The sequence below is a fragment of the Falco biarmicus genome, chromosome 3 (assembly GCF_023638135.1).
Source record: "Falco biarmicus isolate bFalBia1 chromosome 3, bFalBia1.pri, whole genome shotgun sequence".
Lineage (NCBI taxonomy): Eukaryota > Metazoa > Chordata > Aves > Falconiformes > Falconidae > Falco > Falco biarmicus.
In genome coordinates, this window is record NC_079290.1 from 19,357,927 (window position 1) to 19,502,105 (window position 144,179).

The window sequence follows — 144,179 nt, forward strand, 5'->3', positions numbered from 1 at the left end:
TGCCTGAAATGGAAATTCAACTCAAATTTGTTGGAAAAGCTGGCAGCACAGAGAGTGTTTGTAGCACATGGCAGCAGTAGGGCCAAGGCTGGACAGAAGTGAGCTTCCTGTTTCTGCAGCAGGGAGATCTTTGGGACACTTTGGAGGACACCTATGACATCAGAGAAAGCCAATCCAACTTTTGTGATTTAAAAAAATGTCTCCATTGAGCTCTGAGAAGCCAAAAGTAGCTGTAACAACCAGGATCACCAAAAGAAGATCCTTCTTATTCCTGTGTTGAGCAGTCATGGGCTTTGTCTCAGCATCACCCATCCCTTCATCCTGCCACACTTGAACTCATGTCAAAAAAGAAAATAGCCTATACCATTTGGTAAGAACTTACTGCATAGTAAACAGCTCAAAGAGATTTGGATTTCTGGATTTCTAACCCGATTTATGTTCAGCCACACAATGGAGTTGCCCCTCAATTGCAGCTCTGAGCCACGTGATGACAGATGCTGTGCAAATGGATCTAAAAGGACAATCCTTAACAGCACCCCCTTTACCCTCCCCACCACCAACTCCAAAGCAAGACTGAGTAAAGGGCATGAAGCAATGTATGGGTACAGGCAAGTTGCAAACCCAGCAACACCTTCGCTCCACTCTGCTCAGAGTGACATGGCCATGTTATCCCATCTGTGCAACTACAGCCAGGATTTAGGGAGCTTGCTGGTCTGGGTGCTGGAGGGCTGCCTGATTTTCGAGAGATGAGAATGAAAGCAAGCTGTCTGTTATTTCTAAATTCAAGCTAATAAAACATAGCATGGGTGTGTTTCAGAAGCAGAAGCAATATTAACAAGCAATTTCCGAAATCTTAGATTTCTACAGCTTTGCTAGCAATTCTTTTCACCTCATTTCGGAGATCAAGAGAATTGATGTCAACGTGACAGTACAAAATTGCAAGAGAGAGAAAATTATAACCTTAGAGGTGGACAGTGAAAAGCATTTATTTTCCCTTAAAAAACACAGTTTTTGGAGAGGAGTTAAAAGGCCCTGTGAGGCCCAGAGGAATGATATAATGATGTGCTAGAAAGCCTGGGCTCTCTTTTGTCTGGTCCTGGGTGGTACAAAAGTTATTTGTGAAGGTAAAAATTATTGGTTTAGCCCTAGAGTCAATTGTTAAATATGTGTGCCTTCTATAAGAAGAAAAGTGGAATCAAGACAGCAGATTTATTCTCTAGGAACAGCTGTTCCACATAATATGTTATGAATTGTGTCCTCTGGAAAAGGATGGCTACCTTAGGAAAAGGAAGGCAAGCGGCACTGGGAGACCTCTGGTATTGCAGTGGGAAGGAGCTGCTGGGGTATCACATGGGACAAAAGAGAGTAGAAACATGGTGAAGGGAGGGGAAATGAGGGAGTGGAGGGGGGGCAGGGGATCTGGGGACTGCATGTGGGGCAGGTAGGATGTGGAAGCCTGCAAGTTTTGCAATAGAAAGTGGAAAAGACACGAACCCTAATTTTGATAAACTGAATACAGGAACAACTTACTCCACTCACCGGAGGTGGGACCTTTGGTTTGTGCTCTTAGGAGAGCTTGGACATTTCTCACAGTGTTTCAAGACACAGTAGATATCAGATCACAAAATTGTATATAACAGAGCCGATTGAAACTTGAGGAAAGGAAGCAGACTTTTCAGAAAAATAAGAACAAAACCTAAATCAGTACAGCAGTTTGAAAGTACTTGGAAAAAATCTACTATTGGAGCAGAGGTGAGATAATAAAATGTGTATGATAAATGTAAGCAAAGTACACTATGCTGGCACTGCCGTATATCTGGCATATCTAATATCTGGCATGTCTATATCCACACTACACGGCTACGGCAGAGAAGCTACTCTGATGAGTGACTGAAAAGCTGAGAACTTCAGCATTGCGTATTGTTACAGTAACACAGCAAAGACAACTTCCTACTGAACTTTACACTTTCTTACACTGAAGAATCCTACATAAAACACCACAAAGTGTTGAAAGACTTCTTGGCAAGTTGGCTTCAAACTGAAGAAAACAGCTTGGTTTGACTGAAGCTTGTCAAATATTTCAGCAGTCCTTTTCAGAGAACATTGAGACCATGTTTTCTGTGCAGTTTGTTGCTCGGTGCATAACAACATACTGAGAAATAAGGCAAGATCAGTTTTGACATACTAATTCCTGCTGTTAAGATGATGTTATTGGCCCACCTCTGGCAGTGGTTTGGAGAGCAACAATGAAGACCAAGGGAAGCCTCTGTGACTGCAGCAGTGAAGCAATGACATACATTCTCTGACTGGAAGACAAATGACAAGACAACATTAAAGGAATATTTGGTTTCTGTCTATTTTTAAACCCCATTTGTCTCACTAATAGAAAGGAATTTGCCATGGTCATATCATAGCCACTAGTGGTTACATACCCGTACCACACAGCCACCAGGCAGTTCAACATTTTAGACTCTAGTTACCTGGGGATAGCTCTTTGCCTCTAGAGGTTGTGAGCAATTCCCAGTGAAGTCAGCAAGGTCCAGATTTCATCTCAACTAATCTGCCTGTCTAGGTTTCCTCTCCAGACAGTGGGGAAACCCATGGAGAGATGGGACAGACCAGTTTGAAAACATATCACTGTATGCTCATAGCAATACTTGTTTCTCTTAGGATAAGTGACTGTCCTGGAGCTATTTATTTACTGACTAGAGTAAACCTTGATGATTATCTTGGATTAGAAGTCTAACTTTTACGCGGATTGAGAAGGACAAGTGATTTCTAAGATCATGTGTGTGAAATGGCACAAAGACACCTTGTAACAAGTACAATCGAAAATTGCCTGGCTTTTGACTAGAGAAGACTTGGAACTGGTAAAATGAATCTATTGCACAGATCAACAGCAGCAAGACCTAATAGTATGGGGAAAGCCCACACTGTGTGGCATAAAATGCTCCCTCCACACAGCTGTGTTGTTAACACCTACGTGTACATATCTTGAATGATCCTGGTGCAGAGAGGATAGCTGCTCCCATGCAGCAAGAAGGATGTGCATGCAGCATACTGAGATAGCATGTCATTTTAGTCCCGTCTCCCAAACGAACAAGACTTACCTGATCATACCCTGAGTGTGTCTATCCCCACAGCTAAGTTTTGAATCCCTGGTCAATTTTAAGAAAAAAATGGCAGCAAAGTAATAGCTCAAATAAAACAGGCAGATTGGTAGAGGAATTCTAGTTGCAGAAAGGCTTCAGTCACTCTTCAACCCTTGTTATGAGCAGATCCAGACAGAAAGCACACATTTTGAAGGAGACATACAAATAACTCAAGTGTGAGAAAAATTCTGTAAAGTATTTCCACTTTACTGGAGAGCAGATAATCCAGCTGTGAAACCAGTTGCATGTATGTGGACTAACTGGAGAGGAATCAAATGTAGGGCTCAGTATGAAAATATTCACACCTTCAAGTTTAAAGGCATAGCTCTTTAATATATTAACAATTATGGTTGGAGTACGAAAAGACAAGGCCATCATCAGACTTATGGAGAGGAAGCTGTTATGGCTGATAGCTGCCAAATGTTGCTGATCATGCAAAACCTGTAGCGCACATCCTATGTAGTGTACACATGTGTGTGCATGCACATATTTACTTCTCATAATTCTACTGCAGAATCAGAGAGGTAATGTTATGAGCAGTGATTTGAGATAAAGCACTTCTACCATCAGGCCTGCAAATTCTGCTCGGGTTTGAAAATCAGAATGTATGGTCGCGTTACTTTCAGTTCCTGCTGATGTGCTACTTCCAGCAGTAAAAGACAAAAGATGATTGGAGGCAAATTCCAACTTCTGCAAGTCTTGCTTTGATTTCTTATCCTTTGATTGGATCCCAAGAAGCCTTCTGTCCTTGAAGAGGTACAAGTCAGAAAAGTATTAGGCCTTGCAGCTGCAACTCAGTTAATAATTCTTTGAACAACAAATGAGCCAAACCCACAATTTTCTTTCCTATAGTGTTATAACGAGACCTCTGAGGAGCTCACTCACAAGTGGTGGTTTCATAAGGAAAGCTGAGGAAATGTGCACATGTGCACACACAGAGGAATACGTATTTTGCATGGAAGTGTAACATTTCCAGCCACATTTTCCTCTGAAGCCACAGTTCACCGAGCTCATGTGATTGCTCGATTGACTGTGTTATCCTGAACGTTTCAGGGCCAGGAAGACAGGTACCTGTGGTGTTGACTGCACAGCCTTCTGCCTACATCTCGGCCCCTGGAAGGATGATGGACAGTGAGCCAAGAGCCACTACTGGGACTGAATGTTTTTTCTAATTGTGTGATGAAATTGTACATCAAAGCAAGATCCAAAAATATGTTTGTGGAAGGCCGTCTCACCACCTTCATTGTGTCTGCAAAGAACTTCAAGAATTTGCGTAAAACAAGGCAGAAAAGGAAAATGACACTTTCCCCTACTTTACAGAAGCAAAGGAAAAAGTCAGTATCAGCCCTTATTTCTTAGTTTATACCTAAGACTAAACTGTCCGTCTTGGTCAACACCTGGAAGATCACAAGTTATCCAAGAATGGATTGTCTGTTGTAAACTCATCAGCAGTATAGAGATCATCTATCATTTGTTCTTGTCTAACGCTTTTTAATAGAAGCAAGAAAAACAACAACAAATCTCAGGTTTTGATGTGGTCACATCAGAATGTGTCCTTGGAGACACCTTGGACATTTTAGGTCAATCGAGCAGGAGACAGTGGAGGAGTGAGAGAGCTAAGTCAAGTTCTACTGCTTCAGACAAACACAGTTTATCAGTAACTAGGTTGTTCAGAACATAGGGACAGATCCAGCCTTGGGAGTGTTCAAGTTAGGTCCCACATTTAAGATACTTCTCTTTTGTAAAAATCATTTATGTAAGGGAAGTTCCTCTTTTCCAACTGCACCTTCTCTTTTCTTTTAAACAGGGAGGTAGCTGACTGCTGCTCCGGGTTTTTTGTTTGTTTTCCAAGCAGATGCCATAAAGGGAATGGTGTTTCCATTTCTCTAGACCCACAGTCTACACCAGTTTGCATGTGTTAGCTGTGCCAGACATTTATCACTGCTGTCTGGGATTGTCTCAGGCTTTCAGTAATGTGTTTGAGAAATCTGGGCTGAGGACATGCATCTCACCTTTACTGTCCCTGCCAGCCTTGCTTTAACTTTTCCACTTTTTGGTGAGCAAGAAATGTCAAGATGGTCAGTCTTACAGGAAACGAATGCCAACTATGACATAGGGTAGAGATGCAGTGTTATGTGAAAGCTGGACTAATGATCTGGTTTTAACTTCTCCAAGTAAGGGAGTTTGATCTATCCAAAATGTCCTTCTATATTCTTTCCCTTTATGGTTTATCATGTTTACAGAAATCAAATGTTAGATACAGAAGTTGTCTATGAAAACATATACAGGGTTCAACATTAAATGTAACCCCTTTGGTGTCCATCTGATTTGCAGTCTTAAACAGAAAATTACATATCTTCATTCAAGCAGTCCCTCGATTCTGGTCTATGATTTCACCTTTTTAAAGCATCTGTTCTATTACATTTTCACAGAGGATCAAGACAATATTTTGCAGAAGTACTACAGCAATTTTTGGGCAGGTTTTCTGAGTTGCTACTTTTTTATTCTGAGGTCAGATAAATTGTCTCCAAATTAACCCCCTTATTATTATTCACAAATTTTAATTCTTGTGAGTCTGTCAACCACAAAGGTCATAAACAAAAGCAAACTCAGGAACCTCACATACATTTTCATGAATATAGTCAGAAAGATCTTTTTTCTTACACTGTGCTTCTACCTGTCTATTTAGCTCCTGTTAACTGTTCTCCCCACAGTCTTTTTTCTGCTGTGGGAGATTATTTTTAAATTAAATATGCTTATTTCACAATGGAGACATGATTTAAGACATAAACCACTTGTCAATACTGTAGACATTTTTATTCAAAATAATATTTTAGAAAGAAAATAGCAGCAAACTCTGAATGGTTTTCTTGACTGTTTTTGCTGTCTATTAGGAAGCGACATTTAGCAAGTGGCAAATGACCAGCAGCTTCTTTTCTTTGGTGCAATGTTATCTGGTATATATACAAATTTTCCTTTGGAGTTAAGTCTTGCAACATGTTCCCAACTCTTCTAAGTATTTAGTGAGTTCCATAACAATGGGTGTGTGTCCTTCCTAAAGCACTACCTTCCCAAAACAATAGATTAAATAGGAATTCTAGCTTTCATTTACAGAAAGAATAAAAAATATTTACATTTCTAGACACTATAGTCACAGGGGAAAGCTGAAAATCTTGACTCAAGAGGCAACAAGTCAGAAAAATGAGCACAAGTGCTTGCTAATTAATTCTTTTGTGTTGGTATTGCTTTGGAGGACAACTCCTAATTTTTATGTAGCTGGGGTTGGCAATACCAGCTATGGGATACAATATAAACACAGGGAAGCATAAGCACTGTCATGTTCTGGTTATGTTCACAGCAGCGCAGCCAAATGAAGGGAAAGTAGTTCAGTGTTGAGAGCTTCTGCATAGTAGACCGACACGTAGTTTGGGTGCGAGTAATTGCAGCAACAGGCATGAGCAGTCAGGGTTATTACCCAGAGCCCCACTGGGTTAAACTAGGGACATGCACAAGCCATCTGCTCTGCAGATGGGAGAAAGGATGGGCCCATGCTCTAGTCTTCCACAAATTAAGACTGTCTCTGGCCACTGAATAACAGCTGAAAGGATGTGCCTGTAAGTCTGAAACCCACCACTTCCCTAACCCACTCTAAGTCTAAGATATAAATCACAGGTAAGTAATGCTTTCCAAAGATGAGTATCTCCAAAAAGAGTAAAATCTTTGAAAAGGGAGGAAGAACAATCCATCACAGGGGCACATGCCCATTAGCCCAAAGATCTTGATTTCCAGCTTCAGTCTGCACCAGGTGAGAATCTGGTCACAGGTGCCTCTCCCAAGCCTGCTGTGCCCCCTGTAGAGGCATCAGTAGATTTCTCAAACTCTGCAGGCTTTCATTTCCCCATCTAAAATGAAGACTGTGATATTTGTTTATCTTTTTTAGAGCTGCTGCTTTGAAAGAAAGATGCTAAATACATCCATAAGCAAATACTAAGAACACAGAAGGCACTGATGGGAGATCATGGCTGAAAACAAGGCAGGAGAGTTACAAATGAGTATAACGCAGCAGGGAAGTCCACAGCTGGGAGAGGGAGGGTGTGTGTGTGAAGAGAAGATAGCTTTTATTTGAAACACATGTGTGCCGGTTAATCATGGCTGGAACCTGGGATCGGGTGAGACTCTGTAGTGGAGAGGAGGTGGCAGACACAGGGAAATTGTTTTTTATTTCAAACAGATGTATTAACAATGGCCTTATGCTGATGAAACTCAATAAAGAAGAGATTTAAAGAGGGGTATACTGTAATGGGAATTTGTAGCTGGGAGGCAGAAGGGAAAATGATCATTTGCAATAGACATATGTAATCACTGTGTGTGCTTGGTGCTGAGATGAGGGTGGGACTGCAGCTGCTAGAGCAAGTGAAAAGGAAAAGCCCAGCCGCTGCTGCAGCAGAAAACATGCTCCATCAGGAAGGGAGGAGGAAATATGTGGTATGGGATATATATATAAAATTTGTAATTTCTAGCAGAGCTAGAATTGTTCCTTTAATATGTTGTGCTAAAGAAATGTTCTGCTCAGTCCTGTAACTGTTTTCTCTCTCATTGCAGGATGTCTTGTACCCTTTTAGCATTTATAGCACAATGTCTGAACATGATGCTTGTGTTTTGTCAATAAATTAATGATCTTTGTCACTGAACGTGAAGTTAGAATTTCATTTCCTCTTTACAGGTTTGGGGTGTTGTTTTTTTTGGTTTTTTGTTTTTTTTTTTTTTAATTTGCTTCCTCCTTTTTTTAAATAATGTGTTAGAAACTTATGTTCCTAATTTGGTTAACATGAGAGTTGTTATCAGCTTTGCCTCCCTGGGGAGTCTCCAATCGCAAGCAGCAAGAGATTTTACTTAAAAACATAAACACATATTACCATAAATAAATGAAAAACAAATTCAGTACAGGCAAGACCTGAACAATTTACATATAAAAGCAGTAGAAAACTGGTGAAATCTATAATTATATGGATAACATGTTAAAAACAAAATAAATGTCTAGTCCTAATGTAAGTTTTACCTTGCAGAATATCAGCCGACGCTGTACTTTGTAAGATAGGAAGACATGCAACTCTAATGCTTATTTTTAGGCATCCAAGGACTCAGATATGCAGTTAAGGTCCAGTAACAAAGAGCACATGCTCGGCTATGATGGCTTGCCAGTATATGATGACTTCTTAACCCTAGGAAATTCATTGCCTCGCCAACTCTGTCATAAAACAAGCTGAATTTTCTAAAGCTTTCAGATAGGCCACAGCCTTGATGCTGCATATAAACAAAACTGTGATGCAATTAATGCTGCTTTATTCTCATACATGGGTGAAAAGTGTGTATTTCCTATGATTCACTATTAACTCAATAAACAGAAGGAACTGGAGGTGTGTGGTGCTGGGCTGCCCTGAAATGGGAAATAGCTCTTCTGACTCTCTGGGGTGCAGACTTACCCTTTGGGAGTCCTCTGTTTCACTCCATGCTCTAAAGAAAGCTCTCTGAAGACTTTTTTTACAGGATAAATTTTCTTTCCTTGCTGTTTGGATGTCAGGTAGAAAGAACATCTTACAAAAAAAATTAATAATTGGACAAAGAATTAGTATTAAAGGGAGATTTCCGAGTTCAATTTTTGTTCTGTCTTTATAAATAACATTGCTTTCTTGCAGCAAAACGTGAAGTAGAAATGCATGGGAAAGAAAACTGAACTTATATTTTGAGAAAAGCTGTTTGCTATCAGCTTCTGCTGGTTTCAATCCACTGCATGACTAGAACAAGGCCATTTTATGCTCTAGGTTTTCCTTTCAAAATCCAGACACAAGGGAAGTGCTTGTCAAAAATTATTAACATCTTAAACAGGGTTTACTATAGACAAAGACATTAAGATACATTTGAAAACGCCCATATAGATTATAAAAGTTGGACAAATGTGTGTTTTCCCAGTGCTCTTTTAGGACAGAAAAGAGAAGTGTGTATTGCCTGTTTCTTTTGGGACAGATTCACTAGCAGTGATTTGAGCAGAAAGAAGCCTCCTTCACTTCTGCAATGTATAATGAAGGAAAACTGAGCTTTAAGTTAATGATGAAGGTAAAAGACTGACCCCAGTGAAATTAATGGGAATTCTGCCATTGATTTCAAAGGGACCAGCATTTCATCCCAGATATAAACTTTATTTCATTCTGCCTTGTTCTGGGAGTTACTTAGGAGCAGTGCTATGTATGAAATAGATTTTTTTATTATTATTATTCTTTGTCCAAACTGAGCAAAAATACAAAAGAAAATAATCTTCAGTCAACTGAAACCCATTGTTTGTTTTGCTAAACCAACAAAAACTTGGAATACGTTTTTTGTTAGCAGAGGTATTTTTTCTGACACAAATTGTATTGTTTGTGGGTCTCATATTTCTCAGGCTTCTGTCTTCATTTATTATCGAAAACAGTTTTTCAAGCAAAACCAATTACATGTCTTTGTTAAAGATGTCAAAACAAATTGTTTAGAGTTTTCTAAATCTTCTGTCACCCAATGCTGTTGTCCAGAAGCACTCACCAAACTCAAAAGGGATTCATATGAGTTCTTCAGGAACTTCACGTTTCTGGAATAAAACTCTTCTCTGGGAAAAAAAAAACCAACAAAACCAAAACAAACAAACAAAAAAAGCCCCAAAACCAAAAACAAACAAAAAAAAACCACCCAAAAAAATGAAACAAAAAAAAACCCCAAAAAACCAACAAACAACAAAACCAAACACCACAAATCTCTTCAGGGTTTTGATGTGGTCAGGACTGCAAAGAGAAATTAGAATAATTTTGAAAGAAATAATGATCATATTAAAACCACTTTACCTAGTAGTGAGTTTCAAATAGTATTTTCAACATCAAAAGTTAGCATTTATTATTTTTGTAAGCAAGTCACAAGTAAGAGGGGAACGTAGATGAACATTTTGATGTAAGTGACAGAATCAAGTACAGTTGAGATCCTGATGTCTCTAGTTTTGAAAACAGACTCACCTCTAATTGCTTCAAAACTTTTCTAAAAAACCTCCCACTTTATTCAGTTATGACTTGAAGGAGTAATGTCCTCGCAGCACATGGACATGCACGGGGTCATAGACAGCATCACAGCATAACCCAACAGCAGAGGTGTGAACTGTTAGAGAGTTTGGAACTAATTGGGATTTTGGGCCTTTTCTTGTTTTGCATGCCAATGTAATGTAGGTTTGAGCAGTTCAGACTTTACACAGCTCTAGTAGAAATGGAAAGTCCTAACCACAGATTAAATCATCTGTATTGTATTATGAATAGTCAGCTCTGTTGAGAAAGGACATTTGACTTTGCAATGTGGTAGATATTAGCAAACACTTAAGAGAAACCACAAAACTTCATGTATTTGCCTGGAGTAAGCCTGCAACATCTGCTCGAACCCTTCTGGGTCTACACTGTTAAGAACATAAGTCAGCTTGTTGGTCATTGCTCTGAACTTGAAGCCAGATGAGCAAATCCAAGCCATTTCATGCTACAATCACTCTAATCATTTCAGCATGATTACTGGGGGTTTTGCAGAGGATATGAGCTTCAGAAAAATATTAGGCAGCATTTGCAACACTTCCCTCCCTTACAAAGATTAAGTTGTGTGTTGCAGAGCTCTGAGAAAAAGCCCTTCTTATCTGTCTGGCTGGTTTATTATTCATTTACTAGGTTACATTCCCATGCCTTGTAGTTCAGTTTCATTTATTTAGTACTACTGGCTTTTTTTGTTCATGACCTGAAATTGCCCATTTTGTATTTCCACTCAAAGGAATGGCTACTATATACATATGAATTCCAACTTAGAATGATACTTTTTCATTGTATAATATTTTCATAACTGCTATTGGTGTACAGATATCTCTACTGGCTGGAACTGATTTTATTCAGCTGGCAAGGTCAGCCCTGGCAGGTGAGTGAACAGGGATTATTTTCCTCGGCTGTTACTGTTTGTTAGATTCTGTGTTTCCAAAGTCATGGGGTATAAACAGATAGGCAGGGTGTACCATGGTAACAGCTGTGAAGGTACAAACAGCCACTGTCATAGAATCATACAATGGTTTGGGTTGGAAGAGACCTGAAAGATCATCTAGTTCCAACCCTACTGCCATGGGCAGGGACACCTTCCACTAGACCAAATTGATCAAAGCCCCATCCAGCCTGGCCTTGAACACTTCATGTTGCCATATTTATGCAGAACCACTGACATCCATGGCAGCCTGCAAAATTCTAAAGACAGGCCCTAGTCCTATGTACTTCACAACCCAAAAAAGACACAAGGTAGTAAGTGGTGACAGCAGACAATGGTGTACGACAGGAATGAAAGAGAAGCGTTACAGAAGATAAAAACCCCAGTTTTGTTTTACAAGGTTTCAGCTGTCGTCTTTGCTATTGTTCAAATCTCCCCTTTTATTCTGCTGATTTATTTTGGAACATTTAGGTTTGCCCATCACACAGATATAACTTAATGGCAATGAGAACAAAATTTGTTGTCCACTAAAGACAAAAAGAAGTGTTCTGAGTGTAGACTAATAAGTTTTTACAGTTCTGTGTCATTTTGGAAATAATATTTTCCATGTGTCTACATACAACTTTCTGTTTTGAAATGAGGTAGGCAAAGTGATGTTTCTTGAAACCTGAGTGTTGATGTGTAAAAGCTATATTCTTAGGGGGAATTTAAAAATCTGATCCAATCATTTCATATGGGAATTTCGTCAAGATTTCTTCAGGAGCTGAAGCCAAATTAGAATTTTATTTTTTAAGAAATAACTTTTTGTAATAAGTGGAAATTCCTGCCCCCTTCCCCTGACCCCAAGTTTTCTTCTGGAGTAGCAAAATTGAGAAAATTAAAAATACTTTTTTTTTCAAAAAAAAAAATATCCAAAAAAGAAAAACTTGAAAAGGAGAAAAGAAGAAAAAAAAAATCAAGAAATATCCAGGTTTTTTTAAACATTCTCTTATAACTAAAAGAAAAAAGTTAATTTGTACGTATATTCCACAAATGCTTTTCGTCACAATAACCACTTTTGGAGCTCCCCATGCAAGCTGGTATCTTATACAGGGTACAAACAATAGCAATGACTGGATATGAATGAAGGTGGATAGATTATTCTTACATTCATCAAAATCAAAAGGAGTCCTCACAAAAAATTAGATACTTTTTAGTAAAGTGAGAAACCTTATATTTTCCAATTATTTTTTGTTAAAAGTCGGCAGCCAGGACCATTTCTTTCAACAGTTTCCAGAAAAAACATACTTTTGGCCTAAGTCTAAGTAAAGGGTTTTGTACCAAAAAAGAATTGAGAGAAGCTGTAGATAACTGGCCATAACTTTGAGTTAAAACAAAAGAGATCTGGCTATCGATTATCTCATTATACCACTTTAATTACTGATGGAAGTTGAAAATCTCAACAAGTACAAAATAATGTTTTATATGATCAAAAATGAATGAACAGAAAGACAGAAGGCTCCAAATACATACATTGTCCACACGCGCTGTAAAGAAACAGCAGCAGAACCATGTGCTGAAACAGTGGTGTTGAGTCAATGAGTGGCACCCTGCCAAGCTCAAACCTTCAAGGGAATTTGCCCTTAGTAATGATAAAAATGGAGTACACTGGTGACTTCTGTGCTGCAGCTGCCACGGGGATCCCTTGCAGGAAACTCAGGAGAAAAGCCCTCAGAAGGCAAGGTGATGCAAGCTGTCCTTCACTGCTTGCATTGGCAGGGGAACTCCTACCAAGGCAGCATATGACTGCCAGAGGTGGCCAGGAAACCTGCCTGGGGTATTGATGGAATGTCAAGAACTGAGAGAATATTGATTTAGAGTAAACTTTTTTTTTTTTTTTTTTTTAGAAGAGTCTTACATGATTTTTCCAGAGGAACATCTGAAGAATTGAACAGAAATACACATGTATTCTGGTCGGTTTTGAGTTTGGTAAGATATCTCCTGCTTTCCCATCTCATGCTTATATTCCTGTCAACTGAGGGAACTTCTCTCAGATATCACAATTGCTCCCCAGCCCTTCACAACTAGAGGAGGAAAAGAGAAGGCTCTTCTATTTCCACTTCATTCCTTGCAGAGTGCAGAAGGGGAATTCACATGGAAAGTTATATTGCAGATCTTCTTGGTAGATCTTGCAAGAGACCTTCTGGGTTTTTTTCTGCACAGGAAAACAATACAAAAACACAAGGATAGTGAATTTGGTTTTTGTTACATTGGGTCAGTTTACTTGGCACCAGGCCTGCTGGCAACAGTCTACAAAGGGGAAAAAGGATTCTAGTTCAGGTGTTGTCAGGGCTCATTGAGTGAGCTTTAAACTAGATTTGAAGGGGGAAGGGAATAAAACCAGGCTTACTAGATACAAGCCTGGGGATGGCATGCCGGTGTTGGAGGTGAGATCAATAGCACAGCTGAAGTGCATCTATGCCAATGCCTGAAGCATGGGCAACAAATGTGAGGAGGTGGAAGCCATTGTGCAGCAGGAAAACTATGACGTAGTTGCCGTCATTGAAGCATGGTGGAATGACTCACACGATGGGAGTGCTGCAATGGATGGCTGTAAACTCTTCAGAAGGGACAGGCAAGAAAGGAGAGGCGGTGGGGTAGCTCTGTGTGTTAGGGAGGGTTTCGATTGCGTGGAGCAGTAGACAGTAACAACAAGGTTGAATGGTTATGGCTCAGGATCAGGGGGAAGGCCAGCAAGCCAGATATCCTGGTGGGAGTCTATTACAGAACACCCAACCAGGATGAAGAGGCAGATGAAATACTCTACAAGCAGCTGGGAGAAGTCTCACTACCTGTAGCCCTTGTTTTCGTGGGGGACTTTACTGGATGTGTGCTGGTAAAACAGCTCCGCAGAGAAGGAACAGTCTAGGAGGTTCCTGGAGTGTGTGGAAGGTAATTTCTTGACACAGCTGCTGAGGGAGCCAGTTAGGGAACGCACCCATTGGACCTGTTGTTTGTGAACAGGGGAGGGCTTGTGGGTGATGTGATGGTTGGAGGTGTCTTGTTCATAGTGATTATGAATTGCTAGAGTTTTCATTTCTTGGAGAAGTAAGGAGGGAGGTCAGCAGAACTGCTACCCTGGACTTCAGAGGGCAGACTTTGGCCTGTTTAGGAGACTGGTTGACAGAACCCCTTGGGCGGCAGTCCTGAAGGGACAAGGGGTCCAGGAAGACTGGACAGTATCAAGAAGGAAATCTTAAAGGGGCAGGAGCAGGCCATCCTCAAGTGCTGGAAGACAAGCACTTTTAGAAGGGTCAAAGCTCAACTAGAACTTAATCTGGCTACTGCTGTGAAAGACAATAAAAAATGTTTCTATAAATACATTGGCAACAAAAGGAGGACTAAGGAGAATCTCCATCCTTTATTGGATGGATGATTGGAAGGATTTAAAGGATGAGGAAAAGGCTGAGGTGCTTAATGCCTTCTTAGCCTCATTCCTTAACAGCAAGACCAGCTACCCTCAAGGTGCTCAGCCCACTGAGCTGGAAGACAGGGATGAGGAGCAGAAAGAAGTCCCCATAATCCAGGAGGAAACAGTTAGTGACCTTCTGCTCCACTTAAACACACACAAATATATAGGGCCAGATGGGATCCACCCAAGTGTACTGAGGGAGCTGGAAGAAGTGCTCACTGAGCTGCTCTCCATCACTTGTCAACAGCCCTGGCTAACCAGGGAGGTCCCAGAAGACTGGAGGTCAGCCAGTGTGATACCCATCTACAAGAAGGGCAGGAAGGAGGATCCAGGAAACTACAGGCCTGTCAGCCTGACCTCCGTGCTGGGGAACGGTGTGCGGCAGATCATATTGAGTACCATCAGGTGGCACGTGCAGGACAACCAGGTGATCAGGCTCAGCCAGCATGGGTTTATGGAAGGCAGGTCCTGCTTGACGACCCTGATCTCCTTCTATGACAACAAGATGACCCACCTAGTGGATAAGGGAAAGGCTGTGGATTTTGTTTACCTGGACCTTAGTGAAGCTTTTGACATTCTCTCGCACAACATTCTCCTGGAGAGATTGGCTGCTCATGGCTTGGGTGGATGTACTGTTCGCTGGGTAAGAAGCTGGCTGGATGGCTGAGCCCAGAGTGGTGGTGAATGGAGTTACATCCAGCTGGTGGCCAGTCACAAGTGGTGTTCCCCAGGGCTCAGTACCAGGGCCAGTCCTGTTTAATATCTTTATCAACAACCTGGACCAGGGGATTGACTACACGCTCAGTAGGTTTACAGATAACACCAAGTTGGATGGGGCTGTTGATCTGTTTGAGGGTAGGAAGGTTTTCACAAGGGGATCCAGACAGGCTGGATTGATGGGCCAAGGCCAATTGTATGATGTTCAACAAGGAGAAGTGCCAGGTCCTGCACTTGGGTCTCAAGAGCCCCATGCAACGCTACAGGCTTGGGGAAGAAGGGCTGGAAAGATGTGTGACAGAAAAGGACCTGGGGGTGCTGGTCGACAGCCAGCTGAATGTGAGCCAGCAGTGTGCCCAGGTGGCCCAGAAGGCCAACAGCATCCTGGCTTGTATCAGCAGTCGTGTGGCCAGCAGGACAAGGGCAGTGACCGTCCCCCTGCACTGGGCACTGGTGAGGCGGCACCTGGAACCCTGTGTTCAGTGTTGGGCCCCTCACTGCAGGGGGGACACGGAGGGGCTGGAGCGTGTCCAGAGACGGGCAACGGGGCTGGGGACGGGGCTGGGGCACAAGTCTGATGGGGAGCGGCTGAGGGAGCTGGGGGTGTTCAGCCTGGAGAAAAGGAGGCTGAGGGGGGACCTTGTCGCTCTCTGCAGCTCCCTGACAGGGGGCTGTAGGCGGGGGCGGTCGGTCTCTTCTGCCAGGGAACAAGTGATGGGATGAGAGGAAATGGCCTCAGGTTGCACCAGGGGAGGTTTAGGCTGGATATTAGGAATAATTTCTTCACTGAAAGGGTGGTCAAGCATTGGAACAGGCTGCCCAGGCAAGTGGTGGAATCACCATCCCTGGAGATGTTTAAAAGACATGTAGATGTGGCACTTAGGGACATGGTTTAGTGGTGGACTTGGGAGTGTTAGGTTTATAGTTGGACTTGATGATCTTAAGGGTCTTTTCAAATCAAAGTCGTTCTATTATTCTATTATTCTCTGAATTAAATTAACAGCTGTTTATTCTCCAGTTCTCTAGGCACCTCCTAGGTAATTGCTTATTGTTTGTGGAGCACTTTTTATCTGTTGTTACCAGCTCTTCATCGCCTCAAGGGAGTCATTGCTATCAGCTTCCACAACCTGTACTTTCCATATTCCTGTCACAGCTTCAACTAGATCCAGTTCCTGTTAGCTTACATAGAAACTTCTTCCTCTGGTGAGATGATCCTTACATAATTCTACTAGAGCTGGAGATCTAAAACAGAAAGTAAAGGAAACTCTCCTCAGGATGCAATCCAGAAACAATGCTTGATGAAAAAACCAGAGTGCATGAGCAGTCTCAAAATTAGTGATATCATCTGCTCATGGAGTGCAGATATCCACAATATGTCTTGAAATTATGCATGTGTGAGTAGCCCACAACACAGCGTGTTATTACAGGGGAATATTGTACACATCTGTTGCATGCTGCAGAGTAAGTTACAGGCCATCTAAGCATAATGCAATTGCTCCATGATTAATGGCCCTCCCGGTCTCCTAAAGGTACCCTCTACTTTGGTTGCAGCCACCACCTCACTCAAGAGCCATTCCTTTAGCTGCAGGGGAGTTTTTAAGGGTACAGTCCCCTTCCAGTTCAACGATTATCTCAGCAGGTCTGAGTTTAATTCAGAAGATCTGCTCCCTTTCAAAGATAATGAGAAATTTAACCACTGATCAACCACTTTTCACAAAGCAGACTATCTGCTTAGAAAAAGACTGGAAACAGAGTTTACATGTACAAGGATCAAAGACCTCCTTCAGCACAGGGCTCTTTCAAACACAGGACAGAATTTTGTCAGTACTCAGACTCAGTACCTTGCAGAAGGAGCCCTTTATGCACGTCCAGTTCTTTTTTCCCCTTCTTTTTCATTTTTTTTTTTTTTTAAACCCCACAACTATGTTTGCTCTTCTTCCCTTCCTTCAGAATGAAGTTACAACAGCTTGGTCTCTGATGATGTGAGGCTTCCTACCTATGAGGTCAGGAATGCAGACCTGCTTGTAAGGTTTATACCATTGACAAGTTAATTTGCGAACGCTCTTTTGCAGAGCTGGCATTACCTCTGACACAGGAAACGTGCCTTTGGACAGAACATGGTTTCTTCCATATGTATTTCTGTATATTTTGCTTCGCTTGCAGATCAAAAATAACTGGGAATCGTAAAGTTACTACCTGGGAGGTTTCAAGGGCTATGGCTGTAAATTAACCATAACACTGCCTTTCTCAGCTATCTGAAGGTTAGGTCTGAACAGTATGCCTATGTGCCCTTCATAACCAGCAGAGGAGGAAAGATGTGCCAGCCTCCAGAGGGAATCTGTATGCCCATCTTGGGCCTAAAATCGTGTACATTAAGGCCAGATCCCATCCTAGATTTCCAGTTTCATTTTAGCCCAGCCCAGAGGGTTCATGCATTTTAGGACATGGTTAAAATCATAACCTATCCATTTGTTGCTCCATGTCCTATGTATTTTGCCTTGCTGTAACTATTTAAGCAGCATTAAAAGTCACCAGATTCTAAAAAAAAATTATGAACTTAAGCTTTCAGAAATAGAAAAAAATCTTTTCTGAGAGATAGTGAGAACTTGTAAGCACTGAAGGTTTAAATAATTTCATCCTTAAAGTTACATGTCTTAAAGAAAAGAATCAGAATCTTCTTAACAGTTCGGTGCCATGAATAATTCATGATAAGAAACTTATCTGAGCCCAATGCACCTTAACTTTGGCTGGGTTTACAGTCCAACTGATCTCCACATCTGGTTTTGTTCTAATTCCAGTGGAATAAATCTAAGTTTTCTTTTTCTGAAAGGTCCCATGTTAAGTTCCGAGGTTTAGGGTGCCTTTTACTTCTAATGGCTGTGGCAGAGTGAAAAATACAGTAGTACTAATCAGATTTCTTTAGGGGCAGACATGATGTAACTGAATGTTTAAAGGAATTAATACCTGAGCCAGGAACATGGATTTTACTTACCCATCGTGTTTTCCTTCTAAATAGATAAGAATTTAGGAAAAGGTCTGAAGTGAGATTTGGGTGTCTAAAGCAGAAGCTAGGTAGACTTCACAGAATCACAGAATGGTTGGGGTTGGAAGGGACCTCTGGAGATCAACTATCCAACCCCCTGCTAAAGCAAGTTCACCTAAAGCAGGGTGCACAGTCATGTCCGGGGAAGGAGACCCCACAGCCTCTCTGGGCAGCCTGTTCCAGTGCTCTCTCGCCCTCAGGGTAAAGAAATTCTTCCTCATATTCAGAAGGAACTTCTTGTGTTTCAGTTTGTGCCCATTGCCCCTTGTCCTGTCACCAGGCACCACTGAAAAGAGCACGTCCCCAGCCTCTTGACACTCACCTTTAAGTTCTTTGTAGATATTGATAAGATCCCCTCTCAGTCTTCTCTTCTCCAGGCTAAACAGGCCCAGCTTTCTCAGACTTTCCTCATCAGGGAGATGCTCCAGCCCCCTCATCATCTTCACAGCCCCCTGCTGGACTCTCCCCAGTAGTTCCTTGTCCCTCTTGAACTGGGGAGCCCAGACCTGGGCACAGCACTCCAGGTGTGGCCCCACCATGGCAGAGCAGATGGAGAGGATCACCTCCCTCGACCTGCTGGCCACACTTCTCCTAATGAAACCCCAGGGTGCCATTGGCCTTCTTGGCCCCAAGGGCACACTGCTGGCCCATGGGCAACTTGCTGTCCACCAGGATTCCCAAGTATTTCTCCGCAGAGCTGCCTTCCAGCAGGCCAGCCCCAGCCTGTGCTGGTGTGTGGGGTTGTCCCTCCCCATGTGAGGACCCTACACTTGCCTTTGCTGAACTTCATGAGGTTCCTCCCTCCCAGCCCTCCAGCCTGTCCAGGTCTGGCTGAATGGCAGCGCAGCCTCTGGTGTGTCACCCACTCCTCCCAGTTTTGTATCGTCACCAAACTTGCTGAGGGTACGCTATGTCCCTTCTTCCAGGTTGTTGATGAATAAGTTGAACAGGACTGGACCCAGCACGGATCCCTGGGGAACACCACGAGCTACAGGCCTCCAGCCAGGCTCTGTGCTGCTTATCACAACCCTCAGAGCTCTGCCATTCAGCCAGTTCTCAGTCCACCTCACTGTCCGCTTCTCTAGTCCACACTTCCTGAGCTTACGTGTGAGGATGCTGTGGGAGACAGCGTCAAAAGCCTTGCTGAGGTCAAGGTCATAGATAACATCCACTGCTTTACCTTGTCTACCTCGTCTACCCAGCCAGTCATTCCCTCACAGAAGCTATCAGGTTGGTCAGGCATGATTTCCTCTTGGAGAATCCATGCTGACTGCTCCTGATGACCTTCTTTTCCCCCACATGCTTTAGGTGCTCAAACTGCAGTTAAATATCCCTTCTTAATTGGTGCTGTTAGCTGCTGCCTTGCTTCTTCGCAGACCAATCTGAAAGCATTCGATTTGTGCTGTTGTGCACCACACTGCTGCCCACAGCTCCTGAACGAGTAACCTGCAGGGACCTCGGCCAGTCTTGGGGAGCCAGAGGGACATGCATCTAAAAATCAGGTTACTCCAAACTACTCATCATACTGCTTTAGTCCACCTCCAGATAAAGAGTGCAGAGAGGCAGAAAAAGCAGTAAGTACCCATTTCTGAAATCAAGAAAGTCTTCTACATTTGGCCAGGAAAAGTGGGAATATTCTTATCTGCCATGTCACACACTTAGCAGGCAAAACACTTCCAATCCTTTATTAATGAATTCATCAAAATACTATTTGTGAAGTTCTGGAGCTCATCAGTGCTGACACTCTGCTTTTGAGATACTTTGCATCTTCCAAATGCAAATGTTTCCAACCATTATTAATAAGTCCTGTGCTGGGCAACTAAATTGGAGACACCTGCAGACACTGGGAGCTGCAGACAAAGGAGCAGGCAAGCCAGGCCTTTGTACCTAGAAAGATTTTCATTAGAAATTGAACTGTTCTTGGACACATTTACTTGCTTTGACTAAACACCCATATTGTGCAATTTTCCTTTCCAACTGCAGCTTCCGTGTGCAGAGAAGTGCTGACAGAATCCCTGTTATCACAGATTCAGAAGCGGATTAGGTGGTGCATATGCATAAAAAGGTAAGCAAACTATTAGCTGAAGTGGTTGGGCTGTCATGTAACATAATATTGAAAAAGTGGTTCCCTTTACCTAGTCACTTCTGAGGATCATAAGAGTCCTCTTAGTTGAGTTCAAGTATTTCAAATACCTCTTTTCAGAATAATTGGGTTATATGATTGAGATCTAGGAGCGTGGCAAGTACTAGGCATGTATTCATTTGTTAAATTCTTATACCTGCTTTAGAAGAACCAGGAGAATATCCACACATGAACTTCCTTGAGAAAGCTTTTTTTTTTTTTCCCCATAGGCTAGTGAAAATCTACAAATGTTCTGACACTTTTGTAGTATGAGATGTTATTTGCTGAGATCCAGGCAAAGATAAAATGCTTATACGTTGAGGCCAGTACCTGCAGTTTTGATAATGATAATAATTACTATAAGTCTTAACAAACCTTCTGCTTTAGGGCATAAATTAAGTGGCTCAGGAAAACTATCTTTGAATTAATTGAAAATATTTCCAGTGGCTTCAGGTAGAGTTGTTAAAGCTCCCAGCCTGTTAAAGACTTTCTCGTCTCCAACCTAAATTACTGCTGGGCTGGAGAGGAACTTTATGAAAGATAATGTTCCTTCATTTACAATGACCACTACTGATTACCTGCTATTTTTCAGTGTTAAAGACAAGCTTTTGAGCTAGATGAAACAATGGCTTTATTCAACAAAATATTTTTTCTAAGAATGAAAAGATTTTGTCTAAGATAAACTAGAAAAATGTATCATTAAGTAAAGCTATCTTCTACTTCATGTGTTAGCTTTGTTGGTAAAATATTTCTCATATATTAAGAAGTAATGATGAGCAATCAAGAGATTACAATAATTTTTGGGCTGTGATTAATCTCTAGGGTAATTTGGAAATGCTAACCTTGAGTTAAAAATCAGTTATGTTTTTTCACAGTATTTGGACAATATCATTGGAATAGCAAATAGTAGTACTTACTGGTCAAACAAGATCAAATCAGGTCATCAGTATTCTCTGTATTTTGTCAAAATAGACTCTGAGCTCTGTTAATGAGGAGGGATCGTATTGGTATGTCTCACATACCACACAACGATGCCAAGTGTGATGTTCATAGGAACCCAGGAGTTAATGCGGAGACAGTGTGAGGTTACAGAATAAATGAAAGCCCTTCAACATAGAGTCAGTATCTGGCAGTATTAGTGTCTGGCTTATCTCTGTTTCAAGATAATTTAATATTTCTGTGATTATATAATAATCCAAGCACTGCAAAGATGTTTCCTGCCAAAGTAGGAAAATGCTGCTTCTGTGCTTGGTATCAGAGGATCAGACCTTACCAGAACATGGGAAGCAGGACCCAGGCCACTAGCCCCAGGCAGTTTGTGTTATCAGTTTCCACATAGCCCTGTTACACCAAAAGGAAGCAGCTTAGGAAGACATTAACAAGGGATGCTTGCCTTTTTTTAACTCTATATTCATTACAACAAATTGCCACATTAGGATCTGAATTCTTGATCAGCTTAAACAGACGTTTAATTTCTTACAGGTCCACAGTATATTATTTTGAAAACCTCACCAAAACAGAAAATGAAAGTTGCATATAAAACTTTTCACATTTATTAACATTCCTGTTCAACTGCCTTGTAAAAATAAGTTAATCATCATGTTACAATATCCATAGAATGACAGAATACTGCTGGAGAGACAGAGGGCTGTCATCAGAGGTCATCCTTCTGCCGTAAGCACATCCACAATATCTAAAGCCCTCCTGACAGATAGTTTTTGCCAGTGATGTTGGACCAGTTATTTTATCTAGATTCTTTTAAGTAGAATGCAAAATGAAATGAGTAGCATAAATTATAAGAAGCACATAATGTTTTAAAGACATTTTAAAACCAGCACAAACTGTTTTAAAAACAGTTTTCTCCATCATTTAAGACAGAATAACAGAAGAAGATAAGTTTTTATCATGGCAGTATTTGCAGGCACATCAGAAACCAAAGTAATCCAGCTGGGTGAAACTGTGTGTTTATGCTTTTGATAAACCAGGATGTGTTCTGAAATTACAATCTACGCAATCCTGCAGCTTCTACCACAATGATATGAGCGCCTCCTGAAGTAGTTTTACATGCAGAAATGTGGAAAAGTGGAGGCTTTATTCTTTTGGTGGGAAAATGCAGAACAAAGAGCTGCTTTCTAAGAGTGTCACCGAGCTGATATACCCTTTTGAAATGTATACTAGTTTAGGGCAGTCACCTGAACACTTCCAAAAATACACTGTATATGTGGCCTGGCCCAGGAACCATACCAGTACAATACATATATTTTCATTCTTGACCCTTACCCTAGAAATTGTTTTTGTGGGGTCAGTATAAAACACGCTGTATTAACATTTAACTCTCTGTAACAATGAGTTGCTGATTAAACATGAAGTTTTCAAATTATATAAAATTACTTATCATATTTATGACCCTAGATGATGTTTTTTCTAGCCAAAACAAGTAGGGTTTCTATTAGTATTTATACCTTAATTAGTTCATGCCTCAACAGGATTAGCAGGGTCCATGCACATTCTCACGAAGTGCTGTTACAAACAACCTCCACCAACACAGACCCATCTGCCACCAAAACTGCTTCTTCTCTCTCCAGCCAATTGCATATTCATAACAAATTACGATATCCTAAGTACTAAGAATATAAATATTGTAACAATTTTGGACATTGTAAATATTAAGAATATTTTGTAGGAAATCATCTAATATCTAAATTGCAGTTCTGGTAAACGACTCCAGTGCACTGCGAACATTGACCTCTGCATTTAAGTCTCTAGACAGTTGGAGGAGAAACCTCTCCAAACAGTTATGCTTAGCATGAACACCTTTCAGTGCCTGACAGACAGTCATGATGCTGCTGCTCAGGGCAGAGCCAGACCCAGAGCAAAGTGCCCACTTCCAAAAAGTCCCAAGACTCCCTCAAGCATGCTTAAAACATTTCTACAGCACTTTACTAAAACAAAATCAAGAAAATAAGTGCCTCCACCCTATGACTAACTAAATGAAATAGAAATTCAAATAGAAGAATTACTTTCAGATCTAATGAGAATGCAAGCAGACAGCAATCCAGACTTTTTAGCCTGAAGGTAGGGTTTTATTTATCCTCTGCATTTTAATGATCATTTCAACAAAAAGAAAATTATTGTTTTTCAGCCCTTCTTTAGTAATTTGCAAAATTAGTATAGGTTTTTAAAATCCCTTAATAAAAAATAGTATGCCACATCCACAGTAATAGCCAATTTAACCGACTCACAGTTAGCCTGGTTACTGTCAGTTTGCCACTTGGAAAACCAGTCATCTAATATTAACTGCAAATCACTCTCAAATCTTTGCAGGGTGCCAATACAAACACATTTATAGTCTATGATCTCTAATATCTGGTTTTATGGTCAGAGAAGACAGAGCCAAAGAAGTTCCCTATGTCCCTGTTCTCAAAAAGGCAATAAACTGCAGCACAGCAGAGCAATTACCTAAACTGATTTTTTTCCTTATTGATCTTCATCTGTGAGGTCCACCTGGCTAGAGCCTGTGAAGATGTTTTTGTAAAAGAAAGGACTCACATGGCAATACTTTGGAGGAGAGAAATATCTTCTGTTGGCTCCGTTTCTGCGGCACTTTTTGTATTAAAAGTTGAATTTTGTTTCAATTTTGTACAGTGGTGTAAATGCCCACTAGTCACCTGTACCAATAGAAAAACTAGTGATTTAGGGTCTTCACAGAACTAATGGTGTACACAGAGGACAACCCATGCAAGAACGTTAAGTATCCCAAAGGACCCACATTAAGCTCAGACCTACCTCTCCCTGATCACATCTACATTGACATAAACCATATATGTTATGTATCTGCTTCCTTTCCGCCTTCTAAATTGGTTTCTCTGACCAGTGGTGCAAAGATACAGGAGGAAAATCTTCTGCTGCACCTAAATGTCCTTAGTGGTATTTAAACTCTTTCCCAGCTCATACTCTGCATGGGTATGAAGATAAGCCAAACGTGAATTGCAACATGTAGCTCTGGGAGGACAAATTTTGAGAAAGGGAAAACATTATTTTTACCTTGTTTGCTGAAAATGTTCTCGGCTCAGTTCATGAGGTTTAGGACATATTCATAATATTGCTGTTTGTAGTTGCAAACCTCAAATTAGAGGTAACAGTTTTATTTGGAACTAAAAATACTGAACGCTCAAAAAATCTTACTTACAATAAGGTAGCTGGATTGATACTGCTGTATTCATTTCATATTTTCTAGGCTTTGAAACTGTTATGCTTTGGCTCAAGGTCTATTTTGACAAGCTATCCAAACCCAGAATAAAATTATCCAAAGCATGGCAAAAGAAGAAAGGAAAAAAGTCCCTGTTTTTCCCCAGGTTTCTGTGAAATTGATGGTCAAAACACTTATTTACATGAATTAAATTGTTAGATGATTAAAAATGTCAGTAATGCACTGTAATCCTTTTTTGAGGTTAGATTAAGGATGTCAGCTGAAGCACTGAAGCTGTTGTTTTACTCGTCTTCTTAATGACCTGGTATTGAAGTTTGAAGGAGTGTTTTGATGATTACTTCTTAGAGTAAACATGGAGTTAAACACAGGAATGTGTGTGCATTATATAATCACTGGTTTGAGCAATTATTGAAGGATTTTCTAAAATGTCTGCAGGTAATACTTAAAATGGTTAGAGATTGTTGAAATTTAGGTGGAAATTGTTGCAGAAATCTTATAATTATGCAATCACTAACTAAGCCGAAACCACATTGAATATTTGCAGATACACAAAGACCCTCAGTGACTAGAAAGAAGGGTTTTTCCTGTAGTTTCTGAAACAATAATTTATTTGGAGATATTTCTGCTGTGGCAGTCTACAGCTCCTTTGTTGCTAATTCCTCTTTCCCTGTTATGAAATGTGAGGGATGAGATCAGATAATAAAGGCAGAAAAGCAGCATGGATGTGATGAAATATCTGTTCTGTTATTTGCCATTGTTGCAGGAAGAAGCAAAGCTCTTACCTTTGGCAAGGGAGGTACAAACCACAGCACATAACCTTTATTCCACTGTTTTTGTAGATACGGAGAATGTGGGGAGTGCTTTGATGTATTTATTATAGAAGTGATGAAGCTTGTTCCAGTCTGCATTTGCCAGTTGGTTTCCCCATGTAGACAATCCTTCAGTAGCTGCAAATGGTTCTCCAGCTCCTGACTATCACGGGTGGATCTATGGAGACCCTGGCTGCAACTTTGGTCAGGCTACAGAAATAGGATTTCAGGTAAACCATAACCCTGAAAATGTCTGTTCTAGAGTCCATTTCATGACTGCTACACAGCGAAGACTATAGATGTGCTGAAACTTCATGGATCTTTTTGACTAAGGTGGGGAAGCATTCCTGCAGCAAGCCATGCCAAAAAATGGCAATTATTGCATTTGCTAACACATTATCTGAAAAGCATTCAGAAAAAAAAAAACAGTCTAAAGAGACCGTAAAGTTAGTCCCAAAGCCTAGGCTTCATGGACTATGCAATAATGAATGCATTCAAAAGGGTATTGGAAGAACATAAAATAAGAAGATATAGGTACAGTTGTAGTGTGAATGACACCACGTGCAGAGGCCTCACAACCGTGGATAACTGAGCCTATAAATGTGAATACTCTCTGTGTTTTTTTTTCCTTGGCACATTTTTTTAGAATTTGCTTCTTTTTATATTTATTACTTAACACATTGCAGAAAATTCGTCAGCATCAGTTATTTTTCCCCTTAGGAGGCCCTACTAAATGAACATGTTTGAAGTCAATAAAAAGCAATCTCCCTAGAATAAAGAAAAAACACTTTCTTGCTCATAAGGAACAAAATTGTTTTACACATTCCAAATAGTCTGTTGTCCATTTTCAAATTGGCAGGCATGAAGCAGAAGTCATGTCTAGATGGGATATGTGAGAACTACAGGAGTTTGGAGGTATTTTATTAGAGAAAAGAAAAGAAAACAAAAAAATCTAGAGGTATCTCAAACATAGGCTGTCTATGTCTACAACAGTTAAATTAGGGACAAGTGTGAAATAAATATCTGATTAGTAAATAAGCCGAGGCTTCCCCTGCAATATACTACATAGTAGTTTTAGAAAAAGTAGTTATATAATGGGTTAAAAAAAACCACCATCAAAAAACTCAAGCTAGGGGATATGTTTCATTCAGGTTTTTCTTTAATCATGCCTTACAAGTAGGAACAAGCTCCGCTTACCTTTCTACTGAAAACAAACAAACAAAACCCCACAAAAAACCAAATAAAATAAAAGAAATATTTGCATTAAAACTAAAGCAAGGACTAGCCCTGCAAAAATAATTTTACAGCACTTCTTAAATAAAATTGTTTTGAAGTTTCACAATAGGAATGGTGAACTCATTCATATATCATAGAATCGTTTGGATTGGAAAAGACCCTTAAGGTCATCAAACACAATTGTTAACCTAGCACTACCAAGACCATAGCTAAAACACATCCCTAAGTGCCCCATAATCACATCTTTTAAATACCTCCAGGGATGGCGATTTCACCACTTGCCTGGGCAGCCTCTTCCAATTCTTGACCTCCCTTTCAGTGAAGAAATTTTTCCTAATATCCAGCCTAAACCTCCCCTGGTGCAACCTGAGGCCATTTCCTCTCATCCCATCACTTGTTCCCTGGCAGAAGAGACCGACCGCCCCCGCCTACAGCCCCCTGTCAGGGAGTTGCAGAGAGCGACAAGGTCCCCCCTCAGCCTCCTTTTCTCCAGGCTGAACATCCCCAGCTCCCTCAGCCGCTCCCCATCAGACTTGTGCCCCAGCCCCGTCCCCAGCCCCGTTGCCCGTCTCTGGACACGCTCCAGCCCCTCCGTGTCCCCCCTGCAGTGAGGGGCCCAACACTGAACACAGGGTTCCAGGTGCCGCCTCACCAGTGCCCAGTGCAGGGGGACGGTCACTGCCCTTGTCCTGCTGGCCACACGACTGCTGATACAAGCCAGGATGCTGTTGGCCTTCTGGGCCACCTGGGCACACTGCTGGCTCACATTCAGCTGGCTGTCGACCAGCACCCCCAGGTCCTTTTCTGTCACACATCTTTCCAGCCCTTCTTCCCCAAGCCTGTAGCGTTGCATGGGGCTCTTGAGACCCAAGTGCAGGACCTGGCACTTCTCCTTGTTGAACATCATACAATTGGCCTTGGCCCATCAATCCAGCCTGTCTGGATCCCCTTGTGAAAACCTTCCTACCCTCAAACAGATCAACAGCCCCATCCAACTTGGTGTTATCTGTAAACCTACTGAGCGTGTAGTCAATCCCCTGGTCCAGGTTGTTGATAAAGATATTAAACAGGACTGGCCCTGGTACTGAGCCCTGGGGAACACCACTTGTGACTGGCCACCAGCTGGATGTAACTCCATTCACCACCACTCTGGGCTCAGCCATCCAGCCAGCTTCTTACCCAGCGAACAGTACATCCACCCAAGCCATGAGCAGCCAATCTCTCCAGGAGAATGTTGTGGGAGAGAATGTCAAAAGCTTCACAAAGGTCCATGTAAACAAAATCCACAACCTTTCCCTTATCCACTAGGTGGGTCGTCTTGTTGTCATATAAGGAGATCAGGGTCGTCAAGCAGGACCTGCCTTCCATAAACCCATGCTGGCTGAGCCTGATCACCTGGTTGTCCTGCACGTGCCACCTGATGGTACTCAATATGATCTGCCGCACACCGTTCCCCAGCACGGAGGTCAGGCTGACAAGCCTGTAGTTTCCTGGATCCTCCTTCCTGCCCTTCTTGTAGATGGGTATCACACTGGCTGACCTCCAGTCTTCTGGGACCTCCCTGGTTAGCCAGGGCTGTTGACAAGTGATGGAGAGCAGCTCAGTGAGCACTTCTTCCAGCTCCCTCAGTACACTTGGGTGGATCCCATCCAGCCACGTAGACTTGTGTATGGCCCCATAGCATGCCATTCAGAGGATTCCTAGACTGGCTCTGTGGTTCATTTTTGAGTTGATATTGACATTATTTGTCTCAGATTATTCATGGCTCCTAGTCTGCTTTATTGAGGGTGCAGGCCCATTTGTCCATGACATTCAAGCAGGAGTCCAGGGAGGAAGTTCAGTGTCAAGGAAATGCATTACAGACTATCCCCAGATAAAAACATCTGCTCAAGGGAAGACCACACAGTAAATATTTCAGTTCCTCACTCTCTTTGCTGTGCAAAGGTGCTTGCTTGGTGGTCACAGATACACCTATCTTAAATCTAACAGGTTTTCCTATTGCAGTTTATTTCTAATCTAACCTAAATTTCCCACAAAAAGCCGGCTATACCCTCCATCTCAGGTCATGTTCCTAGATTAAGAACCAACCTGAGAGCAAAAGGGGTTTTGTCACTTTATTCATGTATTGAAGCTTTATTATGGGATGCACAGGAGTGGTAAAAATGGTCCTGATATGAGTGAAAATAATAGACTCAATGCAGCAAAGAAGCAAATCCAACATCTGTAAGCAAATTGCTGTGCTTACACTGTCACTACTACAGATTTGCCCTTCAGCAAAGCAGACAATGGGACACAGCAGGGCATCTGAATGGCATTAGCCTTGGGTATCTGGAGTGCATTCAGGCATATGTGCATATGTGTGTTGCTGTAGGGAGGGAAAAAGTGTCAGATAAACCACTACGAGGCAATATAAGCAGCTAAAACAACCTCTGCAGATCTTGGATTAGATAAATTGCATGCCCTTTATCTGAATGTATGTACACAGTAATTAATTTTCTTATTAGTCTTCCAACATGTTCATGTTCTCTATGACATTTACTATCTGTTGTATGTACAGGCACAACTCATAAAGTGTGCATTTATAGATGCTGATAGATGAGTGCATTTCCATGCTATGCAATTTTCCTTCCAATATTAGCAATTGCAGGGAATTAATGAGAGAAAAAAGGTAATAAAGATGTAAAAATGCCTGAGATCACCATCTGAGAACTTAACTCCTATGACAGTCCTTCAATATTTACACTGTACACATAAATTATTATAATAAAAAAGTGTGTTTATTCCATCAATTTCTTGTTGCTTTTATTAATTCTTCTCTTCTGGGTACTTCAAAGTAGGAAGGAAATCACAGGTTGTCATAAAATACTTTAATTTCATCTACGTGGATACAAATAAATAAAGATATTTGCTGTATTTATTTTTCCAACTATCCTTTCCTTCCCTTCCCACTGTTTGAAGTTTACCTCATTGCTGAGGATAACCTTGAAAAGTTATCACCACTAGTAATGGCAATCAATAGTTTCCTGAACTTTCAAAAGGTAGAAATGAGGCTGAGACTGCTATGTACCTAAAAATAATGTTGTCTAAATGAACAGCAAGACAGACATATTGAAAAGAGAGACAGAAGTCTGAAGGATTTTAGTAATGTTATCAAGCCAAAGTTTCTTTATATATTAGAAAGAAACACTTTGATAAGTAGGCCTGAGAGGTGGGCTCCAGTTAAAGTTTATTAATGGGGCAGCCAGTGATACAGTCCAATGATGCTTACTGTAAACTTCAATAGGAAAAGGACAGGTGCTAAACTTTAACACGGATTTGTCTGGTCAAAAATTGATAGTTATATCAGTGCTATGTGGAATTCATTGTAGTTAGTAGCAAGAATATCTCCTAAACAAGATAGAAGCAAGAAAATCTCCTAAACCCTAAACAAGGGATAACGGTTTTACACCCAAAAGAGGGTAGATTTAGACCAGATATAAATGTGGTGGCTTGACTTTGGCTGGACGCCAGATGGCCACCAAGCCACTCTATCACTCACCCCCTCAGCAGAACAGGGAGGGAGAAAACAAGATGGAAAAAGTCTTGTGGGCCAAGATAAAGGTAGTTTAATGAAGCAATAGCAAAATTCACACATGTGGAAGGGAAGGAAAACAAAAGATGTTATTCTCTACTTCCCATCAGCAGGTGATGTTTGGTCATTTCCTGGGAAGCAGGGCCTCAGTACGCATAGAAGTTACTCCTAAAGACAAACATCGTAAATAACAAATGCCCCCCCCCCCCCCCCCCCCTTCCTCCTTCTTTTCTTAGCTTTTATGTATGAACAGACATCATATGTATGGAATATTCCATTGGTCACTTTGGGTCAGCTGTCCTGGCTATGTTCCCTCCCAGGATCAGCCTAGTGGTGGGGACGGGGGACGGGGGACGGGGGACGGGGGGATGTTGGGGAGACAGCCTTGACTCTGTGTGAGCACTGCTCAGCAGTAGTCAAAACACTGATGTGTTATCGCCACCTTTCTAGCTACCAATACAAGCGCAGCACTACAACCACCCACCTAGTAGATAAGGGAAAGGCTGTGGATGGTGTCTACCTGGACATTAGTCAAGCTTTTGACACCTTCCCACAACATTCTCCTGGAGAGACTGGCTGCTCATGGCTTGGGTGGATGTACTATTCACTGGGTAAGAAGCTGGCTGGATGGCTGAGCCCAAAATGTGGTGGTGAATGGAGTTACATCCAGCTGGTGGCCGGTCACAAGTGGTGTTCCCCAGGGCTTGGTATTGGGGGGTAGCAGGAGGAAGTTCTGTTTAATATCTTTATCAATGATCTGGACCAGGGGATTGAGTGCACCCTCGTGAGCGTTGTGGTTAACTGAAAGCACCAGTCTGTCTGACCCTGGGCCCGTATAGATTACTAAAGATCTCTGCACAATCATCACCATCTAAGAAATGCTGTTTTAGCAAACATACAGAACTGGGGTCAAATAGTGTTGATTTGTATTTGTTAATCCCTTCAACTGAAAACTGGCTATTATCATCAAGTACAGCCAGTCTGAAGAGGAATTTCTTAAATTTCACTTACAAAGTTTCACTTTCTTGACAAACAGAAGAAAAATCTGTGGCTTTTTCTTAGTTGTATGTATCAACACTGTCATGCGAAGAAAAGAAAAACGAATACCTGTAGAAAAGTTCGGATTTAAACAAAATGAGCTAGAAAAACAGTAGACTATCATAATTTCACTGAAGCATTTTGGTGAGGGGAGAACATGTTCTTGTGACTGCTGCGCAGCTATGTCCTGTCCCACTGTACTTGCCAGATCATGTTTCTTCAAGTAAAACACTTCACACTTTGTATAAAGTGCTTTTCATCCAAGTATCTCGAGTTACTTTGCAAACACTAATTATGCCCTTCAGCCTTCCATGAAGAATAACCATAGTCTGAAGTAATGAATTTGTCAATAAGAGAGAAATGTTGTCTTGATTCCCAGCCTCACTCATTAGACACTAGTTAAGATCATCATTTTGCATATTCAGCATTTAGACCTTAAGAAAGCAATAAGAAAAGGATTCTTGAAGATGGCAAAGACTAATCAATGCTGTCACTGGAGAAGAGGAAAACAATTTTTAAATAGAACAAAAGCTGACTTTTTAAAACTCAAAACAATACCCTATTACTCCATCTCAAATAAAGAGATATGAAATAAAGAAAGGCATCTTATTCTTTTTATTACTGTAGCCATATGTTCTATAAATATGAGAAGCTGAAAGAAGTCAGATGATTTAGAAAAGTGGATTGCTGATTGGTGTTTCTGCCGATTGCCAAATCAACAAGTGGTGTTAGCAATATAGCTGGAACAATATGGATCTCAATTTATACCAAATATCTGCCCTGTTTGTTACACTAAAAGCTGTGCCTAAATTAATGGCTATAATTAATTATATATATGTAATGTCACTCTCTATATAGAATGTCTAAATTAATATAAAAATAAATACATATAAATATATATAAAATGTCTAAATTAAGAATAATTTTAAGCGTATCTATGCACTATTTTAAGATTTGTATTTTAAAAAGAATATTGAGTTCTAAAATAATTATTTATTTGGTGTGAATGACATGATTTCTTTTTTTCTAGGGGGAAAAAAAAAAGTTACTTATTGCCTTCAGTGTGTGTCATTTATTCCTTACAAAGAGTTAGAGGAATGTAGGCCAGCATTAGAAAACAAAAAGATTTCTCTTTAAACCCCAGCACACTTTTCATTCCTTGATTTTTGCTCCATAAATGGATCAAGTGTAACATGTATCTTGTCTCTAATCCCTTAATTTTAACATCCTACATTCACAAGGCAGCTGTTCCCCATGAATTTGCAACAAAACATCTTACCACTGTCAGGGCTACCGTTCATGAGAAGTGGGATGGAGTAATTCATAAAACTGAATGTAGCCCACCTTTCTATCAAAAATAACACTTCTTTACTGCATTGCAGTTGAAATGTGTTAACTGATTAGTTCCCCATTAAACCCAGTTTGGAAGGCAGAAAATATCCTCAGGGATGGGGACCACATCTATCGTCAGAGGAGGTTTATCTGCATCAGGGGAGTCAGCATTCACACCCAAACATAGTGACAGGAGGAGAGGAAAGGAGAGTTGTTCTCCAGCAATGTGTCTAATTCCATGTATATGAAAATATAGACTATTACTCTTTACATTGATGAACAGTGTTAACAGCACCTACAACCACTGCTGTCCCTTCGGTGTGGTGGCTGATGCTCTTACACACTGACAACTCTCTGCAGGCGTCGTTCAGGCTCCAGTTTCGCAGGCAGCCCATGGCCATCACTACCAACCTGGGGTCACTGCCTGGTCTCTGGCTCAAAACCCTTCAAGGAAACACCTTCATCTGCCCACATTACCTAGCACACAAAGCTGTGCTTCCTGGCCTTCTGCACCCCCTTCTCCAGATCCTTCACAAATCATCACAGCAGGTTGCCACGTGTTTTCTTTCTGTTTTACATCAAATGCTACCCAAAGAGCCCACTCTTTTGGGTGGGCAGCTCCTGCGCTGCCCAAACTCTGCCAGACTTTGCACTTACGATGCCAACAGGGCAGGTTCCTACAGTACGTACCTCATAGCCGGATGTGGCCTCTTGCATGCCCCTCTTCATAAGTATCTGAGAATATATCCTCCAAATGAATTTAAAACACAGTCATGGTGGAATGGTTAATAAAGCAGCATGTTTGTGTTTTCACAATGTGTTGCTAAGGGATGTCACAACTAGAGACTATTATCTAAGCAGTCACTCTGTTTACAAGCAGAAGAGCAAAATTATTGAGGTCCTTCTCACAAGTACCCTAATCAGATACGATAAGAAACAACAATGTAATTGTTTGCTTTCAGTACATTAATCTCCCCAGTGCTGTTGTTACGTAGACATTAAAAAGTTTATCTTTGCTGATATTTACCATTTCAGTTCCAAGTGTGGACACGGTGAAATTTCTGTCATGAAATTGCCATTTGCTCTCAGTTACAGAAACTTATTTAAAGCTAATTAAACTTTTGAACGCTTCTTTTTCAAATGGAGGTCACTTCAAAAAGATATATTGACTTGCAACCTGAAACACGTTTACCTGACGTCAGTATTCAGGCACTTTGCATTCCAAAGCACTCTTCTTTTGTGTTTAGGGACTTCATGGTGTTATGCCAAGCCATAGACCAAACAGCAGATTTAAGATTTAAAAAAATAATAACACATCAATTAATTTGGCAATTTTAACATATAAATCTACACACACAATCTGCAGATCATAATGCAACAATAATCTTCTGATCTTTTGGACTAATTCCTAAAGGCAAAGGTTTTAGCTACAGATGAGAACAATAGAGAACACAGTTCAGAGGGATTAATGAAGTTATTGTTTTGCACAGATGTAAAATCTATGTAGAAGATCTTTGTTACATGCCAAAATATCAATTAGTGACTTTCCTTTTCACTGGCTCCTCTTTTCCTTCCCTTCATTAAACATAATACTTTCTCATGTTCTCACCAGGTTTTTGTCCTAGCAGAGCAAGAGAGAGGGTGGAGCAGCCTCTGCAAGGGAACATTAAAGCTGTACATTGCGCATACAACTCACTAGCCAGCTGGTAGCATATAAACATCCGAGGTCATATTCAGTCCATGCACACATGACTTCAGCATTATCTGAAGCCTTTTCACTGACCCCAGGGGCACTGGTTCCTGAACTAAAGCAAGCATAAAATGTGTCTATAAACTTCTGCCACCCACACTTTGGCCAGCTTTGATTCACCAAGGCACATGCCCTTCTAAGTCTCACTCCAAAATCTGCAAGCCAAGTGAAGAAACACTATAATTAAACACACTTCATGAAAAGCTGATTAGGTAATTTTCACTTGGAACTCCACAAGAGAAAAATCAAGAATTGTGTTTGCTGACTAACTTGCATTGTGTATTTTATAAACAAAACCTCTAACAGACTGGTCATTTTACAGAAGAACAGATAATACTGGCCAACAAGGCTGCTCTCTGGAGAAAAGGAACACTGACTAAAGGAATCTTTTCTTACATTGTGGAGGCACAGGGTAGACAGGGAACACATGAGACCTTTAACCTTCCCTCCTGGACAATCACTGTAAAAAGGCATCAGGGATCTCAGTTTATAATAAACAACTCCTCCATATTACACTGCATCTAACAGTACAACACACACACTGCTGCTGCTGCTGCTGCACTGAAATGTCATTACTGGTTACAAGCCCAAATCCTTCCGTGGGACCTGACCATCTGGTACAGATAACAGGACACAGTTTGATGCACAGTGTTATCTACAGGCAGGAAAGCAAAAGCAGTAACAGCAGAATGAGGTGCTGCCTAAAACATGAAATGCGTATGAAGAAGGGATGTGCCAAGTTGAGCTTTTACTTCATTACCTTGTAACTGTGGAGGAGAGATTCTTGCCCAGATGCTCAAAAGGAGCCTGTGACATCTTTCAGCATTTGTACCTGAGTAATGTGAGTGTTTCCATATGTCCAAGTCAGTTCCCAGACTACTGTCCAAATCCTTTGGTTTGCAACTACTGGTGCTTTCAGAGGGCACATCCTCTTCCAGAGCTACTATAAACCACTAAGCCAAGTGAGGTAAACAATAAACTAAGTTTCAAGTAAAATTCATAATTGCTTCATTTAGATCTTTGGAGAGGGGGAAAAAATACAGCTGAGTTTTCTGAGTTGATTTCTATAGCTTAAATTGTGCATTTTAAAAATTACTTTGGAATAGCCATCTTTAAAAGATAGCTTTTTACAAATAACTAATACTAGATTATTGTTAGAATGATGGCCAATAAAATTGCTCTCTTGAAAGACAAAATGTTGACTTAAAGCAGCCAGTTCATGTAAGCAACAAGAAATCAGATTTCCTTGACCACAGTTTCAAGTATACCTCTGGTACAATGTTTCTATTTCAGCTAAAGCCAAAGTCGCAAAACCCGAAAAGTGTTATCCAGTGCAAAGCCAATAATGGGATATGAAAATGCATCCAAATTTTCTGATGATTATGAAACTGAAAATATCAAATATGAAAGTCTAACCATCATTAATATGCATCATGTAACACTAAGATAAAATACACAGCTGATCCATGTGGAATAAAGAAATATTCCCCTCCCTGGTTTTGTTTCATTGGGTTTGAATTAATTCTGCTTTGTTTTCAGTCCACAGTCAAGCCCAACAAGATTTTAGCTGATTAGAGTCTTTTGCTTCACCATTTTAATTGGACAGTAGCATGTTAGAATTCATTGCTGAGCTATATTGCTATACCTAAAACCTGTTTCAGGCTCTGTGACAGCGTATTTCTGAATGCTGTCATAGGCCTTCTCTAAACAGCATGCAAACTTTTTATCAGCCCTCTGCAAGCTTTCTACTAGAAAACAGCATTCATTGGCCTGCTTTAGGTATGATGCACGCAGACACTGAAGTGTCTTTCCACTTTCTGTTTCAAATTTCCCCTTTCTAGTCATGCCTTTTCCCATAGGAAAAAGGCAAGAAAAGCTCAGAGGAACTGGCTGGGGGAGCTGCCCAGGCTCCCGCAACCCCTGCAGGACTTCAGCTTCTCGTCAGTCACAGGGAAACCTCTCAAGGCATAAAACCACATCCTGTATCCCCCTAGCAGTGCCACAGGATTCATTCACAAAGTCTGGGGTTTTTTTGAGCTAATAGCAAAAGCAGTTAAGGATTACTCACACTGGGTACACACTTTATTTGTACAGGCTGTCACAGAGGGAAAACAGTCCTTTCTTGATCACTGTTGTGCTTACTTTACATTTTTTCTTCGTTCTGTTTTTTTCTTCACATTCATTCATTTAATCAAGTTATTAAAACAGGACTACAGGCCAAGGAATTTTATTTCAAATATAAAAGTTGCAGAAAAATAAGGCAACAGTGCCAGGTGAATACTTTCCACTCTGCATGGTATAATCAAATTAAATAGCAGACAGTAGAAGGGAAAAGCAAGTTTATTATCTCCGCATAACCCCACTGCACACCTCAGAGACTCCAAATTTAGAGTCATCTGAAGTCTGTCACCTGTGTGATATCCACCTTTGGTTCAATTATGTCACCTCTTTTCCAACTTGACTTTTTATTCATAGAACCACAATATCATAAAATCGTAGAATTATAGGACCATTTAGATCATAATATAGAACCATTTAAGATTGAGTCTAATCATTAACCTAGTTCTAAACCATGTCCCTAAGTGCCAGATCTACACATCTTTTAAATGCCTCCAGGGATGGTGACTCAAGTACCTCCCTGGGCCACCTGTTCCAGTGCTTGACAACCTTTGCAGTGAAGAAATTTTTCTTAGTATCTGAATTAAACCTCCTCTGGCACAACTCGAGGCTCTTTCCTCTTGTCCCATCACTTGTTACCTGGGAGAAGAAACTGATCCCCACCTTGCTACAACCCCCAAGCACAGAGAAGTGTTGCAGAGAGAAGTGTCTTGGCACGGTTTAAAACCAGCTCAAGATCAAAGCAGACTATTGATTGATTAATGGCAGAAATCAGCAATTGGTGAATGGTGCATTCAGAATCAACAGGAAAATCACTATACTACATACTTAACACCAGTTGTTAGCAAACACCTATACATTGTTAGTGGCTTATCTAACTAGCAGCAACTAATAACAACACAGATGCACACTCAGTTGCATGTACATCCATCCTCTGGCCATGTGCCAGCTGGAGGTGGGGGTGCTTTTGTTATGTGTGTGCCCACACTCATCCCAGAACCTGGTAAGAGCCACAGGAGGTCATGCATGTGCATCTCCATGAGCTGCCCCATCCCATCACCCCACCAGCTGGGTGAAGACTCCTTGTAGGGTCCCGCAGAAGTATGCTGGATCTGGCCAGGGTAGCACAGATACACTGGTAAGGCATCCCATGACAGTGTCAAACCAGGTGCCAAACCAAATGCTGCTGCAGTTTCCTCTCTGAGGGCTCTCTCCATGTCACAAATATTCATCCTTATTTCTTTTTGAGCTGAATTCTCCTTTGTTTGAAAAAAAAAACCCAACAAAAAACAACCAAAAAAACCAACACCCCCCCCCCCCAACAAAAAAAAACCCACACAAAACCAACACAAACACAACAAAACTCTTCTTTGAATTTTCCTGGTTAATGATTAATCCATCATATATGAGAAGTCATGGCTGTCCAGTGAAGTTCCCACTGACTGGAAAAGAGGAAACATAACCCCCATTTTTAAAAAGGGGCAAAGAAAGACCTGTGGAGCTACAGGCCAGTCAGTCTCACCTCTGAGCCTGGCAAGATCATGGAACAGATCCTCCTGGAAACTATGCTAGGGCACATGGAAAATAAGGAGGTGATTGGTGACAGCCAGAACGGCTTCACTAAGGGCAAATCATGCCTGACAAATTTGGTGTCCCTCTATGACAGGGTTACAGTTTTGGTGGATGAGGGAAGAGCAACTGATGTCATCTACCTGGACTTGTGCAGAGCATTTGACACTGCCCTGCACAATAACATTGTCTCTAAATTGGAGAGACATGGATCTGATGGATGGACCACTCAGCGGATAAGGAATTGGCTGGATGGTCACACTCAAAAAAGCTGCAGTCAACAGCTCCATGTCCCTTCCAACCCAACCCATTCTATGATTTGATGATAAACCACCTGACAATCAGCTTCCTCTTGAACTGTATTGGATTTGCATGGCAAGGTTTTGGTAGTGGAGGGCTACAGGTGTGGCTTCTGTAAGAAGCTGTTAGAAGCTTCCCCTATGTCCAATAAAGCCAGTGACAACCAGCCCCAAGATAGACCTACCTCTGGCCAAGACTGAGCCCATTAGCGATGGTGGCAGTGCCTCCGGGATAACATATTTAGGAATGGGGAAAAAAACCCTGTGCAATGGCAGCCAAAGAGAGGAGTGAGAGTATGTGAGAGAAACAGCTCTGCAGATACTAAGGTTAGTGAAGAAGAGGGAGGAGGTGCTCCAGGCACTGGAGCAGGGATTCCCTGGCAACCCCTGGTGAAGACCATGGTGTGAGGCAGGCTGTCCCCCTTCAGCTGATGGTGGTTAATGGTATGTCATGGTTTTACCTCAGCCAGCAACTAAGCACCACACAGCCACTTGCTCACTCCCCGAGTTGGGGAAAAGGTAAAACTTATGTATTGAGATAAGAGCAGTTTAACAATTGAAAAAATATAGTAACAACAATTCTAATGGAAAGGAGAGAGAAGGGGAGAGGAATAAAACCCAAAGGGATGGGAAAAAAACCCCCTCCAAAACAGGTGATGCACAATACAGATGCTCACCACATGCTGACTGATGCCCAATCAGTCCCTGAGCAGTGATCGGCAGCTATGGTCAACTCCCCTCAGTTTATATACTGAGCATGTTATTCTGTGATATGGAATATCCCTTTGGCTAGTTCAGATCAGCTGTCCTGGCTGTGCTCCTCCAGCCCTCTTACTGGCAGGGCCTGAGAAATGAAAAGTCCTTGACTTAGTATAAACATTACCCAGCAGCAACTAAAGCCATAAGTGTGTTATCAACATCGTTCTCACCTCAACAAAATCCAAAACACAGCATTGCACCACCTACTAAGAAAAAAATTAACTCTATCCCAGCTGAAACCAGGACACAGTGGAGCAGATCCCCACCTGCAGCCCATGCAGGGCCCCACGCCGGGGCAGGGGGTGCCCGGAGGAGGCTGTGACCCCATGGGCAGCCTGAGCTGGAGCAGCTCCTGGCAGGGCCTGTGACCCCCATGGCGAGGAGCCCCGGCTGGGGCAGGTTTCGCGAGATGCAGCCCCTCAGGCAGAGGCTGCTCCTCCCCATGGGGGGACCCACCTGGGGCAGGGCATGAAGAACTGCAGCCCCTGGGCAGGGCTCCCGTTGGAGAAGCCCATGGGGGACCGTGTCCCGTGGGAGGGACCCCAGGCGGGAGCGGGGCAGGGTGTGAGGAGCCTCCCCCTGAGGGGCAGGGGCGGCAGAGGCAGCGTCAGGGACTGGCCCAGCCCCGTTCCTGTCCCCTGTGTCACTGGCGGGAGCGGGGAGAGAAAATGGGGAGTAAAGTTGTGCCCAGGAAGAAGGGAGAGGTGAGGGAAAGGGGGTGTAAGATTTAGGGTTTATTTCTCATTACCCTACTCTGATCTCATTGGTAATAAATAAAATTAATTTCCCCAAGTCGAGTCTGGTTTGCCCATGGCAGCAGCTGGTGAGTGATCTCTCCCTGTCCTCACCCCAACCCACAAACCTTTCATTACATTCTCTGTCCCCTGTCCAGTTGAGAAGGGGAGTGACAGGGCAGCTTTGGTTGGCACCTGGTGTCCAGCCAGGGTCAACCAACCACATGAACATTATCAATTTTAGACATTTCTGGGTGTCCCATTCACCTGTCATGTACACAAGCCCTCCTGCCTTAACAGCCGTTGTCACCCAGGCCATTTTGCCAAGGGTAGACCATGGACATCCCTACAAGAAGCCCTAACTTCATGAGGTGTATTGTATCACACGTACCCTTCCCACCGCACTACTAATGCTAAGAACGTTGCTGTCATCCTCTAATACAATCAGAAAACATTTACTGTCACTTGCTTTACAAAATAAGTTCATCTAGCAGAAATCAATGTCAAGACAATTACCAGAAGATTTAGTGCAGCAGATATAGTTTAAGAAGTATATGTTAATTACAAAAAACCCTATTGAAACAACATTGGAACATACTGATTGTGCATCATCCATCTATCAAGATCAAGGCAAGCTGCTATTCTTAGAAGATACGCCATAGGTCAAACAAATTGTTGTGCAGAAAACTGATTTTTCTTGGCCTTTGCTACAGAAGTCAAATTAAAGGAAGTTAGTATGATTACCAAGTGTCTAATTTTTCCAAATGTGTGCTATTTGCACCTAGAATTTAAGTAAAATCTTATTTGGAATTAAAGGATTTGAGCCATGTTTCTAGAAGTCCCTACTGCACACATGTTGTAGAGGACTGCATGCATGCTGTGCTGATGACCTGTGCATGCTAAATGAACTCCAAAGGCCCTACTGAAGTCTGACTCTGCAGCCCCAGGTCAGCAGTACTTTTTTATACAGTGCTTTCCAGATGTGTCCTGTTCACTGTGTATGTGCACGCGTGCTGCAGAGTGCATATTTCTGCCTAGGAAACCCTAGCCAAAGTTATGGAAACCCTTATTGTAAGAGCTATTCCCACCTAAGGGTAATGGACATTTTTTAGTTAAGTCCTGCCCTTTAAGGAGAAACTTTACTGAGACTGCATAAAGTGCTGACAGCCATGGGTGAGGGAATAAAAGGAGGTACTCAATGAACTGAGCAGAAATTTGAAGGACAGTATGATGTTATTTATATAAGCATAAACCAGGGAAGTGAGATAACACTTAACAGGTAAAAAACCCTACAATATATCTCCTTCCTTTCTAGTTCCTTGCTCAGCAGTCCACATTTCTCTTCATCTGCTTATTGATGAATCTTAAACCTGGCTTTATTTCCTCCTGGTTGGCCCCAATCAGGAGAGTACACAGCTCTAAAGAGTAGCTGTTTCTCTGGAGTAAGTAGATATAGCTGTCTGACTGGGGCTTGGTTGCTTTTTGTGTTTGTTTTCATATTTCCAAGTTCTTCATTCCAGCTGTGCCTGAAAGTGGAGGGGACAGTTTAGTCCCATTTAAGCCAAGTTCATGTGTGGTATCCGCTCCTGCTTTCTCTTCTCAAAATGGGAAGGTGGCCAAGGGACATCCAATCCGTAGGAAAATGAACTTCAGGGATGCCTGAACAAGGATCCATCAAAGTAAAGAGCCAACACAGCTGGAAAAAATAGGAGAGAGCAAGACCTCACCAAAAGCCAGATGTTAAATGCACATTCTCCTTCCTATTTTTTTTTTAATTATGATTTTTTAACAACAGACAAGTATGCCACTTTTTTTCTTAAAATACAGGCAGGAAGGGAGACTGCTTATGAGTTTAAGTTGAAGTGTTTTATTGTTTTAATTACTTTGAAATAAGTTTAGATATAAAATGTTATTGATTGGAGAAGAAACATATGCTTCTTGGCCCAGCAATGATCAATGCAATCACTGTTAGATTTGTTTTCTCTTTGTGTACTTTCACAAGATGCCTGTTGGGTTTGGATTAGTTGCATTGTGGGGTTAAATGTATATGAAGGGATTTAGCAGACAAAACACACTATTCAGAAAAAAAGATGTTTTCATGCAGGTTTTGATAGAAGAGGAGATATAAAATGATGGGGAAGGGTGTAGCTGAAGAATAAGAAGTCTATAGGGAATGTTTCCCTGCACGATTTAAAAGCTTGGTAAATCCAGAACTGAACTAATGTACAAGGGATTGTGACTGAAGCAATGCCAAAAGGAAGAAGAAGGGAGGATTAAATGTCAAAAAAGTCGGAGTTGTATTGAAGAAGTCAGTCTGGGGGTAAAATGGTAAAAGAACTTGGAAGCAGAGCTGCCTTGCTTGGGCCAGATGTCTCAGCGTCTCGGTACAGGTGTGACTAACATTTCCCTTGATACACAACAAACTTGAGGAGAAAGAGCACTCAACAGGGATTAGAGAGTTCAACTCTTGGCTCCGTTATTGACCTTTTCTGCGTGTACATCAAGTCCTGATCCTCCCTCTTTGCGTCAGTCTCGGCTGTGAGCTCTCCTAGAAAGAGTGTCCTATTGTGTTTGCAGCTACTAGGCTATTGTAACAATGAGGCTTGTTTCCAGAAACATGGCAAAACCGAAAATTTTCCTAAACAGTTTTATTCAGAAAAAATTGATAAATTTTACAGCTTTTCAATCAAAAATCAGGCACACAATTGCAAATGGGAGCTGTTCTAAGAGGAGGTGGAGTGTTGCTGTATATGAGGGGTGACAAAATCATTACGAGAATAGACAAAAGAGAGGACAAAGAGAAAACAGTCAAAGCGCAGAACAAGATCTGTTTATGAGGAAAATGGCTAAGTACAAGTTCTGATGATCGTGCTATGGAGCCCAAGGCCAGATTCAGACATTTGTAGAGTCATGATTTATCATGGGGAACTATAAATGTCTCTGATGGCAACCTCACAACAAATACTCTTAGTAATGGGTTATTCTTGGATATTGGTATCCCTATACATTGGGAGATTAAAGAAAAAGAAAGAAAGAAAGAAAGAAAGATGTGCTAAGTATTTTTTGGTAATTGATTTTTGATACAAAACTGAACATATCTCATCTACATGGATATCAGTAAGCTGCCGATATGAGAAAATAATTGTGACAATAGTAACTGAGAATTACAGGGGAAAGTGATGAGGGAAAGTTAAGAAACAGGTTTGAATGCCAGGAATCATAGTCTGAAAGGAGCACAGGTTTAGTTCAACCACCTCAGGACAAGTTTCCTTAATCACAGGATTTTTGATGTTTTCATAAATGAAAAATAGGAATTTTTGATAAAATCTGGTGGTGACACCTCCCGGTTTTGTATCAACACAGACATGACAAACATCACACCAAAAGCTGGTTGAGAATAAGAATCACAGATAGGGACTGAAATCAAATCAATTAGCACAAAATGCATAATTTGGAAAGAGTTGAAGATGAGGAATTACGTACAGTTTTTTAACACTGTATCACAGCGAGCTGGTGGGACACTGCTGTGGAAAAGCAATGCGACCATAGCATCAAATGGAAGAACTATGTTAGGCAGACATAGGGGAGTATTAACAAAAGTGGTTAAGTTGCTGATGACATCTCATTTAGGAGACTGACTAGAGGTAACTATCATCCTTTTATTTTAAGAAAGATTTAGTGAAAAACAAAAGCAGAAGCAGGAACCTGAGTGATACAGGGAACATATAGCTTGCATGGCAAGCAGCAGCTAAAGCTAGTTTGCTTTTGTCCATTGAAGACCTAGTTGGCCTCGGACTAAAAGCTTTTCCCTTGTTTTGGATGAGAAGACCTACTTGTATTAAAAGCAGTTTCAGTTTAAGAACAAGGGCATACAGACTAGTAGAGAACTGGCAGAGAGAAAATTTTGGTTAGAAATCAGAAGAATTAGAAGTTAGAAGGCGGTTCCCAACAGTTAGAAAAGGGACTTTTTAACAAGCTAGTAAAGGTTTCATAGTAAAAATAAAAATGAGAAGTTATAATATACATGTTTTCTGCCTTTAAGATAGGATTTATTGCATTTATCAAATGGACTTGAGGATGTCAGGGACTAGAGAGGAGAACCCAGGGGCTCCCACCCCACATTATCTTCCAGCTTCCTGCCACAGCTCTTTTTGTGCTCCAGGAAATGTTCCACTATCATTTTATCTTCAAAGCTATCAGACTCTTAAGTTACAATTGGCTTACTTTCAAGATTTTTATGGCCCTTTTCTCAAGCTATACAATTACCCTTCCAAGTTGTCCACCTTGAGATCTTCACAGTCCTCCTACTTTGGCTGAATATTTCCATCTGCGACTTCTCCACCTTTTAACCCCCTCACCAGTGATAAGATTTTCAGCCCATCCGCCAAGGCCTGTAACCTGGCTAAGGTCTTTTTTTCCCATCAGCAACCCTCAGGCTAAGCTCAGATTTTCCTGAAGACTCATTTTCCTGAAGACTCACCCACTCAATCAACACCTTTAATCTGTCCCAGGTGAGCTAGCTTCTTCAAAAAGCTTCTTTGGGCCAGCAGTGGAGGTGGAAGCTGTTCAAGGCTTCTGGTCCTGAAGCCTTGAAGGTTTCTGGTCCTTCTAAGGAACATCTTTTCTTCTGGGAATAATTTCTTCTTTCCCAAGACTGCAGTTTTGTTTCCAAAGACTCTCCCACAATAAGCAGTGTTGGGTCTTTGTGTGCCCTTCCATAACACATGGAATGGGAATCATTGGTGTTGCAGACCTCCACTAATTTCAGAGAAACAGTGTCTTATTACCGCATGTTAAATGGTTCATTTTATATTAATGTTTGACTATAATGCTCACTGGAAAATAGACCTTTATTATTTCAGCCTCTGAAAACAGAAATTACAGGTGTGTGTGATGTAGATTAATTTGAATCACAAAAAATATTCTATCCCGCATCTCCTGGTTAGCACATTTGGCAAACTCTAAGCAGCAAACCTACCAGAGAGTGTGGTATGGTTATATTTAGAGTTTGGGGTTGTAATAATTTTAATTAAGATCAGTTATTTGTAGTAACTGGTGTTCTATTTTCTAGGGTAACACATAACTAAACCTGCAAGTTTGGAGAGCTTTTTTTTTAAAAAAAAAATATACATGCAATAAGTTGTGTATAGTATTACAAGAGTTTTGAGATTATTCTGACCCAGGTACTCCCCTTTACCACCCAAAAGTATCATACGTTGTGAGTATTGTGAGATCCCAGTCAACAGAACAGGAAAAAAGGAAGTTCTAGTTGAAAAAAAAAGGAAGAGCAATGGCTCCTCTCCTGCCTCAAGGAGTAAACAGACTGTCCAAGGACTGACTACAGCTTTAACAGGGATGGAGAGTGTGCATAGGTCTCATGTGCTCTGTACTGCATGCACAATCTTGTAGGCATCTGTCAGAAGCCTTCAGCATCGTCTTGCATGGTCCAGCCTTTTAGTAAGACATTTTATGAAACAAGGAGAATCATTGTATTTATAAAGACTGATTTTGGTCTCAGAAACAATATTTCTGGCAAATTACTCCAAACGTCGTTTCTGGAAAGCCTCTCAATCCCATTAGTGCTACTGCCTTTTCATTACATTACTGTCACCAGAGTTGTCCTTTCATGTAGCACTGTTATTTCTCTGTGCTGTTTTTAAATCTCGTGTTGTAATCACAAGCAGCTGTCTCACTCAGTGAAAAGTCAATTATCCCCTAGAGTGAGAAAAGGAATAGAGAAGAGAAGAAAGAACAAGACAATAGCATCGGATCCACACCAGTAGGTAAATGACACAGGGACCCTTTGCTTCGTTCCATGTAGGCTGGAACTGTGGAAAAGTCACCTCATTTCTCTGGAGTTCAGTGTTCCTAGGCTAGAAAACAAGCATAATGATAACCATAATGATACTACATTTCCATGGTCTGTTGGAGAAAAAGAAGTGTTGTATGAAAGCTTATTATATACAGCTGTAAAAACTGGAAAAATGTTAATAGTTTATTAGTACAACCGATGTCAAATCAACCCTCCTTACACTACTCTGCAAAAATACAGGACACATAAAGGATTTAATCTCTTGCTTACGTAGCAAGTATAAGGCCTAAACTTGACATTTAAAGAAGAAAATAAATCTTCCCCTCAAAAGGACTGGATGAAAAGTAGGTCAGGAAGAGAAGGAATCAGTGGAGCCTTTAGCAAATGTGACAGCTTTACTAGAGACAAGCAAATTAAAGATCTGCCTCACCCAGCATAACTGTTTCTACACTACCTGCCATTTCTCTTTGCTGGAAGATGTGCCATATGATAAATCTCTGCTGATAAATCACTGCTGTGTTTCCAGGAGTCTGGCTTCCAACCCCTACAGGCTTTGAAATTTCAGGATTGCCTAATTTAAGCACTTGCAGTGTTAATTTTCATGGAACATTGCGAAGAATTCACGAACTAGTCTCAAATATGTAGCTTATGCACATTACTGTCAAACATAAGATCAAGAAAATTCCGTTGAAAATACCCACATCTCACAGGCAGGCCTGGTGGCAAGCTGGATTTGATCCTATGAGGACTTCTACAATCCTAAGCTCTGGTAGTAAAAATTATCAATTTTAAACAGTGAACTTTTCAAAAGGATGCAGATGAGCAGAGATAGACAGCTTTTCAAGGTTGCTGAGCATATTTTCAAGAAAACATAGAAGATACTGTGGATCACATCATGATATACCTATTTAGGTATGCCTCTGATGTGGGTGTTTCAAATTAAAATGCCATTAATTTTATTAGCAAGACACAGATTGAAAATAATTCTATGCAATCAATGCACATACCTAGATTATCTGTGTAAAAGTAAAGCCACTTTTAAAATCCAGGGCAGTCCTAACACCTCCAACTACCTTGGTATAATTCTGAAATCTCAGTCTGGCTTTTCCAGAAAGCTGCTACACCTCAATCATTAGGGCATTACTTTTAAAACCTGTTATCCTTTTTTCCTCCTTTCTTCATTCAGAAAAGAAAACCCTAAAAAACACACACAAAACCCACATCAACAAATAGATTTTTGAAGTGTACTTACAAATCTCGATGCTTAATTGGGTAAGCTCAATAGGATTTCTGAGATAACCGGTGGTCTCCTACATTAACCGGTCTAGCACAGAACCATTTATTCAATGATCCCATGTATTCATACACATACACATATACATACATACACCTGATAATCAGATCAGCTGGTGCTACACACAAGTGATCACAGGATAGCTCCAAATAGATCTCAAATGATATCAAGATTTTTCACCGTGTAAAAATTTCAGTGGTATCATTAAAATGACAAAACATTTTAGCGTAGGCAAAAGAAATGTTTTTATCCTTCCAAGGTTACTTTTAGTGCAACGTAACGTATGTGGGTAATGCAGTATTTCCAGAGTTCCGAGTCACTGAATAGAGCACACCCCTATGGACTGGCTCATTTCCCCTGCTATAGGATTCTCCTTTCCAGCACTGAAAGCTGCCACTTACCCTACAGATTTGGCTCTCTTCAGTGGGCTTGCATGTCTGAATGTCATCTGAATCATCAGTCGAACGCCTGGAATCTCTGGCAAGAAAAGCTGCTGGTGATTCCCTTAGAAACCTCTCCTGGGATGGATAAGTGACCACAAATGATGAGAGAGAGGGTAGAGACAGATTTTTCTTTGAATACTGGTGCTTCCTGGTGCATGTTTGAGGACATGCTGGCGTATTGCAAACAGAGCTTCCACTGCTCTGCTGAAGTTGGTGCTTTAAGCAATGGGAAAAAACATCTGCTCGGGCAAACAGTAGGCTTAATACTTGAACATCTAGTTCCTTCCATATCTAAGCTCAGCAACCCAACCAATCTGTCCAAGGTGCTTTGCTGCCCATAGTGGGGCTGAGGCATAACTGAACTGTGAGGAGTATCCATGAAATTCCTGTCTGACAGCTAGGACATTAAACCTTCCCTGGGAAGCTTTCTGGTGTTAAAAGTTATACTGTGGCACATTCCCAGAGGTTCCCAGTCTTGGTGGAGAGCTTCGGTACAGGAGCATTTGTGTTACACAAACTCATCAGACTCCAAAATCACTGCATTTTTTAGACTCTGCATCCTGCCCACCAAGGAGCTCACCTTTGCACCCAAGAGGTGTCAGCAAGTCATATGCAATGTTTTACCATGCTGCCACATACTTTTTTTTTTCTTTTCTGTTCTTATGATACAGCAGGGGTTCTTTCAGCATAAGAGTGTAAAAAGCAACAGTCATTATTGGCTGCAAGTGCTCATGCTAGCCAGGGAACTGGTAATTAGCTTTAACGGCCAGCAGCAGCTCAGCTGGGGGGGGTCACCAAAATTTACATTAAGAGTTAGCCATTGTAGCTGTTTTTTGCCCTCTGCTACCCTGGAGGAACGAAGGTCTTCCAGCAATTATGCCTAACCTGAACTGTGTTTTAGTTTAAACACAAGGATGTGGGCGAAAACTGTATGAAGACACAGGAGCCAAAAGAGGGCAACACTTTCAAAAGCTGGAAAAACACCATTCCAGAGAATTTATGCCTTTGGTGTGGGATTGTAAATTCCAACACCAAAGCAACACTGATGTAGCAGTCTTAAGGTTATTATATCCAAATCCCTTTATGAATCTGGATTTACGTGCCTAAAATTTGTCAGAAACAATAAAACAGGAAATTCCTCAGTAAAAGGGAGAGAAGTCTGAGATTTCAACTTTATGCAAAGGACCCTCTAGTCCATGCAGAAAGGACAACTCTGTCAGGCAATCTGGTGTTAATGACCAAAATGTTTTGCCATCCAAAGAGGAAAACCATAAGTGGATCATAATTAGGTAAAAATAGTCGTTTATTACATCAGATCAATTCAGAGGTTGCCATTTATCATTTTAAACTACAATTATCAATTTATAATGGAAAGTCTATATGTCTAAGTTACCACATGGGATTATCTCTTTCACAGAGGACACATTTTTATAATTATTCTGCTATGTAATAATAAAACATGACTATAGTAAAAGATTCACAAAATAGCCAATATATACACATAACACTACAAAAGGTAATTTAAACTCCATCATTTTCCTTGTTCTTCTTAATGTTCATTGTATCATATGCAGGGTAAAATTTTGAATAAAATTACTAATGTGGGAAGAAAGCTGTGCTGAGATCTATTTTTGGCTAATATTTGAACAGAGACATCAGGATATCTTCGTCCTGATTTCCCAAGTAGGGTTTTAGTGGTTCGTAATAATGAGGTTTATTACTGCAGGATTCATTTGTGCACAGGGTGTCTCCGATTCCCCAACGACAGCTGAGATCCTAACTGGGCTACGTGCACAAATCGAGCTTCAGAAAACTCCAAGTATAAAAATGGGAAATTCCTTTCCCTTTATCTTTTTATATATTTTATATATTTATATTATATATTATATATTATATAATGATACTATAAATATATATTTATAAATTGATAGATCAATTTATAATTTTATTATATATATTTTTTTCTGCTTAGCCTTCCTGTCCTCCAGGGTATTCACTCCCCTCTTTTGGCTCAAACTTACTTCAACTCCTCACCCGCCTTTGCTTTCAAATTTAAAAGGTGCAGGTATTTTTAGCTGCTGCTGGCATTGAATATTGCCATGCTTTCCCCCATGCCTTGTCTATAAAGAATTCATATTTTCTCGGTCTGACCTCCACATTTCCTCTTGGGAAAGATTCTGTCCCAGTAGGAGTGCTGGTGCAGGAATAACCCATCACGGCTAACATCAGTGTTCTGCTGTATAGCTCAGTGATTGCTATTTCTATCAGCATGAAATTGCATTGGAGAAGCCCCCTAACGGTAATAAAGACTTCCTGTAGACTCAGTAGCTTACATTATAATTACTAAAATAAAAGGTATGAAATCTGTTACTCATACTTACAGTTAAACTAGAAACCAGAAAACATACTAAGCAAACACCTTTTTTCTCAGAACTGGGGGGTGGGGGTGTAAGATTTATTGAATATTCATTAAACTCATTGTTAGATATTTTTGCCCTATAAGGAGTCTAACTGCATGTGTTTTTTTAATTTCACTTTTTTTCTGGAATCCTGTGTGATTAGCCAGTCTTGACATAAAGTGAAGCAGTGAACTGCACTGTGCTATGAAACATGCCAGTGGTAATTGCACTCCAGTGCTCCCAAACCAAAGCACCCCTTTGAAATCCTTTCCTGAATAAAACTACGATAAAGTCTCCTTTGAAAAAGGGATGCAAACAGCAGTGGTCACTTGAGTTTCTTTCTTATCCCAAACAATTTCCACAGAGGCAATTTCACAAAAGAGTCAACAGACTTTATAAATCATGAATGTACAATCACAGAACCGCAACTCCCTGTATCACAGCTTTGAGAGCATTAATCTCTTTATCTGAGTCAGAACCAAACAGTCCTGGAGGAGCACCAAGAACAAAACCTTTAATCATGACCTAAGATCACTTTTCCCCTTTCCCTTTATTTTTATTCTTTCAGTGAAAAATGCTGCAAAAAACCTCCACATTTAAACAGAATTTGGGGAAAAGCTGCTATTAACTTTTTTTTTTTGTTCCTGGTGCTTATTCTTCCACTATTAAAGGTAAACCAAAGAAATAAACCAGTTAATAAATAAATCTTTTTTGAACCAATCTGACAAACTTGGACACCTTTTGTTACTCAAAACATAGAAATAGTTCTCTCTCTCAAGCAGAACATACTTATTAGCTATTAATCCATACCTAGGCTGAAGGAAAGATAAAAGGAAGAAATTTTTGTCCTATTATTTTGCAACACACACAAAAATCAATGTAGCATTTGCCAGTTTCCAAACAGCGATGTTTTCTTCTATTTGTAGAACATTCTAGTCTTCTGGTTTTCTAGGGTTTTATGCTTATCTTATGCTGTTATGAACAGGCAGCCGTATTAACTTACCATATTGTTTCTCCACATCAAGCAGAAGATCTTGAAAGACAGCAGAAGTGTATCATGCATAGGCAATAATGATCCACCCCAGTGTAAATTCAACCGTGAAGAAAATTATTATCAAAGGAAAACAGAGTCATGTAAAATGATGTGATGTAAGAGATCAGGAGGACTCAGAGAGCCAGAGTGTATAGATAAAGAAATCCATTAGACCAACCACTATAGCTACTGAAAATGTGTATTTTTGATGCACAAATTGTCAGGTCTGAATGGAAGAAGCAAATTTCCAGTTGGAAAACAATTTTCTGAGATTAATTAAGCCTGTATCAGTCAGTCTGAGCTCAGGAGAGATGGGTACTTGGTATCTGTGGAGCAGAAAGAAGTATTAGCAAACATAAAAATGGAAGGTGTTTTTCTCTTATGAGAGGGATAAAGAACCAGAGCTCTCTGTGCCACATAGAGTTACAATTTGATAGTCATAGTCAGGAAAAATAATATGCAATAGAGCAATATTGTACCTTGCTAAGTCCATATTTTTTAGTATTTTTAGTACAATTATGAAACTTATTTTGGAGATTTATCTTTCAGTCTGTTTTATAGGACTGTCTGTGAGAACAAGGATTCAGATATCAGAGACAAGATAGGTGTTTTTAAGAAATATTTCCCCACTCTTATATGGGCATTTCTAGCCTTTTTTGGTTATCTCAGTAACATCATTCTGGTGCACTGTGATTGCTCCATTCTAGCCACATGGTTTCCATGAGGCAATTGGATGGCTTGGACAAAATACAAAATGTTCAAAAAAATGCAAATAGAGTATGAGCAGATCCTGTTAGTTCTCTTGCCTTGGGTGTTCATTGTGATGGCTGCGGAGATGGCTTGGAAATGTATACGTTATTGTCTAGATCTATTCTGTGTAGATATTTAATCTATGGTTGTTTGCTTCTGATGCCCAGTCTACCTGATTCCACAGCCCTACTCATTGTAATTGCCTGTTACTGAACTCAATGCTGTGATGCATCTTTAGGTAGTATCCGTTAGTTAAAGTAAGGTACTTTTTTTTTTAAATTTTATTGCATGTGTTAAAAAAAAATAATCAAGTTTTGCCACATACCATGATAGGACATGTCTGTGTCATGGTAATAATAAATAACCATAACATACAATGAATAACAGATATATGTGCTTGCAAGCATACACTTTCCAGTGTAAGGACTCTCTTCCTCCTTGTTATCACTGTTCTTTCCAAAGGTTAAATACTTTACAACAGAGATCATTAGTAACACTGCAAATGGCTGATGGTAGAGCTGCTGCAGTGCACTTCCCTGCTTGATAATGTGTAGCTCCCCTGAGCACCTTTGGTGGGTTTGGAGCCATGTTACTAAGTTTAATTTGGCTCAGGTAATTTGGACCCTCATTATAGAACTGTTGCGTTAAAAAGCTATAGAGAAAGCATGTCATGTGTGTGATCAAAATGCAGAAGGAAATGTTAAAATTTGTGCACTTTCTGGATAAAATGCTTTTGTCAGCCAGCCAGCTCTCAAATAATGGAAGAATAAAGTCTAATAGAAATGAATGTGCATACACTAACTTAAAAGTGTTATTAGGCTTTTTCCTTCTGAAATGATTAGTCGAAGGTCAGTTCATTACATGTAATTTAGTACTGGTCATAATCATGGTTAGCCGTAGCAGCTAAAATATTTTCCTTTCAGTACTTGGACTAAACACATTATATTATCTGCTCCTACCTTATTAAGATAATTTTTGCTCAGAAAACTGAGCATGCAAGCAAATAACGAATACAAATTGTTGCAATGTGCTGAGATACCATGGGACAGCTAAGAAAAGTATCACAGCGAAAGGAAAATCTTCCTTCTGAAAAACATAAAGCATGATGTAAAGAGGATTTAGGCACCAACACCTAGAAGCATAATGCACAAAGGCCTCGCTTATATTCTAGGTAATTCAAAAGCAAGAGGAATCTAAAATTTTTCCTCCAAAATTGCATAGGCATTTACCATACTCAGCACAAAACCTCACATTCACAGACAGCCCCTTCTTCCATGAAGACAGATTTTGTTTGCCTTTAGTAGGTAGCAATCTCACTCATGCATCATGACATAAGTTCTTTTGGGGTTCAGAGTTCAACACTTCCCTCTCCCAGAAAAGTGTGCTAAGCCCCAGGCTGAAGGCAAGCCTGGGGAAAGGCAAGTCCCATCCCCTCTCTTGAAGCTGTGCCTGTGCAAAGGAGGGACTAGATTCTTTACCCAGGAATATGATTATTTTCTAATTAATTGCTTGACAAAATGCACTGCACTGAAGGATAGGAGATTTAGGTTTGAATAGGCTCTGCTTGATAAAGAAAGCCACAGACATGAAACATTATTCAACAGACTTTGGATTAATGATGGTGGGTTGGGATGGAGATTACAGCGAGTTCCCTGCGTCTTCTTTCTGCTCACAATGCTTGATGCAAATGTTTTGGAAAAGCTCCCAATGAGATACACTGATGCTTGCGGATCTTGTCAGAGGAGGGATTTTAGCCAGACAGCTCCATTACCTGTCACTTCATCTTTGATATATTTTCCCTTCTGCCTAAGGCCCTTCCAAATGTATGTGATCCTGTAGGCCACCTGTAAAGATACACCAGGCAGAGAGGAAAAGATGTGTCTCAGGGCCATAAGCGCTGAAGGGGGACAGATGTTTTGAGGGAGCTCTACCATCAAAAGTAGTAGTTGAAGAAACAGGACAGAGAGTAAGCCTATCACAGATAGGGCTAAAGGCCAATTATGCCAAAATTATCATTGATTCAAGCTGGTCTTCTTGACATGAAAGCTGGTCTGAAACAAGAGGCAGTAAAGTTCTGCCTGCTGTCATTGCAGTTACAGCATTTCACAGAGCCTGATTAGCAAAATCTGCCTTTATATGCCATCTACAGTTTGCTCTGTCTGAAAAAAATACTATCTTGGGATTTTAACATTTTCCCACCTAACAGAGAGGTTGACCTTGCAACAAATTGACATAATTTAGGCTGCAGCCAAGGAAGGAATCCTTAGCCAAAGGGACACAATATTTTCAATGCTGGATGTGGGAGACAGTGCTTCAGTGCTTCCTGATTGAATCAGGAATGAAGAAATAATGAGCATGGAACAAGGAGTGCAGAAGAAATTCTGTATCTGAAGAGACCCCCAAACAGGACACTGAAAAGAAAACATGGGGTCCAAGGTGATATCATCGTCCAAGAAAGCAAAGACAAAGGACTTGGTTGAGAAGTAGCTCCCCAGCTAGAAAGTAAAGGAATCTCTTAACAGCTTTTCAGCTGGATACCATGGGAAAAGACTCCCAAGCTAATCAAAGTGTTAGGGCGTTTTCTCCCAAGTTACTTTCACTCCTCCCAAGACTTTTGCCACACTGTCATCTCTATTTTAATTTGTAAATACATTCCCTATTTTACTTTACTACAAGTTGCTCTGGATTAAGGGTGATTTTATGGTAATAGGGAAACTGGGATGACGAAAATTCTTCACAGCTAGTCAAGAAAAATTCCTGTAGGCAGTGGGTAGGGGACAAAACATAATAAACAGAAAGGGGCAAAATACAAATGTTAAAACAGAAATTGTGAGGTGAGATGGACAAAATCTAAAGGTGGATTAGGATTTCTGGAATTAAGTAGGCAAATTCGATGAATCTAATTCTAGCAGAAATTAAGCAAGATGAAATAAGAATATTAACAATGTTAAATGCAACTAAGGAATTAATTATGATTTAATTACTATAATAATAAATAATTACAGAGATAGAATCAGTTAAGTGTTCGCCCACCTCTGCTCTTGTTCTTTTGCTTGTGAGTGACTCTTGGGGTTTTCTGGCCACCTTTCTCTCCCCACTTGTGTATTTCTGTCATCTGTGATTAAAAGGTCTTTGGGACAGCAGACATCTTCTCAATTCTGACTGAAAACACTGGGGTCTGTTAGGGGAATGTAAAATGAATAATCCTACAGAATTTAATAAAAAAGATTGTTCCCTCTGTAGAAACAACATTAAAAAGGGTATTTCCATTATAAAGGAGAAGGAATGATTTTATCCTGATTCCTTAAGTGTCAAGACAAAAATTACCTTTTCTTTCAGTAAAGCCAGAATTTCACTTCATTTAATTGAGAAGTAACTAGCTCTGGATTCACCCTAAGGATGGCCTTTTCATAACACAGTACAACTGGGAAGCCTAGAAATAAGATCATGAATTTCCTGTGTTTGTGTTTTCTGAGAGACAGAATGGCTGGAGAAGGTTGCAGTGGTCCCCCTACCATATCCTTCCAGAAACATGCAGGGCGTTGGAGCGAGGGGCCAGGTTTACTGACCCATTCAGTATTAGTCTTGCATCTGCCCTGTTTGCAGACTCCCAAATGAGAGTGAACTGGCCAGAAAGATTTGTAAGGAAGGGAATAGAAGTAGTATAATTTGGCCAACATAACCGTGATCTTTCTGTAATCATGTTCTAAACTACATTTTTACGTGCATGAAAAGACATAAAGGAATTACTGCTCCATTACATCAGCTGGGTAACTTTTATCCATTCAAGATTAAAAAAAAAAACCTGAAGAACAATAAAGACCAAAACATTTACAGTAACAAATCCAGACATTAGCTCCTCCACCAGCTCACCCTCTGATACACCAATGCATTAGAGGCTGGTTGCAGAACGGTGGCTCCCCAGCTTACTGAACAAGCCTCATTTGACGTGACAGGCAATTGTGAGCCATCAATTGCACATCAAAAAACATCAGATTACTTTCTTCTGATGAATAACTTAGTGACAAAGATTTTACTTTTGTTTCCAATGCTCAGCCAGTTTCCAGATCTATGAAATAAAAGGGCATCATCAGTAAGTTTCCAAGTTTACCTGAAATTTCATTGTGGATGGGATCCCAATAGGCCATCTAGTCCATGCCCCCGTCCCCCCATAATAATTCCATTAGTTATATCTTTCACTCTCCTGCCATGTCTATCTAAAATCCCTTCATGATGGAAACTCCATTATCTCTTTAGACAAGTTCTCTCAGTGTTTTATTATCTTTATGGCAGAAGTCTGAATTTTCCTTTCCTTGCATACTTGAAAATGTTTGGATGTGCTCCCCCACAAGTTTTTCTTCTTCAGGCTTAACAATATGGGTTTTTTTCCATTTCCCTCATAAATTATGTTCTTAAGACCTTCAATGAGTCTGGATTGCTCAAATCATTAAAGTGAGGATCGCCAAACTGAGCACAACAATCCAGCCGAGCCCTTACCAGTGCTGCGTACAGCCGAAGGATTACTTCAAGTGTCTACTGCCTGTTTATGCTGTTTATACAGCCCAATGTGGTGTTCAAAGGACTTTGCAATAGCATGAACATTTTTAATTATAGAAGGTATGTGAACTTCTATAACTTCAGATCCTTTTCTGAAGAGTCACCAGTTGATGAGTTGTTCCCATCATCTGTTTATGCAATTGATCATTTCAACTTAAATACACCGTGTGGAAATCGTCCCTCGTTTTTTATTTTATTTTTGTTTTTCTTGGATCATTGTAGCATCAAGTCCTCTGCAGATCTATTAAGTCTAATCTCTATTCTGTCCTCTGTGCCATTAATGAAAATATCAAACAGAAATACACCCAGGACAGACTCCTGCAGGTACTATTTAATAACAGCCTCACATCCTAATAATGAAAAATTTTTAATTTTTCCTGTGGTGCAATTTTATAACCAGTTTGGCATCCATCCTATAACTGTTTCACAAGGAACACAATTTTACCTAGCTTTTGAAAAAGTAAAACCTTTATTAAAATCAAGATCTGTGGGATTAGCATCTTCTTATCACCAGGCCTGTTGAAGAAAAAAAAAAGTGAGATACTGTGTTTGAAATGTTTAGTTTCCAACAAATCTGTATTGTCTTCAATCTTCCTTCTTTCAGATTTCTCAGTTTTTACAACTGGTTGGATCATTTTTTTCCCAGAATTTTTCTAGAAACTGAACTTAGATTGACTGGTGCACAATTCCATGGTCTTCTTTCTTTTCTGGTTTGAAGATGAGCTCTGCATTTGGCTACATGGTTTGGGTCTGGGGTTTTTCTGGCTTTTCTTAACCATTCTGATACCATTTCAGATCATCTCCAGGCCCAGCATTTTCTCTCCTCCTACTGCTTTGCTATAGGCTCCAACTTTTGTTATTTGTTGTTGTCCCAGCTGTCTGCTTGCAGCTGCCCTCTGAGCCATCTCTATACCTGCTTCTGGAGGACAGCAGAATTACCCTTTGCTTTGTCTTTCTCGGCCTCCCAATGCTCATATAGAATGATTCCTTATGTCCCTTGCTAGTTGCATTCTGTTTTGCGGCTTTCTGGTTTTGTCCCTCCCTCCTTTTTTTTTTTTTTTATTATTTTCTTTTTTTTTCCTGACCAAGTTTCTGGGGTTTGTATGCTTCTGTTTTCTAACTGAGGTCAACAGAGAGCTCATGATTTAGCTGAACTGGTCAGATAATATGCTTCCGATCCTCCCTCCACTTTGGGATGATTTGTGTTTATGTTCTTCACTTGGGGGATTACTGCCAGTAATGGGAAAAAATTAAGTCTTTTAGTTGCTTCTATTTAACTTTTTTGTCTAATCCCAGTTTCTCTTATAAATGCAGTCTCTCATTCTGAGCCCTCATTATGGTGGGCCCAGCTAGCTGTTATTATCTTTTCATGTATCCTTTGCTATATATATTCATGCCAGGGTTAATTAGGGAACTTTCAGCCTGTTGATTTTTCTTTTCCCATCTCTCCTTTCATTTCTAGAGAAAACATTTCAGTCACCTCTTTTTTATCAAGCAGTTAAGCATCTAGTGCCCCCTCCTTTGAAAAAATGTTTTAAAGATACAGACATGCGTGCTGCTGGAATCTGGCATTAGCCTGGAAGACCCTACAAACCATCAAAGGGAGACACAAACCTCAACAACATTTTTAGCTGTTTACAGGGTATAAATCTGGGACACTGCAACAGGCTTGCTAATAATTTGGTTTCTGATGACCCAGCAGCACTAGCTAAGTGCAATCACCCACAGCCTTCCAGGCTGCACACAGTCCAGAAACCTTTGGATGACACACACAGTGTGGAAGTGGAAGAACCAAACCAAGGCAATTAGTTTGCTGAAAAAAAAAACCAAAATCAGTATCGTCACCCTTTTCCTCAGGGAGTTTCTGAACTGCTCAGGAATAGAGTGTTATCCTGCTGCATTAAAGGGTAGAGATGGAGCCTCCCTCCTGTGGCAAGCTGATTCTAGAAACGGGTGCAAGATTAAGATCTAGAAAGTATGGAGAAAAACATTAAATATATGAGGATATAAAATTGTATTAGCAAATTGTCTGAGTCACTGACACACTATTCATAAAGACGAAAACCTACAGAGCTTATTATGAATTTGTAGTTGTATTTCTAGCTGTAGATTATAAATAGGTTTTATTAAAACTGTAAGTATAGAAATAAATCTGTCAATTTGAAAGTTTTCATATTTATGATAAAAACTGGAACTGACAGCACATTTCAGTTGGATTCAAGAAAAAAAGAGGACCTTTGTATCTCTAGAAAGGGCACCAAATACATAAAATATCCAACCCCCTCTTTTCTATGCTCCCATAGCTTTTAAACAGCGGATCAACTCCCACAGTCTTCAACTGCCTGTTTTGGGACTGGCAAATATAAAATATCCACCAAAAATATTCATTGAGCTCACCGACAGCGTTTATTCATTGGTCTATCCATTGAACTGATGTATTTTAGGGGAACCTTTCAGCATTTCAATAATATCTTGTTTCAGACAACTTCCTTAAGACAAATTATTACAGGGATATGCTTTTACAGCTGTTGAGGGAGCCCAACTAAATCCTATCTAAGCATCTAGCCCTATAAATCCCTACCTATGTGTAACTAAAATTGTTTGAATCTCCACAAAGAACTACTGTTGTACAACCCCCAACACACACAGGTTTTACAGAGCTTTCAGGCAGATAACACACACCTTTGTATCACTAAAAATACTGCAGATACGGTATCTCTGCTTTTAAAATTACACACATTTTTAGACTCCATGTACTTGTTGTTTAATCTTCATTGCAGTGCATTATTACCAGCAATGCTGTGGAACTGCCTTTCCTGGATAATGAAGTCTTTTCTGGTCAAGCAAGTGCCTCTTACTTTATTCAAATGTTACTTATAGGGCAAGCTGTGAAACATAAAATTTGTGAGTTAGGTTTTCATTGCCCTCTTCTGCATTCCTAAGTGTCTTCACCAAGGCACAGTCTGCTCATACTTGCCCGTTAATACTCTGTATGCTGAACATTTAAAAAACTGTTAGAGTATAACTTGCTTATAATCAGCACAGAAAGCAGTTACATATGACAATTGCCATGCTTCTTCCTATTTCCATGAGTTAAGCTATTCTGCTGTAATATTTCCCCATATGGCTTTTAGTAACAGTAGTTAAAATGGTGACTTTTCTTTTTCCTATTTCCCCAGCAGTTAACCAAAACCCACTTCCCAGCTAGAGAGAGTGCAGCATTTGCACAGTTAAACTGCAGCTGTTTCTCATATGGGTGAGGTCCAGCAATGTTATGAGGGCTTCAAACCCCGGGAGGAGTCAGGCACAGAAGGAGAAAGCTCTGTCTCAAGTTATTTCCTGCCTTCCTAGTTATTAGAAAATCCTATAAAAATTATAAGAAACTTTTCATTACAGTTTCTTTATGTTGGTTTTTATCTGCTCTCTCGTGGTTTGTTTTTTTAATTCAAGAATTTTAAATGTGAGCTATTTTTTGTAATTTTAAAAAGAGAACAGAAAATGACACGCAAGTATGTTAACACATAATTTTGTTCACCATATAAATGACATGTACTTTATAAAATAAGAGACTTTTCATACAGTATGCAGTCATTGCCAGCTGTCTGCAACAGAACAAGTACTAAGAAAAAACAAATTAGATGACTTCTCCTTATTTCCATTGGCTATACTTTACCGAATGCACTTTCCTTAGAGAGAAAGACTGATACTATCACACTCCCTATCTGTCTCACCTCAATTTTGAACCCATTGCCAATTTCAATTGAATTTAATAGAAAGGGAGAAGCTTTAAAGGTAGCTAAGTTTCCCTGGGTTGAACTGAAGACTACAGTGAAAGAAACCATGAAATATATATCAAATTTGTGATGAGCTTTACCACTACTAGACTCCGCTTTTCCTTTAGTTGAACACAGGGAGAAAAGACACAAATCTGCATCCAGAGGAACAAAAAAACAGCCAGAAGCAGAAGCATGAAGCACAGCCCTTGTTCCCTGGGTTACGAAGAGGAAGGAAAAGGCATCCAGGCAAAGAGATGGGGTGAGAGTCATCACTCTTGGCTTATTTATACCTCTTTTGCCAGCATGGGAAAGACATATTGCCAGGTGACATGTCTGGCTTTCATCCTACAGCTATGAAACACTGGTTGAACTCTAACTTAAAGCAATTGAGAATAGGACAGAGATCACCCTTTTGAGAGACCATCACTTGTAAAGGTTGGCTTTGTGAGGTTTTCCTGTAAAATAAGTGTCATTGTAGAAACTAATGATGGAAAAAGCCTTTTTCCACCTCCTTCCTCTCCTGTCCCAGCTAGCAGTTCTTTAATGAGCATTTAGCATTGCTTTGCTTGTGGGCTTGTAAGTGGACCAAAGAACTGAGCTCTCAGCATTACCATTAAGTATGCTAATGGCCAGTAACACCACCCATCCTTGCCATCACAAATTTTACACTCTGTTTTCAGCATTCTTTCCTTATTTGTCTTCCAAAGAATGCCAAATGCCTCATTCCCCATAACTTCAATATAGTCAAAGAAATTAATTTGGGGGGAAGTGTTAATGATGTTGGAATCAGGTCTTTTTCCTTTTTTTGTTTTAAAATTTATTTTAATGTACAGCATAGATTACACATGGGAAGGCTCATGGGTAGCTATCTGCCTGTAGAGGCAACTGATATTCAAGACATCCCAGCATAGCCCTGGTAAGGTCTATGTTGTCTCAGTGCTTGCTAATGTATCAGAGATGCCTAAGGCTATGCTGCTTGATATCTGCAACCTCCTTGCCGTTTATCTTGCATGTAAGCCCCAATAACATCAGTGGAAGCAGAAGAATTATTACACCAGCCTCAGAGTTGGAACCACATTAGATCCGTGCCTTCAAGCTGCCTCTAATTCTCCTCACTCAGCACTTAGTGCCCTCATCCACAATATGTGAGTCAAGAATGCAAAAACCCCTTCCCTGGAAAAAAAAAACAACCAACAACCACAAACACCCATTCCACTCCACCCCCAAAAAGCAAAACCAAAAAAACCCCCAAACCAAACAAACAGAAAATTGACTATCATGATATGAATGTCTGTAGGAGCTTGATATAGGACTTTCTTCTGCCCAGGCTATTCCACTTGAATGTTCATCTGTTGAGGATTAAGTATGCTGGGAATAAGTATGATCATGTAGTGTTGCATCTGGCCCATTTACCAGGTGCTGTGGAAAATCTAGTCTAGTCCCTTCTCCAGTGACTTGCTTGGTATAATACTGAAAGGTCAGTGCATAAACTGGGCTTCTGTCCCCTTTCTGGTGACTGTTCAGGAAAAAATTAAGCTGATTTTCTGTGGACAAATACAAAATCGCAACATCTCACTTTCTGGTTCCCAAAATAGCTAAGCATCTCATACAAAGTTGGAACAACTTTACTAGAATTATTTTAATATATACGAGTATATATGAATATATGAGAATATAACATCATATTTATGGACTATTTCAGGAAGATAGGAGAAAGTGTCTTGAAATGAGGAGGCTGGATGCAAAAAAGGGGAAGGGGACATTTCTACATCTAATGATTACTTAAAAAACCTGACCCTCTTCCCAGTTCTCTACATGCTTGCGGAAATGGAAATGACCTCAATGAGTCAAGTAGTCCACTTCCAGCTATGAAGGAACATCAAAGTTTTGATCCTTGGAAGAAAGGATTTGGGTACCTAATTTGAGATGACGGTTTATGGCAGGACTTAGCTGCTCATATCATATTCCCTGAGACAGGGCCCAGCACTGGACTGAGAAGAACTGGAGAGCAAGCAAGATTGAACTTTTGCAATCACCTAAACATGTTCCATGTTATCCATTCCATCAATATCCTTTCAAAATCAATCAGGCTCCTGTACTCTCATTTTTGGTCTCAGAAATTTCCTCATGCATATGTAGAAATCACTGAGACTGCCTTTACTGTGTATTACCTATCTTAAATGTAATGGGGTACTGAAAATTAAATGTTAATGAATTGTGATGCCTCAATCTTGAGGGTCTCATCCTATCTTTCTAAAGCTTCTGCTACTAAATAATAAATTTAGCACAAAAATGCACCTCTTATAAGGCACACTGGTACTAACGACTTTTTTGCCTTATGCCAGCATTAAAAGCCCACAAGGAGACTTTTTTTTGTCAGCTATTTCAGAGGTCTGAATAAAAAGCAGCACATAATAATGAAAAAAGGGGGGGACGGACGGGGGGAGATAAACCAAGCCAAAATAGCTGTGTAATTTAGATACTACTTAAGAAAAGTGAAAAAGTGGAAGAAAATTGACATTCTGAAGGAAAGGAATAATGCATGATGGGAGAAAAGGGCCAGGGGAGGGCCTCTTTGGAAGGACAAAAGGTTTCAGGATGCAAAGTTGAAGGTCACTGGCATGCTGGGCAATCGCTGTCATTCCTGCCAACAGCTGAAAGCATCTTTGGAAGAGAAAAATAAAATGGGAGCAGTAAGAGAGAGCAGGATTGGAGATGTTCCAGGATCAGTGAATTTGTAACTATTTTCATGAAGTTTGTTGCTGCCACACTCTTCCAGAGAGAGTTTGCACCTCAGGGACTCCTCTGTGCTTATGCCAGTGCATGTGGGACAGACCCTTCAACACAGTAGAATTGTGTCCCAGCCAGCAGCACAGCTGTTTGCTGGTTAACAGCTATCTGTGCAACAATATGGTTATTATTAATTAATTATTAATTAATTAGGTAACTTCCACGCAGAGCACAATAGTCTCTGAAAATGCTGAATATTCCCAGATCCATGACAAACAAAAATTTGGAGCCTCACTGAATGCACATTGACAGAAAACAGTTGCAAATAATTTTCTGAGTACAGATTTTTATCTAAAGACACAGTCTGCTTTTGCCTAGACCAGGCTTCTCCACCTCACTTGGCAGTATACAATACACGAGCCCTTTATTAAAAAAGCAAGATGTTTAATATTGACTGTTTTGGGGTTGATTTGTGTTTTGTGTTTTTTTTGTTTTTTGTTTTTCGTTTCTTTTTTTCTTTATTCATTTGGGACAGTTTGACAAATCCATACTGAAAGTAATTATCACTTCCCTTCTTTCAGATAAGCACCATGTTTACTCACTTCAGCCAGCTTAGATCAGACATGCACATAGTGCTCAGAAAGATTTGCACTACTGACCAGTGCTGAAAACACTCTGGTTTGCATTGTGGTGGGGCTGTTTTGTGATGAGTGCCTTACACCCACCTTCATCTTGGCAATGGTTCAAAATAGTCTGATGCAAGGGAGGCAAAGGGATCCCCTTTGCATTTGAGATAAATTTTTGACCAAGCCAATCAATAAAAGCGATGACAGGTCTCCCAGTAAAATAGAACCCAGAGAGCTACAGTGCAGAAGTGGAGGAAGATTTGAATTGGGTAAAACTCAAGTTCTAACAAAAAAAAAAAAGGCACCCTTCCCACCTCCCCCCACTCCATAATTTTCTAAATCTTCCTTCTCTGAAGAAGCTGCTCTGTGTCACAATAGAAGAGGAAAGGGTCTCACTAGGCTGCTGCCATTGAGGGGGCTCTGCCAGGGACATGTTAGGTATCTCCACTCTCAGGTTATGGCTACACAGAGCTCTTGGGATTATTGAGGCCTTCCAACAGACAAAAACCCAGATAAGCAGCTGGACACCTCAGTCATTTTATGCTCCTTGTCTATCCTATGCAGGCATCTCTAATGAAAAAGTACATACACGTCTTACAGGGATTTGAAATTCCCAATGAAAAATTAAACCAGTATGACTAGCACAGAGCCAGGTGGAGAAAGAAATATAAAATCATCCAGTTGGCTTATTTCTAAAGTGCTTTGGGGCCATTCAGTCACTTTTCAATTTTCAAAGTGTTTAAGTGCAACTGGACACTTCCCTCAAGTATCTGCTCCCTGTGTCCCCTTATAACATTCTCCACATGTGAATACACCTGTTGGTCAAAAATAAATGTGAGTTTTTTAGAGGACACTTCAAAGTTTAAAGGTCAATCATCCATTTCTTCCATTAGGTGATACTGCCCTTGGAATTCCAGCCTTTGAAAGCTGTTTTTTTGGCTAGTAGGCGCAAAACCCCTATGTGATTGGTCCTGTGCAATGTAGGCCATAACAGTCTGTACATTACGTTAGGAATTTTGCTACTGGGGCAAGCAGAGGCTGTAGAAGATGGGACGTTTATCTGCTTTAGCCTCCGGGCAGAGAAGAATAATCAAGGAGGTTTTGTCATTTTGCAGTTCCTTGCAGCTGCATTGTGGAGCAGTGTGAGCTGCTGCTGCTCCTCTGGGGAAAAAAAGGTGTTATAACTGGGAAACACAGTCCAGATCAGGGAAGGTAGAGACACCACAACTTCTGCTCTGACTCAGTTCATGATGGGTTACTACTTGGGGTTACAAACCCATGTTTTTGGCAGGAGCTTTGTAAGGGAACAGGTGGGAGGATGTCTGGGGTCAAATGTGAACATTAGAAACCTCTGTCCTAAAAGAAGAAAAAAAAAAAAGAGAGAAAAAAGGAAGGAAAAAAAAACCAGGAAATAGAAAAATTCCTCTTCTTGAGGTAGTTTAATTTACCTCTTCTAAAAAAAAGAGGGAAAATTAAAGAAAAAGAAAGAGCCTAGAGCAAATAAGCTACCATAGACTTGAGCTGACAGCAAATAACTTCCATAAGGGTATAATATCCCATAATGGCTGGGGCAACAATTAATGGTTCTTTATGCAATACTTCAAAACATTTTTTTAATTAAAAGCATTTCTTTGTGGAAGTTATTCTGCTTTTCCCTTTCAAATCACTTGGCTTCTCTGTGACCTTTAGTGAGAGCCATAAATCCAATTTGTTTTCATCTGATGACAAAGAGGAGCTGCAAAAAAGGAAACCTTCCTTCTGTGAGGAAACGGGAAGGTTGCTCCTGGATAAGTGTTAACAGAGAAGTGATCCAAATGCTTAAAAAACCAAAATACAGCAAAGATTAGCATTGATTCCAATGTGGTTCAGCCCAGGATCCTAATGCTGCTGAGTTCTGCTCGCCTGGGCTCGGTGCTCCTACCCAAACCCCAGCAAAGGTTTCATTTACATATGCTGCAGGCACGAGCTCTCCAAAGTTTTCTTCCACCGCTGTCTCCTGTCTGTAACATGTTCCTGCCTTCTTGGAGCATGCAAGCCTGCCTTCAGGAGCCGTAGTAGTCTGACTTGTAATCAGATATTCACCAGAACCAGGTGTGAAGCCTTCTAAGACCTAAACTCCCACTGATGTGGGGGGAGCTGTATGCTGGGAAACGTGGTTAGAGGGTCCAGCAGGATGTGTGCTGTCCCATGCCATCTAGGTTATGCTCTGCCCTGCCCCGCCTACAAATGGCATTATATTCACAGTGGGAATGGGCATGGAGTGAAACTGCTCTCAGCTGGTCAGGACAGTGTCCTAAAAGGAGTTAGGGGGTTTAAGCATCAGAGGACACAGTGCACACATCATGGTCACCACTGTGCAGTCCTTCCATTTGGGTAGGGAGGAATCCACAGTTTAGGACTCAAAAAATGTCAGTTGCAGAAGGACCCAGGGGATCAGAACAGGTCGCAGAGGGAGCTGCAGAAAGCTGGTTACCTAGGTATCTGTGGCTTCAAGTCTGAAGGGCCAAAGTCTTCCTACTGTGGACAATCTCCTGCCCCTCTCCAAGACATAGGGAAAGACAAGCGTTATACACCCCATTGCAAAAGTACTTCAATAAATACAAAATTATCTTAGCTCATTCTTATGTTGTTTTTCCTTGATCAGCTATGGAGTCATTTCACTGGTAAAGGGAGTGAGGAGGGTGAGCTGCCCGAGCACCGCAGGCACCAGCAAACCACCTGTGCCTGTGTCAGGGACCATAAGAGCATATATATACCAGACCATATGAGAACATCTGGAACAGCCTGGCAGATGCTCTGAATTGTGCTTGGGCACAAATACCGCTACAAAAGCAAGTAGTATTCTCCTTTGCTGACCCTACAGAGGTGCTGAAGATGGGAGAGGATATAGCTTTTAATTTTCAGCATAGCTTAACAGTATGTAAGATATGAACAAGTACAAAGTCAAGGTGATACTGGATTGAAATACAATGCTAAGGCATGTCAACTGTTTTCCTTGTGTGGGGTTTACAGGCCAGGACAGCTTTCATTTAAATTATATTTCAGTCCCTTTGGATTTGAAGGCATTGTGTACCAAAGATGTATTTTTCTCTAAGATGAAAAAATATTCCTTTTTCCAGAACTTGTCAGAGGATTTCTGGTACTATCCCATGGAGAACCTAGTGTCTTTGTAAGGATTGAAAAGACAAAGATATAATATTTTAAAAAGAGTGGAAAGATGCCACATTGCATGTTCACAAGGTTAGGGTAATTAAAGAAAGAATTTTTAATCATACCACGTATTAGGTCAGACCTGTGTGTTCAGGGTTTGGGGAGAAAGCAGTAGGGAGTTAAGCACAATATATATAAATGCAAACCCTTATGTGGCTATACTCCAGGTTTAGACATTTTTGGAAGAAGAAAGAATAGAATTGTGATTAAAGAGTATCTGCAGAAGAGTCACACTGAGACTCAGCAGCTTCCTTACAGATTTTGGATCCCAAATACAAACTTGTGTCAAGTGAAATGCTTGGCTGAGGTGTTGGTTGAACAGGATCTGAAGAATCACACACTGTGATGTATGAACAAAGAAACAAGCTACAGACTCACAACTCTAATTGCCAAGGCCTCCGGTTACCATTCTCCGTGTTTTGATGTATACTGTAGATTTATAATGGCCAAGGGCCTGATTCTCATTTACATCACCCAACAATATAAAGTGAAATGACATCAGAATAAAGCGACGTGAATGCAAGTAAGAATCTGGCCAAATACCTATATCTTTTGAAGTTTTGGCTGGCACCCAGAAATAGTCTGGAGACTGAATCTTCCTGGTTATTATTCAGTTTCTGTAATCCAGATGTGCTCAAATGAGGGCACAAGCCTCCAGCTGGGGGAAAGACAGTCCCCAAAGGGGTGCTGAGCCTGGCAGGAATTAATTGATTAAGCTGGTGTTCAGCTGGTGAGCTGGAGAGGTTGGACTCAGGACCAGTCTATAAGGTAGAGTGAAGCTCTACCTACTTTTGTGAAATGCTTCCAAACCGTATTGCTGCATGCTATCCTATGCAATAGCCTTTACAATAACTGCTTGTTTAAAAGTTTTTTTTTTTCCCCATCTGTCCTAATAGATACAAAAATTGAATCTCCCAGTCTGAAATATTAGCTGCACATACATAGCACTGCCTACTTCTCTCAGAGAAGCAGAGTAATTTCTTCAAGGCAAAATTTTTATGAACTAAAACCGGCTCCTAGCTCATAGCTCTAATTGATAAGGCTGACATTACCCTTCTGCATCACCAGACAAATACAGAAGATTTTTATGCTCTATCTTGCTTATATTTTAGATCTGAAGAAGGGCCTGCATACACAAAAACTTACCTATTTTTCCAACTGCACTCAGTGCTGTGATGAAAGATACAAGCTCTTTGTACAAATCTTCATTTGAATCCTTAGGTCACCACAGCAAAGCAAGATGCTTATTAGTGTTCTTGAGTAATCTCTGTTTTTCCAGGAAGGAGTGCTCTAAGTCTTTCAAAGGAATCTGTGTGACTTCTGCCAGGCTGTCTTAAGCACTTCAACTCAGCTTTTTACTGTTATGCAATGACTGAGGATCACTTTCTGCTGCCTTCATCACATTATGAAAGGCTACAAGATGGCACAGTTCTTTTTCCATGGGTAACATCACAGGACAGAGAAGGAAGGTGACTGTTCAAGAGGTGAGTCATGCCTGGATGGCCTGGCTTGTCTGGGTCAGAGTCCCTTCCCCAGCTGGTATGCTGTACACAAGACCAATAGCACCCAATATCAGCCTATGTACATATTTCAAAACTCACTGCAAATTAATTTCTCAGTTAGCAACAAGTAAGAAAAGCAGGGGTCATAAATATTTTCCAGGGAAAACAGTCTAGCTGATAAATAATTTGTTTGCTCTCCTTATGTCCATTCCTGTGAGTGTTTACTTCTGTCATCATTTGCTACGGTGACACACGCTACAATGTGAAGCACTTCACCTTAAGGACTGTGTTTCCAATTTGTCTGTTCACTTATTTCCTAATTTTCTACCCAGACAGTCTTACTAATGACAAATTAATCTCAGCAGTCCTTGTAAGAGACCATGTATGGTCTATGGACTAAAACAACCTTACTTCAACAACAAAAAAAACACATCAGGACCTTGGTGCATTATTGATCATAAAATCCTTTAATACCATCGTGAAGAAGAGCATACGGTGACCACAATGTTTAACTTTTCTTTGAATTAAAGGAAAAAGATAATAAATGTTCATGGGTGACTGTAAGAGACTGATGGGAATTCCCAGTACTGTAGTGACACCCAATATTCAGAAAACTAAGTCACAGCTTTCGAGCAGCAAAGCGCAGCCCTTATCCCTTAAAACAGTGGATTTCTGTATTATTTTTCTTGGACCACACTGTGTAACTACTGTTTTGAAGGAAACAGTGACTTAGTTTTAGGAAGCTAGCCTGACACTCACTCAGTAGACCTAACATAATGGAAGACCTGGGAAAAACTCTTCTTACTGTCCAGCAAGAGTAGGCGAGTGTCTTGGGTGAGACTTTGTCACTGCTATTAGAGTATGACATTAGGAATGTCAAATGCTTTCCCATCCCTTACAACAATATGGCTACAGTTTCTTCAGGTGTGGCGAAGCACAGGCAGTGCACAGCATGGTGTACCAAAGACCATGTAACACCAGCTCCAAAAGAGAAAAGCCACACTATGTTCTTGTAGCGTTTGTTCTAGCAAAAATCTATAAAGAGAAAGCAGATGGCAATTGGTCTGACAGTTCAGTTTCTTCCACAATGCTATCTAAGCAAACACGAATAAGATAAATGTGCATAGATTATATTTCCAAAACCTACTTCTTAATTTACATAAGAAATTTATCCTACAAAGGGAAATATTAAATATATGAAACATGGAATATAAGAAACAGGACTTATTTTTTGAAAATCTTGAGGGTCTGAATGAAAGCCCTTTCTAGTCAGTGCCAATCTCCTCACTGACTACTGTGCTTACTCTGACAGATTTTATTTTGGGCGTTGTCCTGGTATGGACTTCTGATTTGACCATCTGTACCTTTTTGTAGATTATGAATCGATTGTGAATATCATTGGGATGGTAGACAACTGAGTGTATACTCATAGTTTACTTATGATGAGTCAAGGGAGTATTTCTAAAATTCAAGCATTCATAAATAACAGAAAAATCCAAATCTTGGATTTTGGCCATGACCCAGCTCTTGTTTACAGGAGACCCTGCTACATGTTCAGAGGGGTAAAAAAGCAGGACTTCTCTGTTTTGCTTTAGGACAAGTTCTATATTGCCCACCACTTAAATGGCTACATATGGCAAGATTAACAACCATTTAAGAAGATCCAGAAGAAAAGAACTTCCCTGATCCTAGCAACAATTTATGTTATCTTTCAAGACACCAAAATAAGCTTACAAGGTGGCAGAACCTATATTTTGATTTTCAGTCCTCCCACTTCCATGTAGTTTCACAGTTGTCTCACACCAACTACTTCCAACCGCCCTTTGCCTGTGTAATGTGGTTGCATATTAACTCTGCATGCAGGTAGTTTGACAAGAGTTCTATCTTGATCTTAACTCAAATCCAGATTGTCACAAAGTCCTATCCTTTCTAGCTACTGGAATGCCTTTCCCAGCCTTTGCATTATCTGGAAAGCTGGACATACTTTTGCATGCTGGAAGGAAACAAAGAAAAAAATGAAAAGCGTCTCTTCTTAGCTTGATAACCTTGATTCTGTTTATCCTTCCTCATGAGTTATGCTGTCTCATCCTTTGATCACTGTTAATGTTTTCTTCCAGCTGGCCTGCATCATTATAGAAATAGGGTTCCATGACTGAGAACAAAAATATCTCATCATTGCCAAGTGAAATGGAAAGATCAGTTCATCATTTTACTTCTAACTCCATATTTCAGGCACTTTTTTTGATAGCAGCATGAAATGCTCAGCCTGTGATGCACACACAGAATGCAGATCCTTCCCCATAGCATTACTCCATCATTGTTTCCTGTCCCTTACCTGTACAGGTGAATGGTCCTGCCAAAACGCAATACCTTGGTTTTGTTCCTTTGAATTTTGCCCTATCATTTTCCTGATTATTTCTGCAACTTGTCAAGATCATTTTGAATTTCAACACTGTCCTTCAGTGTACCTGTAGACTTCATATCATCTGCAAATAAGCACACTCGCTATTCAAGCACAGCAGTAAGAATAAAAAATATTTAACAAAATTAGACCTAGGGGAAAAAAACACTAAGTATTCAATATCAGCTGGGGTTTTTTAACAGTGATCCATTGATAACAGCTCTGTGAGGGCACTTTTCTAACAGTTCTGCATCTCATAGAAGTGCTATAAAAATTTTACTCTCTTAGTTACTAACGAGAGTGGTGTTTGGAACAGTTTCCAATCCTTCTTACTGCTTTTATGACATTTCACTGCTTTTACCTTGTTCACAAAGTCTGTTTCATATCACATAAAAATGTGACTGTTGTCACACTAAACTTCATTGACAAAGATATACTAATCATCATCTCTTTGAACTTTTGTACATTCACCTCTGATATTTATCAGTTTTAAAAGTTTTTCAAGGGTTCTCAGCTTGTTTGACTCTTTCTGAAATTCTTTCTCCAAGAAATGAAGTTAGACTGATAGGTTCCCTCTTGCTTTTTCTTTTTGTTTCTAAGCTTCTTTTTCAAAAAGTAGATGCCTTTCCCCAGGCTTCTGGTTCCTTCCCCAGCTATCACAGATTCTTAAAGGTCAACTACAATGGTCCAGAGACTGCTTCCAATTATTTTTTAGTGCACTGTAACAAAAGTAAATTCAGTCTGGAAACCTGTGCTAAGACTGGATGTGAATCCCCATACTCAATATAAAATGAGCAAGAGCCCTCTGAACACTATATCTGTGCAATTTGTGCTGTTCTTTCACTCCTCTCTATTCTGAACATTCTTCTCTCCACCTCTCCATCCTGGGTGAGAAACAGCCCAGGTACTTACACCCCACGTCTATGAGTTTCTTTGAAAACATTGCAGCTGGTGAGCTCTGCGGTCACAGCATAGCTCAGAAGGTGGAGCGTTCCTTCTCCAAGTCATTCTCTCCTTTGGCTAAAAGGAGGTGAGCCAGTGTCCCCCAGTCTGCCACAGAGCCCCAGCCACCGGACTTAAACTCTTCTGGGACAGGTCTGGTACGTGTGGGTCTTCCTTGGGAATTTCTCAGCTGTATAGAAAAAGAAATTATTTGCCCAGCCAGAAAGTAAAGAAAGAATAATTTAGTCTATGCTAGTGATTTAGGACATTGCTTTACTAAAAATGGGGAAATCCCCACTTTAAGGCCTGCTCTGCATTTATATTCACAGGTTGGTTCTTTAAAGGATATATATAAATATCCTTGAGGTGTGGAAAGACTCTAGGAATAGTTATCATACCCAGGAAAGTGTGCATAGAAGCACAGGAGACTGGGAGGATAATGCACTCTCTCCCCAGCTCAGCCTTGCCAGGAGGTGGGGAATTGCAGTCAGAGGGTCCTCACTGAGGAAAGGTCTCCCGTATCATAACTGGGTACCCTAACCAATGAATGTTAGCACACTATCACCTCACATTTTGTCATCCTTTGTTAAGTGAAGCCTCCCCATCTCTCCATATGAAACTTTGAATGAAAAGCCATGGGTTGGGGAGTACAGCTAGAGAGAGGCACGAGCTATTCAGGCTGTTCCAAATCCAGCAAAAAAGAGGAACTGAATACTTGTTCTCAGTTTTCATAGAACCAGCAGATCTTTCTACTGGCTGCACAATGTTTTGTGGGTCATGCTCTGAGGCCACCCATGCACACCCCCATACCTTCCAGACACAGTTCCAGATTTTCCCATTGCAATTACATGGCTAAAAACTGGTGTAATCAGACTCAGAGCAGAAGCATGTTCACAACACATCAAAGAAAATGCTTTCAGCCTGGAGGTCAGCCCTTCACATTCTCCTTTTCTTTTTGACTTCTCTCGTTCCCTTTTCTTTGTGTCTTTTTATCTGGCTCCCCGTTCTGCTGCAGCTTCCATTTCATTTTTCTCCACCACAGAAAGTGAAAGTCATGTTTAGAGTGTTTTCTCAGTGTTTATTAACAGACCTCCCAGCCCTATCTTTGACTCACACCCCTGATACAGAAATTTTTCCTAGCACACTTGCCCCACACACACACACTGTGCTCCTATTATTTCCAATGGGTTTGCTCTTTTCTTGCTCTTTTCTTGCTCCTTAGGAATGTCACATCCTCCCTGTGTTCATTTCCTTCATCTGGGGACAGAGGCCAAGCCTGGCTCAGGTGCAGCTCTCTTGCAGGGCTTGCCCATCCTCCTCCTTCCGTCTGATTCATTCAGATGTCACAATCCAATGTTTATGAAAACCTCGTTTTGCAATTGCCATAGCAGTGAGTCAAACATCACTGACGCTGCATCACCCAGTGAATCAGGCAGGAGAAGGATATAAAAAGGGAGAGCTACTATTTATACACGGACATTACGGTAATCAGCAAAGATGAGAACACATGTGGAAGATGCTCACTGGGCATCATACCCATCGCCTTGGGGTATTCTCCAGCAGGTACCAGAAGCAGCAGCAGTGCTCCCCTCCCACTGACCAGACTCCCCATGCAGCTTTTGCTTAGGGAGTTCACGTGTTCCCTCACATGCTGGGAGAACAGCAAAAAAAGCAGCTGACTCGAATAATCGTGGAAGCTGTAGAGACGTGGCTGAGTGGCGGCAGGGAATGCCTCGGCAGGAGGCAGGTTGTGGGATCGTGAGGGAGATGTCTTGCTGAACTTGTGGCTGTCTTATTTCATGATATCGGGCTCTGAGTCGTTTGTTTCGATTTGGAGTGCTAACTGATTGTGATGGAGGGAGTTTTCTCTCTTGTGTCATCATGCTTAATGGTTAAAACATGTAGGTCTGTGGAGGAAGAAGGAAGAAACTTCAGAATTTGCTCTTCTCACTCAAATGGGTGTCATACTGGAGCAACTCCACCTGACTCCATTAAATTATTATTGATTTATACCAGGGCAAGTCAGAACCAAGCCAGCTGCTGGTCAAAAGTGCTGTTTCAAACTTTTCCTGAAGTTTCCCATTCCTCCTGTAGATTCCGCTCCTCACCTGTGATACACGACACATTTCTCTCACAGTATTTGCATTACACAGTGCCACAGTGACCTGAATGTGACAGCCCAGAGGTCCACCCCAGTTCCAGGTCAACAGATGTATCATCAAAAGAAAGGAGAAAACTAAAGAGACAAAACCCCCAAACTTGTTCCATCGTATGTAGCCAGTCTTATGGGCTTCTCTTGGAAGCATCTTTAGGTTCAGAACAGTCTCCCCTCCAAAGAAACTGCATTTTGACAGGGCTGATAAGTCAGGCTTGTCAAACAACAGCTGCTATTAGTTAAAAATAACACTTAAAATAGATAGAAGTTAATATTTCTCTTTTTTTAATTCAAACAGGAGGAGATTGACTGTCTTTTTAATAATTCTTCCTGATGAAGACACTAAAAGAACCTGATGGAAATTGAGATTTGGCTTGGTAATGGCCGAGATCAGAAAAGATTATGCGATATCATTACTCTCTGATTTAAAAAAAAAACACATGTGAACAAACACACACAAACCAGAGGAGTTTCCAGCTTGAAAAGAAATAAAATTTTAACACTGATATGTGCCAGTGAGCATAGGAGTGGCCCATTCCGAATTCAGATCTTGTATTTATTAAAACAAAATCTTCTTGGATAAATAATACAATGTTCATGTGTTTAGGCAAACAACTTCTGTCCTGAATTCCAGGCAGAAGAGCTCATTTAGATGCAACACAAGCTGGGATTGACTTGAATGGAGTTTTCATTGTTTACAATAGGACTATAACCCCTGTCCCCCCAAATTAAATTATTTTAGGAAAAAATAAGTCAGTTGGGATAAAAATTCCTTCCTCCTCAAAGATAATAGGATCAAAGCTGCTATCTTTAACATCATAAGTTTCCCCCTCATTATCTCCCAGTCCCAACTATAACAAACATACCTTTTATGTTGTCCATCCTAGAGTGATACAGCAGGATGGATGCCAAATGGAAGGAAATCTGCCAGCAAGCAATTAAGTGTTTATGTTCTGGGTGAGATGTTAATGTGCCATAGTCACAAATACCCAGCTATACCTCCTCCTTGCGAACAGAACAGAAACAAAATCATGCTACATAACTTTGCAGGTGCAGCACTGAAAAAGCTGGTCATGGTCATGGGCCAGACCTGCCCTGGCACCTCTGCAGAGAGCTGCCAGTGTGGGGCATTCCCTGCCTGCACTCCCAGGCACCCCCGGCTACGTCAGTGATGCTCCACTGCAAGGCTGGAGGCTGCAACGGATCCTAAGGAACAACACAGGTACCTGCTCCTGTTCGGTGCCTGCAATTTTCACCTTCACAGCTATGTGGTGGAGCGGCAAAGGTACCTGCCAACATGTGCTCTGCCAGTGGGCAAAAATTTCATGAAAGCGGACTTAATGCTACCTTTGACCCTATTATCTGTCTTGTGTAAAGTAGCATGATGTTTCTCTGATCAGGTTTAGGGTATATCTACGTGGTAGTTTACTCTGCCTTTGTACCCAGATGGATAAGCGTGAGCTCCAGAGTGGAAGCCATGGGGCACAGCAGTGAGCCAGGTCAGTCAGCCCTACTGGCACAGTAGATAGGGATCACTGTTAAAGGGGAAATTCACACAGACATGGGTACCCCTAGGCTAGCTTTAATCACAACTCAGAGTTGGGCCACCAACTCGGTGAATGGCAGAGAACAAAGGGATGCAGCACAACTTATATACACTTATCAAATCAGTCAATGTCCAAAGTTTTTAGAAGTTTCCTTTAGTCTTGTCAGTTCTGCGAATTCATCACCTGACCTTGTCCCAGTTGATTCATCTCTTCGGTTCCAGTCTCTGCCTTGGTTCCAAGGTCCTTCTCAGATCAAGATCTTTTCTGCCTGCTTTAACTTGCACAATCCATCAAGCATACTCAGTCTTTGAACAAGCAGTTCCTATTCACATCTACTAATTTTTCTAAAAACACCTGCATTTCTGAGAGCACCTGTGTATACAAATTGATCATCTATTGTTTCTCTATTCACCTACTGATTAACTTGACTAGGTTTTAAACCAGCCTTGGATTAGGGCTATACAAGGGACGAGGCCTGGTTCTGCCATTTAGCAGCTTCAGCACTTCGTATTTCTTAATTCAAAATACATTTTCTTTAACAATCACTTCTGCTCTAGTGCTCTTCATAAAGCTGCCACAGCACGGTAGAGCACGTAAACTGTTAGCTGCACTGTCAGACTTTTGTGGGACTGCTCTGTTTCTCAGTTCTTCAGCCTTTTCCTCCTATCACAGGACAGGCTTGCAAGAACAAGTGGGCAGGCAGCCAGGTAGAGTGCTACCTGAGACCACCCAGATATGATTGAACACCTTGCTACAACAAGAGCTTTCACCATCAATGTGCATCATTTGGGTCTCTGACCCAAAAGTGCGTAAGTCAGGTTTCTGACCCAAAAAGGGACAGTAGCGGAATTTATGTCCCCCTCCAAATACCTGTGAGGATGTTTCCATATATACATGAAAGCTTTCCTGTTCACAGCACAGCATGAGGTAGAGGCATCCTTCCTAGGAACACTTCAGTGAAGGACATCCTACTTGACCAATGAGATGACAAGGGCTGGAAGCACTGGCAGAGGGAAGATCTTGATAGAGGAACTTGAAAGGCCACTTCCAGAAAAGGAAGCAAAGGAACCCTCCAGCGCTCAGGAGATGAGGAAATTCAGAGACTCCAAAAAAGTGAAGAGTGCACTTCAAAAAACATAAGTAGATACGGGTATTCAGTTGTGCACACTGCTTATTGAATGCCTATCTTTTCTTAACAAGGAAATTACTACTGATATCAAACAACTTGGGAAAACAAATTTTATCAGTGAAATTAAAATCTGTATTTAAAACATTTGCATTGGTCTTCCAACTTTGTACAATAAAACATCAAATGTTTCAGTAGGAAGTGAGTCCCCCTCAGAAGCTGACAACAAAATATAAAAGTTTCTATCAACTTCTGTTACTTGGTCATATCTGCAGAGTATCTTTTGCAGCATCTCTATCTTTCTACAAATCAGTTTGCTCCTCAAATAGAAACACAACCAGTCTTTTAGACCTCTGAAGAAGATAACAAAGAGGATTTTACTTGGATTTGTAAGGCTTTTTTACCTGGGTGTTATCATCAGTGTTGATCTTTTCAACTTTTCAGGCTTTTTTCTCCAGCAAATTTTGTTCTTTTTATATGTCACTATTCAGTTACATCAGCTGACTCATCACCACTTGCTCTGATGCTGGTCTCACACTTTTCAGCAACCTGAGGGTGTCCTCTGGTAACTAATGTGTTTAACTTTGTGTTTGCACTCCAGGAGATCTATCAATTTCAAGACTCACTTGATCTTCTCAAGCTCCTAGAAGGTCTTCCACTCCTCTTTTACACCCAATCTTCTAATTTTTTGCTTACATACTTTATATATAATTTTTAGTGGCATCTTCCTTTTACTTACATGGAATAATTTTTCTCAGATAGTGAGAAGAGCTGTAACTCCAAACTGTTTTAACTAATCGCACATATTTTTTTCTCATGTAATTAAATACTGTGATGCTCTCAATAAGAAACCAATTAAGTCTTCAACACCATGTTAGTGGATAACTTAATTGCACTACAAAAGCAGTAAATACCTTGCCTCACTCGATTTCTCCCTAGAATTCAGGATTTTTAGAGACTTCTATGAAAACAGCCCCTATTATCTCTCTTCTAAGCTGAAGATTTCAGCTTAGCTGCCTATTTGCATTTTCCCAGGTTGAAAAACAGTCTATATGCCCGCCCATCTGTGCTACCTTTCCCAGTACCTCTTCAACCTCTATGTCTTTCCTGGGGACAGAATAATTAGAACCATAAGCTGAATCCAAAATTCTGATTTATTATAGACTTGCAGAATGGCACAACATTTTCAGTTCTTTTGCCATCCACTCTTACAAGGTTTTTGAAATATATTTGCTTTCACAATTGCTTATGCTTTCAAGAAAATGATCAACAATGCCTTTTCAACTTCTTTGCCAAGTAGTATGTGATGACCCCATCTCTGAATGTCAGCGATATTTTTCTAAATGTGGGTTACTTTGCTTCGACATTACCTCTGCTTGCAGACACAATTGTAAGGTCACTCTGCAGCTTTTTACACGTAGCTTTAGGTTTGAGTCTCCTAACCCAATTCCTAAAAATTTTGTGTAATTATGTAGCTGAAAATTAATGGAAAGAGCTGCCATGCTGCTTGAGACAAGCGAGACTTGGATTCAGAGAGAATGAGCACCACTGAGATGTAGAAGTAGCCTAAAAACCAGACCTTCAACTCAAATTGCTGCATAATAGCTACTATTTAATTCTATTATGCTGTACTTAGTGTTTCATCATTTACTTATTTTATATAATTGGTTTTCCTTTCCCTTTCAGTTCATTATTTTGACTGCTTTTTTAATACTAATTGATGAACAGGTGACATGTTATTACAAACTTAATTTTCTATTATTTCATTGTAACTGTTCTTCAGGAGTAATAGTGTAAACAAAAAGCAATAAGAAATTTTACCTTCAAGAAGGTAAAAAGAAGGTGATACATTCTCCTCATATGTAACAGATCAAAACTTTACCCATATAGCCTAACGTTCTACTCAGATGATGTTTATGCACATGGAGCATTATATTATCCTGAGAGAATTTTCATATAAATACATTTCAGTGGATATCCAATGCCAAATTACACACAGGTAAGTACAGCGTGTAAAATATTGTCCCATTAATTTGGTGGTCAGTTAGGGCCAGAATTTCTCCTGCTGTGAAGCTCCAAAAAGACTCTCTGAGAACTGCAGGTTGAGAATCAATTGGAGAAGCTGGTACAATCGGTTACGCTTAGCTTCTAAGTTTAGAAAGATTTCCTAGTCCACCTGCCTTTTCTATACTGGTTCACCAACGCACTGCTCCCTCCAGAGGGACATTGCTGAAGGATTTAGGACAGGCTGAACTTTTTGTCCATGCAGATCTGCACACAAATGGTATCCATACAGGATTGGGGAGGAATATCCAGCATACAGAGTTTGCTTCACAATGAGCATGGACTGGCATGCACTTTCCTTGAACCCCACTTGGAGAAAGGAAGAATTTCAGTTAGCAACTCAGAGGAGGTGATGTAATTTGTTTTGGTGATATTTCTCAGTTACCACCTATTTAAGGCTGGCAGTTTCAAATGATTTGTGGTGAACAAATGGGCTTTAATCAAACTTCCTTTTTAAAAAATAACAGAATCAGGTACAGCCAGCTGACAAGGAAAATATATGTTTAATTGGGGAAAAAACTCTGTGTATAATGCTGGCTGGAATACTTCTGCACTTCATAGCACAAGACTATCATTTATGCACAATTGTTCAGCACAAAGAAAAGCTGCCAGAAAAAGCATTTTTTTGTCAATTGTTTTTGTCTTCATTTTTTTTTTTTTTTCAAACTGATTTTTGGAAACATTCATTTAGGGAAAAAAAAAAGAAGATATAAACACATGTGCCCAAATTATTCTGCATTTACAAAATGGGCTTTTAAAAAGGTTCAGAACATACAAAGAACACAAACTGGTGGAGTCAGAGCCTCAGCAGTGCCTTCTTCATATCTGGGACAACCATGAGGATGACCAGCTTGTGAGGGAAGTGTTCAGTGACCTGAAAAACTAACTGCTGAAGTCAACTCAGTTGCCAAACCAGTTGCTAAAAAGCAGAGCGGTGGTCTGCAGCTCTCTACCGTGTCTCCAAGGAGCTGTATCGCTGGGTTCAGCCAAGAGGAAAGCTCCTCTTACTCTTCCTCTCCTGCCCCCATCTTGCTCCCAGTTGACCCTTGTCCTCCTTCTTCCCCATGGTCTATTGTGGAGCCCCACCGCTGCCTTGTGCCCCTGCTGTCTCTAGCCATGCCTCTGGCTCCCTGACCCCTCCTTGGGACAGATTTATCGTCTTTCAGCAGGACACATCCGACGACAGGAGAGGAACTTTTCTTAACTGAAGAACCAATGAGCTCCTCAGGACTTTTCACATCTCTGAATGAGCAAATTCACAAGAAAACCCCTGTGTCATATTAAGACACAGTTGTGCAAAATGTAGATCCTCAGCCTTTCACTCTCCTTCCTCAGCAGCTCCCCAATTCTGGAATTGCCTAAAACTTCAGATGCTTCTCCCAGTAAAATTCCCCAGATACCAAACTGTCTGTTGCCGGTCACACCCAGAATTGCTTAATTCTTGATAGTGCTGAGAAGCCAGGCACTGAATTCATGGCTGAATTTTGTCAGAATTTATAACCTAAGCTTCTCCCTCGTGTCTAGCAGCACAACCCTGGGTTTTCTGAGTGCATGCTGCCAGACAGTGCCTAACACAAAACAAAGAGATAAGAAGGCGCTACACCCCTTCTTCTGCTTGACCCCAGCAGCCAGGTCACTCAGCTAAGACATTTATGATCAGGACTAAAGGAACTGTTATGTTCCTACCCTATGAAAAAATCCGTATACTGTTAGCACCACCCAGTACAACATACTTGCTTCTGTGATACGTGACGCTGTTAAGAGCTGAAAAACCAACCCATCCACGTAGTCTACAGCTGACTCAATGGTACCATGTAAATCCTTAACCCTGTATAACTCACAAACTTTCCAAGTGACCACAGAGGATCAGAGCACAGAAAATACTCCCACTGGCTGATCTCAGCCTCTCCCACTGAGGCACCAGCACAGCTTCCTGCTCTAGGGGTCATCGTGCCCAAGAGTCATGAGGTTCTGGACCAATGCTCCTTTCTCCTCTAGCCAATAGATATATCATGGTTTGTCATAAAATTAAATCTGTGCAGCTTTGAGCTAGGACTCTGACTTCAGCTGGGTAGGAAGTGTCTGGGAGCTAGGTTCTCCACAGTCTGTACTCTTTCATGGATCTAGACCTCCATTCCAGTGTATTTTTGAAAATGATGTTTTGATCTTAAATAATGCATAGATGTGGTTCAGAACTGGGAAATGGGCTTAATCTTCTTACCTCTTTTGGGGAACTTGACAAGGCAGTCATTTGCATTTTCACTCTACATTTTATTTGCATTATTTGCATTTTCACTTAGATTCTTTCAGGATGTCAGGCATTTCTGAACATTTTATCTGTGCACATTTTCACTCTAGACCAACCGCCAAGCATGGTGTGCCAGAACAAAGGTGCTCACATTCACTTAAGTGACTTAAAGTGCATGAAGATTGCCATACCAGGCTGACTTCAGCAAGAAACCCTTGCTTTCTGCCTCCATTATCATACCACTTATACCTTCCAGGCATCTTTGCCATCAGTTCATTTTCCTGCCTGTTTCAGACAGAAATGAGGTTGAGGGATTAGGCCACAAAGGGAATAAGTCTTCCACTATATTATGCAGATTTATGTAAAGACAAATGTATTGAATGCCAAATTAACACACTGAGTTTTATACACAAAGGCATGAAAGTGAATGGAGGTATTCTACCTTTCATTTCCGAAGCTGCTGTTCAAGATAGCATGAGGACCTTCATAAAAGAAGTGTTTACTGCTATGATATTGATGTTCTTAATTAACTTTGACTTATTGGAATCCTTCCTCTTGTTTCATGTAACTTTATCTCCCTCTGCCTTGCTTTTTATCTCCTTTTGTCTGTATTTCCCAAGATTTCCCATCAGCAGCCAGTAGGTAGATTTTTTAATAATATGAATGAATTAGGTTTATTTAGCTTTGTAATACTGTGTCTTTGATCTGATTGTTTCTTTTTTTAGTATGTTTTTAGTTTGGTCTTATTATTGAGTGCTTTGTGATATATGGTTATAGATTTAACTATACTATAGTTAAATCATGAAATAATAGAAGCATTGGTTGGAAGAGAGCTTTGAAGTCTGTGGTCCAACCTTCCACTCACAGCGAGAGTATCACCCAGTAGATGAAGTCACCTGTAGCTTTGCCTAACACAGAATTGAACACCCCCTGAGACAGGTTTCATAACCTCCCTGGACAACCTGTTCCACTTCTGCACTGTCCTCCCAGGAGAAGAGGACAGTAGCTTCCCTTGATCTGCTGCCCAAGATCCTCATAATGTCTCTCAGTATGAAGTCTGCTCTGTTTGCAATGAGAGTGCAGTGGTGGCTCATGTTCCACACGACACCCGCTGCCACAACCTGTCATTGAGCCGGTCACTTTGCAAACCACAGCAAAGCAGAGGATTATCCTTCTAGATGCACAGTTTTTCTTTCCCGATCTCCATGGGGGCTTTGCTGGTGCAGCCAGCTTTACTGAGCTTGCTGACTGAGGGGTCATGTCAGTCACTGCCCTTAGCTGAGTGCCACCACAGGACTGCTGAGGGTGCACTTGCTGTCCGGGTTGCTGATGACATTGAACAATGATGTGCCCCAGTATCAGCCCCTGGCATGCTGTCCCATTACTGACACAAGATAGGCGGTGAGACGACCATGGTAACCCAAGACAAAGCCCAGAGAGGCAAGTGGGAATATTTTCAATGATTCTGCCAGTGGCCCAGTGGTTGGAGTCCCTAGATATGATTAAGCTTTGACTTGTAGCTTCAAGCTGCCTGAGCACAGGCAGAAGTAGTTTCAAGCAACTATCCTTATAACTGAGCCACAGACAACAGTGTATAACATGTTTGGCCAGATATTTTACTCCTCTGGGCTAAGGGCCAGGTATTTAGTGACTGGAGGCATCATGTGCCAAAACACATCTTTACCTATTATGGAAGGTGATAGAATGAGTATTACACTAGAGCTTTGCTATTCTGAATGAAGTGTGGAATACTCTAAGATTACATTTTGCTCATTACCAGCTAAAGTACTATGTTACAATCGCCAGTGTCTGTAAGAGTTGCTACTCAGTTAAAAGAGAGAGCAAGATCACACCATAAATTAATAAGGCAACAGCTAATGCATTATATTTCAATGTGTCCTTTTTTTCAGTTATTTTTTAAGAACAAGTTAGTTTTAAATCTTCGTATGTGGATAAACCAGAACTAATATATTTTCCTTGAAGTGATGAAATTTTACTATAAAAGGACATCATTTAGGCATGTCTTTTTACATTTCCCTAGAAAAAAAAGTCTTTTTTTTGTGTTGTGAAAAACCTCATTCAGCAGGGACAGCCTTGTGCTGTGCTAGGGGCTATGAGTTAGCTATTCCACTTCAAAATTTTCTACGCTTAGGCTCATATGATTTGAAAAGGTGTTTAAATTTAAAAGAATGAGGCTCTGATTTTCTGCCCATGAATACATATGTATCTGTTACATATTTGTCATTAAAAAGAACATGCAGTAGAGCACAGCATCTCTGCAAATAATTGTACGTGACTGCTTGCATTGTAAACCCCACTTTGTGTGGCAATTGCTTGACCTCAGTAACAACAATTTTTTCTATTCCATCTTGGGGGAAGAGAGGAGAGGAGGACCCCTAATTAATAGCGGATTATCAACATGAGTCGTGTCAAGGCCACCTTGAATAAGTTAGAAACTGGGCCAGTTCTGAGGACAGTGATTAGTTGGGATGGGTCCATCTTGTGGCTGAAATTCAGCTGTGTAAAAGTTTGGCGAAAAGACCAGAGTTAAATTCAAGAAGGAAATTTGGCTGACAAAAGAGAGCATCCAGACAACATGCCAGAAGACCAACCTGGAGAAAGAATAAAAAGAAGTGAACCCACCAAACCTAGGACACTCTCCAAGGAAAGACTCACAGGAAGAATGAGGTCAGAATTGGAGAATGGAGCAGGGAGTCTAGGAAAGGGGTCTGTAACTTCTCTAGCACTTTTTTTTTTTACTATTAATAAAAGCAAACATGTTTGAAAAACTCTTCTGATAGTACTGTCTGCCTCATATATTCAGCACACAACTGCTGAAAATGCTGATCAAGAACAGGGAGATACCCACACCAGCACTGGCTTTAGCATTGTGGAGTCCAAAAGAGGCAGAAACTTCCACATTCCAAAAACACCTTGGAAACCTGGCCTAATCAGAACTGACACAGCTTTTCCCAGGCTCGCTTGGCTTGTGAGTACATGGGATTCAGCAATGATTCACAGAGCACTGGTGGTATTCATCCAGAGCCAAGCTGTGGCTTCTGCACATCATGTTCCCTGGATGGATACACGATCTGCACCAGTCAGTTAACAAACTGAAAGCATCATTCAGCTTGTTGTTACACTGCAGCAACGTTGGGTGAGGCTTCATGGATCTGTGCCAGTTTACAGCCACTGCATTCTGGCCCCGCTGAGATCACCAGAGAGAGAGTTTTTATTCTATTGCTTCAAATCAGCTTAAATTCTTGGTTATTTTCTTGTTAGAAAGATTAATTACTGTGAACACTTCGACCTGAAGCCAGAAAGTCTCGAAAAATATAACTAAAATGGAATATTTCAGAGTGCTGCATCAGCATCACAAGCAACTGGAACCACATTAACATATATCCCCCTCTCTGTAATATCTTTTCTTAGAATATCATCTCAGCTTTAAGATCTTGGCATTTATCAAGTTTCCCCATAAACTACTTCCTCGGTACTTTGGTATTTTTTGGTACTGTGGTTCAAAGGGCCGTGTTCTAGACCATAATCAATATCACTACACCAGATATTTTGCTTTATAGTAAGTTTATCCAGGAATGGAGATTTCTCATGGCTGCAGAACAGACCTTGGAAGATGCACCAAGCTGCAGGTGTTCTTAAGTCCTGTTGTATGGAGCCATTCACGGAATGAAGAGGTTGAAACTGTCTAATAGTCTCCAAAATTAGTTTATCAAGTTGCTAAGAATATTTTTGTTGGAGTTCTCTTTTTTAGTTTTTATTTTGTACATTTTGTTTGGAACATCATCAGCGAGGCCACAAGATACTGATAGACGCTACACAAGTAAAAATAACTCTCCTCTCTGCATATATTTTCCCCATTTTTAAACTGTCAGCAGCATCCAGCTATGTCGACAGCATCCAGGTGTTTCCTACAGCAACACATACCTGAGAGATCTCTGCTCCGACAGGCTGTCACTTTTATATCTGCCATGGAGAGGAAAATTATTTTTCCTGATCTGGACATAACAATACACCATTTTGCGCAATGCTAAAATCTGTGCCCTGGAGAAGAAACAACTGCGATATAAACACCAAACTGGCTGCCAGTTGGCTCCGCTTGCTGAAACAGCAAAAAGCAAATCCTTTCCAATGTAATCTTTACCTCAGGAAGGGTGAAAAAAAGAGGCACAACTAACATCAAACAGCATGAAGTACCCCTGCAGTGCACTTTCCAGCTAGCCAGGGAGCAGCACTGTAAGGTTGGTTGTTTATCCTTTCAGTTTTAAATACAGAGCAAATTATAAGACTACAAGCATGGAAAAGAAATGCTTTTCTGTATTCCTTCTCTTGTCTCTCAAAGGATCACAGAAGCAATTGCCCTTTTCATTCAGAAATAAACCTGCAATGGGCAATTCCAGGCAGGTAACGAAAGCATCTTGGTTGACAGGTGGTTTTGGAATGAACAGAAAGTGTTTATACAAATGATGAGCAACTGAAAATGAGGACACCAGTGCTGAATATATTTCATGGATTTCCCCCCTGACCAGCTCCAGGCTACCTGCAACAGCTGAAGCACCCTAGGTGCTCCCTCCATCACCTCCTCACCCTGAGGCCACTCTGTGATGTAAAGCAGAGCTTGGTTTGCTGGGACAAGCAGGAGATACCCCTCAGACTTGCACTCCTGGCCCAAACTGGTGTGCAGACACTGAGCTGCTGTGCCACAGCACGATGAGGCCAAGGCATCTGACACCCCGTTTTTCAGTGCATACTGTGGTGGTGGGAAGCTACAACCTGGCCGATGGAATATGGCACACAAATACAATTGTATCCTGAGGGGGAAGTTGGAAGAAATGGGAACTTTATCTGTTGCAAATCAGTGAAAAAATTGGAAGGAGGAAGCTTTTTTTACCTCGTTATAATCTTTTGCTTCTTCTGTTTTGTTTTCTTCATATTTGTCCTAACAACAAAATTAATGATGTTCTCTCTTTTTTTTTTTTTAAACAAAGAAAATTACTTTTTTTTTTAACAAAGAAAAGGACTGTGAAATGAAATTTTGATAGCTACCTAGGTCTTCTTTTGTATGAAAGACACACATGGCTAGCAGTGATTTTAAATAAAAACTCGTTTGAAAGATTGCATGCAAAGGGGAAGGAAAGGCATATTTTCTTTGAGTTAAATAACTTTTTTCCTTTTCAGGCACTTAATTTCTCTTCGTGTTTATCAGGGGAAAACAATCAATCTCTTTGCAAAATCCTATACAGGCCATTTAGAGCTGGCCAGAGACAGTCAGTGGTGAAACCAAGCAGAGCAACTCCATCGTCAGTCTGCAGTTCCTCAGGGTTTGACACCTCTCTGGTCCACTGCTGCAGTCTGGCAGGAGGTCTGGGAACCCCTGAAAGCTCCAAGCCCCAGATGATGGAGACAGGGATAGAAATCCAAATCCAAATCCAACCTACCAGTACCACAGCTACTGATGAACCCAGAAGAGCAGCTGACAGAAATCAGCCCCTTGGGCCAATCTCATTTTGAATATATAATTCTTCACATACCAAAAATACAGTTCTTCACATACCATTTTTTTGAGGTTTGACAAATCTAAAAGCCTCCAGGGAGAAAAAAATGTTTTTCCCAGACCTATACCAACTAACTAGTACTTTTAGCTGTGACACAGACATCGACATACATGTTGGTCTTCTGTCACAAGCAGCAAGGAGAAGACTATGGCCTCTCTCCTATTCTGCGGCACCTTTTTGTTATAATTTCCACCTTTTGGGGTTTCTTTTACCAGGTGCTTTCCCCTAGCTTAAGGAGAATGAATAGATAATATTTACCCCAAAATAATGAATGCAAATTAAATGGAAGGTGGCACTCATCAGTGATGTTCAAAACAAATTGAAGATTCATGTCGATACCTATAGTTTGAAAAAAATTTTCAGTGAATCCTCAGAATAAGTTGCCAAGTGAAGACTCCTGGCAAGGTCTTATTGCCGAGGGGATTCAGCAGCAATGCCAGCTTAAAGGGATTTCATTTTCCTTCTCACAAAACTTTACCAAACTCTTCTGATTTCAAACTAATTTTGGAAGGCATGGAAATGTGAGAAATGGATTTAATTGCTAATTGTACCCCAAATCCCTGTTGCAGTGATGAACTTGCTTGATGTTGTATAGCCTGCCACATGCAGCGGTGGATACTATTCCACTATATATTCATGCATGCACCCAATTTCTTTTCAGAAAACAATTTTTCTTCCAGCACTATAGCTGGTCAGTCAGCCACAAGGCCTGGGCAAGGAGCATTCCAATGTCTTCAAACAAAATTACACGTAGATGATCTCAATTTAAAACAGAAAAAGGAAGAAAGAAAAGAAGGAAATTGCCACCAAGGCCTCAAAGCTTTAGCTTGTGCAAGCCCATTGAAGTCATTGTTGCTCTATTTTCATCAGGTTGCCTGACAGGGCTCTCTGCAGCTTGAAGCCAGCTCTGAACCAGCCATTTGAAACAGTTTGCCAAAATTTTAAGTGCCACATCAATCATTGGTGCAATTGTGAGTGGGTAAGGTAGTGGTTACGAACTCACAGCCCTTCCACCCTCTAATACAGTCCATGTGCCTGTTTCAAGGGGATTTGTTTCCCCCTCTTGCAGCTTTTGTACCATCTGAGCAGGCAGAAGTGAGTACCTCTTTCTTTAGCCTCCCAGCGTTATTATACTAGCCAAAATCTAAGGTATCGCTCTGTTTTCAAAGTACAATGAAAAAAATGGACAAAACATAAAATAAACCTTGCATGGCAGTATTCAGACTACATTTGTCCCCTCATAATTCCTGGGCCATGGAATCACACTAATCTCTTCCAGTCCCCAGGCTCACACACCAAAGACTTGCAAAACTCAGTCAGTGATGCTTGAGGTAGTGGTGGTTATGATAGCCCCAAGTGCTCCAGGAGAGCCCAACATGACTGACCATCAGAGATCATGGAAAAGTAAAACATGCCTTGGAATTAAAAGCAAATTCATAATTTTTTTTTTTTGGTAGGAATTAGGTTCTACAGAAAAAAATATTATAATCCTGCATTCAGGAAACTATAGTACGTCATTCAACAGCTGTTTCCTACCGAGAACTTTAATCTGATTGAAATATTGAAGCACTGGAACAATATCATGCATCTATGGAAAAACAACAGAATTGTGGACTTCATGACTTTTCTGCTTTTATGGCATAGCCATGTCTGGTTGTGGGCACTTACCTGCAATGATACAAAGATATCTTACTGGAAAAACATGAGTATGACCTCAGCCTTTTTGATAACTGAAGGAGGCAAGTCAACTGGGCAGCTCCAGTCAGCCACAGCTGTGCCATCTCTTCCTGCAGAGCCCTCGCACTTTTAAGTACAGAGAATCAAGTAGACTTTGAATCTACACCAGATGCTAAAAGTTGACATGTTGTGACTTGTAAGTACCAGAAAAAATGCAAAAAAGTGACATTTTAATGGCGTTTCTGATTTTTATGTAAGTGAAAGAAAGAAGTACTAAAAAATCTGCTCCCAGGAAGTTTATGTTCTCTGATCCTGTGAGGTCTGGAGGAACATCAGAAATGGTGAGCACCCTTACAAACTTTTTTTCTTGCATATTTTGGTTACATCTCACCTATTTGTTATGGTTGAAGTCCACTCAAAGACTAGACCCTTCCTCTCTCCCCCATATTGTGCTCTTATCCCTCCTGCAGCATCCATTCATGTGCTAACCAGTACTTTCTACCCCGGTGCCATGTACTGAGGTAAAGCCATGGTGCCACATATGGCCATACCCAGAGCAGCCTGCTGCTGGCTCCTGAGTCAGCCACATGGACAAAAAATGGGTGAAGCAAGTAGACAAAACAATGTTTACAGCTGCTTGAGTGTCATCATCTTCTGTGCAGATGATGGCTATCCGTCATGACATTGTGTTCCACAAGCACACGAGAAACTGTTGCTGAAACTTTCTAGCATGATATTTACTAATATGTAGAGCTATGAGGAGACAGGGTCACAGAGGTCTTCTGTGGTTCCAATAACTTCTGAGAGTCTTTCACGTAAAATCAGCAGTAATTTCAAAGTTCCTGGTGGACTTCACATAGTCAGCAAAATGTTTGGACTAACTAAGGTATTAAAAAATTTCCATCTGTACAGACTTGACGGTCACTATCTTTCACTGGTGGAATATGCTTAGGAATTTCAAGATGTGTGGTGTGATTTATCCTCTGCAAGAGTTGTGGGGGTATTCACCAGTCAACAACAATTTATTGTACTCCCATATGGAATAACAGCATTTGGAAAGACATAAGAGAAGGATGATCTCAGAAAGGGGCCTATTAGAAGATAAGGATCATGATTCCCCATCTTCCTCCTAGGAGATTTTATTCAGACCTGCATTTTGGATATAACTCACAGAATATGCATAAAATTAGGGCCAGTTCCATTGAAGGAGAGGAAGAGGGAACTGGAGTTATATCTCTGGAGTAAAATTCAGTCACTCTGGACTTGTATAGCTTCATTGTACGTGGCAGTCCCAGCCATCATTGATCCCAGCAGGAAGGGGAGGATGAGTATTTCAGAGAAAAAGGGGAAAGAAATCAAATCCAGATAGAACAAGATCACACATTTCAATTTGCATCTGTATCATCTTTGAAGTTGTGGTTGCAATTATTGAACGGAGATGACTGGAAATGTCTTTCATACCAAAATGACTTGGTTGCACTGAGTTTCTCTTTTAGCATGTCAAATCAATTAGCTGGTGTTTGGACAATGCTTTGAAAAGAGGAAGCAAGATATTACATACACACACACACGCACATGTGTATCCCCACAACCTTCTGTGCAATTAGTATTTGTAAGGAATGGAAATCAATGTTTTAACTAGCAGAATAAACGTACAAAGCAGATATTTAAGACTTAAGTTACTTTGCAGATTTTATTAAACTTAGAAGAAGGAACTCAAATCACTTTTCGGGGAAAAAAAACCACAAACAAACAACCAAAACAAAACAAAAGGAATGAGAGCAATATACTGAAAAATACAAGATTTTAAAAGTTTTCACCTTAAAACAAGTTTAAAGCTATACAGGCACCAAACTAAATTGCAGCTCACTGTAGTCTTGTAAGCATTGGGAAGTAATGCTTGTATATCTCATTTCATCCTTCCATTTTGTTACATCAAGTTGCCAGTCTGGTAGTACCAAGACAAGTGTTGCTTTTTCCTTTATTTACCATTTCATAGTCAAAAATAAATGGCAGTATGGATAACTCTTAGTCCATATGTTAGCACAAGCCAAATAATGAAATAAGAAATATGTAACAGTTCTTGATGACACCTATATAGACATCTTTTTTTTCCCTTCTGTTCTCTCCAGTTTCATCACCATTCACCGTTGGCTATGTAAGTGGCAGAATTTAACTAAGTGAAAAGTACGGTGAAATTTTAAAATAAAATAACAAGACATTGTAGTGCCAGATCGCAACAAAATACCCTATGATTCAAGAAAACCAGACAGATCTTTGAAATCTGTTACATTCAAGGTGCACTTGGTTGGCACACTTGAGTGTCTTCTGTTGCAGGTTTAAACTAAACCTCTGGCTCTGGCATTCTCTGTTTTTCTGTAATGCTCTAGCCACTGGGCTCTATAAAGCCACTCCTGTTAGTGTAAACATGTATATAGAAGAAAATAATTTGTCTTTTCTGACAGATCACTCTAGGCTGATGAACATAAATTTATAATTCAGATCTCAATCAGAAGAAAAAAAAGTTATTACCTTGGAGTAATATTTATGCATTTTGCTGATTTGATGTCATAATGAAAAATTGTACTGAAGATAGGCAGGCAGTGAGGGTGTGCCTACATCATCACTTCGGTTTGGCTCAGGAGGACACTTCTGAAGTGAACATCCCCATATCCCCCAACAACACCTGTGTTTCACAGCAGAGCTGTCTTAGAGAGTACACACCGTATTCCCCTTAGCTGAAACGAAACCAGAAGGTGTGCTCCAGCTGTCAGTTCGCTTCCAGCCCATGGCACCAGGCTAGAGCTAGCTGGAAACAACCCCCCAGCACAAAGTACATGCCTCCTACAGCAGATCCTCAGCACCATTTCTCTGCTTATCAGCTCCTACTAGGCACCACTACTGACTAATGTGGAGAGCCCCAGGGTGTTACCTTAGTTCCTCTCACTTTCCCATCCCTCTGCACAACATAGTTTTTACTAATTCATATTTTATTAACTTATATTTTCAAAGAGCCTGGGATCCCCAGTGGGACCCCAGGGCATAACTGCACTAGCTGCTAACACAGAGAACAAGGGCTTCTCCCTAGAGAGCTTCTAACAAGCTAAATAGGAGACATGGGATTAGATGGACATGGATAGACCAGTGACTGTGGAGTGTCAGTTCGACAACACGGGCTGATCAGAGACAGCAGTCACTTGCTCAGCACTGGAATAGAGATAGGTGAGGGAGATTAGGGCAAGAAAAAGTCCGTGAGCAAAGACAAAATTGCATTTGATGTGACAGAGAAGTAGCAGCAGAGAGGACAGAAAGAGAGGTCAAAGCTGTGGTTTAGGAAAATGCTTTTTCCAGCGATAGTCTAGATGAATATAAATGGCCCAAAGCTAAAAAAAACCCAACACTGTATCCAAAATGCTATCCAAGTTCTGCATGACCTGAACTAAGGGTAAGGCACAAACCTTCAGCACGTGATAACAATTCCTTCCTTTATCCAGAATCACTTCAGAGATGCAAACATCCCCTTTAACACTTCCATTACCACACATATTCCATGTCAACAGCGGAAGCATAATCTTAAAATAAAAATAGAAATGTCCCTTTTCACTCAAAATACGTCGACAGTGGTGCTTTCAGCTGGAGAAAACTTGTGACATAAAGGGACCTGTGAATACTCAAACAAAAAAGACTATGCAACAGACAAGTGAAAGAAGATATTGATAGTGCTGTTATCACCACAGTGATTTAGAAGGCATGAATTTAATGTACCAGCTGTTCCATTTACTTTTCCTGCTTTCAACACAGCACACATAAGTGAGGACACTGGGGAGCTGTCTTCTCCTGCCCAGAACAGGAACATGTCCTGATCTATGAGCAAAGCAAAACAAGAACTCTGGTGACATCGAGCTAGCTTGGGCTTCTTCTAGTGACTGAGTCTCTCTTAAACTCAAAGCTCTTCACCCTGACTCAAGGAGATCCTCAGCAAAATAAGCACTTGCTTCAACTGCTCAGTACACTTCCAGACTCACACAAAAGAGCTTTAGTGCAAACAAGAACCAGGACTGTAAGTGCAAAGCACTGCACTTGGTAGAATATTTCTTATTTTCAGTGCACGTCAACAAAGAATCACATTATCCTGTGCACATGCAGCACAGAAAACATTTTTCAAATGGCCAGACAGCCTCCAAAATGAAGTAACATCATTCCTCATTTTGAATTCAGGCAATATATATGGTTCATCTTTGACATCTGCAGATCATCAGCCCTACCAAATCAGGTTTATCATTTTGGGGTTTTATTTTGCACTTTGTTGGAAGAACTATTGAATTTAATTTATGAGATAAATTCATGAGTTTATCCTGTAGGTACTTCTTCAGTGTAGCTGGTGCCAGGGCTGTGAGTCGGCGCACACACTGCACACTTAGGCTTTGGTTCCCTGGGTGGTCCCAGAGCTCCCAGCTAGTCTCTGCAGAGGTGGCACAAGGAATGGAACCAAGGCAAGATGATGCTCTAAGCTCTCAGCCAGCCTCATAGCAAAGCATTTTCTTAATTCCTGCAGGAGAAATTAGGTGGGAATTTTAGGCAGTCCCAGACAATTCATCAGACAGTTCCTGCTGTGCCTAGCTAGGCTATTTGACAGGCACAACTTGTGTGCTTCAACGTACCTGGGATGGAGAACATGGCCAGGCCAGGGACTCCTCCGGGCAGCTCCTGCTATAGAATTAATCAAAGTGTACATACATATTTGTAAATAGTTAATAAAACCATTCCTATATGTGCAGAAAGGGTCATGTAGGACAGTCTTTTGTACATAGCCAAGACAGAACTTGTAAGAACTTTACTATAATCTACAGTGCTGGCTCATGCTTGTAATGGAGTGGTCTTGTAGGACCACAGCCCAGCAGGATCACATGAGCTGAGCAGCAGAGTGGTTTGGGAAATCTCAGTCTGTCCAGCTGAAGACACCATTGCAAGGACCCTCACAGCAGACTCCCATCACCTTCTAGACAGTGATCCTGTTCAATAGACTTGGTTTCTTGGGTAAGTGTTACCCTGTGCAAAGATCCCAATAAATCAGTTTAGCAAATGTTTCATCCCTGAGTGTCTGTGTAACAACTTACAGTCATTCTGGCTGTGCTCACACTCACCTGGCAGCTCCAGTGATTCACAGGAAGGACTGCTTTCCTTGGCCGCCTGCTTTGCACAGTCAAGCCCTACAAGACATCTCTGCAACATGGGAAAAAAGTATCAGATATCTGTCTTTCACTAAGTCCTTAGGAATTTCTACTCTTACTCCTTTTTTACGTACACAAAGTGTGCCACCCAATCAACTCACTGCCCCTGAACTCACAAAAGTAACCACAGAAAGACATACATAGTGTGCCACTGAACTTTTAGCTCTAGTTCAGTATCTGGTCTGAGTTTTGGACAAAGATGATTATTGCTTTCACCAATATGTGATGAAGGTGTTTATCTACTTGCTGTATTCATCCTGAATGAAAAGGTACAGTACTATTAAGCAAGTTTCACCCAGTTCCTTCACAACAATTCAAAGAAAAGCCTAATAGAGAACTTCTTGGCCAATTAACATCAAGCTGGTTTACATCACTGTATTATTCTATTAGACAAAGGATAATGCATCAAGTTCAAAAATTAGTAAGTAAACCTGAATGTCTTTGGCAGCTTTAGCTGGAACATACCAAAGGTGTTTGTTGTAAACATTAGGATCACTATGGGTTGTTATTCAGGTTAGATACAGATGCAATTCATTGACTATTGTATAGGACATGGCTGCCCAAAACAGTATTTTAACTAAACTAATGCAGTAAGAGCCAGTTTGCCTGTGGAATTTGCTTGTAAAGCAACAGGGTAAGAGGAATTCTTTTGTAAAGTTGTCTTTGCGTGGGAGGATTAGGTTCGCCACACTCATCTCTGCAGCAATATTAAGGGCTCCTTGTCCAAAAATCTATGCTTCTTCAAAGCTCTCACTAGCCCTCTGAGTCTGCAGGACATACAGCTTTCCCAGAAATGTCTTTTTTGCCATCACACTTGTTAATTACAGCAGTAGCTTCACAGTTAGTAGCTGTATATCTATTGGCATGGCATCTCTTATTGGTACCTCAGTGGCTCCAGTTTTGTCTTACACTGTCCAGCATAAGAAGTCACTAACCTTTTAAAAGCTAGTGTCATTTAAAAAAAAAAAACCACAAACAAACAAACAAAAAACCCACAAACAAACAAAAAAGAACAAGTTTCTCTGATGCTAAGCTTTAAAGCACAAGTATATGAAATCACAGTACACAAATGTGACATAAGTAGGAGAGAAATACCATACTGGTGGCTGAATTCCTTCTGAAACGATGTTCACATAACTTTTATTTACCATCTGACATCAAAATGACTGGCTTTATTTTTCTCCTAGAAGCCACTGTCCAATTTAAAATCAATTTCTCACTGATTTAGTCTACATTTTAGAGGGCAGTCACACAAAAATTAAACTGTCAATTAATAAGACTCCACATAGCTTTTTTCCTGGTATTTCTAGGTAGCATATATATCTTATCTTCCTGAGCACTGTGCACCTATCATAGGAGATGAAAATCCGTATACCTTCAGAAGATCCATTCCTATATCAGTTAGTGTAGTCACAAACATTCCAAAAAGGACAGTAAAAAGAACTGGGATCTGGTTGAAATGAAGTAACCAAACAAGACCTAAAGCTCTGTCCCGTGAAAAAGACAGGAATGATATCAACACAACTGCCACCACCACCCACGAACTGAGGGAGTGTACATACTTTTATAACAATACCACTAATCACTGGAACAGTCAGTTGACCAACAATACTGTAATTAATAACAGATGATCACACAAAATAACTATTGCAAACAAACAAAAACTCCAGGGTGCTTGATATATGTAGCTTAAAATGAAGTTTTAAAATAACTATTAACATGCCATAGTTGTTCACCATTGAATTTTTTAACCCTTAAAGGATACCAAGTACTAAGCCAAAATAAAATCTAAGAAAATAGTCACCCGAGTTTTCTTATTACATCTCTGTAGGAAGTAACTTTCTTACCTTGAAGAATTAGTAAAAATTTTAATTAAAAGAATTATGCATTCAGCAACGTAATAAAAACAGGATCTTCCACAGTGTTTAATGAAAAGTAAGTATCTGTCCCAATAGCAGGTTACAAAGGAATCCACACTGGATTTAAATTAACAGCAGATTCAAAACACATACTCTGTTCCAATTCCCTTATTTTCCCCATGGGTACTATCTCCACTGGACCGTGTTCTGTTCTATTGTCCTTATGTTATTGTCATCTCTGCTTTGGACCAGAAATTTCATCCTGAAAATAAGCACCTTTTCCCAAAAAATCACTTCCTGATATTGCTTTATTCCCACACACGGAGGGGGAAAAAAGGAGAAGAGTATTGACTTTCTTGATTTCACATTGCAAAGCAATTTCCTTAGAAAAATCTAACTAGTTCCTAGAATTAGTTCACAGCAGGTGATAAAATAGCATCATCAACATTAACTCAGGGTCTTCCTCTGGGCTTAGCAAGCAGCCTGGAAGCAAGTACACTCTTTTATAACTAAGTTATAAATCATCAAGGCAGGCAGCTTGGTAATTGTTTACAGCTGATCATAGAAACTAGCTATTGCTCTGAAGAAACAGCAATTTTGTATTACTAGGGAAACAAGGAAAAGGGATTGGTTTGGATTTTTTTCTACACCTAAGGCATACAATGTAACTGTGATTTTGCAAATTCCATACTGGTGTAACTGTTTATGTCACCTACCTGACAGTGGCATCAAACTGATACACTCAAATATGGAATGACCTGATAGAAAACACACCAGTGAGTATGGGGAAAATTGTACATCTGCTAATAATAAATCAGAAAAATAAACAGTGGTATACAGCAGGTAAGGGAGCTGATGTAGGTTCTACCTTCACCTTGTTACTGGCACATAACCAGAAATACATTACTAGAATAAGATTTTATTACAAGTATAGAGGTAGAAGAAGGGCAAGAAGGTCCTCTTTGCTTTGTGCACCAGGAGAAAATGTCTTTTTGTCACTGATGATCACTTCTAGAGCAGATTGTTGTCACCATCATTCTGGCCATCGTAACAGAGGATGACAGCACAGTAATGAATTTGAAGCACAGGTGACCCTGCTTACGGTGCAATGCAAGGCATCACTCAAGCCCTGGTGGCTCGTTATCCCTGCATGGTCCTCATGGTCCTGTTTCTCCTGCCCAGGGGCATGCATCTCCTCTTTAAAGGTGCTTTCCACGCCTTCATGCTTCATCACTATTTATTGCAAGTGAAGGCTCAGAAGTGTTCGCCTGGAAAGTGCTCTCAGTCACACATGCCTGAGTGTGTATCCTTGAAGTCTGTTTCTCAGCTATCACACTTCCTTCTCTGCACGGAAAGTACAAAATGAACAGCTCTCGGAAGCCAAACTATAACTTTCAGGAGCTCATCAGCCACGCCACCAACTCTCACCTTCTTTCCAAACACGGGTCAAGGTCCTGTGCCAAAAGTCTTTTTTTTTTTTAACTCAAAGTCATATAAGTCACAGAAGGAACACAGAGGGGTATCCACACTAGTAATACATGTCTCTGAAGAAAAGCCTGTGAGATTAACTCATTGAAGACTCAAACGTTCCCAGCCTCTGAGTTTTTATTAGTACAAGGAAATTTTAAATTGGGAAGGCCCAAAATTTCTAGATAAGATGTTAAATAAAGGACGTGAAAGCCAGTATTTCTTGCCCCATGGTCCCTGCATGGTGGATCCTTTCCTCATCCTTGCTGTGCACTCTGTTATTTTTCAGTGCTCTCTTAGCTTGAATAAGTTACACAATCTCTGTATCCCTAGGAAAATTTCCTTCTCAAAATCCATTTGGCCCCCAAAAATGTACCTCTTCTCCTGAAGAGTTTCCACTAGTTCAGTCAGGTTAAAGCCGATAGCAAATAGAAATCCCCACCGCTGCAGGTGGCACCATCTTCATCAGAGCATCCAGAACATGGCACCTGTCCAGCAGGCTGCAAAACAGCACACGAAACAGCTACAACAAACCTTCTTTCTAGTAGCACCTTCATGTAATTTTAAAAGACTAGCCACATACTTCAGTGGTAGCTAAAGGACCACTTTCCTGGGTTCAGTACAGAAATTGAGATAATTTGACATTTCACACAGTGATGAAGCTCAAATGTGTTGCCCATTTGCAGTGATTCAGAAGTCACAAGGCACCAATGGACACCACTTAGATGCGTGTGTTGAGGCTTGTCAGACACAAACTAATTTGATTAAAGCTTGCATGTAAGGAAAGAGAATTACCTAAGTCAGAAAATTTCATAGTAGTTTATGCTACATATGCAGGTAATTACTACTTCTCAGGTGACCCGTAGTAACTTGTTTAGACCATGGTAACTTGATCACACAGCTAGGTCTTTACCCAGCGCAGGAAGTATGCAAAGGCTTGTAACCCCTGCTGGCATAAATGTGAAGAAAAACCACAGAAGTCACTAATACAAACATTCAGGAGAAGTACTGAGATTTTACTCACTCTCCCATTGTTCCCTAAGCAGGAGCCTTGCACTGACTACATCAGGATGAAATTAGGAATTTGGAAATTGTACAGTGAATTTCTCGGGGAAAAAATGAGATGACGAGAGAGATGGATAAGATCCAGTGCTATTAGACAGTAAAATAGGATCTGCAAACATATAGCTCTGTAGAATAAACATTAAGAGTGTCTGCAAATATATGTAGCCAAATTAGACCCATTGGCTAAGCACTGGAGGAACCTTAATACAGATAATTTTTTTTCTTTTAGAAAACGGGCTTCAGTAAACAAATGTATTTACAACTGATTAAAAATAAAGTTACACAAGATAAAAATAAATAGAAAAAAAACCCACTACTATTCACTCTAGGTGGGCTCTGTAGAGCTGAAAAGATGCCCATTTTGGAGGCTATCTGGATGCCGTCAGTGTAAGCAGTGTACCATGTCCTAGAATGGATCCCATCGCTCCTCAGTTCTTACCACTTTCTAGATGTTCCCCTGGCTGCTCCTTCTGGCATGCTCCAAGGCAGCATTCACCTTCTGCACTTGTCTTGTGCACAGCCAGTGTGAGTGCATACCACCCCCAGCGCCCCGCACACTGTGCCTAGTGCCCAGCTCACCCTGATGACCCAGCTAGTGGGGCAGTGGGCTGTCAGCTCAGCTTATCTATAGGAAACATTACATGCAGGTAGCTTAGGTGGAGGCAGCACCGTGTTAGTAGAATAATATAGCTCCTGGTAAATAAGCTGGTAGGTAATTCAGAATCATCTGGAGTATCTATGTGTGACATTCCACTGGGCTATGCCACTCAGGTGCTACAGCACACCTCAGGATGCAGGTCCATCCCCACCTCTAAGGAGCTTTCTGCCTGAGCTAGGCTGAATGAAGGTGGTAATGTCCCAGCAGAGAAGTTGACATGGAGGTAGGAAAACACAGCCACCTTTCAGGTTGACTCCTTTCTTCAGCTCTGAAGCAAAAGTGCAAAAGTCTACTTGTGACAGGTTGGAACATACTTAAAGCCATGTTATCAAATAGACCTGACATACTTTAACAGCGAGGATAACTAACACCTGGTACAACATACCAAGGTTACTGCTGAATCCTCCCCACATGGGAAATTTTAAATCTAGGTTTTTGTAAGGGACAGGCAAGAATCCAAAAGAGAATTCAGTCAGAGGGGGCTTGGGGCCCGCTGTCCTTGAATCCAAGGAACTGCTTATCTACTCATGGCAGAAGCTCTAAGGCTGTGTCTTGAATGTGTGTCAGAATAGCAGGAGTGCGGTTTGGAAAAGGCTAACATGAAGTTTTCAAGGCACTCCTAGCAGAAAGACAGGTGGGTTCGGGCTGGCTGGTGACAGGTGAAGTGGCTTGCAGAAATATTCCTTTGACCCCCAAAACTCCACCCAAAAGTTCAACCCATTAATCCATTCCTTTCAGCTGCTCACATCACTCTGGCATTGAGATAATTTTCTTTTCTAGGGACATCACAAAGTTAGCCTCCTCGCCTCCTTTCCTAGTTTCTTCTCTCTCTTTTTTTAATTTAAAGTTCCACTTTGAGATTTTGTTTTCTCCAGGACAATCCACCGTTCCATCTGGCTGCGCTGTTTGACTAACTTCAAAATGAAACACACTGGGCTGGAAATTACTTCCAGGCTCTCCAAGAATCAGGTGGCTCCGGCACATTCAGGGGACTCTGGCTAGGACTGAGTCAGCAGAAGCACCCGCGTTTCTTCCTGGGGGGGAGTGCAGCTGCAAAGCAGAACACAAAAACAAAAACACCAACAATAAGTGCTTCCATGTCAGCCAGCTGAGTAATAGGAGCTTTTCCACAGTGCACAGGACACTGCCCTCATTTAGGGTGTCCAAGAAATGTGATATTCAACAGGTCTCCATAACCAACGTGTAATACCTTTGCTGCTCGGTGTTGTTTTAAAGATGAATGAGTAGGATTTTGCTGTTAGAATTAAAAAGAAGTCCTTAAAAGTGTGGGGAAATAGTATCTTTTCCTCTGATTGTGAAAAGACCCTGAAAAGTCAACCTCTGAAAGGTACAAGCAGCTCATTTTTTAGTTAAGTTTAACTCAGATAACTCGGTGACTCTTTAATGAACTTTTCAGTCCCTGAAAGGAATCATGTCATGAAGACCAACACAAGTGAACAACACTTGATCTCGATGCCTCGAGCAGAGGAAGACTAGGTGGAACTTCTCTTTTTTTACCCCTGAGTACTGCCACTCAGCTTACCAGCAGAAATATTATTGCCAAGAGAGACAGACTTGCCACAGGACAGCTACTGCCCCCAGAGACTTCAGCCCAAACCTAGAAGTTCCTCCAAACTAAGTCCATACTGCAGTGTGAATAGCCTGATTTCTGGACAAAGGCTCAGCCTTGCTTCTTTGTCCCCACTTCTTGCTGGGGACATCTTATGCCCCTTTTCTTTTCTTTTCTTGAGGAATTTTGGGGGGAAATATGTGTGTTCAGCTGTCTATTTCTTTCCAGAAGCAGAGTAACTCCACTAAGGCATCATCCTGTCTTGCCTCCTTCTTGATCTTCACAAAGCTGGCCAGGCAGCCAATCCCCCAAGCGCACAGGTGACCTGGGACCACCACATGGATCCGTACTTCATTCTCCAATGGCATAAATGCTCCTATCAATTCAAGAATTTTTCCTCTAAAGCATCTGAAAGCCCCAGGACCTATTCATCAGACTAAAATTTCATATCATATTTCATTATTTCTCCCATGAGGAAACAAATTACTGTTATGGATGTCATAATTCCTGTAATTCCCAGTGAAGATCATCAATAAGTCAGTGATAATCATGCAAAAAATACATATTAATAAAATCATTTGGTTAATCAGGTTGTTGGCTTGCTCTGTCCAGAGAAAAAAGAGATTTCTTGTGTCTGTCTCCTCCCAAAAGAAGTCTGGTTCACCTGAGCTGATATCATAAAGTACAGGGTAAAACCACTACTATGATGAGAGTAAAAAACAGTAGATCCAACGGACTTAGGACTGCAAGTGTTTTGACCATCCTATGCAATTTCTTAAATCATAAATTCTTTTACTGTGTCATTAACAAAAATGAAATTTATTGTCACAGAACTATCTGCTCTTCTGCATGTTCTGTTCAGTAGAACTGAAAATGTTTCAAAACACCTGTATCTGGATGAAATTCCTTTGTGATGTATTTCAAGGAGAATATTGAATTATTTCTTGTTCACAGTATATTCATGTCCTGAATTTACCTGGGATAGAGTATGTTTTCTTCTCAGTAGCTGGTACAATGGTGTGTTTTGGATTTGTGTGAGAACAATGTTGATATCACACTGATGTTTTTAGTTGTTGCTGTTCAGTAATGTTTATCAAGGAGCTGGAGTGGCACAAGAAACTGGGAGGGGACACAGCTGACCTGAACTAGCCAAAGGGATATTCCATACCACAGAAAGTCATGCTTAGTATATGAACTGGGGGAGAGATGGCCAGGGGTGCCGATTGCTGCTCGCAGACTGGCTGGGCATCCGTCAGTGGGTGGTGAACAACTGTATTTGGCATCACTTGGTGTTTTTTCTCTTTTGGATTTTATTCTTTTCTCCTTCTCTCTTCCTCTCATTACAATTGTTTTTATTATTATTATTTATTAGATTAGAGTTGATTTGATTTTAATTATTAAATTGTTCTTATCTCAACCCACCAGTTTTACCCTTTTCCTGAATCTCTTCACCATCCCTCTGGGGCAGGGGAGAGTGAGCAAGTGGCTGCATGGTACTTAGTTGCCAGCTGGGATTAAACAACAACACTTCTTTATGTTGTTAACAGAATAATAGCATATATTCAGGCTCCCGTGAGCTGTGTCTGTCCCTAAAATCCATTGATACCACTGTGTGTTCTCTGGTTGCTGTGGCAGAACTGTACAATAAATTACTTGGTTGTAGAAATCAAGCAAGTGAGCCTTCCACATTAAGTTTGAAGTGCATAAAAAAACAAGGCTGCAGCACAAATGTTTGTTCAGCTCCCATGGTTTTTAAAAACATTGACCTAAAAATGAGGCATTTGCACTGGAAGCAACAGCCAAAGCCCACAACAGAACACAGCAAACGCAGCGGTCAGACTGCGTATTGCTTTCTTGTGAGGTCATAACTGCAGGCTGAGGGAGCCAAGATCTGTAATGCAGGATAGGTCCCTGGAAACACAAATGGCTTTACTGTATTTTAGTAAGAGAGAGACATCTCCTGGAGAAACTGAAGATTTGCTATTCGCTCTTCTGTACACCTACTAACACGTGAAGAAAATTACAATTATCAGCAATATAGTTGTATGCTACATAAGAGGAGCTCTCCTGGTTCCATGTTTCATTATTTCAAATTAATTTTAAAATCTGTGTCATTGATATCAAGGGTAAAATAACAGTGTGTCTATAAAGAGAAGGAAAATGAGTTTTAGAAGCATGGCCCTAGAGAGGGAATTAAATTGTGCTTTTTTATAGACCTTACTTTTAAAAAATCATTTCACCACTTAAAATTCAAAATCTTCTTATGGATCTGTAACTTCTAAGATTACCAGCCACATCATATTGCTTAGAAGTAACTTGTTTTCCTGTTTTATTCGTACAAAATTTATTATGCCATATTATAAAGAAAGGCATTGCTTCTCATCTTTTCAGTACCTTACCAGTTTCACGAGATGCAGAAAATGAGTAGGAATTCTAATACTATGTTTTATATTAGTTTATTAGCCGCAATTCCAAAGGTGATATGTGAAGTATTATTTAGGTGGTTCTTTGAAGAGTACTGGATTGCCTGAGTTTGAGGTCCCTGGCTGTTGCTCTTTCAGGAGAAGAACAGCCAATGTAGTTATCTTTGTTGTATATTTTTGTTCCTTACAAGGAATTTCTTAGATAAATTCTCAGTGACACAGAAGCTAAATCACACATTTGATACAGAGATAGGGTTGTTATGCCTAACCCAGTTTTCACTAGATATTTTGTTTCCTGGTGTTATGTTAAGAAAGAAAGTAAAATAAACTTTTTAAGCTTATCAGCGATTCCTCTTAGAGGAACACAAGAACCAGTAGACTTTCTGTTGCACAATGAACAAATGGCTTCTTCTGTGACTGACTGTCCCAAGGATCAGGTATGGATCCTGGAAAGGAAACCCTAGGTCCATGCCCTGTCTGGATTTCCTTGTCTTATGGCCAGCATTACTGCAGAATATGAAGGGAATATTGATGTTGGGCCTGGAGACCACCAAGGAGAAAGAGTGAGAAGTTATACAGCTGTGTGTGGCAATTACTGCAGAATCTCCAGAGATTTACACTGGAAAAAATGAACAGTCAAAGATAGAGGGACAACAAATGGAGATCAATGAATGCTGATCAGTTGCAAATATCAAGGACTTGCATCCAGATCCCTCCCACCAGCGTTGAGATACACAATTGAGTTGCTGCATTTAAGTACCCTCAAAATTCAAGCTATCATTGTAGGCAAGGGAGACAGAGAGGTCATTCAGCCTACCTATGCACTTGTCTCCCAGATGCGTACCAGTGTGTTCAATCGTCCTCTACTGACATCACCTCACCTTCACTAGGGCTGTAGCCTGGGAATCCTTTCTCTGCATTGAGATACTTCAGTTAAGTATCTAAATCAAAGTGTGATAAATCTCAGCTTTGCTGTCTGTGAGAAACAAAAGCACAAAAAATCCAGTGGCAGGAACAGCTGCAGACAAAAAGCTATTGCATCTTTCTTTGAAGTTTAGGTTGATTTTAATGTTTTGCCAGATATTTTATATATATATATATAATATTGCCAAATAATACCATCTGTCACCTCAAAAAGCATTCCCTAAAGCCAACAATTAAAAACATGGCAAGACTAATGCAGTGCTATTCATACCACTCATCAGACCTGAGTGAATGTGGATTCTAGATGTTTACTGTGAGGGTGGTGAGGCATTGGCACAGGTTGCCCAGAGAAGCTGTGGATGCCCCATCCCTGGAAGTGTTCAAGGCCAGGTTGGATGGGGCTTTGAGCAGCCTGGTCTAGTGGAAAGTTGTGCCTGTCTATGGCAGTGGGGTTGGAACTAGATCTTTTAAGTTCTCTTCCAATCCAAACTATTCTATGATTCTATGTTTCTATGTTTAATGCATGAAACCATTTGCAGGGCATTCACAATATTATAGTGGGAATAATTTCTTAAGTAACAGCTTACTTTTCCAAGTGCTTTCAAATGCATGTGCACTCTCAGATTGCTTTGAAATTTTCTGGCCCTCATCAGAGTTCCAATTAGGCTTCACAGGCTTGATTTGTTACTATTTTTTCAATGAGTTTCCAAGATACATTACTTTTCAATGCATTGGATATCAGTTTCCTATTTATGGCTCAAATCTCTCCAGTTTAATCACCAACTAAGCTTTGATCTTTGCCTTCACTGCCACTCAGCAAAATCAATATTTAAAAGGTCATAAATATATTGGTTGCAGAAGATGATTTTCTAGTACCTCCTGATACAAATTGACACAACAAGACAGCTTGTGAGCAGACTAGTTTCAATGTGGTGTGTTGCAGCCTCTGAAAATTATATCTGTGTACTGACAATGCAATTCCTACTCTACCTGTGTCAGCATCCTCGAACGTTCTGCTCCTGGATACACCCAGGCTGATATACTCAAGCAAGGGACTCAGGCCAGACCCTGCTGCCTGCTCGTGACCCAGACTCCTGAAAATCTGCTTAATTCCAGCCCTATATGCAAAACCAGGCTTCAGCATAGCCAGGCCATGCTGGGGAGCACAGGTGGGACACAATCCTTTTAAGAAGGTCTTGTTCCCACTGATTCCATTACCTTTCTACCATTAGCAAACAGGTAACAGGGACTTAACCTACTTTTACAGAATCCCAGAATCAAAGAATGGTTGAGGTTGGAAGTGGCTTCTGGAGTTCATCTAGTTCAACCCCTTCTTCAAGTGGGGCCGCCTAAAGCAGGTTGCACTGGACCATGTCCAGATGGTTTTGGAGTATCTCCAAGGATGAATACTCCACAAGTTCCATTTACTGGTTTTGAAATGAGAGGTTATTTTAGCAAGGACTGTTTCCATGTTTATAACCTCAGGACCATCTGTACCAGCACAGCTGAAAGGGCAGTTAATTGCAACAGGGAGAGAAATAGTGTAAAGATATACGTAGCCAGTAGGCAGGAACTTTTAGAGCTAGCTTTATTTCCAGGTGTTATTTAGCTACACCATGAGTCTGAATGGGACCCAAGTTCCTGAAAACAACAAATGCACCCTCTGTCTAGGTACAGCGATGGAGTTATGGAGAGAAGAATGTATAGCTAGGAGCCTATAGCACACATTCAGCCTGTTAGTACTGCAGGCTGTAGCCCTAAAGCGTTTCTAGAGATAAGAGAGATGGGAGCATCTTGGGAAGGAGGGAACCAAACTCAAGAGGAACTATCCTTTGAGTAGAGAGGCTGCCATGAGCAAGCACCATGAAATCTTTCCTTCAGTATGCCTTATCTCTTCCCCCATCAGTCTCCCTCAGAGTCCTCCTGAAAGAAGAGGACTTGGAAAGGAAAGAGAAAACCTGAGGCAGAGGTAGGGAGCAGGAGTAGGGTATCTCAGCACCCAGTCCTAAGTCCTCCCCACTTTGTTGCTTGTGCCATCAAAAGGATTAGCTTCCCCTACAGCCTCCACCATGTAGAACATGAAGCAAGAAAGATTCTTCCTATAAATCACAGAAAATTCTTTTGACCCCTCTCCTCCTCCAGTTTTTTTCCAGCTTTCCAGTATATGTCTTCTCAATGCAATTAGCATCGTTTTCATACGAAGAGCAAAGTACATCTATCTTTGATGTACAGAATATCTAGTAGATTTACACATATTTACTGTGGGGAAAACCCAAAAGACTGATTCCAGGAGTCAGCAGACCTGAGGCCACACAGAAGGGCAATTGTACTGTAACTACCTTTTCTGTTTTTCATGAGCTTGACATGATCTGGCAGAGCATGAGGCAGCATGAGGAAGTACAATGCCAGTGTAACTCCTGGCTAAGTGACAAAGCAGTTGTTAAAGAGTCCAGGGAACAGCTGGACCATCAGGCTTGGATTCTGCCAGATTTGCCAGGCTTGATCCTTCTTGTACCATGCACAGGTTGATTGTTACCTTGCCAAATACATTTGGGTTTCATGGATATTCCTTTATTGCTAGAGCACATGCCATGGTTTATTTAGACATACAGTAAGAGAACAGTTCTTTATGGGCACAAGCATTATATCTATCCTACAGGATGGAGAGGGCACTGCCTACTACTCATAGCTTCTTGCCTTCTGCTTTAGCGCACCTCCAACCCTTATCAAATCCAAGATTCATGTTTCTGCAGTGCTTTTTCTCCTGTTGTAGACCTCCCCATTCCCAATAACTCTTGCACAACTCTTCCTGGCCCATTCCTGTTGTTGTTATTTACCAACCAACAAACAAAAAAACCAACCAGATACTGTTCACTTCTTATCCCTCTGCCTAGGATTTCAGTCTTTTTAGATACGTTCAGTTGTAACAGTCCTGATAGCAGTTTTGCTAACTGCAGCAATTTGAGGTTTGGAGGCTTTTTGCTAGAGGATTGGAAGTGTGAAGGAAGTAGCAGTGACACATGTGGTTCACTTTCTTGCATAACCGTTCATCATTTACACTTTATGACCTTTTTGATTAACGTTTTACTCAACTTGGCTTGTAAGAAGTTGCAGCAGTTTCCAGATTTTATGTCTCTATATGCCATTAAATGTCATGCTGGCTTTCCACTTCTGGGCCTGATAGTGATGGATTATGGTTGCAAAGCCTCACAGTGAATTAATGCATTGGCCATATTGCCTTGTAATTCTTAACAGGCCTGTAAATAGAACAATCTTTTTTTCCAAGATTTTATAAGTGACAGAATATCACTAAAAATTTTGTAGTCTATGGGATAGTATATATGCAAGTTTGATAAAGCCATTATACTGGACTGCAACATTTTTCAGAATTCCTGGTTCTGAATAGTCATACACTTTCTTCTTTCTGGGAATGTAAAATAAAACCTCATGTTGTGAAGGACTTGTTGTCAGTTATTTCAAAGTCAAGCCTAGAAAAATCCTTAATAGCAGAGGTCCTGTTGCTTTCAATGGTCAAGAAGGATATTTGGTATTGCACAGGACGGAGAGCAGCAAGCAGATCTCTTCCCTCAAATTGCTGGCAGATTTCATCTAGATGCGATGGAAGTTGGTCATCGGGAAACCACAGTCCTGACCATGTATTAACAGTAATGGTCTCATAACACTTCTTGCAAGGAGATATATTTGTGTCACTGTGACCCCATTTTTTCATTCAGGTTTGTACGCTGAACTGACTGCTTTGCTATACAGTATGGCACGACTTAGCACGCTGGGTACTGCACTAAGTAGATGGTGTTAGGCATTACCAGCGCATGGCTGTTCTAATCCATTTCCCATGCAAGCCTCTTGGAGGGTAGGTAGACAGGTAATTATTTTTAAATTCAGAGATTTTATTTCCCCTTGGCTTTCTCACCAATGCTCATTCTACTCACACCTAGAGCCATCAGTCATGAGGCTTGGCCAGACAAGGGCAAAAGCAGCCCTGCTAAGTCAGGCTTGCTATGACCACCCAGCGAGAGGTGGGCTGTATAGGATGGTGGCTGCTTCTGTGGGCAGAGGCAGGTGGTATTCCAGAGGCACTGCCATCATTTCTGTCGTCCACCCAACAGCAGCAGGAACAGCAAAACAACAACAGCTATCAGACACCCATGCTGCCCCTGGCAGGACTGACTGAGGCCCAGCCCTTTGTCCTTGTAAAATCCAGAATTCTGAAGCCAGCTTCATTCTCCCCGTAGACAAGCCCTGAATCACTATATATAATTGAAACCATTCTAAGGAATATAGTGTTGCAATGAGAAGTAGCGTGAAATATTTTGCCGGTCACACTGAATACGCTTTTCTGAAGTGGTCCCTCCAGTAATTTTGCAAGGGCCTTTGCTCTAACCGAGCTGATTCTTGGGCTGTGGTTGCATCCAAGGAAAGAGGCTTGGACATTTGGCTCATTAAATTCATTTTGTGAAAAAATGGTGTATCACATATCATAGAAGGACAATATCCCTTTCAAATCCACTTTTGAGTCCATTGCTTAGCTGAGAAAATACTTTGTGGAAAAATATTTCTTGAGGCCTAGCACTTTCCAGCTGGGACCAGCAAAATCCTGCTGAAGCTGCTGTCCCTCTGCATCGATAAAAGGCATTGTCCTGGTTTCGGCTGGGATAGAGTTAATTTTCTTCTTAGTAGCTAGTATGGTATTGGGTTTCAGCTCTGATGTGAGAACAATGTTTTTAACACACTGATAGTTTTAGTTGTTGCTGGGTAATGATTATATTAAATCAGTTCCTTGGGCCCTGCCAGCGAGAGGGCTGGAGGGGCACGGGAAACTGGGAGGGGACACGGCCAGGAAAGCAGACCTGAACTAGCCAAAGATGTATTCCATACCATGGGATGTCGTGCTGAGTATATGAACTGGGGGAAGAAGAAGGAAGGGGGGGACATTTGGCACTATGGCATTTGTCTTCCCGAGTAACTGTTATGTGTGATGGAGCCCTGCTGTCCTGGGGATGGCTGAACACCTGCCTGCCCATGGGAAGCGGTGAATGAATTCCTTGCTTTGCCTTGTTTGTGTGCATGGTTTTGCTTTACCTATTAAATTGTTCTTATCTCAACCCTTGAGTTTTGCATTCCTTCCCGATTGTCCTCCCCATCCCTCTGGGTGAGGGGGACTGAACAAGTGGCTGCGTGGTGCTTGGTTGCCGGCTGGGGTTAAACCACAACAGGCATGCTCAGTCATGCAGCTACAATCTCATCGCTGAAGCTTTTCTATCACTGGCTAAATCTCTGGACTGTATGCTTTCATTCTGCCTCATCACAGTGGAATCTTCTTTCCAGGCTGTCAATCCTAATCGCTCTTCTTCTTCACTTAGTGTTAGACACAAAGGATCAAGAACAATGCAAACCATGAAGGAACACTGCCCAAAGCCTGTTCTGGCCAGGCACAACCTGAAAATGTGACAAATTTTCTGGTAGACGTTAACTACTCCTACTTATTGCAAACTCAGAGAAACTGAAATACCATTTTTCTCCTTACAAAATGCTGTCAGCGGACAGCGAAGAACTGTGTCCACATCTGTGTGTCAACAGCCTGATGCTCTTGAAGCAAAGTGTCAGTCAGTGGCTCTCTGTAGTGCCTTTCCAATGTCACTGTCAATGGGCTATTTCAAAGCTGTAGAACCATACTCATGGAAGAGCCCAGATGTGGGCTTGTACTTCCCCAGCTACCGTGCCACAGGCAACCTTGAACTTCAGGCACAATGTGTCAAGAGCTTATTTCTGAAGTTGAAAAATCCTAATTATTTCTTTTAACTTAACAGCACTTTGGAGCAGGGGTTTCTGGGTACCCTTGGCAAAATATAAATAAAACCATATGATGAAATATAGAACAAATGCAATAGAAAGAAAAAGACAAACAATCACAACTTCAAATTTGATACGCAGAAATAATGCCAGACAATACCTCACCAGGAGCAGGAAATAGGATAATAGGATATTTCTTTATGTATTTACCATGTTTCCATATATACTTATCTCGATGTTATACATACAGGGATCTGTGATGCCCAAGTCATGGAAGAACCAAGAGTATAGTAATTACAAAAGTTTGCACTGAGAATCGCATTGCAGTCACATTTGTCTCTATACTGTGCTCCCCAGTGCTTCAGGCTTTTGACTGGCTTTCTACTTCAGTTGCATGCTATATCCATACTTAGCCAAAGCAAATAAATTAAGCTGGTCCAAGCTTCCTGTAGAGAACCATCTGGAAGTCTCCTGAAGGTATTCCCTTGTGGGCTTTTGCTGCTCTGGCTTTGTGCCAGGATATAAAGTATTACTGGACAGATCACCTGCATTTCATGGCACTTGCACCTGAGTACATACATCCTGCAGACCCCACCTGACTCCGCACTAAGCCAATTTATGTCTTTTCATCTGCAGCAAAGACTGGATAAACTGTTTGTTGATAATCATATCTTAATATCTTAACCAGAGAACAAAATGCAAGTACATCTTCACTATTGATAGCCACCAGGGACAGATATGGAGTTACTTAGTGGGACTGGGTTTCAAAAATGTTGGTACTTGATAATAACGATCATATTACTTACTTTCCTATGTTTGCTTTTATCAATACAAAAGTTAAAAAAAAAAATAAATCTTTAAATCCCCCAGTAGGCTGTGTTTTATAATATTGAACATAAAGAAGCACATACTAAATCTCAGGTGCAATGTAGGTCTAGCCTAGGTCCTAGTCTTTTGAAAAATCAAATATTTTTGAGATGAGAACTGCCACTTTCTACCAGAGCATGAAACTGCAGGTTTGACTCCTTGATAAAATGTGACTACCCAGGTGTGTCAACATTTCCCCTCTGCCTGAGGCAGGACCATCAATTCTCTGTATAACAGCTGCCAGAGTCACTTGCCTAGACAATAATACATATAATATCTGATTTAGTTGTCATTCATAGTTACTTTTCTGCTTCACTGTTTTGGACAGACAACAGGACATCTTTGAATAGAAATTATGACTTGTAGTAACACATCTTTGCAGTTACTTGGGTAATTTTAGTACACAGTGTCAACAAAATCCTGTAGTGTACAGGACAGAGGAATAAATATCTCATTTTCTCAAAGTTTCAACTGTACAAAATAAATATTTCATGGGAGTTCCTGAAGTGTCTGTCACCATGGTGTCTCAGTATAATTTAGGAATTATAGCATAGGAATTAACTAAACTAAGATCATCTCACAAACTACTGATTAATGCCTTCTCATTGGCAATACCAGCACAATCAGACATGACAGACATTTAATATTATCACCTGAGCTGTCTTAACCAAGTTTAGTAGAAACACTGCAAAATCTCCATCCTGCCATATAGAATTTCTCAACACAAATGAAGACCTGAGCATGCAATAATTCGATAGGATGAATTTGTATCTCACTATGCGCCAAATCCCAGTGAATTTTAGCAGATTTCTGAAAAGGAGGCACTGGTATTAACTTCCACACAGTGAAAGACTTTCTCCTACTGTCTCTTATGGAAACAATGATGTCCTCAGGATATTAGGATCTCTGACCCCTACAGAAACATCTAGAACAACCTTATTTACCAAATGATAAAGAAGGTGGCAAAGACACAGCACTTTTTATTTCTTTTGCAGATGAACACAAAACTGTGAGTCCAGGAATGAGGACACTGAGGTAAGCTTGGTCTCAAGCTTTCCCAAAATACTTACTTTAGAAATTGTATTTATCATAGATTCATGCAATCATAGAACTGTTGATGTTGGAAGGGACCTTAAAGATCATCTAGTTCCAACCCTGCTGCCATGGGCAAGGACTACCTTCACTACAACAGGTTGCTTAAAGCCCCATCCAGCCTGGCCTTGAAACTTCCAGGGATGTGGCACACAAAACTCCTCTGGGCAACCTGTTCCAGTGCCTCGCTACCCCCACAGTAAAGAATTTCTTCCCAGTACCTAATCTAAATATACCCTCTTTCAACTTAAAGCCATTCCCCCTTGTCCTGTCACTACAGGCCCTTGTAAAAAGTCCCTCTCCAGCTTTGTTGTAGGCCCCCTTTAGGCACTGGCAGGCTGCTATAAGGTCTCCCCAGAGCCTTCTCTTCTCCAGGCTGAACAACCCCATCTCTGTCAGCCTGTCTTCACAGGAGAGGTGCTCCAGCCCTCTGATCATCTTCATGGCCCTCCTCTGGACCCGCTCCAACAGGTCCATGTCCTTCTTATGGTGGGGGACCCAGACCTGAACAAGCACTCCAGGTGGGGTCTCACAAGAGCAGAGTAGAGGGGGGAATCACCTCCCTCGACCTGCTGACCATGCTTCTTTTGATGCGGCCCTGGATATGACTGGCTTTCTGGACTGCAAGTGCACATTGCTGGGTCATATTGAACTTCTCACCCACCAACACCCCTAAGACATTCTCCTCAGGGCTGTCCTCAACGCATTCTCTCTCCAGCCTGTATTTGTCCTTGGGATTGCCCTGACCCATGTGCAGGACCTTGCACTTGGCCTTGTTGAAATTCAAGAGGTTTGCACTGACCTCTCAAGCCTATCAAGGACCCTCTGGATGGCATCCCTTCCCTTCAGCATGTCAACCACACCACACAGCTTGGTGTTATTGGCGAACTTGCTGAGGGTGCACTCCATCCCACTGTCCATGTCATCAAGAAAGCTGTTAAACAGTGCTGGTCCCAGTACTGATGAATGCCACGTGTCACTGGTCTTGGCTTGGACATTTAGTAGCTTCTATTTAGCTTTTACTGCAAAGTGCACAAAACAGTCTGAGGAACAGGGACTGGAGCTAAGGTGTCTCTTTGGCCACATGAATCAGATGCTGTTTGCAGCATTTCAGTCTAGCTTCAGCAAGACTGTGAATATCTAAGATGCTCATTTGAACTTACATGGTATCTGCACATTTAAACTTCCTGAAGCTGAACAAAATATAGAAGACAAGTTTTCCTCCTTTGGGGTGTGTACTCTGACTACTAGGTCAGCATATCAGTATCAGGCATAAACCAGCATTTCAAAACAGCGAGTCATTCATCTATATCTAAACTCAAGATTTAGACCTCAAAGAGCCAGAAATGCAATGACAGTCTCATACAGACACCTAATTCATAATCCAGGGGACAAATGGACAACCTCTCTCCTTTCTGTTGGTCAGTTTAGACATCTGCACACCAACCGGGCTGTCTACTGAGACTTCTTCAAACAATTAACTCCCTCAGTTGTGGCAGCAACATAGGTGTCCACCAGGACTGGACAATTTTGCTCTGAAAGCCAAATAGATACAATGCAGGAAGATGTTTTTTATGCCAAAAAACATGAGCAGAAAAAAAGATGAAAGCATGTTTGGCCACTTCTACATGGATCTTAATGTTAAGCTTCCTTTAACCAGGAGTCACACTTGGGCCCCTGGAACGTACCTCTCAAATTTATCAAGACTGCTAAGATATATGTGGCCTTTTTTACCCTCCCCAAACTTCTGCTCAACTTCCAAAGTTGGATGTAAATGTACTTTCATTACGTTGGAGTCTTTTCCATTTGCTTTCCAACCTTTGTCTTCTTTTCTACTTTGAGTTCAGCCAAAATCCACCATAAACTACAGCGTTATCAGCTAGGGAAAAGTCATGTGGTGTAAATGTGTTGACAGCTCTGTGACTCTATCACATTACAAATCAGTTTGCTTTACTCATGGAGTTAAACAATTATAGCACCAAGCCTAAAACCACTACTGTCAAATGCATCCTTGGGAGGCACATAAATTTCCTATGTGCTTTAAAAATGTTCTTAGTCACGAAGCAATTTTAAAAAATGGTAAATACCTTCTGCATCTTGCATGGCACTTCAGTAAGATGCCAATCTTTTGTCACAGACTCAGCCTTTGGACTTTTGTGCCATTTTTCATTTAAAACTGCATACCTGATCACAAGCCAGTAGTGGTGGGGTTGCAACAGAATATTTCACTGTAGTCAGTTCATTATTTCCTATTTTCCTTCAGTCTCTGTGAGGTACTAACCTATCATGTCTCACTGTTATCCGTACACTGCCTACAAAGGTAAGGAACTGGCTGGTTAGGGATCACTTCTCTATTTTGTTTTTGGCTGGTTTTTTTTTTTTATTATTATTATTTCTGTATGAGTCATCCATTTGCTCTTGCTCCTAGAACCAGATCCTTCTCATTTTCCCACCTTTTAGCCGAGCTCCAGTGTCAGAAAGAAACACAAACGGTGCTTTTTCAGTTTCTTTGAGCTGAAGCATGGTCTGAGCAAGAATTCTCATATTGTGCCTTAGAGAGTTTTGTGCCTGGCATTTCCAGCTGGCTTCCTATCCAAATACCAGAGACATCTAGGGCTGCTGGGGCTGCAGGATTGGGAAAGGTCAATATACATTTGGGCTGGTGTGGCTATGGTGTTAAGTATGACAGCTAAACCAGCTATTTAAGATAGCTGCCAAAGGTCTACACTAATACCTGGCTCCTCACCAAAGGAATTATCTTTCCTAAACTGTATCTTTGTTTTCCTACCCTGTTGCTGTAAAGAAACATAAACCTTTTGAAATACCCACAATGTGTTCTTGTTCAATGTGTCCTAAGTTTCTACTTGTACCTCCATGATAAATTTGGGATAGGAGATTTTTAACAGACTTCCAGTGAATTGGTGTACTTAAATCCTTTACATGCTTTGGAAAGTTTTTTTCCACCACAGACAATACAACAAACTGACTGAACTCTACTTCTCCCTGTTCCTATTCCTCTGCCAAATTTAAGCTGTGTGATATTGTTGTGGTTTAACCCCAGCCAGTGACTAAGCAGCATGCAGCCGCTCGCTCACGTTCTTTTGACTCTTGCCCATGAAGACAGCACTAAGTCCATCTGAGAAACGCTTAGCAACAGTAACGTATGTCGGCACAATCCCTTGAAAAAACAGAAATATATGTTATACTATACTCCTTTAGAATTTTCAGCATATTCTTCAGAGAAAATGCACATCAGTATGTTGATTCATTTCACTTGTTCTTTTCCTACACCATTTAACGCAGTTAAAAGCACCATTGTGTTTTGCAGCATCTCCAGTAGAACATATACAAACTTAACACCAGTGTTACCCCACAACACAGGTGGTGAAACCTGACTCTGTCAAAATTTTGTTCACTTTCCAGCTGATGTCTATATAAGTTCCCTACAGACAGGATTAGCAGTATAGACTCAAGTTTCCCCACAAAAATCTGCCCTTTGTGCCTTGGCATACACTTGCAATTTGGGTCTAGGACTGCCAGATGGAAGGGTTGTAAGTATTCCATCCGTTTATGTGAGCCTGGTACGGCCAGACTGAAAATCCCATGGGAAATTAGCATCTAGATTGTTATGAAGAAATCATGAAGCTCTGGGCAAAGCTTTTCTTTCCCGCCTGTTCTGTCAGTTTGTCTGGTGTTACCAAATGAAGGAAGTCTCTTCTGCAAAAAGAAGCTTGTATAACTTTCCAAATGAGAAAAAAAAATCTCATTCAAAGTGCAGGATGAATCTGAAACATTCACAAAAATCCAAACAGGCCAGGCATAAACTGATAATAAACCCATGGAACAATTTATACTACCACATTGCTGCTGCAAAGGCCAGAGAAACACATCCCAGCAGCTGGCGTTGTGAGGAAAAGGAGGTCACAGACTTCTGCTCATACTCTGGTGGGATCCAGGAAGGGACTTTCCATGCCAAACAGAAGATCCCAGTCAGGTCACAGAGCCTCTGATGAAAGATTAGCAGCACGCCTGCACTTTCAGGAATCACAATAAAGGTAGAGTTTTATAAAAGCTCTGCCACAGCTGGGCAGTGAGTTAAGTGGACTCTGAATGTGTTACCCTGCTGATAGCAGCCGCTCTCAGTGCAGTGGTGGGCAGCATGTGGGAGGTCACTTGTGCCTCCCAGGTGGCTCTCAGCAGTCTTTCTGGCACGGTGGTGAAGCATCAGCTAATCTTCAAGCTGTGATACTTCACACTGGTGGAAGGTCAGGTGAGGACTATTTTGAGGGTTTCACCAAACTCTTTGCTGACTACATTTGTCAGGTGTTTCTAGGGTGTACATTCCCCTAGAACCACACTTTTTTAAAAAATGCCACAACTTTACAAGGAGTAATGAAGTTATTAGGAGACCAGAACTAAGCTGCAGTGGTATGACCAGAGGTATAGTACAGCATGGGCTTCAGGCAAGAACACAGGCTAAATACTTAGAAAGACAAGTATACCATTATACCGAAATAGTCAATAGTACATATGAATATAAATAAGCAGCTGCAGCCATTTGTCTGAAGCTGATATTCCGCTGACTTATTAGGGGTCCAAATGCAAAAGCTACAGCAACTACAAGGACAAGATGAGAGTGATATCAAAAAATAGCCTAGAAGAAGATGACAAATGGGATGAGGATTTTCTCCCTTCCTTTATGAACATAGGTGCATTAGAACAGGAAAAGAAGTGAGAATGGAACCTTCATATCGGGTGCTCCACTTTACGTGAGATGGGACTGATGGTTTTGTAAAGCAGTATTGCGAGACAAAAGATTAATTTGGTGGGAAATGACAGGAAATTACTAAAACTCTACATTCTTTATGGGTAATTATATTTAGTTCTAAATTCGTGATTTGGAGGAGATTTCACTTTTGGGGGAATCTCTGCAATTTATGTTCTCGCTCTGATTAAAAAAATTATACTGAAAAGTAAATAAGTGGAGTCCAGTTTAACAGCATGCTAAAGTATCACAGGGAGAACATACCCTGTGATTAATGGGGTTTGGCCTGCTGAATAATTCCATTCAACAACTTCTCAGCACAACTCGCTGTCATTTTTCTCAGCATTGGTTTCAGATGCATATGCAAACTAATTGCCATGTAGAACAACAGCTTATGGTGCAGAAACTGAGACTGTCTAATGCAACTCAGGAAGTTCCATCTAGTTTTTACATTTATTTTTTAAAAGAAAAGAAAAATATCACCATCATGAAAACTCTTCAGGTCCCAGGGAAAACATGTTTAGAGAACTATAAAGAACTTTTTAAGCCACTTTTTCCCCAAGGGGAAAAAAAAAAAAAAAAAAAAGGAAAAAAAGCTGGAAGTTTAAAAACTATCCTGTACCCCCTATAAGGAAAACAGGAAATTAAATATTGGCCACAAAATATTTTTTCCAAGTTTATTGATATAAGGGTTTTAACAATGTGTTTAACTGTGTAATGCATTCAGCAATTGTTGCCATGAAGCTTCTGCTTTTCTGTACAGCATTTACTGCCCTCACTTTAAAAGTCTCCACATCATAAGGGGTGTAAAAGTTCTTTTTAAATTTAAATTATGCTTATTAAAAACTTCAGAATTGCCAGGAGAGCCACTGTGATGAAAATCTTCTCATGTATTTTTCCAAGAAGATTTACAACCTACATTAGACACAGCACTCAGCCATAAAATCAAGTAAAATGTGCAGACCTGACACACTTCTTCTATGCAACAGAAATTAAAATATATATCCCGTGAATATTGTCACAGTAACATGTGGGAAACATTAGAAGAAGTCAACATGATGAACAGGTATAATTTATATTTCTCGAAAAACTTACCCCACACGTTGCTCATAAATCATCCAGTTTGAGTCCGCAATACAGAGACGTTCAACATTCCATCCTATAGTCACACTGTTGCAACTAACAAAATAAGAATAAGTGCTGGAAAAAATGACTCAGTGGGTCTTACAATCTGCTTAGTAATAGAGATATACAAACTTAGAAGTAGTCCGTAATGCTGGGTCAAGAAGCACTCGCAGTGATTCCCATTAGTGTGTAGCATGGGCTGTAGGGAATATGTAGGAGTCCAAAAGCTTGCATGGGAGAGTATTGCCCTAGATGTGCTTAAAGCACTGATTTAAGTTTCAGTCCTACAAACCTTACACATGTGCTTGATTTTAAACATACAAGTAAATTCTATTGATGTCAATATACATGGCTTCCATTTAGAAACTGTAGAACTGGTTTCAGGCTTTTTTGGTTTTGTTTTAAGTTTGTATACTCTCCCATGCAAGCTTTTGGACCCCTACATATTCCCTACAGCCCATGCTACACACTAATGGGAATCACTGCGAGTGCTTCTTGACCCAGCATTACGGACTACTTCTATCTACCATTTGGGATGACAACTTCCAGTGAAGCCTTTCAGCAAAGGCTGGTGTTCCTAAGCATTTCTGGGTTTGGCTGTCCTTTCTGAAGTGCTATAAAACTGGATATTCATATGTATATCTGCAAGGGATCTTCTGCAAGAGGGGAACTCAAATCCTGCAGCACTTGAAACCTTACTGCGCAAAACTTTCCTAAATGGTTTAGCTAAAGGATTGGTTTCTTTAGAAAGCTTTGGTCTAATTAACTGTTTAAGACTTTCCTTTTTCATAAATGCCCTCTGGTTCACACACCTGGAAAATGGAAAAAAAACTTTAGCCAAAGCACCTGTAGCCTAGCCTTATAGGGAGTTTCATATGGTCCTATAACTTCAACAACCATCAATACATTGACAGGGGCCAGTTGGGGTCTGTAATGGTCCCCTCTGGAAATTAAAGCTCACTGCCTATTTTTATGCCTGAAATATTTAGTTCACTATAATGTTAATGTATTTCATAGTCTATATTGACAGTAAAATAACTCTGTACAGCCGATTTACATAAAAATACTTCCTAGACTATCAAGTGAATAAAAGATTTAAAAATATCCAGCCATTATTTCACAGGCTGTTACAGTTCTTAAGAAGCAATCAAGCATTTGACACATACACAGAATTATTTGCACAGCTTTGTGGAGGATACTTTGCGTATTATTTGATGTGTAATGATAGTTATGACATTTTCATGAGGCTAAAAAAAATAATTAAAAAAAGGCAAAGGAAATAATGCCACCAGAGATACAAGAAAGTAATATAAAAGGTATTCCTTAAACTAAAGCCTGGCTGTTCAAAGCTGAGCGTGACAATCCAAATTGAGCCCACCTAATCTGAGTTAGTCATTTTTACATCAGGGATGGGGTACATGAGAAAGGCACATGGGCTAACCTCCATTGGAGCTAGTGGCCCAGCTATGGAGCATCCACAACATGGAAATGTTGTGGAGCTGCTGAGCAGGCACCAGACCTGGCATAAGGGAAGGTGGGGACAGCCCAGGCAGGTAATGGGGTCAGGAGAGGTTGGTACTGGAGTCATAACAGTTTTAGCCCAGTGGCATCTGGGGGTTTTACACCAACCTGTGGAGTGAACTCACAGGTGATTGTGCAAGGAAAGGAGACACATCCAAGTTTTCAAATGGGAGAGGAGAGGGCGATCTTACATTTGTTCAAGAGCAACGTGTTATGCCGCTGCTTGCTTGTGGTGCCAGCAGCATTACACTCGTGTTGTGTCCTGAATGCACAGGCACCCCCAAAATCATCCCAGGATTACCTGAGAGTTCACCTGCTTTCTGTGGGAATTCTAACACTGGCCTCAGCAGGACCAGGAAGTCTCTCGGGCAGAAATCCACACTGGTCAGATCAACACCTATTTCATCTGGTCTCCTGTCTACCATAGTGGCCATCAGCAGGTGTTATGAAGTGTTTAAGGGTGTAAGACCTTAGGAGTGCAACAAGGTTAGTTATAAAGACACTCCCTGTATTGCAGTGATCAATTTTCTGAGCAAAACCTTAACCTTCTTTAAGAAGTTTTAGCTTAAGACTAATGTTTTAATGTGACCGAGTATCTTTCAATGACCTGAAAGGCCATTTCCTCATACTATACAAAGATGCAAACAGAAGTCAAGGCATATTACAGAAAAAAAATCCTGAGCAAGGTATCTCAAGCTTTTAAACGTAAGCTTAATATAATTTTGGTCTTTCCAAAAAAAGCATATCCTAAAATAAACTTGCTATAAAATTACTATGCTTCTCAGCAGAGACACCCATACTTCTATCCACTGTATTCTTTTGAAGTTTAATATACAAATTGCTTCTACTGGATCAGTATTTAAAAAAAACCACCACAATTTTCAAAGTAGCTACAAGCCTTCCTTACGCTTTTCAGTAGCGTCTTTTAATATAAGAGTTTAATTTCATTGACAGTCTTTTGTAAAGGATTATTTTTGCTTTGGAAGCACACTGTTCTGTTGATTTGTTTACTGATTTCTTTATGAAAATGCCTCTGAAGAACAGGGCATTTCACAATGTTTTCTACAAAAGTGCAAGTCTTTCATGTGCTTCTTTTCCTATGTTCTCCAAAAGAATCTTTTGCTGACAATCTGTATTGAAATGGAATTATTTCCTATGAATTTAATTACGTTGAAAGCATTTGACCACAGCACTTTTCTACCTCTTAAAATGAAAATCCTAGAAGACCACATCACATATATGTGATCCAAACGATTGAGCTGTATTTATTTATATAACCTAAACTGCTTTGCTCTATTTTGAATGCTTGCATTCATTTTCAAGAGGTTTACGTTACTCCTTTGCTTTTCCTTCATGAAGCAACAGAGTACTGAAATCCTAATTTTCATTCAATTATATATTAGAAAAAAATAGTAAAATGTAAGGCATCTAATCACTGGGATCTTACTCCTTGTTGCAAAGCAACCACAGAGTTTGGAGAATGTCCAGCCTTAAAATTAATGAGTGAGTGTGATCCACAGAGAAATAACTTTAACCACAATTTGGCTAGACCTTAAAGTCTGCATTTTTATTGTTTTTGGCATTTGGAACCATGTTTCTAATAGACTCACTTCCCTTGAGATAGGTAGTGAAAGAAAGGTGCGTAGTCCTAAACGTGAACCTTTTCTGGTTTCTTTGCTTTCTTTTCTGAGATTTAAATAACATTAATTACATTGTAACCAGAAAAGTCAATTGTCTTACAGTCTGACAGAATTTGGTTTTGTTCCCAAAATGTGAGTCCTTGTGCTAAGAAGAAATTACATTCAACTGGGACTTGTTCCAACACTGACAACAGCCTTGGGATCAATGCTGTAAGGGCTTTTGGCTCTTGCTCCCCTTTAACATGGCTTGTGTAAGTTCAGAGAACCTGTTGAATACAAGACAACCAGTACCTTAAGCAGCCGTTAAAATGAATCAGATGCAAATGAAGAAATCAGAGTAGTATATGACAGCTAATCTGGTGAGGTCTTAACTTTCTCTGCCTCATGGAAGCAATGCTGAGAAGGTGATAACTGCAGGTAACCGCCATGCTTTGCTGTCCCTGTCATTTTATATTGCAACAAGACTATTAAAAATGAGAAATTAAAATGTTTTAAAGATGCACTTACAAAGACCTGTCTTTTGTAAAGAGTATTGTACAAGTGTTCCAGCTCCCTGTTTTCTCCGATCTCAGTAATCTGTAACAGAAATGCAAAATATCTTTAAATGCCTTTAATCTTTAGAAAGCTAATAAACTATTTACTCCATCATACACTTTCTTGAAAAGCTGTCAAGACATTTGCATTAATCATCAATATGTATATTGTTTATTGTTTATAAATGCTTGGTCATTGTGGATGTGCTTCGTAAACAGGGAACATTTGGTTACCTGTCCCCAGTTCCTAAACTAAAAAAAAATATCACAAACACCCAACACATCACCCATGGTTTTTTAACACAGTTTTAAAAATACAATAATAATTTTTTTTTCAGAATACATTTTCTGAGTCCAGGCTAGCCTTGTATCACATGTCCTACCTAAAGCAGGTCAGAAAAGTTTTGATGCAATTAATTGAAAAAGCTAGAGTTTGAACTGAAATCCTTCAACTGAAACATCTCAAGTTTGTTGAGCTCTTGGTAGACCAGAGGCATCTCTCCCACAGAAACTTGCCTGGCTTCAGAGAGTAATGATGAGGACTCAATGCATCTACAAGAAGCTGGAGAGACCCAGGCACTTAGGTCTTCTCAGCCCTGCCCTCCAGAGCCAAGACCTGGGTCTATTTGCCCTTGGAGACCTTGGGGCTCTCACAGTTGTGGCTCCACAGGGGCATGTTAGAGTCCCTTGCAAGCATGGCTCCCTTGAGCGGTGCCTCTTGGGCGAGAGAAGTGACATTGCTGTGAAGTCAGCTGCTTGAGAGCTGTGAGGTCCTGGCTGCAGCTGCAGGCCTCCAGGCTCTCACACTTTGATCGCTGAACCAGGATGCTGAAAATGGAAGTAGCTGCTCAAGCTCTCCGGGTCCTTTCCTAGAAAGAAAATCTATTTCTTGATTTTTAAAGCTTCACAGCCTACCACACCAGCCCTCATATCACAAGATGATGACCCAGGAGCCTGGGAGCATTGTAACCCACCCAGGGAATGTGGTGGACAGTCAACCAGAGACCTCTGGAGCTTATGCATTCAACCAACACTCCTCTCTTGTCAGTGGTGAAAGAAACAGCAATGCCATTTTCTTTCACACCATGGGGCCTCTGTGAGCAATTTTTGTTTTCAAAGTTCCAATTCATTAGATATTTTTTGAGTAACAATTATTATTGTCTGCCAACTCGAAACTCTGTATTTTGGCCAACTATGAATAAACCTAAATTGATGTAAAATCTAAGGACTAAGGACATGTAAGTGACAAAATTTATCTAGACTGGCAATGTTGGAGTCATTCTGAAAGCAATGGACTGTGTACATGGTGAGAATCATGTCTGTTAATTTTATTAAAGTAATGGATGGCTGTTAGCAATAAATTGCGGTCTCCAAAGTGCACTGAAATTATTTAGAGACCTTTCTTTCCACCTCTGTGTCACTTTTAACATCTATTGGCAACAGTAAGTGTCTAAATGGATGCAGAAACCAAATCATGTGCCAGAGTTCATATATAGCACAAGCAGCAGGCAATTTAGGTTACCGGTTTGGTTATTACTAACAGTGCAAAATTGCTGTGAATGAGGCAAAGTAGAAATACTCTCACAGGCTTCTCCACTCCATTTCCTACATTTATTTTGGAGGTGGATTCTGCTATGTTTATAGCTGAATCTTATGGATAATTATATACTGTCAGTGTTCAGTTTCATTATTTAGGCACGAGTCCTTCTAGCACTTATGAATAAGCATAACTTTATTCATTTTGCAAGTTCAATGGGACAACTCATTGTACATGAAAGCAAGCATATGAATAAATCTTCACAGGATCAGAGCCTTAATTTGTACAAGAAGCATTAGATGTTAGAGTAATCTGTTCCTGGTTTAGTGAATGTTACGTTCTTCCCAAAACACCAGATGTGGGGAAGAATGCCCAAAGAACAAAGTAGACATGACATCACCTAATTGTCATTGTAGAAATAATAGCATGCCTGTAGCATAATCCAACATGTGGCAGATATGGACAATTTGATTTAATCTTTCAGCAAAACCAAAGTAAAATTAATGTAAACTGTAGCTAAATAGCCAACTCATCAGCCAGTGCATCAAATCCATTCTTAAAAAACAGCACAGAACAAATTCCTTCTCTTGAAAGTGAGTTTCAATTTTTCAAATAAAACCAGTTCATTTGAAACCAGGATGAGGATCTTGCCCAGAGCGGGTCATGCAAGCATTAGTTGATCTAGCAACCTAATTGCCCCCCAAGCAGCGCTGCTTCAGCCTTCTGACTAGAAACAAAGGAAAATGCTCCTGATTTAGAAGTCATGAAGCTATCATGAACCCTCTCTGCTACTAGCCTCAAGCTGCTCTTTATATTTTGACCCCACCATGTAATCACTGGACACATCCACTTTTCCTGAAGAGCAAGCTGAGCCTGGTATAGGTACTGCTGAGCCCTGGATGCCCAAGAGAGTTAGACACCTTGCAACTATACCTGTCTGAACGATTAATATTGGAAAATGCTTCACCTATTGCTAAATCCTAACTGGAAATAAAAGAATTTTCTTTGATATTAGCCTTATCTTAGATTTTCAGAGCGGCTTGAGCAGGTTTCATCCTATAAGTGCCGAACCAATGGCAAAGTGGCTACTGAATCTGCAAATGCAGGACCTGGCCTGAGTAATCTCTCTGTTGTAAATTACAAAGGAACGATGCAGCTATTACCCTGTGTTTCTCTTCAAATGCATTTTTTTTTCCTATTTTAATTAATGAGTTGGCCAGCCTCTCTGGTGTGTTTTACTTACGAATGCTATAGCTATAGAGAACAAATTGTTATTGCTATGCCTAAAAAGTCCTGAGAAGCGTAGTGTGGATCTCTCAGCAGGTACCAAATTCATCTCCTCACTGAGCATGAGCAGGTAGACTGACTTCAGCCCTGACCTGTCTCAGAAAATGTGCAGCCAACTGGTGTGCTCCTGGATCCAAGCTGACTGCACATGGAAAAAACACATTTGTGTGTTTCTGCACCCACAGCGTGGTTAATCCATAACCCAGGTGAGCTTCCCGACATCGCTGCTGACATGATTATTTTCAGAATCCATTACTTTTTCATTTGACTATACACCCAAAAAGGTGAATAGACTAATTTTTCCCAGTACTATTCAGCTCAACTTTATTTTTTTTTAATTTTGCATAATTTGACAATATTTTATAGCATTTTGGAAGTGAGAAATAAGAAAGAATGCATTGTAATGATAAGGAAAACATCTGTTGAAGCCTTACAGGCATCCAAAGTTGTTTGGAGGTATTTTAAGTTTTAAATAACATGCAGCAGTTAAAGTTTTAAATGATTAATATGATTAAGGCGCCAGGGTTTTAGCAGCAGTCAGAATGAATTCCTGTGAGCAAAGCCTTTTTACATGGCTATATTTATACCTAAAAATTTAACCTCATTATCATATCAATTTCATTACTTTTTTCAGTTTAGCAAAATATTTATTTACTGCAATAAACAGGAAGAGGCTTATATGTACATATGTGTGATTGCATTGAGGGCAAAGCAAAGATGGCTGGAGTGAGAATTACAGTTCCAGCCTGTAGCCTGCTGGGCAGATCCGCTGAGTGAATTTGCAATCTTGTTTTTTCATATTTTTCCCATCATGACAGTGGAAGTTTCTCGTAACACTGGCTGGGGGGTTCCACCTGGGTGAAGAGAGATATTTATTCCCAGAGAGGTACTTAATAAGTGCTGCTGTAAGCTCATCCACAAGCTCATTACTGCAACAGCAATTAATCTTACCTGGTCTTAGATCAGTAACGAGTCTGCAAACATACACTTATGCGTTTGTTAATCAGCCCATAGGGTTGCCTGGGTGGATTCCTAAGGCAAATCAGGACACCATCCCAAACCCTGCCCCCAGTTTGCACCATCCTTAGGCTGCTGCCCCACTTTGGGGGCTGCCTGGCTGGCTGAGCTGTCAGTCCTGATGGCCACCTTTTCCACAAAAAGCCTGAATTCCAGGCAGACATCTTCTCAATGGGATAGCCAAATTTTGTTCAGTTTTCTCATTTCTTTAACTTCATGTCACCCCAGATGAAGATTCTGCTGTCCAGCAGTGCCTCCCTCCTCCAAGCACATACCTGGCCATAGGCGAGGGGTTACAGTGGAGCAGACAAACACATCTGCACACATCCAAGAGCACCTGACCACCACAAAAAAATATTGCAAAATAAATGGCTTTCACTGAGTCCCTGTGCAGTCATTTCTGGCCAAGGGCCGCCTAAAGCAGCAGCCTCCTATCCTGAACATGATCTCCATCTCTTTTAGGCTTGTTTTTTTGATTTCCATAAGCTTGCAGAGATGATCCTTTCCCCTGAGGAGAAGGCTCGTGCACGTGCAACGGCTGTGAACCCATTACACCTGGAGAAGACCTTGCTACCTCTGTTTAATTGAGCAATTTGACAAAGTGACTCTTTTAGGGCTTCTCTGAAGTTAATGGGAGATTTATTAGTCACTTCAGCTGTAGCAGGATTGGGCCCTTTGACTTCATCAGGCTTGTCATCCATCTTCACATGAACAAGCTGACAGGACAGGGATTGAAATTTCACAGTCTGTGATATATTTAGAGATTGTTTAGATTGGATTAGGCTATGGAAAATACTGTTCTGACCAAGATAATCATCCTCTAGATATTGATCTAACCCCTGTCTGCTCAAATTTGTTCTTCCAAATCACACTGCCTGCAGCTACCTACCACTATCTTACAGTAATATTGCACTGACAGCTGCTGGGATCCCAGATTTTTCCCCAATGGAAATCAGTGGTGAAACCCCAACTGACTTCAACTGAAGAAGGACTGAGCCCAATGGGCAGTTAGTTTTCAGCACATTTCCCACTTATGTGGGTGCACGTTTTGAGCTGCAATGCTCAAAATCAGACAGCACTATCCCAACTCAGTCCAATACTAATAGCGTTCAGCTTTGGGGCATAGGAAGGGGAATACACCCTCAGAAATCGTACCTACAGTGTGACATAGTGCTACCTAGACTAGCTTTGAACAAATCAGTGGGAATGCTTGAGGAATGTGCCTAATTTCCAAAAGCACTGTACCAAGACTAACATGCATGGCCCCACTGGAGTTAAAATGTCCCCAGGAGAACATTGTACCACCAAGGCTGTACTGCTTCCAGCATGGCATTAGCTTGTTCCAAGACAGCTCGGTTATCTCTGGATGGTGTTGTTTTGTCATATTTTAATTCAGACACATTTTTAGACCTTTCCTGAACTGGATCTAAATATATACTTGTGGAACAGCTCCATAACCTGGATCTCCATTACGCCCATGGATTTGGAATGTAACTCTAAACACTTGGGATGGTTGAGAAGGACACACAAAAGGAATGACTCCCTGCAGCCCATAAAACCTGGGACTTTGCCAACAAGTCATAGGGTGGAATAAGACCAACAGGACTCTTAAAACTGTGCCACAGCCTGTTGGATACAAGGCAGGCCCAGCAAAGCACTACTGCAGAAAGAAATAACAACATTTTACGTCAGCTCTGTAAGTATAATTCCTGCACTGGTTTATAGATGTCACATAGCATTTTAGTTAAAGCACACTATGGAAATCAAACAGAATTTAATTTTTGAAGCATCTGTTGTCCTAGGAGGAGAGAAGTGAATTAAGGTGAATTGAGTTTCTTCTTCTAATACTTTACACACTGTACAAAATAAATGTAAAGCTCTACCAAAGCTATACAGACTTGGGATTTTGCAGCATCATAAATGATTGCCCCTGAGGCAGAGCAATGGGCTGCCTGATCCTTCTTCCCAAGATTTGCTGCTAATTTGAGTAACACTAGCATCCTGAGTCGTGCTGTTTTTCCTGGAATCCAAGCTCTGATGTTTAGCAAATCACATAAGAAATATTTATTTTTTATTTAGTTTGTGGTAACACCATGAACAAGACAATTCAGGGATGCAGCCAGGTGTGCAACAGGTTTTAGTGTGATATTGCAAGATATTTACTGAGGTCGTGTGCTAGCTCCAGATCTTGTGATCTGTATTTCTTTGTTGCTGGAGGTGTTGAAGGGTTTGATCAATCCTTTGGTCTCTTACTCCAGTTTGTGAGATTCAGGGTCCATGTCAGCAGCACACAGGACAGTTCAGTGCTTTAGGTTCAATAGGCTTCAACAGCTCATCAATATCTTTTGTTCCAAAACCAGCAACGTTTCCCTCAAAACCCTCAGCACACTCCTGCCTAGTGTGGTTCAATACAAAACAGCTAACATCCAGCTCCTGCCATTGACTGCCCAGAGTAAAACCAGACACAGCTCCTCTCACTGACCTTTTAGGCATACTCCGGAGCTAAAACCTGATGACTTCTGTCCGAAGATCTGACATAAAGCAGGTGCCTGTGCTAATTCCCCCTGCCTAGGGGTCCCAGCTCCAGCATCCCTCACTGCCTGCAGCAAGCTTGCAGCTCCTCTAAGCCCACAGATAACATACCAGGTCAAGATGTGGCCCCAAGTTCCTTGAAGCAGGTGCAAAGACGCAAAAAGTATTTGAAGCCTCCAGGAAGCCATGCCAGGGTTTTTCCAGGCCAGCAGGCAAGAGGCAGAGAGGAGGAGGCACGCTGCAAGGAGGTGAGGCCACAGACCCACAGCCCTCCTTGGTGGGAGTGCAGCTGGGCTGGGGCATGAGGAGCTGTGGTCAGCAGCTGGAGGAGAGAAGGGGATGCTGCAGGTCCCCAGGTCATGGCATGACTGTGGTGTAGACGGAACTCATCCACATAAGGATGAGGTCCCACCACCACTGAGCCCAGCTGAATGGAGCAGAGAGGTTGGTTTTAGGAGTCAACATCCATGACTAGGGTAGAGAAAAAAACACTCAACCACTCTGGAAGATCAGGGACAGAGGAGGAGAGGTCAGCAGCTGTTTGCAGGGCTAAAGTTTATAAAAACAACCCTTTCTCTTTGCCAAGCTTGCAGATGGCAGTCAGATTTGAGCGCCGATGGAAGATACCCGGGCTGCCACACAAAGCACATCATCGTACGATGCTTCAGCAGGCGACAGCACTTCACTGCAGGTTTTCACGCGAATATATAGAATTTCACAACGAGTAGGACTGCTGTGCTCTTCCCACAAGAGGGCCCTACAGCTTCACTCTCCAGCCCAAGGAAGCTCTGCTCTTTCAGGTGGGGCTTGGGAATAAAACTGTAGTCCCACATCGCCCGGGAGGGAGGCCACAGTGGGGTATATATTGTCACATACTCTTGCCTGATATGAATGTGTAAGTCACCCCCGTGATCCCTTCTGAGCCAGAGGAGTAGAATTTGAGCCATAGCAGGAAAGTAAGTCTCTTAAAGAGAAAGAAATGGTTTTCGGGGACCCCCAGTTAGAGTTGAAAGGTATTATTTACACAGGACCCGTTTTCTAAGTGCTGTGATGCGCGAGGGACCTGTCTCGGCTTGTTACGTGGGGTTGCAAACAAAAGTATCCACAAGCTGGAGATAAAACACACGGTATAAGTAGGATTGATTTCAACAAGGCATTTTGTATAATGTTATCCACTGGCTGGATAACAAACAGAAATGTTAAGAGACGAGAGATAGATGGTTGCAGCCAGGCTCATCGGAATGTTTCCTCGGCGGCAGTGCTGACATGTGGTCACTAAATGAAAAACGGCTGGAAGAAACACAGTAAAACCCTGGCTGGTGCCTCCCTCACCATCTCCTGGGCTCCCCGGGGGAGTCCTTCAACGGGGAGACTGTGAGGACTCCTGCTCAGGTTTGCAGAGAAGAGTACCAAAGGACATCAGTCCTGTAGCAAAACTCAATCCCAGCTTCTTGCAATGTACAGACACAAATCTTGACTCCTGCTGCAGATTCTAGAGAGCCCAGATAGGAGCAATGTCTTAAGCAGTGCAATGCTGGTAAAAGCTTTCCATTTCCCCAAGTGTTTTTCCAAATGAAAAGCTGGGTCAATGCCTTCCCACAGTGAGCCAGAAGTGAAAACCAGCACAAGACACATCTTCTCCCAGTCTTTTCTTCTCATTAGTGTGTGCTCGTCTTGCTTTATCTAAAAGGAAGCAGGATTGAGCTTCAAAAATAAAATTCCAGACCATGCAAATTAGTAACTTTTTTCCTCCCCAAGTACACTATTTATACTACTTTTAATACCAACCAAGAGATTCGTCTACAATTACTTTTTTCAGTGCTGGAGGGAAACCTAATGTCAAAACCACATTTCATACTTTATATGTCAAATTCTTCAACTATATTCTTCTTTTTCTCCCTTAATTTCAATAAACCATTAAAAATATTTTCAAGGATGGTTACAACAACTGCAGTCATGCAATCACCTGACGTAAAACACCAACCCCAGGTACACCACCAGCTCTCTATGCCCTCTTGAACCTCAGTAACACTCTTTCAGCAAGTCAATGGGATGGCACAACCTCAATCACAGCACAAAATTCCTTCTGTTGTCCTAACAGTGATGAGAAAGATATAAAGGGAGACTTGCAGCAACTCTTAGGACTACAGATCAGAACAGATACTTACCGTGTTTGCAGAACAGATGAACAATAGACTCTTGAAGAGTAAAACAAGCAACTGAGTGGAACAGCCTGCTACACTCAATATGCATCAGTCCCCAGGAAAAAAAATATTTGTACAAAGCTGCACAACCAGTGTGGTCACCTAGAGATTTTTTTCATCATGTGTTTCATATTTTGACTAATTCCAAACATTTTTTACTTGGGTTCACTTCCAGGTGCAAGAACAAACATCTAGTTAACTCAATAAAAGCAACTCATTTAGGCATGGCTGAAAATGGTCACAATTAATAGCTTGTTCAAAGCCTGCAGAAGTAAGACTGTTGCCAGACTATTGGTGCAGTGCATTTGCCAACACTTTTCTGCTGCATTGCTGCATATCAAGTATTTCTTTGATTCTAAAAAATGTATTTTTGCTTTCTTTATCAATGATTGCAATGTTATTGTGGAGACCCATACTGGAAAGAAGCAGGCAAACAACAGCTCACAGTGATGTTATTTTAATACGCCATTTGCTTCAGAATCACATTCATGTTTCTATATAGCTCCTTTTACATCAGCTACCCTCTCAAGTGCTTGTTAAAAGCAAATAATATAAAAAAATATATAAAAAGTTCCTCTTCACGTTGTGGTCCAAATTTAGGAAGTCATGTCTCAACTACCTCTACCCAACACAGAATTTAAGCATTTGACTTTAAACACTTGGTAATGTCCCAGTAAAATAAAAGTAAAATATATGGCTTATGCACTGAAGTGGATCATCTATATGGCTACAGTGGGACCTGGCCATTTAAAATATAATCATCTAATTTACATTAGAGATTCCCCCAACCGTGAGAGGAGAGACATAAATCAGTCCCTTTGACCACTCATCCAACCTGTTGGAGAGCCCTGCACCAGCCAGGCTGAGGGCTCCCTGGATATGCCTGCCTGTCCCCAGGGTAGCACAGGGACAGGCAAGTTGAGGCTTTCGCCTCTCCCAGCAGCTGTCTTCAGTGCGGGGGTATTTCTGAGTGTTACCTGTGGCCCCCTCAAGAGACACAGGTTCTGCTGGGGGCAATTGGTCTGGTTTATTTGAGACTTTCTTTGGAAAGGATGGACCTTGTAAAGAAACCAGCCTTCTAAAGTATGGGAACGGACTTCGTGACATACAATCCAGTGCATTTATGAGTGCTCTCCATTTTCTCTGAAGTAAAGTACTGCTCTGCAGAATCTGCTTGGCAGCAGAAAGGACCTTTAGTGTCAGAGGTCCCTTCATCCTAATGCCACATTCAGTCAGTGTCTTTTCTCAATACCTCCACAAAATCCTTTCTGCTTTGCATTACAGAAGTCATGCCTGAGGCAGTATAAGGCCAGTGAGGCATCAAATCAAGCGTGGGTTCATAACAAGCAAGTGGAGCTGGATGTTATGAAAGCTCCAGAGCTATGATGGACATGTCTACCAAGTCCACCTAATCATTACAGCAGGAGGTCACTCCCAGTTGGACATGTCTCCGCTTAATGGCTGTACATGATTATATTCTGCTTGAGACACTCTCCCTGTTAAAAACCAGAGGAGCCACAATAAAAAACTGTTAACAGAAGTAGCAGCTTGTTAAATGAAAATGTCGAAGGGATAGCTATGCTAAATGGTGCCACTCTCAGTATCCTCTGGTATTTAGGCATGGGGTCACTCCCACATCGTCAGGCTGCCTCCACAGCCACTTCCAGCTCTCCTTCATTAGCTTTTTATAAAAAGGACATCATTAAGAATTATATGGCACCCACCAGTATTGAACAGAAAATTAACGGGTCACTTTTTAGAGCCACGATTTTCATTTGGAATTTTCTTCCACTATTTTATCAATTTTGTCTTCAGCTCCTACTACCTTGACTAAGGCTCACAAGCTTCCTGGAAGAAATGTGTTATAAAGAGATATTTCCCTGGTCTGTGCTGATGGATTCAGAAAGCTATTAGAAGTGGAATCAATTGGTATTTAGAATAAGTTTGCAAGCACTTCTGCCTATTTTATTACCCCTAGACACTTTCTGTCCTCTTTAAGATTCACTGTTGGTTATTTAGGTCAGGTTGATAAGCTAGTCTTATTCCGTGCTTCTCTGGAGCATCCTGTGAATCCTGTGCAGGATTCAATTTGCTAAAGATTTACGAGTCCTTCCCATTCCAGAGTCATATACATCATATGGAAACTATTGTGCAATGGAGAGCTTCGAGGTAGTCTCTCCCTGGCTGTCTCCAGAACGGCACTGCAAACTAATAACTTCTGAACAGAACTGCCATAACAGCACCATAACCCTTTTTCTTGTAGATTTTTTAAAACTTAATTTAGGCCCATTTTGTCTTTGTGTCTGAACGTTTTCTAGCTAAGTCCTTGAACGTTATCAGGGAACCAGAGGAGGGAAAAGAAGATAGAAACTGCTACTTGGTTGGGAGCCACTGGCTCCCAGTTAGAGACTGAAATGTCCAAAAATTGAACCCCTGAGGTTGTAGTCAGAATATTTGTATGTGTGTATTCTAGCCCACTGTCTCTTCAAATGAAAAGGCACAGTATAAGCACTGCTTTTTAATTATCTTACCCCTTGTAACCAAGCATGCTACCTTGCCTGCAAAGAATATACAATCCAAAGACAGCAATAGCTGAATGGCATTAGAATGAGGTTTGCCCAGCATATAGATATAAATACATCGTAGGGAGAAACCTCCTGTCCTCAGACAACAGATCCACCTAGCGTAGCAGCCAGCAGTGACCAGAAGCAGAAAGCACATTAGAAAACAGGACAAATATAAAGTGATTATTGCCTGCTCTGCATTACAGCTTCTAGCATTCAGAAGGGCGGTATCCAATCAATTATTTTTAGTAACTAAAGACTAGTGTTTAGTAACAGTGTTTGATCCTCCTTACATTTGTCTTCGGATTACATGGATATCTGACTTACAGAAATACATGTTGCAAAGAAGCTCATAATTTGACCATGCGTTGGTTGAAAGTATATTCCTCTTGGCCTATTTAAGGTGCAGTTTGCCTTCTAGTTCTTGTCCTGTGAGAAACAGTGAACAGTGAAGCTCCTTTTTCTCTTCATCTTCTTTGCACCACCCAAATTATAAAAAAACTGTTTTATTCTTACCTTTCTGGTAAGTCATTTCTTCTGGGCTGAATAGCAGTAATCTAGGTTTTTGAAACATGGAGGATGAGCCAACTCAGAGCTTATGGTCAGGATTAGAGGGCAGACCAATGTGGATGACATGGTAGGGGGTGTCTGCTGCAGGCTGCCTGATCAACAAGAAGGAGATGAGGCCTTCTTCAGACAACTGGAAGAGGCCTTACACTGCAGCTCCTGGTCCTCATGTGGGATTTGAACCAACCCAATATCTGCTGGAAGGGTAACACAAGCAATCCAGTAGGTTTCCAGAGTGCACTGATGATAATGAGGTGCTCCCTGGACCTAACAGGTACAGACAAGAAAGAAGTAGTAAGGGAAGTGAAGGTCAGGGGCCCGCTTGGTTGCAGTGACCATGAGATGGGGAACTTCAGGATCTTAAGAGAAGGGAACAAGTCAGATAGGAGGATCACAACCTAGACTTCAGGAGAGCAGACTGTCCTGTTCAGGGGCCTGCTAGGAAGAATCCCCAGACTATTCTGGGGAGCAGAGGGGTTCAGGAGAGCCGGTTGATTTTCAAGCATCACCTCCTCCAGGCTCAAGACTGGTCCATGCACTTGTGCAGGAAGTCAAGCAAAGGGGGATAAGGGGCCTGTATGGACAAATGCGTAGTTCCTGATAAAGCTCAAATGAAAAAAGTAAGTCTACAAGAGGTGGAAGTAGGACTAGGTAACTCAGGAGGAGTACTGAGACACTCTTGATGTGCACTGATGGGATTAGGGAAGCCAAAGTCTGCCTGGATTTAAATCTGACAAGGGAAATGAAGGGCAGCAAGAAAGATACATAGGTAACAAAAGGAAGGTGGGGGGGAAACAGGCCCACTGCTGAATGGAGCAAGGAACATAGTGACAAAGGGCTCAGAAAAGGCCAAGGTACTCAATGCCTTCCTTGCCTCAGTCTTCATTGGCAAGCCCAGCATTCAGGAGCTGCAGGCCCCTGAGACAAGCAGCAAAGTCTGCAGCAAGGAATACTTATCCTTGGTGGATAAGGATCAAGTTAGGGAACATTTAAACATCTCCATTTTGGAGATACTCAAAATCTACCTGGACATGGTAATAAGCAACCTGCTTTGGCTGCTCCTGGTCTGAGCAGAGGATCGGAGTAGGTCTTCAAAGATGCCTTCCAACCTTATGGATTCTGGGACAGTTGATGTTTCTAATAATCTTTCTCTATTTTCATGTCTTACTTTTCCAGTCTAGCTATGATTTTTTCCTCTTTCTAATGCAATACCTATTGCGTGTACTGGCCAAGAAATGGGCATACCCTGGAGTTACACAGTGGCATGATATACTCTTTTTTGCTTTCTGTTCCTTTGTTAAGAATTTCTAAACTGAATTTGTTTTTTTGATCACTGCTGAACTTATGGCAACATTTTTGCATACCATGATTCAAAGACAGGTAAGACAGCTCATCACTGTGCGTTTTAGCTACAGTTGTTTCTTTTTTCCCCCCCACACGTGTATCATTTTGCATTTACTGACATCGAACTTTATCTGCAATTTTACTGCCAAAACACTCTGTATCATGAAATCAGGATTTCATGACTTCAGACTTTTTTGACTATCCTAAAGCATTTCCTATTTTTAAGCTTTTCTTCCTTGCATCTTCACTCTTTTTATTGTTGCTCACGTAAGAGTTGTGAGTGACAGCAGTCTCAGCACATGTCCTTGGGGGTGACCACTGGTAATCTTCCACATGATATAAGTGATTAGTAATTCCCACGCTACAATTTAAGCAGGTGTTAGTAACCCATGAAAGGATGTTTCATCTCACCCCAAGATTATTTAGTTTCTCTAACAGTCTTTAGTGAAAGAGTTGGTCAAAGTCTTTTCGGTAAACCAGTTCAACAGTACCAATCTCATACGTGGTGAATTGTTCAAAGAAATCTAGTACATATCCGCAATACAATTTGCCTTCATAAAAGTTCAATTGGGCTTTTCCTCAGTTTATAACATCTATGTATGTATCATAGTTCTAGTCATTCATGTTATACCTCTACCAATTTGTGAGTAGAGATCAGATTCAGTGCTCTAACCTCAGCAGATTACCTTAAACCCTTTAAAAAAAAAATTTCATCACTTTCATTCCTCTAGTATCTCAAAGGTAATTTCAAAACACCATAAAATTTACATATTATTCTATAGTAAGTTATATTAAAAAGTCTCTTAGAAACAGACCAGTTATTTGTAGCTGAAACATTGATTTTTCACAAGGGCTGAATCACTTCGCAGATTAAAGTACAGGTTTTCAACTATGACTCTTGTAGGGCTTTTTTTGAAACACAACAATATATCATTGCAATATTTCATCAGAGTATTACAAAACATGTTTTAAAAGCAGAATTGAACCTTGTGAAATCACTGCATCCTTTGGGTATAGATAAAATTGAATTTATCATTGCCATCTCATTCACAGGTGAAGCAATGACTCAGTGCCAGAGCCAGGAATAAATATAGATATCTTACCATTCAGCACCTTGCACTAGACATTAGGTTGCATTTTCTTTCCCAATTTATTACACCGTGAGACTAAAGAAAACTGGAAAACCTTTTAAGTCCCTGCTTTACAAGACATTTTCCTATGAAACCTTCCTGATTTTCATTATGACTGTGGCTCATGATAACTATGCAGAAAAAAATAATAATTACTTTAATTCCATGTGCATAAGATAGTCTTAATGAAATAAGCTCCCATCTAGGAATCATTCTTTCCTAATACCTAACTGTCATTTTTAAATTAGGCAGACTAAAGTTTACCTACAGTGCTATTCTAGAATATAGTTAATACTGCCAGCAAAGATGCTTTCTGTCTGAGAGAGGGTCTGAGCTGTTGGTTGTTTTTTGGTTGGGTTTTTTCCCCCCCTAGAGAAAGCAAGGGTGGATATGTACCTAACCTGTAATGTCTGGGACAAAATGCGGGACTACCTGTGAATTAATGAATATCAATATGGACTAGCAGCTCTGATTCTAATCTCAGTACAAGAATGGTTCTAATAAACCTGTCTCATAACTTGTTCAGAAATTTATTCCTATGTGCGTTTGATGTAAAAAGCTTGTAGCAATTCTATACTTGCTTGACAACGATATCTGGCATTCTTTTTGCACAACCATTGGAAACGATGCAGAGCATGTGGAACAAGAATTAGCTTAGACTGTACTTGTATTGGATTCTTCTCAATTTGACATAAATGAACCATTTATAAAATCTCCTTTGGCTTTCTTCATATGTAATTTACCTTGGAATTTCCTGATTCCCTCTCTTTTGTGACAGAAAGCTCAGGGGATCTGCCAAGCACTCCGTTAGTTTAATCCAACCAGTGGGTATTTACTACATATAGTCAAGATGGATGTATCACGGTAAATTATACCAGCATTTCCAATTTAACATACTGGCCCTTTTCCAAATGGTATAGCAGATCACGTACATTCCATATCAGATTTCTGTTTTGCCCACTGCTTACATTATTAACCTTAGAAATACATTTGCCAGGATTAATTGACCGCAAGTAGCACTTGTACGGGATTTCACATGCAATAACTTGATCCACATAGTACTTTGTGTGGGTTTGAGTATTTTCTTACCTTTCAGAGCCCCAGAGGAGCTACTGCTTTTCTAATTATTACTAGTGAAAGCCCTACTCACTAAGAGAAGTGAGGCAAAGGTGGGCACCAGCACAAAAAAGGAACTTATTATTAAAATAGCGCTGCCTGTGTACATGCTGTACCCTGCTCCTAAAGGCTTACATTTGAAGGTCAAGAGTTGCTATGTCAAAACCTTTTGGCTTGTTCAATACTAGCAAACACTGCTCTAGTATCTCTGTAATATATACATGCAAAGGCTGCCAACTTTTGCAATTCTATCTCCAGTCTCATCGTGTTCTGTAGTTTTCTGCCTGAAGGCCCCCACTGGTAGAACAGAGATCTTCCCCAAAGGTTCAGCTTTCATTTCTGAGGTAAGTTTCCATCCCCCATGGCTAGAGAAAAAAGCTTTAGTGGGGGAAAAAAATGTGGCACCAAGGGATGGGGACAGATTGGCAACTAAACTGAAATCAGAATATTTGAATATAAAATAATTGCTTGATTCTGCCAAGCCGGGTTTGTCCATGCGATGCTTGGAGAGCCCACTTGGCATCTGTCAATCAGCTAGTGCACCTCAAAAAATGAACAGTCCAGAGGTGTCCTTTTCAGCAATGAACATCTGTCCCTATATTTATAGGGAGATGAACTAGTTACCTAAATTATCATGTAACTTTGGCTAGAATTTGAAGAGCATTCAAGTTACTGGAGATGGATAAGAAATTTCCTCCAGATACCCCATGTCTCTCACTTTAGGATTTTGGTTCACAGCTGCCATGCAGTTGGAACGCAGATCTCCGAGTCACCCCTATTTACTGCATGGTGGCTCAGCTTACAGAGTAGTTTTGGTGCACATGAACTAGATTCCTTTAAAGGCAAATTAAACCACGTGCACACCAGAGCTCTCCAGCCCCTCAGGGAGGTGAGTGCTGTGACTGGCTCTGCAGACGGAATCAGTTTCTGCACACAGGGGAACAATCAGGCCAGATGACAAGACCGAGCCTAGTCCCAAGCAAAAGCCCAGAACCACACAAAGTGCAGATGAAAAGCCTTAGCTTTTCTGAACCGCTGCTTTGCCTACTGATCCTCTCCTGCTCTGAATTAGCCTCCACCACTAAGAATTACTGATTTAAAAGTGCAACGTATTTTTGCCATTCTCCATTTAACTAAAAGAAGGCAGAGAAGGTACTAATAAACTCACAAAACCATGCTGATGTCAACCAAGCTTGCTCCCTTGCCTACCTCCTCCAGCCCTGGGGTCAGCAGCCCTGCTGGAGCTGTACTGGGGGCGCCTCCCTGAAAGTCACCCAAGACATTCAAATTCATCACTCCTTTTGGGCGTCTCCAAAGACTTTAGACATCTTTCTTTAGGTAGCTGAATCCAGCCCTGATGGACTACTGCGATATTACAGCCATCTGGAAAGAAATAACACTGAGTTCTTCCTTCCTCGCTTGGGACTATTAACAGAAAATGGTTAATATTTTGCTACAAAGCTCTTGCAGCATGAGCAGTCATCTGTCCCTCTGTGCTGTATGTCCCCAACAGTCCCCTCCTGCCCTCCTGCTGCTTTATCCCCGCTCTGTGCAGATGTACCAGGTGCAAGGTGGTGGATATTAAGGAACCAGGCAGGAGAGCATCTGAGCCATTAACTCAGATTTTCTGTTCTAACGTCAGAAGATTCAGCCAAATAATTACAGCACACAGCTGGTGCCTGCTAATACACTTTAAATTTGATAATCTGTCCAGAAGCAAAGAACATTTTCATTCAGTGCAGGTTGGAAAGACAAGGCAGGAGAACAGAATGAGACAAGGTATTTTCAACATGATCTTTTTCATTACTGTGCTTCAGCTCTATTGACTTTAAGACTAGAGCAACAACTAGGAAAACAAAAGACTTCTTTTTTGTCTTCAGAAGTTACATAATCTAACAATACTGTCTTTTTTTTCTCCAGACTTGCAGAGTCTTAGCAACTCTTCCCTGTCAAAACAATATCTGCTCTCAACACCAAATTTTCTTAATTGCCCCACCTGAAGCAGAAATGTGCCAATGACGTTCTTGTCCTGACTATCAGACAACTCACTGGAATGTGTCATACCAAGAGAAATTGGTTTCTTAAGGCAAGCCTGGGTGACAAACATTTTAAAGATACAGATAGATATAGATATAGATATAGATATAGATATATAGATAGACATAGACATAGACATAGATAAAGGTGTGAAATCAACAATCAAAATAGCATCTGGGAAAGGGAAGACAGAGCAGCTCTGTTCTGGCATGCAGCTTGGTGCTCAAGGAGGTCTGTATGGGCCTCTGTGTCCTCCTGGAGCCCCACCTGATCCACACCCTGCCCTCACAGAGTCACTGAAGGCTTCAGCCCATGCAGAGGACACTGGAACTGCAGATCCCAAAAGCACTTGTGCAAATATTTATATGGTCTCCTGGCATGGCTGAGAAATACAAGCCCACACATTGCCCACTGTACTGATGGGCAAGCAGCAGTCAGAGAAACAGAACTGAGAAACAGAAAGTTTCTGAAAGTAGCTTCTTGTCTCAAGGGTTCGTGCTGTTTAGATGGACCCCACAAAGGGAGTTTAGACATCAACTGGTAAGCTTTAAAATTCTGTAGTACACGGCGTGTATACGTCTTCTGGGACCATCATCTTCATAAAATAAACTGGCATGTAGCTGTAGTTGCATGCATAGAGGATGAACTATGTGTGTAGAGAGCAAAATTTACTATCCCATTATTAAGGCCATGTTGCTAAACAGCATAGTCCATCATGAGGACACAAGTCTTAAATTATGGAGAAGAACTAATCTGTATTTGGATATCCAGATACAAATTATACACATTGGTATCACCACTTATCTGAAGTGTCATAGGGTCATGCTGACAAGCCAGCATGTTGGGGACAGCCCAGTGCAGAGTCACTCACATGGGAGGAACATTGAAAGACGGCAAACCAATGCATCTCATCCTCCCCAGAAGACCTACAACGTCTTCAGCTGTTCCTGCTCAAAATGCTACAGGATGAGAAGGTGAGGGTGAAGCTCATCTCCACAGAAGAGTTGGCAGGAGATGCCAACATGGGGTAATGAAGGGTCCAGCAGACACGCACAGGTTACAGGCAGCCTTTCTCAGGCTCCAGTGAGGATCTGATGACACTGAGCATCACCTGTGAAGATGCTACTTGCTTGGCAAGATGTTCATTCACCGGGAACAGCGAAGGAGCATTGTAAAGCATTAGCCTTTGCGTTCAGGCTCAGGAAATGTTTTAAAATAGGCCAATAGGATATTAAATGGAAGTTAAAAATACCACTAAAATTTGTGTAATAAAATTGAATCTTTGTATAAGAAAAAGATTTGCAAAGTTGCTTCTATTTAAAAATAGGCAACTTTATAGCTGCATGAGAATGCTTAAAGCTACTAAGGAAAAATAAAGACATTTTACTTCATTATATAATACATTAAAGGTTGTTTATTAAATAGTCCCTACAGTTATTTTAAGTAGCCATGCAAAAACCCAGGACACCAGATGTCACCAGGCACAGAGAATCTGTAGAGAGGTAAAATGCCATCTCAAAGCTCCCCAGTTTGTGTCGTTAGTTATTCAAGCCTCAGAGCTGCCCCTGATGTGAGGGAGCTGCTGACCCAGCGTTCTCCAGCCTTGGAGGGTGGGTCCCTCCATAGATGAGACAGGTTTTTTTCCAAACACTTTTTATAATGCTTCTTTGCAGTGCTTACAGTTAAACCCTGAATTTGCCAGAGCCAGCCCATGTAAGGGGGCAATTTGTGGCACGGACCATCTGAGAAGTGATGCTGTTCAAGCCTCTATTGCTCTGATCAGGGACATGAAGCTCAGTGTAGCAGAAATACTCCCTGCTCTTCTTACAACACTTACATACTTACATCCAAGGAACCTGCCTTTGTGCCGTGCTGTATATCCTCCCCACCATACACCCACAGCCACATCCATGCAGTCCTTGCATTACAGAACTTCCATTAATGGCAGATGCCTACAGAGGTTGTCCTCAGAATAAAAGGGAAAACTTAGAACAGCAAACACATACACACACAAAAAAAGAGACAGGCAGATGACTGCATGGAAAAAATATTTTCCCCAGAGGAGTGGCAGGTCTGTTTGTAACCTGTGGTAATGAAGCTAAAGTAGTCAAAAAAAAAAGGTGAAAGAAAATTGGAGAAGTTGTCTTCACAAGCAAGGAGAAGTCAGGCTAACTTCTCTGATCCCGCGTGGCATGCAGAGACTAGCAAAACCCAGCAGGAATAAATACATTTTAAAATGAACTTATTGCAGATCACTTTTTCTTTTGCTTATCTGTCATAATCGGAGATGGGACCCAAGGCTATCTATAGTAGTAGATGATATCTTCCTTACAGTGGCTGAAGTAGCTACACAGGCTCTGGAAAAGAGCTCTGCGCTGCTCGAGGTGTCAGTGATGGGCATGACACAGATCTTGGCAAGTAATGAAAATTTTAGTTCCCTTTCAAAACACGCTTAGAAGTGCAGTCAAATGCCATTTATCCAGCTAAACAAGCTTCAGTTCTCTTCATAGTTTCTCTGCTCTGACTTTAATTATTTATTAGTATGTATTACTGGGTTTATAGGAATGCTTAACAGCTTGAACCAAGCAGGAGTTCTCAGTATCAGGGGTGTTGTATAAACACACAGCAACAGACAGCTCCTGCCCAGAGAGCTCCTCATCTGATCAGAAAAAAAAGAGGCGTATGCCGGGCAAGGCAAATTGACACAGGGAGGGAAAGAAGTTTGTTCTGCAGCAGAACCAGGAACGGTGATCAAACAGCAAGCACAGTTTTTACACTTAGGCACAGGGTTTTCAGGTTTTTTCCGCCTTGTTGGGGCGGTGTGCATGTAAAAGATCCCACCTGTGTTTTCCCACCTGGGGCCAGCTGTGACCATGAACGTCATTAGTGAGTTGGCTAAATTCCTCATCAGTCCTCAGCGCTTTTTTGGCCCAGTTTACAGCTGAATTATGACATTAGTTTGTGTTTGTTGAACAGTCAGCTCCTCTCAAATATTTTTTTAATCTTTTGGCTCTCAGCAGCCAAACTTAATAGAGGGATAAAGGTCTTGATATTATTAAGCTTCTGGCAAGTTCTAGAGAAGTACCAAGTAATCAGAGAGATGGGAGAGACCTCATTAATACCCCTACTGAGAGAAGGACAATATTGTGACCTCAGCTTATTTTGGAAACTGGGCAATTCCCACAAAAGTTCACTCTCAAAACATAAACCCTTAGAAAATTATTTACCATTAATTCTGCTCTTGGGACAACCTGGCCATGCAAATTCTGATATTTGGATGATTCAGCTCACAAAAGCAAAAGAACAGAAAAGCCATGTCAGGTTCATTGCAAAGATATGTCATTTTACTATCTCTCCCAGGGGTTCCACCCTTTCTCAAAGAAGATCCCATGATAAATCCTACTCCTGGATGCACTGGGGCAATCAGAGCTGTCTCAAGGCTTTCCAGACATATAGTAATAGTTGATTTTCCCCAGCTGTAAGGATAAATATATGCACTCCTTCTCCTTGAAAAAGCTCCCAAATTTATTTTATTAGTGACAGCAGAGCTGATGCTCAGACTGCAAAGGTAAAGGGAGGCTGTAGAGAAGGTGGGTCTGCTGGGTATTGCAGAGCTGGGGATGTTTAGGGTGTCTACCGGGATAAATTCATCCTTCCCTGCTCCCCAGACAGCTCTTTCTGGATCCAGCCCCTCCATCAGGAGCTGACCCCCACTGCCCCACATAGCTCCCGGCAAACCTGGCCTCCCTTGCCTATCATGTAGGGGGGGTGGTGACATGGCTGCTCCTTCCCACATTCACTGTGACATGCCTGCCATCATCTCTCTTGGCAGGGCTTCCTTTGCTGAAGTCTGAACCGGTCCTGGGTGCAATCCCATCAGGAGCCAAGCAAAGTATTTCAAAGTAGAATTTAGCCTGCTGTGGGAATACCTGCTCATATGAGGATACGGCCTGTATTTTGACTACAGGATGCTTTGGTGTGCTCATTGCCATGCCTTGCTTCTTCACAGAGCATCCCTGAACACATCCTCCACAGAATGCAGTGGATGCATCCCAGAAAGAACACTGTAAACACCAAATGCAAACCATCTGCCTCCTCCTCCACCACCAGAAGTACTGGATACTGGTATCAAGGCTGCTGAACAACTCTCCAGTGCTCCCATTATGTACTCAGATGCTTCGTGTGCAATGGTGAGGCAGAAAAGGAACGGTCTAAAGACAGAGCCAGCTGCAAATGGAAACTCCCAAGGGTCACAGAGGTTTCAACATTTCTTTTTGCAGATGGTGCTGCAAAGCATTTGGTGTAGGAAAGCAACAGCTCATCTTGGCTAGAAAAAGTCGTGCCTTGTGGGTGAGGCACAGAAGGACTTTGTATATGGGAGCCTTTGGGAAGGAAACTGAAGGGTTGGTGTGACCCAGCTGAGCAACAGAGACAAACAACGTGACCAAAATATGCAGATTTGTTTGAAGCTACAGCCTTAATGACAAAGAAAACTGTCATAGAGGCACCTTCTTATTGCTGCACTTATATCCTGCAATGCTCATTACTTTCCCATCTGTGCAGCCGGGAACCTGAAGACCCTGTAGCACCGGGAAAATTTAGTGCCTGTGTTTCAGGACAGTGAGACATGATCTACACACTTCTCAGTGCATAATTCAGTATATGGCACCACCTTCTCAGCTCAATTGACCTTCACCCACAAAGCACTGTCCTCAGCAAGCAAAAACCCCAGTTCCATTTCTGAAAAACAATGGATTACAGGTAAGGCAAGGATTATGAAAAAGGAAGGGTGGATGGATTTACTCCTGCAAAACCTACTCAGCTGGATATTATTTTTGTTGTTTGTTTTTCTTTTTTTTTTCTGCCAGAGTTTCGTTTGACTCCAGCATTTGGACCAGTCAGATGGGCAGCCTGGTAACTCCAAGGGATTTGGAGTGAGCAGTTCCAGCACTGAGCTGTCTCCCAAAGGCCACCAGCAGAAAGTGAATCAGCTGCTATACTAACAAAAATGACCAAGAATAGAAAGTAGATTTCCAGTCTTCCTGCTTTGCAGCAGTTTTGTTTTCCCTTGCAATGGCAGAGGCGATTACCTTATCTGTGCATACCAGCCAACCACACAATCCAGGAAAAGCCACCATCCAAGAAACACCCATTTAATAAGTCTTGGCATATTGAATGCAGACCCAGGAAGGCAGGATGCCACACAAGAGTATCTTCCCTCAGACAGGCTCCACAGTGACAAATACAAACCTGCAGATATGAGGTAAATGAAATTTCCAGGAAGGGAACATCCAGTTGGATACACAAACTCTCTGGGAGAGCTTTGCAAAAGTCCTCATTTCTCCAGTGGGTGGAAGCTTCTTGCCAGTCACTGTCATCAGATAAACATGAATTTTGGTCTCCAAACACATATTCCAATGTTGGGATATATTTTTGACTATTCATCAAGGCTCAGTAGATGGGTATGTGAGTTGTATCCTCCTTCCCATCTCCCAGCTCGTCAGTTGTCCCCATGGTATGGCTCTCAGAGAGCTGGGCGACATCTTCCCCCATATGACCTTCAGCTATTTCATATATTTGGTAGCTGGAAGTTAACAGTACCAGGGGACCTAGAAAAGCTTGGCCAAATAGAAACAAGGGTTATATGATTGCTCTGTATAAATACATCAGGAGGTTAATCACCAGTGGAGAGAAATAACTATTTAATGAAAAGAAAATGTTGGCAGAAGAGCAAATGGTTATGAACTATCTGTCCATGAATAAATTTAGGCTGGAAATTAGAAGGATTCTACTCATTCAGGAAGTGGGGAACCAAAACAACCCCTAAAAGGGATGACAGAGATAAAAATCCCAAAACAGAACTTGATCCATTAAGGAACGGATTACCTAAAAAACCAGTCTGCAGCTGGAGAGAACTGGACCCAGAAATACAGAGTTTCCCTCCCCTTCCTATGCTCCAATGCTCCTGATGCCATTTGGAAGGGAAAAACTAAACACATATGCTCGTAACTTCTTTCTTATCTCAATGGTAACCATATGCCCTACAATGCACAGAGAGGGACTTGCACCTCAACAAGGAAAGGGGAGAAACACAGAGAAGCCCTGCTGTATTCTAAAGATGTGCTGGACCTTTTCCTCCCACTGGCTGAAGCACAAGTGCACATTATAGTGATTAGAGACCATTGTAAAAACATCCTAGAATGAGCACTTTGATTCCCGATTACTCTGTTTTACGACTGACTACCTATTTTTTGAACTATAATGCCTGTCTGTCATGAAATGCTATTATCATATCATTGAAGCAGTCATTTTCCTTCTACCTCATTATTATTAATCTTAGCAGGATATTGCATTTCTATTACTTATCATTCATATTGCAGTGATATCTAGATGTCCCCATTATGTCAGAACTCCACGTGCTAAGCTCTACACAAAGTCATGAGTAACAATTCTTTCCTTTTCCCCCCCAAACATGTAAAGCCTATAGGATTTTCCATCC